A 121,896-nucleotide genomic window follows, 5' to 3' on the forward strand; every position below is an offset into this window, starting at 1 on the left:
TCCACCCTTATTAACTGCCTATCACTAGTAAGAGGAAAAAAGGGATCGAGGAGAAAAGAGGCTGATTAGGGACATTGAGTTCCCTGGTCCAAGTTTGATCTTCACCATCAGGGTATCTTTTTTTTTTTTCTTCTGGTTTCTTTGCGCATGATTACTTGGCAAACAGCAACCAACATCATCCAACCAATATCAACAGCAACCCTGCCTCTCAGGGCCCTAGCATTTATGTAAGAGTTCCCAGGATTTCAAACATCACACACTCATAGAAACTATCTGTAGCTGGGAAAGCCACATCCCTGCTACAGCACGAGGCAAATCATAGTCACCTGCTGTGAAGTAGCCTTATGTCCCCACACCTGGGATTAAAATGAAACCACATTCCCATAACATTTCTGGGGGGGAGGGGTATTGTTGCTGTTGTTGTTGTTGCTGCTGCTGCTGCTGTTGTTGTTTTCAAAGATTTTATTTATTTGTCATATATATGACACAGTGTTTTCCCCTGAAGGTACAGCAGAAAAGGGTGCCAGATCTCATTATAGATGGTTGTGACCCACCATGTGGTTGCTGGGAATTGAACTCAGGACCTTTGGAAGAATAGTCAGTTCTCTTAACCTCCGAGCCATCTCTCCAGCCCCCACTTCCGTGTTTTTTAAGTAAACCAAAATTACAAGAGGTTATGGCAAAGGGGATTGTGTAGTTATACTTTAATTAAAATAAAATCCAGGAATGCAAAGCTCAAACAGTTTCCTGGATCTGAATAATTCAGCATATGTTTTCTTCTTGTAGGTTTCTAGGATCCTCTGGATCCTTCAACTTTGCCATTCTCCCATGCTGCTCTCATCTAGCGTCCCAATAGGATGTCCTCCCCTCTGTCCCAGTTTCCTGGTTAGAATGGACAGGACATTCTCCACAGTTGAGTTGACTTTCACACGTACTCTGGTGCCTCATATTTGACCACGTCCCCTGAATGGGGAGACCTGGGGGCACTCAGAGGAAGGATAGCAGGCTACCAAAAAGAGACTTGATACCCTATGAGCAAATAAAGAGGGAGGAAGTCCCTCTTAGTCACAGTCATAGGGGAGGGGAGTAAGGGGAAAATGGGAGGGAAGGAGGAATGGGAAAATACAAGGAAAGGGATAACCATTGAGATGTAATATGAATAAATTAATAAGATAAAATAAAAATTAAAAAAAGAATAATTCAGCATATGTGCATGATTCTTGGATGCTCAACAGAGAAATGTCTAAAGGTCATACTAGGCATCTAGACTATAGGTATAGAAGGCAGTGGAGAGAACACAGCACTAGGCAGTGGTCTTGAGCCAGAGGTCAAACCTGAAACCTGCATCCCAAAACAGTCCAGTTCTGCTATGACAAGACTTTGTGTCCCTCCCACCAAGCCCAGCTCTAGAACATGTTTGCTCAGGAACACTTGCACTCTCATGCCACTGTCACAAAGCCTGGATGCCACCCTGGCATGACTCACCACCTCCTCAGTGCATACATTTGCTTCCGACCGAAGGTGGTTACATCTTGTCCCAGCCCCATGAGCCTTGAGTCCTCTTTTCTGTGAGCTCATGATGCTGACTCACCCACTTGAGCAGTTCATACAACGGGCCCCAGGCCTAGATCATCCGAATTGCTTCTAGTGCACTTGGTCTCCAGCCCCCAGAAAGTTAGTAGCATCATCAAACTCATTTGACAGATGGAGAAGCAAAGGCCAATAGGCAGAGAAACTCGCCCAAGACTGGTGGGGATAGAGCTGGAGCCACACACACCTCTTTCCCAGAGCATTCACATGGGTGTTTCATCAGCCGTGCTGGCCAGTCTTGTGTCAGTCTAATACAGGCTAAAGTTACCTGAAAGGAGAGAACCTCAGTTGAGAAAACACCTCCATCAGATACAGCTGCAAAACACTTTCTTAATTAATGATTGATGAAGTGGGGCCGGGCCCATTGTGGGCAGTGCCTTTCCCTGGCTGGCAGTCCTGGGTTCTATAAGAAAACAGCATGAGCAAACCAGGAAAGCAAGCCAATAAGCAGCACCCCTCCATGGCCTCTGCATCAGCTCCCGTCTCCAGGTTCCCGCCCTGTTTGAGTTCCTGTCCTGACTTCCTTAGATGATGAACAGAGATGTGGAAGTGTAATGCAAATTAACCCTTTTCTCCCCAGCTTTCTCTTTGGTCAAGGAGTTTTGTTGCTACAACAGAAATCCTCACTAAGACACAGTATATGAACAGTTCATGCTTGTTCTATGAAAAAAAAGTAGAGCAGAATAATGCAGGAAAAGATACATTACAAGGTTTTTTTCTTTAAGGTTTTATTTATTTATTTATTTATTTATTTATTTATTTATTGCATTTAACAGTGCACATGGGGGTATGTTCATGTTTATAGAAGAGTCCAGAAAAGGATGTTTGGTGCTGGCTGCTGTGGTGACAGGAACTGGACTTGAGTCCTTTGGAAAGATACTACTACATTCTCTGAACCACTAAGCCATCTCTCCAGCCCCAGGACACGTTATAAAGAACAGACATTTGGGCTGCAGATATAGCACAGCAGTTCTGTGCTTTCCAGTTGTATGCGTGACCCTGAATTAGTCCCCAGAATGAAAAAAAAAGCTGTTCTTAACAAATATTAAATAATATATTCTATACTCGTGCCTCATTTACACACTCTCGACTTAATTTGCACCTGTCTTAGAGGGACAGGATTATGTTCCCTTTCAAACCTCATGTCCTATTCAGGCTGCTCTTCCCCTAAGTCCCTGGGCCAATCAGAACTGAGAAGGTTTTCCCAGCCAAGACTCTACGGCAGCCATGCTGACATGTAAGAGTTAAAAGTCAAATACTTTGAGTGTAAATGCTGGCTCTGCCACAAATCCAGGTGAGCTTGGGAGAGTTCGCTGGCTTTTATCTTCATCTGTCAAATGGAAGCGACTGACACAGCCCACCCATCCTTCATTGGTAATGTATACAAATAAACTAGGCACCCAATTGGTGAGATGTAAGGCTGGCATTGCTTGGTTCTTTCCAATAAACCCTTGAAAGCATTGCAAAGTATAAAAAGATGAAATTCCATTCTGTCTTCAGATAGATGAGCAAACTTTCTGTCTTCTCCTCAGGTGGACGAAGAAGGTGCCATTGTGCATCTGAGCCACGGCCTGTCACACTGACCGCTGGCTAACAGAGAGAAAGCTCAGGACTCTAAATTCTGAGTCCTTCAGACATCCCAGCAGTTTCCAAACACTGCATCAACATCATGAAGTACTTCGAAATCAATAAAAAATATATTTGGCAGCAGAAGGCAGTTATTCATACATTATCTGAAAACAATCAAGTAAAATATACCTTCCATTCAGTTCTTGGGGTAATACGGACTACAGGTGAGCATTTATTTTTAGCTGACTTCCTCCCTCCCCCCCCCCGACTCTTTTTTTTTTCTCCAGTTGTTAGTTTCTGGGGGTCAGAAAGAGTTCAGTTGTACAGAGAAAGTACTAACTGCTGAATGGCTCTGTCAGGCTCCTGTATTTAAGGAGACAGAATTGCATATTACAAGAAAATGATTGTTCAGCTACCTTTTCATTAACCATTTGTCTAAAAGGAGACAGACTGAACTGCCTCTATTGAAGTTGGGAAGCAACAAATTGAATGTGTTCCATAAGGATTATGTCATACTTCAAACATATGGAGAGAGCTACAAGCACCAAGATGGAACATTTAGAAAGAGTGGTGGGCTCGCCACCATTGGGTGGCTGTTTAATTGAACAGCCACAAACACCGATACTAAAAAAAAAAGGGGGGGGGGAAGAAGACTTGTGGCATTGTCTGCACCTCAAGTGGGATATTGTGATCATTTTCTTTCATCTGCATCCTTTTGGTCACTGAGACACTAAAGAAAAACCTGAGAGATTGAGACTAGTGGTTACTAAGAAAAGACCAACTGCAAAATGCATCCCTGGTCAGCTTCTTGGGGTATTTTTGTTGTTTTGAGACAAGGTCTCATATAGCCCCAGCTGGCCTCAAATTTGCTGTATCAACTATGAGGAAGTCCTTGAAGTCTTGGTCCTCTCGCCCCCATCACTGGAGAATGGCAGGTGGATGCCACCATGGCCAGTTTATGTAGTGCAGGAGATTGAACCTGGGCCTTAGTGCAAGCGAGGCAAAGACTACCAACTGAGTCACATCCCAGCCCCCTGCTCTGATTATCATACTAAACTCAGAAAAGACATCCAAAGGCAAGAACCAGGAAATCTGAGTGACCCCAGTGTTAATGCTTGACAGGCTTTAATGGCCGTTTCCCAAGGCGGAGGGTCTGGGACAGTCAGATCAACCAAGATTATTTCAGCATCTGCCTACACTACAGGCCCAGAAAGTCCACATCACCACCCACAAGCTTCTAAACCCAATGTCCTGCACTCTTAACATACTAGTTCATACCACTGACTTGTGCACTTTAAGGAAAATGCAAAGTTGTCCCAACTTCTGAGGCCTACAAGTCCATAGCAGTAAAGACTCTGGAGGTGCAAGCGTGTCTCAGAGGAGATAGGTTTCTTCTGTGTGTCCTTAAGACTGGTGTTCACTGGGAAACTCACTCTTGCCTAAGCATGCGATACCACCCACTAGTGCTTACTACCAAGGAACTCTGTAGACTTAATGACAAAATAGATGCTCTGTCCTGCTACTTAACCGAAAGATCACTCATCCCCCATACAGAAGAGAAAAAAAACGTGTATTCCCACAGAGAAAAAAGATGCCTGTGGAAATCACAATAGGCAAGGCTGCCCCTCTATGAGAGCATACTGAGGTGTGTTCTCGTTGGAGAGGACATAGGGGTAAGTTATTTCCTAACAAATTATGAAAAATAAGATTTTGATATAACTCATTGAAACTATGGGAAAAGACATTGGAGTGGTTGTTCCCAGCATTTTAAACCCAATGCCCCCTTGTATATCACACTACTCCTTTACTGTGTCTTGAAATGTAATTCGTGAAAATTATAACTAAAATAATGCACACTAGGGTAGCTACTATCAAAAACGCAGAAAATAACACACGTTGGCAAGAACATGGACAAATTGGAACTACTGTCCACTCTGGACAGAAATGCCAATGATGCAACTACCACGGCTAGCATAATATCTGTTCATTTTTAAAAGTGTAAAATAAGGCTGGAGTGGTGGTGCATGCCTTTAATCTCAGCATTGGGGAGAGTGGGGCAGAGGCAGGCAGATCTCTATGAGTTTGAGGCCAGCCTAGACAAAGTGAGTCCAGGACAGCTAAGGCTACACAGAGAAACCCTGTCTTGAAAAAAAATGTAAAATATGATCTACTTTTGGGTGTGTAGCCAGAAGAATTCAAAGCAGCATAGCAAAAACATGCTTGCATAGTTACAGTAGCAGTTCACAGCAGCCAAGAGATGGAAGAAGCCGAAACACTCACTGACAAGTTAAGCAGTAAACAAAATGAGATAAAGATGCAGCATGCAGTATTATTCCGTCTTAAACAGAAAGGAAATCCTATGCTGTGATACAACCTGGATGATTTAAGGATATTATCTTAGGCACAGAAATATGAAGACTGGCCGGGCGTGGTGGCACACACGCCTATAATCCCAGCACTCAGGTAGGCTAAGGCAGGCGGTTCCCCGTGAGTTCGAGGCCAACCTGATCTACAAAGTGAGTCTAAGACAGCTAAGACTACACAAAGAAATCCTCTCTCAAAGAGAGATAGAGAAAGAGAAAGAGCGAGAGAGAGACAGAGACAGAGAGAGAGAGAGACTGTTTAAATCCTCTGATTTAAGGTGTGCAAAGCAATCAGATTCATAGAGACAGAAAGCAGAGTGGTGGAGGCCAGGGTGCGTAGGGCGCAGTTTCACAGTCACAGGTGAAGGTGTTCTAGCAATGAGATACGCTCAACAGTACTGAGTGCACACTCAAAATGGCTACAGCGGTCAGAACAATATACATGCAACCTAGCACAAGGTAAGTTTAGGGACTGAACATAGCCCCTTAACTATCTTAACACACGAAAGGGGGTGCACACATCTCAGCAGAGAGACCCAGAGAACCCAGCACTCCTGAACATAAAACAGTGCCCAGAGGTTACCACTATCCTTAGAACCTTCTAGAATACGGAAAGCCACGGAGGCAGGAGGGATGATGGATCCGCCTCTCACAGTGTAGGATGATAATCCTAACCTTTGTTCACAGGAAGCTAGTGAAGCCACCTTGTCATTATCACCTGCACCCATCATCCTAAAGAGTGGCATCCTGGAGGGACCAGAGACAGTTGCCCATCTAAACTCTGAGCCTCAGAGAAAGCAGGAGCATCAGTGGTTGGGCAGTTCCTTTGCAATGCTCCTGTCTATCAAATAGCTCATGCCCCATCCAGACCTCTGCTCAGGCAGATTTCTGCCATATCACATTATTGAGTCTTGCTATATTGGGTCAAGAACACAGGTCTTGACAAGCCATCCCAGGACAAAATTTACACTTGAGGGCTTTTTGTTTTGTTTTGTTTTGTTTTGTTTTGCTTTGATATGCATTTCATCTCCTCCTCATTCACTGTTCCTCCTAAAGATGAATAACTTTTAGTGTTTTCTTTCCGATGTTTTTGTTTTGTTGAGATAGGGTGTTACTCCTATAGCTCTGTCTGTCCTGGAACTCACTATGGAGACCAGGCTGACCTCAAACTCACAGAGATGTGCCTGCCTCTGCCTCCCAGTTGCTGGGATTAAAGGTGTGCACCATATGCCTAGCTGTGAAGTTTTCTTTTACTAAAGACTCAAAGTAGAGTCCATATGAGGGACAGCCTCACCTGGCCACAGGGGAAGAGGACATGCTCAGTCCTGATGCAACTTAAAAAGTCGGGTGGGGGGGCTCCCCTTTTGAGAAGAACAGGAGAAGGGAGGATGGGGAAAGAGGGAGGGAGGGAGGGTGGGACCCAGAAGAGAGGAGGGAGGGGGCTACAGTCAGCATGTAAAGTAAAGTAATTAATTAATTTTTAAAAGTGAAATAAAATGTTCCGGGGCTGGAGAGATGGCTCAGAGGTTAAGAGCACTGACTGCTCTTCCGGAGGTCCTGAGTTCAATTCCTAGCACCCACATGGTGGCTCACAGCCATCTGTAATGTGATCTGGTGCCCTCTTCTGGCAGGCAGGTGTACATGCAGGCAGAACACTGTATACATAATAAATAAATAAATAAATAAATCTTTTAAAAATGATCTGGTTAAAATTACATGTTTAAAAAAATGAAATAAAATGTTCCAAAAGAAAAAAAATTCAATACAGAAGTTTCAGGCTCTGAGGAATGGGGTACAGATGATAAAGATTGGAGCTTTGGAGATACAACGGGGAATACTCCAGTGCCTAAACAAGCCCATTCTTCCAGCTCTGGGCACTGCTCTGGGCTGAGAGCTGACACCCATGTCTCTTCTCTTTGTGTCTGGCATCTCCCTCCTGCTTTGCTGGACCATGCCACTGACTGGAGACTGGACGGTGCTGACACAGCTGCCCTGGCTTGCGCAGCCCCCGCCCCCAGGTGCCCTTTGTCTGCAATATTTACTAGTATGACAAGGGAAAGAGACAAAAGGTCTACTGAGGAATTATGTCATGGAGAAGGCAGTATTCAAATGCCAATCAGACACTACTTAGCACATTAACCACAGGAACCCATGCTATACAAATAAAAGCTGGGGCCTTGGGCTCCCTTCCAGGCCAAGGGCCATGCAATGAAAAAGCTTTAGAGATTCTTGCCAGCCCATTCTCCTGTATTCATAAAGTCTCCTGATTTCAACATACATTTATTGAACACCTGCTGTTTGCTGGTAGCAGTGGCAAACACTGAGAGAGGGAAAGAGAAAGAGAGAGACAGAGAGAGACAGAGACAGAGAAAGACAGAGAGAGACAGAGACAGAGAAAGACAGAGAGAGAGAGACAGAGAGAGAGACCAAGAGACCCAGCATGCACAGGCCATCCTCTCCAGGGTGAGGCTCTCACCCTTGTAACAGATAAACCATATTTCCAGGAGCACCACGGGGAGGGGGCGGGGGAAGGAGCGGGCAGTGAAACTATTTCCAAAAGAAAATGCCCAAGATCCTGAGATGAGGGTGCCAAAGGGTTCGTGTGCCGGGATGACAGAGAATATTGAAAACGGTAAGTTCTGTGTCTAGACGGAGCCGAGTTGAGGAACCGTTATTTGATATGCAATTTTCTACTTAGCAGAGCAGGTACACAGAATTCAATTTGGGAGTGATCTGTATTCTATTCGGTCTCACAATAGCATTCAAATGTAGGCAGGGAAGAGGGAATTTATCTTTCTGCAGATTTACTCTCTGGGGGTAGACGCTGGCCCACCAGTGGGATTCAGCACTAGCTAGGTGGGCGGCAGAACAGACAACAGCGAGAAATTACAGCCACAAATCGCCCCTCAGGAGCCATGCGGGAGCTGCTGGCCTCTGCCCACTCCGGTAATTGCAGAACCAGAAACCACTGCCAGGAAACGGGATAACTAACCTGCAGAAAAGAAAATGCCTCTCCCGCTGCCCAAGAAACTGGCCCTGGCTCTAAACTGGAGCCGTAAATCTTCTCTGCTAACACAACTGCTCAGCTAAAACCTTTTCTCATTTCCCCACGTTTATCATTTCAAAAATTTGAAGTGTGCTTTATAGTCAAATTGCATATTTTAAGCGGTATTTCTTTCTCTCCTCCTCCCCCCTCCCTACTGTCATTAAATAGATAATGTGTTTTACTATCAGTAAGAGCTTAGAATCAAGGAAACTCAGTAATTGACATGATTTAAAATGAGTTTTCTATAAAAAATGAGCCGCAAACTTGAGGGGGCTGAGTTCCGCTTCCCACACTGGGCCCTTGTAATCAAGTGTCTTCTGCTCACACCCCATCAGCCACCCAGTGGGTCCCACCTGGGCAGTCTTCTGCGGGGCATTAGGCCTGCTCTCTATTGGATCCCATGCAAGGCAAGTCGGCAGCCAGGCTGTCCCCAGACAGGAAGCAACCAGCCTCTTAGTCTTAGGGACACTCCTGAACTCAACAGCAGATTCACTTGACCCTAGTTTTAAGAAGGTGTGACACCCATGACTTCTGTTTCTGATGCAGTCCATCAACCACTGGAGGTGCAGAGGCTGTTGATGGTCACAGCACCCCCTCCAGAGCTGTAGAAAAAGCAAAAGCAGTTGAGCTTCGTGAGTGTCCTTTGAGATGCTGTGTGTCTTAGGAGCAAGTGGCTGAGAATGCTGGTCCCAGGAAACTAGTACGGCCATAGTCTAGTCCTTACCTGTAATTGATTCACTGCACATTACTCAGTACACAGTGGGGTTGTAGCCATCCTCTGCTTCAGTAATCTTGCCCTGCTTTTCAGTTTGAGCTTTCTTCTCTTGGCTCCCAAAGGGGCTCACTAAAAAAGAATCAGTAATGATAAACAATAGAAGTTTCTTTTCATTGTCTTGGTTCTAGGGCCAGAATGGCTTTCTCTCTACCCAGGGTGAGATTTACATCGCAAACAGCTAACCGTAGAAGATGGCTCCAAGAGCTTTGGAAAGTGCCCTCGGAACATCACCACCCCAGGCAGACAAACCTGAAAAGGCCAGCAGGGGCTGAGCGGGAGTCTTGGTGAGCCCATTTAAGGAGCTGTTAATAGCCTGAGCAGGAACAAGAGCTGCAAAGAACATCCGCTCTCCGTGGGCACGCTGGTTGGAGCCAGGCATCTGTCAAAACACCTGCAGAAGCCGGCTCTGGAGGAGGGAAGGGAGCAGGAGAGAAGTACATACGGCAGCAGCGAGGTTGTCTGGAACTGCAGCTTTACTGAAAACAAAAGGCTAAAGGAAAAATAGAAGGCTAATTCTTCAACTAGAGTTGAAAATACACTCTTTGCTGCTACTTCTTTGAAGTAAAAAAAAAAAATCGAGAACTAAAGACCCCACACGAACTTTTATAAGCACTATTTTTTTTTTAAGTTCTGCTAATGGCCCAGTGCATTAAATCTTCACAAAAACAGATCAACACAGGCAAGCAGCTCTACAGCAGTTTGTGCCAAGAGAAGGACAGGACTCTGAACAAAGGAGTAAACAGTGGCCAGGTCCAGAAGCCACCTGAATACAAAGGGTTTTGTGGCCACACGAGGGAAGTGACCTGGAATCAGAAGCCACCCACCAGCTAGGGCAATTCCATCTGGAATGTCACATGAGTGAGACAGCACGTCTATGTGCTGGGAGCACAATAACTCAGTGAGACCTAACCCCCAGCTCTGTCCCTGGGAGCCCTCTGCCCAAACTCAGCTCTTCACTGCTCTGAAGTCTCATGTGTTACTGTCCTGTGAGTTAGCATGTGGCAGTCTTTGAAGGTTTATCACCTTGTACACTATGATGAATGCACAGGTTCCTTGTGGTAGCATATATATATATATATATATATATATATATATATATATATATATATATATATATTCACCGTACAGTGCTGGGTTTTATGAAGATGTTTCCATCCAGGTAAATCATAGGGCTTCTATTGCTTTGACAAAACATGGGGAGGAAAGGGTTTATTTTTATCTTACAGCTTGGAGTCTATCACCCAGAGAAGTCAGGGCATGAGCTCAGAACAGGAACCTGTAGACAGAAACTAAAGCAGAAGCAATGGAGGAATGCTGCTCACTGGTTTGCTTCTCATGGCTTCCTCAGGCTACCTTCTTGCAGAGCCCAGGAACCAACACCCTATAGAGAACACCATCACTATGAGCTAGCACCCCCAACCCCACCCCCCGCCATCAACCAAAATCAAGTGTTAGTTGCTGGGTTAAGCATGGCTCCCAGTTTCAGAGGTCAGCACATAGACATGTGGGACTGCGTGGGCCTCATCTCTGAGGTTGCAGCTGTCTGGCTTTACCTGCAAGAGGGTTCTTCCAGTTTTCCTAGTGAGATTTCTTGCCATGCAATTCACTTCCCCCACCCCCCAGACAGGGTTTCTCTGTGTATCCTTGGCTGTCCAGGACTTACTTTGTAGACCAGGCTAGCCTGGAACTCACAGAGATCCGCCTGCCTCTGCCTCCCTAGTGCTGGGACTAAAGGTGTGCGCCACCACACCAGGCAGAATTCACTTTCAAAAGAGTATTCTTGGGGCCTTCCACCAACTGGATGTTGCCACAATCTGTCTTTTGTCTTCCCAGGAGGCCTTGTGATTTGAAGCCCTGAAGGGTAGAATGTAGAGACTACTCGGGTTTCCTGGGTTGGCACATAGCACGTCCAGCAGGCTAGCCTGTACACTCCACGTGACACCCAGAGTTCTGGTATGTATCTGGGATGGAACATGGCCAGCACCCCAGTGTGCTCATAGAGAAAGTAAAAACAGAGGCGTAATGTCCATGCTGGGGGCTCAGAGTCACCCCCAAATCACAACCTGTGTCCTTTATGTGGGAAAAGCCTCGGCTCTTGCCCCTCCAGGTGCCTTCCAGGGTATTTTGCCTCTAGGGGTTCAGGCCTGAACTGCTAATGCAGCAAAATGAAATCTGTTGAAGAAAACAAGTTAGCTGCCCCCCCCACTGGCAAAGCAGTTTTCTCCTCCCCTTTTGTTAACCTGGCTTAGACTCCTTTCATATGCCTACTTAACCACAACTGTTACCACTGGAGAAGTCGCTTCCTAATGCCCACGCTGACCATTATTAACCAGATGGACAACTGAACTGAGCAGCTCCCAGAGGCATCAACAACAAAGACACCCTCGAGTCTTCTAAATTCTGACCGCTGGTTATGAAATTAGAGAAACAGAAAGCATTGGGGTGCCTTGGTCCTCACTACATATTGTCAGCAGCTGCATAAAGACTGGGCAGAAAGACTCGATGGGGACAGTGCCCTGGAGTAGAGACAATCTACTCTCAAGGCTTACTTCCACACTCTCAGCACACTCTCAGCTTCATAAGAAGAGACCTAAATGTCAAGTCTTTGTCCCTACTGGCTAGAAGTCAGCTATCTCCCATTTCCTTCTCAACATCCACCTCCAGCGATGGTCAAGAGCCCTTCCATCTCAGGAGTCAAACCACCCTGCCCCGTGGGACTCTATCTATCTGGGTTTCAAGTTTAGTAATAACAAAGGTAGGATCTTACTTAAAGTTGCTTTCTCTGTGGTTTCTCATTGACTAGTCAGTGAGCAGAGTCAACGTTATGCCTGAGACAAGGAACCAAAGGAAACCCAGATATCCCCAACTGCTTTCTAATTTTTCATGGACATGTCCCCAGTGTCAGAACCAACCCCTTGAGCACCAAATGGGCGTCATCCAGGGAAAATGGGCTCAGCTCCTCAGGCTGGCTCTTTTATACCTTGAGGATAATGGCCATGTGGACAGAGGCTATGGTCCTGCCACTCCTAATTGTCCCAGTGCTTCCTCCACAGGGCTGTCCCACAATAATCCTGCAAGATCTCCTTCCATGAAAATAGAAGTAATAGCTACAATTTATTAAGTGTTATTGCACATATATACTAACACATTGAATGAGTACAATAATAATTATTAGTCCACTATCTGTATGAGACAGGAAGATTAAGAAATCTGCCTTTTCTGGCCATCGTTGGTCATCAAGAATAAGGGCATGGGAGTCCTCAACTCCTTTTTTGTTGCTTTGGGACACCACATTACAACCTGTTCTGAAGAGTCTTCAGATCCCAGCACATAGTTCATCCCAACCTGTCAGAAATGTCCCTCCATCTCAGGAAGCCCCACCTGCCTCACAGGAGTCAGAGGCCACTTGCAGTTGTGATCTGCCTAACCCTAAGGAAGGCAATTTGGGCCCCTTGTATTTTGCTTCGAATCCATACCACAGCAGAGTGGGTTCCTCTCCTTGGCTTTCTCCAAGTCTCTTCCTCCCTGGAACCATCTCCCTGTCCCTGAGCCTCCAACCATCAGATTGTCAAACAATGCAGATGAATCCGGGCCAGCTCCTAAGAGGCCAAAGTTCCTGAGGTAAGCTGTTATGGAGTGCTTGCCCTGTTGTGGTGCGATTTCTGGTTGATGGCAGGCGATAGTGTTCACAGATCCAAGGAACAAATGTTGCTACCTGAGGAAAGGGCTGTTCCCAGGATGCAGGAGCTGTGGGAAGTATCTCCTTCCTCCATCCAAGCCATAGTGAGTGGCCTGGGGAGGTGGCTCAGTGGGCAAAGTACCTCAAAGTGTGGCAGGACATATCTGTAATCCCAGTGCTTGTACAGCCAGGAAGAAGCCACACAGAGACCCTATCTCAGACAAAGTGGCATGCAAGGACAAACACAGAGTGTTCCCATTGGCCCCAACATGCACATCAGATATACACATACACACAAAAAATTATAGACTTAAGGAAGACAATGAAAATCCTTGGGAGTGGCTTTGAAAACTGAAAAGCCCCCAAAATCTGTAATAATAATAATAATAATAATAATAATAATAATAATAATAATACTTTAAAACACTGTTTTCAATTGGGAGACAGCACCTCACCTCATACCAACCCTGCTGCTACCTTATTTGGTAGAGGGGTCAGTATCCAGAGCCATGAGAGATGAATACATGCAGCTTATAGGCCACTTAGTCCATCATAAGACACCTCCTGGAAACACACTTCCTATGGCCTCTGGGGCCTCTTGAGACCAGGGTAGGAAGCCTCTGTCTTTCCACTAAGGAGCAGCAATGCAGCTCTGTAGCTTCCTTCAACTGCTTCCCTCATGGAAGGCACATGACTGGAAATCACAAGTTAGAGCCGAAGTGAAGACACGGTTGCACTGAACCACCTAGCGAATGCACACAGCGAGACGGTTCACCGTACACCTGGCATTCCTTTTCCTGTCACAGGTAATTCATCGGAACGTATTTCCCCTTCACTCCCAGTAAACATATAAAGGAGGCTTTAGCTTCATAATGTTGGGTATTTGGAGACTGCGGTAGACACCAGGCTTGGGTGGGCATCTTTTCCACAGTGATAAATCTCTGGGGGGAGGGGGAGGAAGAAGCAAGATGATGCAGTCTGTAGTCCTGGTTTAACGCACGGCTTTCATGTCATTGTTAAGATTTTTATCTAGAATCCTGAAAATAGATGTAAAGACATCTAATGCTGCGCAAATATATACATATATATACATATATATGTATATATATATATATATATATATATGACTGTAAAATAAAAGCTTCGGGCAAAGTCATAAGCAGAAATAATCAGGTACAAAAACACCTCTCAAGTTGAATAAAATAGTTAGAAGTTTTAGCTAAATATCAATCTCGGATACAATTACAGCCCAGTGGTTAGCAGATCACTCAAAATGGATATTTTAGTGTCCTACTTTTCAAATTACAGTGTGGAGCTCACAGCAATAAAGGGCAGTTTGAGGCAGTGAAAAGTCATAAAATGGAAACCGTAACACATGTAGCAAGAGCAGAGGAGGGCACAGGAGGGTGTGGAGCAGGAAACAGCACCGGCATCACCACAGCCACTGCCCGGCCTCTGATCGGAGAGTCCCAAGAGGGAAAACTGGCCAGAATAAATTTAGAAAACCAAGAAATAGGGCAGGAGCCCTAAAGTAAATGTTTCTCTGAGGAAAAAAATATAATGTTTGCTAAAATTAAAATTAGCCTCAGTAGAGTGGAAAGGTGTGCATGAGGTGGTACCCAGCTACACACACACACACACACACACACACACACACACACACACACACAAGACCTGGCATAACAATGGCTCTGGTATGTCTTTGAATTATATGGTGCTGTCTATGAAGTCAGAACCTTAAGGAAAAGGAGCCAAACCCTCCTGTCAACTTGCCACAGCCTGGAGTCCGCTGAGAGCCGAATCCCAATTAAGGGAGTTATCTGCATACTGTTGCCTTCAGGGGACTGTCTTTATTGCTAATCGAGGTGGGAAGTCCCAACCTGACTCAGGTGACATCATTGCATGCAACCCAGCAAGCACAGGTAAGCAATGACGCACTTTTGTTCTTTGCTCTTAACTGTGGATGTGATGTGACTAGCTGTTTGGGCTCCTGCCTTGACTCCCCTTCAGTGACCGTAAACTGGAAATATAAGCCAAATAGACCCTTTCTTCCTTCCGTAGCTTTTTGTCAGGGTGTTTTAGCCAAACCACAGAAGTGAAAGTAGAGCAGCAACCCCAGAGCAAAAGCTGGTGTTTTGTTAGAATTTGTGCCCCAAACAGAATCTCCTCGTACCACGGAGGGCCTCCCGGGGAGGTATCATTCTACACAAACGAAGCCTGCTGACAGGAAAAGGGGTGAGTAAAAGGCAGGAAGCTGGTTCCTGGCATAACTTCCAAGAATGCACTGAAAATGACAACCAATTCATGCTTGCTTTACCTGGACAGACTGAAGAGCCCTGGGTATCACAGGAACCTGACTGCAAGGAGTTGCATTTATGACCTTTACACCAGGAGCCATTGTATAGACAGCTATGGGACAAAGCAGTAAACCACGGAGGGTTGCTTAGCTCCATGGTAGTTCATTTTGGTGGTTCACAGAGGGACAAAGAACAGATGGGAATGGCCCAGCAGCTCCAGCAGCAGATGAGGCACATCAGCACAGCATTGTGGGTAAGCACAGCTGGTCTGAGTATCCTTGGACTCCAGCTGACCGCCTCCCCTAGGAACCTCATAACCCTGAATCACCTCTACCCATTGAGAGGGTTAAAGGCGATGACGACACAGTTACAGAACTTGGCTGCACTGGCTTGGCAGCTGACTAAGCTCACAATGGTCCCAGTGCTCTCACTACACACAGCAGTCCCCTCCAGGCCCCATGTCTCCCCCTAGCTCCGGCAGCTCAGAGTCCTACAGACATTAGCCAGTTTCCGCACTGTCTCTTCGGAAGGCCTGGCTGCCTTACTATTTGCCTGGGCAGTGTCGGTCTTTCCAACAACACCAGGAGCACCGGGGTGGGAGGCTTTTGCCCTGGCATTCTGTGGTATCCAGAAACATGCCTCCAGAGTACTCACCACTCTCCAGTTTGTTGGCACTGCAGAGTGCTGATGCTGCTAGAAGCCAACAGAAAGGTCCAGAGAGAGCCGACCTGCTCGCCCGTCACTTGGCCTGGGACTTTGGAGCTCAAGACTCATTGCAGATGCTTGGGCCCTTTGGGAGTATAAGGTCTGCCAAAGTTTGTGTAGACAGTCAGACAATGCAAGGGAGTGTTTGGTCCTGTAAGTTACAGCCGTTCTGATTTAGCTGAAGCTGCCATGCAGCCTATGAAGTGGCTTATCACAAAGCTTGAGTTCTGATAGCCTGACTGAGCCAAGACTCTGCATTCCCCCTTTAGAAGAAGCCACTCCTTCTACTGCTGGGTAAAAAAAACTCAGCATGAGGAATTTTCTGGTCACTGTCAATTTTAAAAAATAAATAAATACCTAAACCTCAAAATAATGTCACATTTTGAACATCTAATGAGCATCAAACTGTAAGCTGTGAGCTCAAGTTGAGTCTTTACTCCTGGCCTAGGCAGGCTGCTGCAAGCAGAAATCCTGGCCGGTGGTCTGGAAGACGCACCTTGCCTCTTCTCTTGCTAGCTTTTGTGCCATTTTTTTTTCCTCCTTGCTAAACACAGTCTCTAATCTGTCCGTGGCAACAGGAAGGAGAGGCCAGGGGAAGAGGAAAATCCTTACTGGCCGGAGGTGGGCAGCCCCTGTGCTGTTGGGTCAGCCACAGATGTGCACATGTGACTGACTCTCACTGCACTTTCAAGAGTCCTCAGCGACCCTGCTCCAGCCGCAGCAATCTCTTCCCTGTGGCTCATTGGGTGAAAGAAAACAGCTATTCCAGCTAGCCCCTCACTCCTGACCTGGTCCCCAGGGATGCAGTGGGGTGCTCATCTACTCTCTTCTTGGGGACAGTTTTCCCTTCACTTTACCTCTTAGTCAGAATCTAAAGCATCACACACGGCTCTCCTAGGTGATTGGACCACATCTGGTTCACAAAATACATTTGAAATATCCGTAATCCCCAGAAACTCAGAGTGGACAATCTGGGATCTGCAGTGTTTCAACTTAATGATTTTTCAACTTTATGATGGTGTAAAAATTATATGCACATACCAGAAACAGATGGTGGTCTGAGGCCAGCAGGGCTGGCCTATAACCCAATGGAGGACTTACACGTTCAAGTCCTGCTTGGGCTACAGAGCAGGTTTAAGCCTGAGCTATTTAGCCAGGCTGTTTCATAGGGAAAAAAACACAATAAGGACTCAGTGGTGGAGTTCTTGTCTCGTCTGCATGTGGCCTTAGGTGCAATCTCAGTACTGAACAAAAGCAAGTAAAAATAAATAAATAAATGAATGAATAAATAAATAAATAAATAAATAAATAAATAAATAAAGGAAACAAAGAAATGTGAAGATAAAGCACTGTCATACACAGCCCCTATCCCAGCACTTGGGAGTCTGAGGCAGGCGAAGAACACGTCTCAGGCCTGCTTGGGCTACTTACTCAGGGAAGGTGAGGGAGAGCACACAAACAGCAGAAACGTTGCTTCAGATTTTGAGTTTGTATCTCTTCCTGGGCTGGCGACGTGCAGGGTGACAGTCTCTTGTGGTGGGCTCATTAGCTCCCAGCCAGCTGCACACCATCATGAGAGGAAGCAACACATTCTAAAGTCTACCACGTGACGCAGCCGTAATGGTAGGTTAGGGAGAGCACACGCGTTGATGAAGCAATAGTTTGAACTCACAGAGGGGAGGGGGAGGTTATTGAGATGAAGCCCCACTGTGAATTGAGAGAGACATCTTTCCTGATCTTATAAATATACAAGAGCCTTTTAAAACCGTGATAAGGGGAAGGCGTACATATGAGAACTGTGTGTTCGTAGGGTCTCTACAGGAACAAAACTTGATGACCTGTGTATAGAGAGAGTGGGGATTTGTTAGTATGGCTTACAGGCTGTGGTCCCTCTGGTTCAACAATGGCTGTCTACCAACGGGAGGCCCAAGAATGCAGTAGTTCTGTGTTCAGCCCAGGAGCCTGGCTGTCTCCACTAGTCTTTAGTATACACCTTAATTCCAAAGAAACAGGCTCTAATGCAGAAGAAGGAATGGACTTCTTTAGAGCAGGCAAGTAGGTGGGGGGGGGGGGGAAGAGAGCACAAGCTTCCTTCATCCATGTCCTTTCTATCAGCTGCCAGCAGAAGTGGTCCAGATTAAAGGTGAATCTTCCCACCTCAAAAGATCTGCACCTCCCCACCTTAAAGATCCAGATGAGAAGCAGGTCTTTCCACTTCCGATGATTTAATTAAGAAAAACATCCCTCACGAGTATGCCCAGACATTTGGGTTTTAGTGAACTTCAGGTATAGTCAGGCTGACAGCCTGGAATAGCCACCACATAGATCAAAACTAAATCCGTGTATTTCATTGTGTGTTAATCAGCAGCAGTGAGACTTTCTTCTAAATCTGAGGAGCCAAGGGCAGGAGCATGACCATCATACTTCAAAAGGGTATGGGGAAAATGGTAGAGAGGGTGTTGGACAAAGCCAGGCACAGTGGCACACACCTCTAATCCCAGCATTCCGGAGACAGAGGCAGATGGAGCTCTGTGGGTTGGAGGCCAACCTCATCGCCACAGTGAGTTCCAGGCCAGCCAGGGCTAGGAGGAGTGTTGAGTGTTCCTTTAAGTGTTTATTCTCCATTTGTGTCCCTTTCTTTGGGAACTTGCTGCTGGATCAGGCCGACTTTTTCTTAATCCAATCATTGGCTTTCTTGGCATTTAGTTTTGTAAACTCTTTGGATGTTCTCAACCCTAGTCCTCTGTCGGGTATATGGCTGGCAAGGATTCTCTCCCATTTTGCTAGCTGCATTTCCCCACAATTCATAGTTCCCTTCACAGAACAGAAGCTTTTTAATTCCAGGAGGTCTAACTTGCTAGTTGTTGGACTTATATATGAGAAGCAGCAGGAGGAGAGAGGGGACAAGGGGGTCCAAAACGGCTAAAATTCATTATATAAATGTATGGAACTGACAAACAATAAAAATTTTCAGATCACAGTGGAATGCCATTTTGGTTTCAACAGATTGACAGAAGTGGGCATGCTTCCATCAGTGCAGACAGGGATGTGATTTGTCATATCATCAGGAGAGCAATTTCAAAGTAATGGTTGGAAGATACCACAGATTATACCCCATGTTCTGGCAGTTCCTCTATGACACACCTAGAAAACGCTTGCCCGTGTGGACCAGAATTATAAACAAGAGTGTTCTCCACGGCGTTGTCAGAAATAGTAAAGGGGGAGAGCAAACATAAATCCTCCCCCACAAGAGAACAGATTTCCCTAAATGCAGTTTTTCTATATTAAAATACTACAGGATGGATAAAGAGAATGAACTTGCCACTTAAGTGTCACATAAATCTCACATGTAGCATTGAGTCGGGAAGGCAAGTTGCAGGTGATGCTGTGTGCTAGGGCTCATTTGAATTTTTAAATGTGATGAGTATTTCAGCAGCTCCATGTATTATTTATGGGCCTCTAGACAGGCCGTCAGAGTACTAACACCTGTGGGAAGGAAACATTCTTTCTGGTGAAGAAGACAGAGTATAGAAAGGAGTTTGGATGGGGGCAAAACTAGAAAGCTTGCCTGCAGCTGTACTGCTCGAGTTCCTCCTAAGATAAGTAAATGACTGAAAAGGACAGAGAGGAAACATGGAGGACCACGGTCCGAGTTCACTCATATCAAGTGTTTAAGTGATTGCATCCCAAGGTACAGAGGAGGCTGCCAGGACTGTGGGCAGATGGGCCGGCATTACCTTTTAATGACAGACTTTCGGCTTTACCAAAGGCAACTGGTTCTGGAGATGAGGGTTGGTAGTGGCTCACAGTAATATGATGTAATTAAATCACTGCACACTTAAAAATAGTGGAAATGGTACATTTGATTTTCCCAAGGAGGCACGAACAAATGTCTATCCACACCAGGGAGTCACTGATGACAGGCAGAAGGGACAGCACCACCCAGGTCAAGCCGGGTGGGGGGGGGTGCTTTTGGGAACATGAGTCATTCAGGCCACTCCATCACCGAGAAGCCCGGCCCAGCACCCCAGCCTAGGTGATGATGATCGCTGCACCTGAGAGCTTCCCCCACCACCAATTTGAGGGCAGCTCCACAGAGAAACCTCCTCTCCCTAATGGCATAGCAGTCTCTCTATAACAGCAAGAGTTCACTGGTTATACAATCTTTAGAAGGAGCCTTGTGAGTCTTGTCACCTTCTGAGATTCCTGTATCTCTCTCCTCCCTAAATAAGGAGATATTTCAGTTTGGGGGAAATGGCCACACCACAAACCACAGCTAAAAGTTAGTGGCTGCAGCTGGGTGTGGTGGCACACACCTTTAATCCCAGCACTCAGGAGGCAGAGGCAGGCAGATCACTGTGAGTTCCAGGCCAGCCTGGTCTATAAAGTGAGTCCAGAACAGCCAAGGCTACACACAGAAAACCTGTCTTGAAAAACAAAACAAAACAAAGTCAGGGGCTGGAGAGATGGCTCACTGCTTAAGAGCACCAGCTGCTCTTGCAAGGACTCAAGTTCGGTTCCCAGCACCCACATGGAGGTTCATAGCTATTTCTTACTCTAGTTCCAGGGAACCCTTTACCTTCTTCTGGGTTCTGAAGGCACCACACACACAAATGTGTACACACATACATTCAGGCAAACATTTGCCCACATAAAATAAAAATTTATTTTAAAAAAATCCATCACAGAGTAATATGGTGTTGCACTGCATATATATATATTTAAAGGGACAGCATAAGATGTTATGTAGAGACATAGGGAGAATGGTAGATGTGGCCATCTGAAGACCCCTTCTACATTAAAAGACAGGCACTCAGCATGACAAGACACCAAGTGCCCCAAGGGCACAAGCTTACAGACTCTCAGAGAATAAGCAAGCGAATGCTAATTTGGAACAAGTAATGTCCTGCCACACGCTTAGTTCTCCCATTTCTCTCAGTAATGGCTCTGTTGCTTTAATTATGATCTGTGGGTCGTTATGATCTGGGAGTTCAGAAAGGTTAGAGAAGGGTTTGCAGAAATATGGGGTTCTGACAACCTATGGGAAACTTATCCAAACTGGGTCCTTGGACCAGGACTTTAGACGTTTCATCTCCTGAGCGTAAGCTGAAGGGACACAGGCAGTAGCACTGCAAGTCTCCACAAGACCTCTCTCCACATTGTTTCAGACAGAACCAGTTACACAATCTGCAGGGCCCAGAGCAAAGTGAAAAGCATGGTTCCTTGTTGAAAAACTTAATCAAGCACAGGGTGTCCCCTGAGGCAGGTGGCACGCCTACACAACCAGCCTGATTTCCAGGCAACAAGAAGGAAGCAGGATGAAGCAAAGGGCATATGCTGGTGTGGTAGAAACTTTTCAGAAACTCCCTTTTACCTAATGCATGTTTGTGTATTTGTGTGTTATATAGTTGTGTGCACGTCCTGGTGGGGATGTGCATTTGTACCTACGTATGGATGTGTGATTGGTATATGCATTTGTATGTGTGTGTTGTCTATACATTTGTATGTGCATGTGTGTGGTATATGCGTTTGTATGTGCACACAAGCATATGTGTGTGTGTGGTATCACACGTGATCTGTGCATTTGTGTCTACATATGTGTGCTTGAGGAATTCACCTTACATTTTGTGCTGGATAGTTTTGCCACCTTGGCACAGGCTAGCGTCATCTGAGAGGAGGGAACTCCAATTGAGAGTTCTATCTATAATTAGTGATTGATGTAGGAAGGCCCAGCCCATTGTGGGTGGGGCCAGTCCTGGGCTGGTGGTTCTGGGTTCTATAAGAAAGCAGACTGAGCAAGCCATGGGAGCAAGCTAGTAAACAGCATTATTCCATGGCTTCCGCACATCAGCTCCTGCCTCCAGGTTCCTGCTGTGTTTGAGCTCCTGGCCTTCAGCGATGGACGACTGGTGTGAAAGTGGAAACCAGATGGTACTGGCACAGGAATAGACTGGTGTATCAATGGAATCAAATCGAAGACCCAGAGATGAATCCACACACATTTGCTCACTTGATTTTCAACAAAGAAGCCAAATCTATTCAATGGAAAAATGATAGCATCTTCAACAAATGGTGCTGGTCTAACTGGATGTCTACATGTAGCAAAATGCAATTAGATCCATGTTTGTCACCATGCACAAAACTCAACTCCAAGTGGTTAAAGACCTCAACATAAAACCAGAGACATTAATTCAGTTAGAGGAAAAAGTGGGGAAGAGCCTGGAACACATTGGCACAGGAGACAACTTCCTGAACAGAACACCAACAGCCCAGACCTTAATGTCAACAATTAATAAATGGGACTTCATGAGGCTGAGAAGCTTCTGTAAGGCAGGAGACACTGTCAGCAGAACAAAGCGACAGCCTACAGACTGGGAAAAGATCTTCACCAACCCTTCATCTGACAAAAGTCTAATATCCAAAATATATAAAGAACTCAAGAAATTAAACACCACCAAACCAAACAATCCAATTGAGAAATGGGGCTCAGAACTAAACAGAGAATTCTCAACAGAGGAATATCAAATGGCTGAGAAACAAAGAAATGCTCGCCCTCATTGGTCATCAGAGAAATGCAAATCAAAACAACTCTGAGATAACCATCAGAATGGCTAAGATCAAAAATTCAAGTGACACCACATGTTGGCGAGGATGTGGAGAGAGAGGAACATTCCTTCATTGCTGGTGGGAATGCAAACTAGTACAACCACTTTGGAAAGCTATCTGGCGCTTTCTCAGAAAAATGGGAATAGGGCTTCCTCAAGACCCAGCTATCCCACTCTTTGGAATATACCCAGAAAAATGCCCTACCACACAACAGGGACATATGCTCAACCATGTTCATAGCTGCTTTATTCCTAATAGCCAGAACATGGAAACAGGCTAAGTGTCCCCAGTAGAAGAATGGATTAAGAAACTGTAGTACATTTACACTATGGAATACTACTCAGCTATTAAAAACAAGAAATCCCCGAAATTTGTGGACAAATGGATTGAACTAGAAATTATCATAATGAGTGAGTTCACCCAGAAGCAAAAAGAGACAAATGGTATATACTCACTTATATCGAGACACTAGTCCAAGGGATACGTCCCATGAAAAACTTTACTTACCAGGAAAGTAGGTCAGAGGAGAGGACATCCTATTGAGATTTTGAGTGAGAGTAGCATGGAAGAATGGGGAAATAGAAGGATCCAGAGGGTCCTGGAAACCTACAAGAAGAACTTTATGACAGGCGGATCTGGGTCCTGGGGTCCTCCTCAAACTAAGGCACCAGCCAAGGACAATATGTGCAGTAAACTTCAAACCCCTACCTAGACCTAGCCAATGAACATGATATTCTCCACAGTTGAGTGGAGAGTGAGATCTGACTCTCACACGAACTCTGGTGCCCCTTTTCTGACCATGTCCCCTGGATGGGGAGGCCTGGTGACACTCAGAGGAAGGATAGCAGGTTACCAAGAAGAGACTCGATACCCTAAGAGCATATATAAGAGGAGGAGGTCCCCCTCAGTCACAGACATAGGGGAGGGGAGTAGAGGGGAAGCAGGAGGGAGGGAGGAGGAGGAGGATACAAGGGAAGGGCTAACAATTGAGATGTAATATGAATAAATTAATTTAAAAAGTGAAAACCAAATTAACCCTTTCCTCTCCAAGTTTCTCTTGGCCGTGGTGTTTGATTGATCACAGCGATAGTGTCCCTAACTAAGACACTTTTCTTAACAACTTGTCTTCAATTTTATTTTTTAATTGTGCATATGTATGTGTGTCTGTTAGTCTGCGCATATACACACATGAGTTTTAAGGTAACAGTGACTTTGAGGGGTAAGCCTGACTGAATGACGCACCTTTTCTCCTTGAAAACAATTATCAAATCTCCCGTTCAGGTGTCCTGCTGAGAACGGTAACACAGTGTTCTCTGTGTTCTCAGGCCTGTCTCACCCGAAGTGTTAACCTCAGAAAGGAATTGCTAATTGTCTGTGAATGGTGGAGGCAGCTGTTTTGGAGACAGTGGGGGTTTGCCCTGAGAAACTTCCAAAAATCCTTGTGTCTGTGCAGACTGGATGTATCAACAGCTCAGAATCACTGTTAGTTCTAGGCACATCCTTTGATGTGACCCAGCAGGTCACATGTGAACCTAATCACATGGGAAAGAAAACTATTAAGACTCCTCTTTGTAGCTCAGAGATGCAGTCAAGTGACTTCCCGGCGCAGCTCCGCCATGTTCCATCAATGTCACTTCCACATTGGTGTAAATTCTAAGCCTCAGTTCTCATCTCCTAAATGGGGATAATAGTAATTACAGAGTAATTAAGATGACACTCAGAAATCTCCCACCAGCCAACACATCAGAGACTCCTCAATAAATGCTAGTGCCTTTCACTGAGCCCTGGATTCTGCAAGGGCACAGGACTGAATGTGGCATTTCCAGAGGCCAGCTCAGGAGTAGAAACGGGGCACCTGCTCTGCCAGTCCTGGGAAGCACCATTGTGACTCAGAGATGCTACCAACAGGCCTGGTTTGGGACTTAGCCCTCATCTGCCCCATGGCTGTTATCTCCCCCTTCCCCCAACCTCAGCTGCCCACTTAGCCCTGAAGAAGTTCCAGGAGGAGCACAGAGTGCAGACTGGAGTGGAACAACCACTTCCTGCTAGGATCCCTGACTCTACCATCTGCCCCGCCCACCCTTGGCAAACCCAACTTTCCAAATATGGTATTATGGGTTGGATATGAAGTGACTCCCAAAAGGACATAGGAGCTTTGTGTTGGTGGCACTATTTGGGAAGATGGGTCATGCTTGGAGGAAGAAGGTCACTGAGAGCATATTCAGAGCAGGGGGAGGTGTTTTCTCCCTCCCTCCCTCCCCCCTTCTCTGCATGTCATGTGATAAGCATCCTTGGTCACAAGTTCTTGCTACCATGATGTTCTTGCCTCCTCAGCGGGCCCAGAAGCAATGAAACCCGTAGATTATAGACATAAATGTTGTTTAAATTAAGTAATGTTTTAGTTGCATATATTCATTGGGTACAAGATAGCAATTTGATATATGTATGCAACATAATGATAAAATACGGACAATTAGCTTATCCACCCCCTTAGATACTTCTAAATGCTTTTGTATTAATACAGAATTGAATTAATACAGTATTGAATGAATACAGAATAACTACATAATTGCGAGGTACAGTGTGATATCAAATACATGCATACAATGTACATACTGATCCAATTCAAAGTGTTTCCTTATGATTACACTTAGAGCTCATCTCTTAGTTGCTTTTAAGTACACAATAGGTTATTATAAACTGAGTTATAGAATATTTTTCCCTCTGGTTGTGTTGTCCAATCTCCTTAACCCTGCCCCCCACCCCTTCCCTTTCCCTGGCAATCACTATGCTACACTCAGACAGACCGTCTTAGAAAACATAGGCAAGTTCTCTTCCTAAAGCAGAGAAGGCCTTTCAAAGCACAAGAGAAAGCTCGCTATTCCATCCAGTTCCTCCACAGGACTGACTGTAACTGACGTCTTGTCACCACCACCACTTCAAAATCCCCCACCCAGTCAGAGGCTAGGCACCTCGGGGTGACGCTCTTCATATCTCCGTCATGGGTTCATTGCTTGCTGCGGCCACAGTGGTAACAGAATACCACGGACTGGGTGGCTTAAAAAGGGGAGGCTACAAGTCCAGGATCAAGTCCTCTTGGTCTTAATTTCTCCTGTGACCTCTCTCCTTAGCATGCATATAGCCATCTTCTCCTCGTGTGCCCATGGGACGTGTAATCTTTCCTCTCTGTTGCTTTTGTCTTCTGATAAAGCCATCAGCCTTATTGGGATAAGCCCTGGTCCTGTGACCTCATATAACCCAACTACCCTTTTAACATCACTGTTTCTAAATATGTGACCCCACTGAGGGCTAAGGCTTCAAAATAGACTGTGAAGGATGCAATGTAATCCATAGCAAGCGGTAACAGGGTAACTGAACTGGGCCCGGATGGGCACCTGTTCTTCTGGAGACCAATGAACTAAAAAGACAGCTAATCTACATTCTAGACACTCAGTTCACATAGGTGGGTCAGGAAACACACACCTCCAGGAAGCATTTCTGTTTGAGAAGAGGGAAAGAGGGAGATGAACGGCCACACTGGCTGTAAGCATCTCTGAAAGTCCCTGAACAAACAGTGTGAGGTCCAGCTGGGAAAAGTCATCGGCCCTTAACTGTGCTCAGTGAGGAAAGCCTCGGTACTGCTACTGTGGCCTCTGGATTGCTGTCCCATTATGCTTCGTGGCACATGTAAACTAGGCATCTGAGAACACCCTTAGCTTGACTTGAGTCTGTGCAGCTTTCTTACTTTACTTCCTGCTCCAAACTGTTTCTGGTCCTCAGATCATTTAATGTCCCTTACACTTAGCCTTTTTTTCATTCTGGTGGTCTCTTTGTACAACACCTCTTGAAATGACTTCATCTGCTGTGTACCAGCTGATGACAGTTCCACGCGCTAACATCCACACCTACAATTTTCCTCAAAGACCTCCTTGGCCTTTGCTCTGTACACTTTAGCTCCTTCGCGGGCTTTGATAATGGTATGATGGCAAATGACATATAATCAGGTGAGTGGTATTTGAACATAGATGTCCAGGCCATGCCCTTTGCTTCAAGGCTCAGCTTTAATATATTTTTATTGCCAAAAGGGCTTTCCCAATTTTATCCCCCTACTGTTTGGAACCTGAAATCAGTCAGCCTTTCTGACACTGTGAAGCTTCACACTTTCCACTAATTCCTGCTTGGAGCCCAGCTAATTCTTCTGTGACCTTGTTTGTTATAAACACCTTGTCAACCAATAGAAACCAAAACACATTACTACGATTGTGTTTCCCTCCTCTTCCCCTATAGCTATCAATTTTACATATAATTTGCATTCTGAGTCACCAGGCGCAATAGCTTAACCGAGGTTCTAGCTGCTGCGTCACTTGTCATGCTCTCTCCACAGCCTGCCACTTGTCCTTCAAAACAACAACAAATGACGCATCACTAATTATGTTGGTACCCTGTTTCAGCCAGCAACTTATGAACTAGTCAGAATAGAACCAAGTTCTGGAATAATGGTTTCTTTGTGGAGTGATTCCCTCATTATGAATTAGCTGGAAGGTGGGAAGAGTAGACTTGGCCCCACGTCATCTTCACATAGGGATGGGGGTCTGATAAAGCCGATACTTTCAGAACTGCTGGGGCCAGGAAATACACCTGGAATTGGTGCATTAGACCTTACAGGCTTCTGATGATGACACTTTATTGGCCAACTCAAGTCACATGACCAGGTTTAGTTCTTGATCGGGGAAGTGCAATCTTACTTGCCCCTGGAAAGCACAGTATCAGCAGAGTAATAAGCATCCCTATGTCTAGCAGTGGTTTTGGTGGCTTGTTTTAGGCTGGGGTACTTTGGAATAAGCTCCAAGCAAGCTTCCCACGCACAAAAAGCTACACCTGTCTTCATCCATGCTTCTACCCAAATTTCCCGTCATGAGCTCAGCAGGTAACTTCACTGGATCTTAGGAGATTTTACATGGGGAAAAGAAAAAGATGTATGTTGTAACAAAGTTGACAAAGGTAGGTACGAAGCAGAATAGTTTTCTTCTCTGCAGATGCAGTCAGAAGCATCTCATGGAGCTAGTCATGTAGCACCAAACACACTGTGTGGGGAAAAGGCTTTCATCTTTAACACTAACAGTTTGGTGAGTTAACTCTGGGTTGTGCAGACTTCCATTGCTCAGGAAATAATTCCCAGCTTGGTTATTCTGGAAGATTCGGACTATACCATCTAAACAATTACCAGTATCTGGAGAGGCCAGGCTTCAGCATGCCAAAGTGTCCATCCTACGCTTCTCTGAGGAAGGGAGGAAGTTTTCCGTTAGCACAAAAAAATGCCTGAAGCTTTCACGTGGGCAAGCTTATCCTACCATGGATTTGCTTCCCTCTCCACTTGACTCACATCAGCTATCCATATGGATATCAGGATATCCTATCAGGAAATCGTTTCTCCCACGTTTCACCTTTGTAGTCTGCATGGAGGTGACTTTACTCATTTAACAATAGAACACCAAACATATATTCCTTAACATCCAGGGTGTGGCCCAAGCTCAGCTTATCTTCACTGATGCTATCTATTGCTAGAATATACTATTACTGGTGCCCTTCTTGGTATGAATACCATGACCTGGTTTTCCCTGTGGAGGACAGGAAAGCTTGTCTGTACTTGGACCTCAATTAGCCTTACATCCACGACTTAAGAAGCACGAGCCTATCTCAGCTCTGCTGCTAAGTGCACTATGAAAAGCTGAATGCTTGTTGTATTGCCACGAACAACTTTTCCTCTCTGTGCTCCCGCGTTATTTACTTCAAGAACATTGGGCACACACTCAAGAAGGATAACGCTCCATGGTTATGTCTTCTCTGGGAGTTGCAAACAAGACTCAGCCAGCCTGCCGAGCACATGCATATGGGTATTCCAGTGTGAGACAGAAGCTGCACTGCTCACTGAACAGAATGAATCACAGCTGCTGGTTTAGTTCTGGCTCGGATCACGATTTGTGGCTCCTGCCATCTCCGAGGGCTGGTTAGAGCTCTGATTCATGCAGGAACCACTCAGGCCATATGGGGTAGGCAATGCAGCTAGGTCTAAGGCTTTCCATTCAAATGTCATCGAGTCCAAGCAAACAGGCTTCTGCTACCAGCTCACATCTATTTCTGATGACTAGTTACCAGCTGCGTTTAAAGTCCCCTATTTTAATCTTCCCAAATACAATCTGGCTTACTCATAGTAAAAGTTAGAGTTGTTAAAAAAAAAAAATACCCTCCCAGTCGCAGACCTTAGGCTAGAACCTGATATTGCTATTTTGCTAAGTGGCCAGGCTGTCACAGTGTCTTCTCAATATCTGTGTTTATCCCACAGACCTGGCCAGCTGCAACTTTGTTCACAGAAGCTTCTCTTTAAAGTGGGCCACAGTCAATAGGGAGAGAGGTACATGCCTGGTCAAAGGGCTTGAGTGCTCTAAGTCAGCTCTCACACACACCAAAGGTGAGGGAACATCTCAGAAGAAGAGGCAGAAAGAAAGTAGAGTGGGAGTATGGGAAGAGTACTGTCCCCTAGACATGACGCAGCTGTCACAGTCATGAATTCACAACAGCAGAGTTGCCTGCATAAGACCAGCACAAGACCAAGCCATCCACAAATCTTAGCATGGGTGGAGTAGACGACCTCCAGGCCCCGCCCCTTGAGCCCTGCCTCTTCCTGAGATATTGGTGGCTGATAGTTGTTGGAGGAGGAAGAATCATTTCTCTGTTGTTGTTTGTTGTTGCTGTTGTTGTTGTTGCTGTTGTTGTTGTTGCTGTTGTTAAAGAATATGGCCACTGGACAGCTTCTCGTATCCCAGCAGATGGCCTTGCACTCATGCAAATATGGATAGCATTAACTAGACTTAGTGAATTATAAAAAAAAAAAATAAGAAGAAGAATTCTTTTTAAACAAAGAGTTGGGAAAAGGAACGTTGTAGGGAACATGGGAGGAGTTGTTGTGGGGAAATGGAGGTATATAGGATTATACTCCATTGTATGCATAGATGGAATTTTCAAGAATAAAGAAAATAATTTTTAGAATAATTCTGCCTGGCCAGTGAGATGGATCAGTGGTTTAAGCACTTGCCAACAAACTTGAATGACCTCAGTTCAGTTACTGGGACCCTCATGGTAGCAGGAGAAAACAAGTTGCCACTAATTCTCTGGCATTTGGCATGTGCACTTGTGTGTGTGTGTGTGTGTGTGTGTGTGTGTGTGTGTGTGTGTGTGTGTGTGTACATGTGCTTCCCTACTGATATACAATGTAATAAATTTTTAATTAAAGATCCCTCCCAGCCAAAGCACCTTCTCCATCTCTTTTTTTAATTAATTAATTCATTTATCTTTTCACTTTACAACCTGATCTTAGCCCCGTCACTCCTTCCAGTCCTACCCCTCCCCCTCACTTCCCCCCTACTCCTCAGAGAAGGGGAGTCCCCACACATAGCAATCCACCCTGCATATCAAGTTACATCATGACTGACTTCACGCTCTTCCCCTGTGGACTGGCAAGGCAGTCTTGCCAGGGGGGAGTGATCAAAAAGCAGGCAGCAGAGTCCATGTCAGAGACAGGCACCACTCCCCTAATGAGGGGACCCATATGAAGCCTGAGCTGCCCATCAGCTACATCTCTGTAGGGGGCGTAGGTCCAGTCCATGCATGGTCCTTGGTTGGTGCTTGAGTCTCGGAAAACCCCTCTGGGCCACCATACAACAAGGACATTTGCTCAACTATCTTCAACTTTATTTGTAATAGCCAGAAACTGGTAACAACCCAGATGTCCCTCAACCAAAGAATGGATAAAGAAACTGTGGTACATTTGCGCAATGAAATACTACTCAGCTACTAAAAACAAGGACATCATGAAATTTGTAGGCACATGGATGGAACTAGAAAAATATCATCCTGAGTGAGGTAACCCAGACCCAGAAAGTTATACATGGTATGTACTGGCTTATAAACGGGTTTTAGCCACATAGTGTAGAATAAACATACTACAATGTACAGACCCAAAGAAGTTAAGTAACAAGGAGGGCCCCAGGGAGGATGCTTGAATCTCACTCAGAAGGAGAAATAGAATAGACAGCAGAAGTAGATGAAGAGAGGGAACAAGGCAGGAGAGGGAGCTCGGAGAGAAACGAGGATGGAGATCAGACCTGGGGAGAGTGGGGCGAGAGGACGAAGGGCCTGCAAAGAGAAACCACAGGCAGGGGCATCTCTGGAACAAGCTGGAGACCTACAACAGGGTAGGCTCTTGGGAGGATATGGGGGTGACCCTAGCTGAGACTCATCGTAGCAAGGGTCATGGAGACTGAAGAGGCCGCCATTTAATAGATAGGACTCCTGGTGGAGGGAGGGGAACGCTAACCCACCCACAAAAACTTCAACCCCAAGTTCACCCTGCCTACAAGATGTGCAGGGATAAAAATAGAGCAGAGCTGAAGGGAAAGTCCAACCAATGCCTGGCCCAACCTGAGACCCACCCCAAGGGAGAGGAGCCAACCTCTGACACTTTTAGCGATACTCTGCCATGCTTGCAGATGGGAGCCTAGCACAGCTGTCCTCTGAGCAGCTACACCCAAGAGTGGATCAAAACAGATGCTAAGACTCACAGGCAAACATTGGGGAAAGTGTAGGGAGTCCTGTGGAAAGATGGGGCGTGGGGTGGATAGAAGGACTTGGAGGTGACAGTTCCACAAGAAGACCAAGAGAGCCACCTTCTCTGTCTCTTTAAACAAGGGCTCTACCAGTTCCTTGCCTTGCCTCCTATGTCTCCAGGAACAAGCTCTGAGCCTTTGCTCTGAAACCTTGCCACTGCAGTGCCCTAACAGCAGCCGGTGGCAGGGTCCACTGGGAGGCAGGAAGCTCTGCCAAAGATGTCTGCAGCTCCTCTCCATTCTTGTTCTCCTTCGTGTGTAATAAATTTTGCTCATGCTCTGCAGATAATCAGGGCTAATTCTAATAAGTTGGAGAATACTGACTGAAGTGCTTATATCACTGGGGGCCATGTGCCACCGAGATCAGAAACACAGTGTGCCCACTGTTCAATGAAGAATTTAATATGAAAAGACGGCAGTCCAGTATTGATTGCTTTTAAAAATGCAGACAGTAACTAACACATCAGACCTGAGCAGCCAAAGGAAGAGTTTAGGCTTATGAAACACCCCAAACTGAGAGAAGAGGCTTCCAAGAGTGGTACAGGAGCATCTCCAGGTCAGCAGTCAACAAGGCTAGTTCTAAACAAGTGCAGAGACTGCAACATGCAAGTAAGCCTTGCTTCTGAGAGGCGACTCCAGGAGTAGCTGGACACCAGAGTCAGGAGTAGGAAACGGGGAAGGGATGGGTCTTCCTGCACCAGGCTTATGGCCTCTATCCAACACAGATCTTGCCAGGGTCGATGGGGTAGCAGCAGGCAGAGCAGAAATGTGTTTGCAGTCTCAGAGTGGGCAACAGCAGCCTAAGCAGGGGAGGCTAAGGGGGGAGCTGGAGGCCACAGCTGACTACCTGCCACACTTGCTCTCTCTCTGCCCAAGGTACTTCCAGTTGATGCTCTAGGAAAATGGGCCAGGACTTTCATTCCCTGGATGTACATGACTCCACCAAGCAATTTAGAGGCTTGACCAGGCACTGGCATTGGCTATAACCAGCCAGGGAGATGTGAAGCGAGCACTAGGACCACCAGCTTTCCTATGCCAACACAGCAACTTCTGTAACTTTGGACACGCCACGTTTTCTGTTTCCTGCTACTTAACATGAAGAAATTGATCAAATTTTCTTAAAACTCATTCCAATTCATAATTCTTAGATATCAACATGGAAAAGTTCATGTTATCAGCTTTGTTTTTTGTTTGTTTGTTTGTTTTTTGTTTTTTATGGGAGAGAGGATCCCAACGTCATGAGATACTGAGATCCAGAAGAAACAAAAAAGGTGGCTCTTGAAAGGGCAAAAGTCCTGACAAAGAAAGTAGGAGAAAGAAATAAAAGGTAGAATAGGGCCATAGTGGTGCTGCAAGCCTCTAATCCCAGCATTCTGGAGGCTGGGGCAGACAGAGCTATGTGTATTTCAGGCTAGCTAGTCTACATACAAAGTTCCAGACAAGCCAGGCCTATGTGGTAAGACCCTGCTTCACAAAGGAAAATAAAAAGGAGGAGGAGGAGGAGAAAAAGAAGGAGGAGGAGAAATAAGAAATACAAAGATGCCAAAGAGGAGCTGTGAGTGTTTAAGGAAAGGACGCACCCAGCGAGAGCCTGCTTGGCATCTCTGTGACTCTGACCACTGGTGATGGTTCTTTAATGGCTTCTGGTGTCTTGGAAGTTCTGCACGCACTATAATTCCTGCACAGGTTGGAGACAGAACGGGCACCAGCCCACTTCAAGGAAAGCCAGCCATCTGTAGGAACAAGTTAGAGTCCTGGTGTTGAAACCTAATCTTCTCTTCCCCTCAGGGCTGTAAAAAAATGGAAGATGAGAGGTCCGTGCATATAGCCATCTGCCACAAAGCATTTCTTGACACCCAACTCCCTTCAAATAGATGAAATACTTTGTGCTTCTTGGCAGAATAGTGTTATTCCAATGTGCACATATAACTCACGCCCACGCTGTGGGACGAATTGCTTCCAACTGAATCATAGAAAAGGCAGGTGACAGTGCTGTGGCTGGACTTTGTATGTGTAGGGCAGACATCAAAACCCTGTCCGCCATAGCTCTCCCTGGAAAGTGGTGACAGATCACCTGATAATTAAATCTCCTCTTCAGGGTACCATGATTATTTTAACGAGGGCCGAACTCATCATAACAGATTGTTAATCTGAGCTGGGGTTCTTTTTTTAATTTTTTTTTTCCTTTGTTTCATTTCCAAAGATTTTTATTGCTATAAAATATTTGGTTATACTCCTTATTAGGCTGATAAGTTTTGAATTGCTTTTCATTTTATTATCACATTAGTTCCTTCTTAATGGTTTTACTGGAACTCAGAAGTCTCCTGAGTTTTAATAACCTCTCTTTTTCAGTACTTGTAGTGATGGAATTGTATAGAATCATGATCCTTCACTGACTGTGTCACTGGGCCAAAAGAAAAGGAAATTCAATAAGAAGAATTGGACCTTGAAGAGTGATTAACGATTCATCCCACTGTAGGGTCTCACTCGAAGACTTTCATTGCCTTTGTAGTGGCAGAAATTCCCTTCTCTGTACGTTAAGAAATTTCACTCAGACTAAGTACCTCAGAAATCTCTGACATGGGGACCGGTACAATGAACTGTTTAGGCATCAGTGAAGTTGTTTTTAACATATGAAAGGACTTCTCTTACTTACATAGGAATGACCTCTTTGTTGCTGGCTTTGTTTAATGAATGGTAACAATAATAGGCAGGGAGGAAATTACCATGTTATGGAATCAGTAACCAAAGTTTCTTTGTGTCGGGCTGGAGAGATGGCTCAGTGGTTAGGAGCGCTGTCTGCTCTTCCAAAGGTCCTGAGTTCAATTCCCAGTAACCACATGGTGGCTCGCCACCCCCTATACTGAGATCTGGTGCCTTCTTCTGGCGTGCAAGCTCACATGAATGCAGAACACTGTATAAATAAATAAACAAACAAATAAATAAATCTTTAAAAAAAAAAAAAAGTTTCTTTGTGTCTTATTTTCCTGCAAATTTTCCTTGCTCCACGGTGATAGCAATCCTCCCAAGAATAAATACCTACTAATTAGAATACTGAGGTCAAATCTTCTCTTTACTAAATCACAACTTAATTAATATGAATTCATGTTGAAAGAACAAATGTCAGCTGTAACAGGCTCTAAAAGAACATAAAATTTACATAATTTCTTGGATATCGTCAAACAATCAAAGTATCAAGTGGAAATAGGCAAGCTTTCCAAAAAGAACAAACAATTAAACACCAGGTTACAGGAATAAGACTTGGGCAAATTAAAATTATAGCTACCAAATATATCATCATCAAGCAAATGAATATTTTTAGTAATTATAAACCTTTACTTTTGCCAGGATATAACTAGATAGACAGACAGATGGACAGATGGATGGATGATAAGTAGATGCTTCAGTGAACATATCTCCAGCAGCGACAAATGAGAACATTACCTCATGTCAAAATCTTACTTCTAAATCTAACCCATAATGGATGCCCAGTAAGTGTCTACTAAGTGAGTGGGCTGTCTTTTTAATGGATTAAATAGGATAAAAGGAACAGAGACCATCAAAAATAACCCCTTGGTCTGAAAAACCTGAAAGTTTTGCATGCAGTCAATTATTAACGAAGTTTATCTTCCAGGATTTGAATTATTTCTAAAGGTAAGTAAGTAAGCAAAGTATTAAAGTGAGAACCAAATTAAAACACAATTGTTAACATCTTCAAAAGCACACATAGCCAAATGGCTTCACTAGTAGATTTTACAAAATGCAAAGAATAATTAACTTGAATACCTTAAATTTTCTACAAAATAAGCATCAAGAATATCAAAAGGGCCTGTAATCCCAACCCTTGGGAAGCTGAAGGCAGCAGAGTACATACTGAGTCCCAGGAAAGCATGGGCTGAAGAGTGAAACCGTGTTTCATAAAACAAAACAGAAGAATATGAAGGAAGAGGGAGCCTTCCCAAGCTCATTCTGAATCCAACATTACCCTAATACCAAAAGCAAAGTCATCATGAGAATAGAAAACTACACAGCACTGTCCTTTATGACCACAGTCACAGATCCTAGGCTAAGCACTAGAATGCAGCACTGTGTTACAATTGCCCAGCATAACCAAGTGGGATCTATCCTAGCAGCACAGGACTGATCCAATACAGGAAAATCTACTGAAGTGATGCATCATAGTGACAGAAGGGGGTGGGGGGACCTAGGAAACACACACACACATATGTGGCACTTGATAGCATCTGACACCATTTCATAATAACAATGCTTAACAAACTACCTGGATAAAGACTGTTCCAGTCAGCAGAGAAGGCCCCATACATACTGCAACTGAAGAAATCCTGAGAGGATTTGTCTACTAAAACCATAAAGTACTGGTGAAAACAATCTCAGCTAACCCAAGACTTGTGGCAATCCTCCTGCCACCCAAACTGTTGGGATCATAGCATGTGCCAGCACATACTGCCTCACCAGTTGGTCTTTAACACAGGTAAATCCACAGTGACTCAGTTGAGTGAGAAGTCAGAAGGAAAAAAAGAAAAAGAAAAAAGAAAAAAGACTTTACTTCACACCTTACTCTATAAACAAGAATTAATCCAATGTGGAACACAGGATCAAACACCTAAGTGTAAAACTGAAGGTATAAAACTCAAATTAAATATAAATATACCAGAAAAAGCCCTGTGACCTTGACAAAGATTTCTTAGCCACACCAAAGCACAATTCACTTATTTAAAAAACTTAACTAAATTGAACTTTATCAAAATTTAAAACTCCTACTCTGCAAAACACACTGTTAAGTGATTAAAAAGGAAGGAAGAAGGAAGGAAGGAAGGAAGGAAGGAAGGAAGGAAGGAAGGGAGGGAGGAAGGAAGGAAGACCATAGACCGGAGGAAATATTAGCAAAACATAAGCCTGATAAAGAATTCGTGTTCTGTTTTTTCTCTTCTGGTCCCAAGCACTGACAGAGCCGCAGGTTACCATGCAAACATAGCCAAGTCCAAGAACCACATACACAACTGGTCCCGCAAATGGCACAGAAACCCCAGTCACACAGATCGGAATCTCTTAAGAAGGCTAACCCCAAGTTCCTGACGAACATGTGCTTTGCCAAGAATCACAACAAGAAAGGCCTCAAGAAGATGCAGGCAAACAACACAATGTGTTGTGCATGAGTGCACATGCAGAGGCCATTAAGGCCCTTGTGAAGCCTAAGGCTCCTAAGCCCAAGATGCCAAAGGGCCCCAGCCTCAAACTCAGCCATCCTACTTTCGCCGTTCACCTCAAGCCTCCGAAGCAGATTCAAAGCTACGTGGCTCTGCCAACAAAAGTCCAAGGTTCAAACCAAGGTAGAGGCTGTAGCTCCAGCTAAGGCCCAAGCTTCAGACTCAGCTCAGGCATCCAAAGATGCTCTGTAAAAGCCCCATAGAAAAGACTTCAGGCAGCCGGTGTGGTGGCTCACGCCTTTAATCCCAGCACTCGGGAGGCAGAGGCAGGCAGATTGCTGTGAGTTCGAAGCCAGCCTGGTCTACAAAGTGAGTCCAGGACAGCCAAGACTACACAGAGAAACCCTGTCTAAAAAAAAAAAGAAAAAAGAAAGAAAGAAAGAAAGAAAAGAAAAGGCTTCTGCCAATGTGAAGACAGATGGAGTAGTGTGTCACACCTACCTACACACTATTTAAGGATGACCAATGTCCTGTGTTGTCTTTACTAATAAACCCAAGGCAAAAGAGAAAAAATGTTAAATGTTAAAAAAGAAAAAAAAGCCGGGCAGTGGTGGCGCACGCCTTTAATCCCAGCACTCGGGAGGCAGAGGCAGGCGCATCGCTGTGAGTTCGAGGCCAGCCTGGTCTACAAAGTGAGTCCAGGACAGCCAAGGCTACACAGAGAAACCCTGTCTCGAAAATCAAAAAAAAAAAAAAAAAAGGAAAAAAAAAGTGTTCTAATTAAAGACCCATCAAAGCCCAATAAGAAATAAACAATCTAAAATGTTAACAAGGGCTTTGTGTAGATATTTCACTGGAGGCAGCAAAGCATATGAGATGCTGTTGTACTGCACAGTGTATGTCACAACCAGCCAGTAGAACACACCAGGAAGGAGAGGCCAGGAGAGCTGAGACTGCGAGCACCTGGCACTCTCACAGGCTGGCAGGCACACTCTGCAGCTTGCCTATAAAGCGGGCCCATCCTGAGCCACCCTGCTCACAGTTGTTTTATTTTTAATCATCAAAAGAGGATGAGAAGGGCTGGAGAGATGGCTCAGAAGTTAAGGCACTGACTGCTCCTCCAAAGGTCCTGAGTTCAATTCCCAGCAACCACATGGTGGTTCCCAACCATCTATAATGTGATATGATGCCACCTTCTGGCCTGCAAGTGTACATGCAGGCAGAGCACTGTATACATAATAGTAAGTAAATCTTTTTTTTTGTAAAGAGGGCTTAGTGGTTAAGAGCACCGCCTGCTCTTCCAAAGGTCCTGAGTTCAATTCCCAGCAACCACATGGTGGCTCACAACCATCTATAATGTAATCTGATACCCTCTTCTGGCCTACGGTGTACATGCAGGCAGAACACTATGTATAATAAATAAGTAAATCTTTAAAAAAGAAAAGAAAAGAAAAGAAAGTGAATCTCTTTCTAGTAATGAGGAGGTCAGCAAAGTAGGGCACACACACACAATGGACCCTGATTCATAACAGGAATCTCAGATGCATGAGCCCAAAGAGCAGCCAGTCCAACGAGCTCATCTCTGTGATGTCACTCATGCGACATTCTGTAACTTAATTGTGGTGATAATCACAGGACTCTGAACTGTCAAAACTCACAGTACTGTGAACTAAAAGGTGTGAATTCTTTCCATGTAAATTAGAGCTGAAATGTAAAGGGTATGGCTTTTATATTTTACCACAAATGCCTTCAAATATGAGGTTACACTTCTGTAGTGTTTATATATGTTGCCATTATCAGTCTCTGAGCCGATGATATTCCAATTTCTTAGGATGGACCATCAGTTTTTCTGAACAAAGAAATGAAGACTGACAGAGAAATATCAAGCTTGCTTTGAAATCCCCTCCTGCTGTGGGAAAAAGAATGTTCCGAAATTGCAAATCACTGTCCTCCGTTTCCCTTCACAGGCAAGCTGAGCATAAAGTCTTCTTTCTTGTTTGTGTTCTGGCAGCAGTCATTTGCTTTGGGGAGAGGCCTCAGCATAATTCATCTGAATTGTTTTCTGTTTGCTAGCAGTTTGCAGGATCTGGCCAGTAGTCATGTGGACGATCTGAAAATGGGGCTTATTGATATCAGTCTGGACATAATCTGCCATATTTGATAGCAAAGTGATTCTTTCTGCTTGAAATAAAAAAGCGAGACCATCTGTTTTCCCAGAAGCTCTCCCTATGAAGGATCAAATTGCATGTCTTAAGTGGCACCAAATTTTAAAAAAGAAAGAAAGAGAGAAATATTCACCAAACAATTGAAAGTACAAAATCCCCGAGGGTGAGCCAATTGACCACGCTGAGTAAAATATGAATCTACCGCACACTTATCTCGTCCAGAAGTGCTGAGCGCCTGAGCAACTCCTCTTTGCTTCTCAGCACTAATGGGTGGAAATGTTTTTCTTTCATTTACTGAAAACAACAGAGATGCTGCATCAGCAGACAGGCCACAACACAGAACACGCACCGAAAGCTAGATGCTGCCTAGCAAACCGTGAGCAAAACAAACAGCCTTCATTTGGGCCTGAATTTTGCAGTCTACAGTTGAATTCTGAAAAAGTAAATTATGGAAGGAAAATGCCTCCACCAAGGACAGAAAGAGTATGTGGCACACACAGTGACAGGGAAGACCAGAGGTCTTAGGCACACACAGTGACAGGGAGGACCAGAGGTCTTAGGCACATACAGTGACACGGAAGACCAGAGGTCTTAGGCATGCACAGTGAAACAACAACAAGCTGAATGTCAGAGACTGGAAGATAAAAGCAGCTTGATTTTCCTTTGGGTGGAAAACTGTTAAGTAGAAAAGAATTGGTTACAAGGGAATAAAAGCATATGGGACTCATGATAAAATTATCTGGGCTCCAACAGCCTTCGGTTGACCCACCCCTGAGTTCTATAACCCACAGCACACGTAGCCTCCAGCTGGCTCTACTCAATGCCTGCAGTTCTCCTCAGGAGAAAGCCCGTGGTCCAGGCATCTCCAACATCCCATAGTCTCCACTGTAACTTGGGCTTCACTGTCACCACTTTCTGCAATAGCCTGTCAGATAACCGCACCTCAAAACGCCCTACCTGGCCTCAGCATGTTTCTGGAACCTCGGTGCAAGTCTCCACAACCTCCCGCCCCCTTCAATCTCGCATCTATCATGCCTGACAAGAGATAAGGCTCTCAAATTCTGCTGCCAGCTCAAGATGTACCCTGGACACTCCTGAGCTGCATCTGCCTCTTGTGTGCCTTGGAGAGTGAGGCTGGGGACGCACTAGCCTAGGCAGTTGTGTTTGATCATCTTCTGTGATGCCCTTCCCCGTTCACGTTCCCTCCATTCAAGTGAGTTTGTATTTCCCAAGTTATTTGCCTTTGATGTGTGGAGTCTTGACATCAGGGCATTTCTCCTATCGGCCCAATGCAAAGTGAACAGTTCCTCTCCAATGGTGCTTATATTCATTGTTTTTCTATGGCTGTGATAAAAAAACAAACAAACAAACAAACAAAAAAACACACATAGCCAAGGTAAGTTATAGAAGGATTTATAGGGGCTCATGGCTTCAGAAGGATAAAGCTCCATTTGTGGATCAGGCATGGAAGCTGGAGCAAGGGCCTGAGGTTTCACATTCTTGAATGGCAAAGCAGGGAGCAGAAGACAAAGCAGGAATATGTGAGCCTGGATTCTCAAAACCTGTACCCCAGTGACGTATGTACTTCCCCCATCTAGGCCACGTCCTGTAAACCTCTCAAGCATTGCCAACTAGAGACCAAGTGTTCCAATGTCCAATGGTATGGGCCTATTCTCATTCAAAACAGCGCAGTGCTAATCTCCAAATACAACTAATTTCCTACTTATCCTGTCCCCGACTGTATACTCACTGAAACTCCTTCCTCACCATCTACACATCTTCCCTCTTTCTCCTCCATTTGCTGCTCCTTCTCTCCATCGACCTAGATAAGGAAGGCGCAAGAGCCACTCCAAAGTCTGCACGCTATCCGTCCTGAGACAACATTACCTTTTCCGGTCTTTTTCTTGAGACACGAGAGAATGCAGCCAGGTTCTTTGTTGGAATGTAGCACAAATGGCCTTGTGGGAAGGATTGTAAACTTTGTCACAGGTGAAAGCAGTCTTGGCGGGCTTTGCCCTTGGACACACCATGGATACTCCCTGAGATTAACCTTGAGATAGACTGGGTGGAGCCATCCTGGGCCTGGAATTCGGGAAGCGGACCAGGGGACTCCACCCGGATTAATGTGTTTCTAATCAACCCTCGATGGGAGGAGGAGACCAGCCCTTGCACATGAGAGACAGATAGGGAGAGAGGACGAAAGGGACAGCAGGTTCAGACCTAGCTCAAGCGCACCAGAGACACCTAGGGACCCGTCCCATGGAACAGATACCGGAAGGTTTACTCTTGCTTCCCTTTAACCTTTTTTCCCTCTTGTGTAAGATAGTTGGGTTGTATAATAAAGTTTAATTGTTAAGAAACAGAGCTAGCATGGCCTGTTGCCCATTCCTGATCGAGACTTGTTTTCCTCTGAACCCTCATGAGCCAGGTCTTCCCTGTCTGCATCTCTCCATGTTCTGGTCTTCCAACTCCTCCCAATGGTCCACTAAGCTCTGCTTGCAGCGTTCTGTGTGTTTACTAACCCAAAGCGCCAAACTCTTCCACAGCCATCCCATCTAGTTTCAATTATATGATAAAAGTTTTATCACAACAATGATGCCACTTCTGGTAACAATTTCCTGTATCGGCTACTTTTCTCTTCGCTGTGACAAAATACCTCACAGAAGCAATTTAAGGCAAGAAGGGTTTATCATGGCTCACAGTTTGAGCGTATAGCCTCTAACTGTGGGGAACCTGGGGCAGCAGAGGCTTGAAGCAGCTGGTGACATCACACCTGCTGTCACCAAGCCCAGAGAGGTGATGGTGACCCAGATGGTGTCCACTCACTTTCACTCCCCACCCCCTCTCAGCCCAGGTCCTCTTGTCATGTTCTGGTCACATTCAGGTTGGGTTTTCTTCGGTTAAAACTCTCTGAAAACCAGGCTGTGGTGGCGCATGCCTTTAATCCCAGCAGTTGGGATGCAGGGGCAGGTGGGTGCCTATGAATTCAAGGCCAGACTGGGCTACAAAGGGAGTTCCAGGACAGCCAAGGATACACAGAGAAACCCTGTCTCTCACATACACACAAACACAACAACAACAACAACTCTCTGGCAGCATCCTTACAGATGTATCTAGAGGGTTTTCCCTAGATGACACTAAATCCTGTCAAGCTGACCATGAGGTTGAACCACTCTCACATGCGCTTGCTGCCCTCTTAGCACCCAGTATCCCAGAGTCTGGCGCTGTTTGGAGTATTTAAAGAGGTGAATAAGGACTTAGGGGGATGGCTCAGTGTGCTCAAGGTACAGTGCTGTTGGGCAAGCACGTGGGCATGAGTCTTAGATGCACGGGAAGACTAGCCATGGACAGTGGACATCTCTAACACTAGGACTAGAGAGGGTGGGGAGGACAGAGATGGAACAGCACCTGGGACTTGCCGCCTAATTTAGCTAAATCCATAACAGGTTCAGTGAGAAACCTTGTCTCAAAAAAATAAGGTGAAGAGCCATAAAGGAAGCTTCTCAACATCAACCTCCATCTTCCACAGGAGCACGCACATGCACATAAGTATGCACATAGCAGCACACGGGCATTTATACCTCAACACGCACATCCCATGCATGCACACGTGCATATATACACACACACACAGGCACGCACACACATGCATGCACACACGCACACACGCACACACGCACACACAATGAGTAAGTTTAAATGAACTGGTGACTCTGGATCCAACATGTCTGGCTTCCTTATTAGGAGAGCAGGCTGGAGCGAGGATACAGCAAGACGTTAACTATGCACGAGCCTAGGGGAGAAGCCTCTGGAGAAACCAACTCTGTCGGGACTCCAGCCTCCAGAGATGAGGAGAAGTTCCTGTTGTCTAAGCCCCAGTCTGTGTGTGTGTGTTTTCATGATAGCTCCAGCTAATAGAGACATGTGCATGCAACGTTGGTTTTCTAACATGGGTGATGGTTTTGCATTGGAGTGTCTGAGAATGAGGGAAAACTGTAATGCAGTTCTGTTCTTAGAAGATCCTGCTTCGATAACCTTAGTTAAAGTGGGTAGAAGAAATCTGTTAGAGCTGCAGCTTTATCCTTCAGGTATATGCCTTCGATCAAGGACCACCCTTTGCCTACCAAAGAGAAGCCTGATTCAAAGAGGCTCAGGACCCAAGCTTTGGAGCTGCTTGGATGCTGCTAATATCTGAGCTCATGCAATCAAAGGGATTGGCTCACAGCAGCAGTGCCTTCCCCATGCCCTGGCCAAGAAGTACAGATTAAAAAAAAAAAAAAAAAAAAAAAAAGACATGTGTGTCTTTACTGCCAGCCAGAATTTAGAGACTGAGCACTTGAGTGTGCCTCGCCAAACGTGTCGCTGACTATGTGCCTTAGTTCATCAAGAGAGAAACAGCATGTCTACACTGCAGAGTTGATATGATAATTTAATTCTTTCCCCCTTTTTCTGCAACAAGGTGTCATGTAATCTAGGCTGCCCTTAAATTTACTATGTAGCTGAGTCTGACCTTGAACTCCTGACCCTCAGCTTCCATCTGCTAAGTGTAGAATTACAAGTGTGCCACCACACCTGGGACATTTCCCTATGTGTGTAAGGCCTGTGGTGGGCAGGTGACGTACGACAGCAGTCACCATCAAAGTTCCTCAGCCACAGGCTTCTCATCGCAGCTCTGCCTTCCTGAGCTGCCATGGGTATGCAATGTGCTAAGTGGGGACCGCAGACGTCAAGAACCTGACATTGCTCGGTTACAAATTAACTTTTTCCAGTCTTAACAAAATTAAACTTACGATAGATTCTTTGACAAAATGTAAATACCTTTGAAGATAGCAGTAAGTAATCTAAATCTAACACTTAAGTGGATATGTGAACAAAAGGCCACTAATAAAATGATCTTTTTCAAAAATTATTTATGTATTTATTATACAGTATTATGCCTGCATGTACTGCATGCCAGAAGAGGGCACCAGATCTCATTGTGGATGGTTGTGAGCCACCATGTGGTTGCTGGGAATTGAACTCATGACCTATGGAAGAGCAGTCAGTGCTCTTAACCACTTAGCCATCTCTCCAGCCCCTAAAATGATCTTTAACAAGCTAGGGACCAGGCGGAGATGAAGGGTAGAGGGAAAGATCACAAACAGCTTTGCCTGCCTTGTCATTTTGCCAACTGCTACTTACAGGGATGTAGTCCAAAGCATTCTGCCACACCATTCTGTTAACTGTTCTCTCTCTCTCTCTCTCTCTCTCTCTCTCTCTCTCTCTCTCTCTCTCTCTCTCTCTCACACACACACACACACACACACACACACACACACACCTACAAGATCCAACTTCCTAATGTATCCAGCAAACTGCAGAGATGTGTACAGTTTTCTGAGACCATTCTGGAGCTTCGGTTTTCACATCAGTTTGGACCTGCTGCTTATTTCCCATTCTGCAATATGACGAGAGAGAGAGAGAGAGAGAGAGAGAGAGAGAGAGAGAGAGAGAGAGAGAGAGAGAGAAGAAGGAAAAAAAACTTCAATGTCTCCCTTCCACCCTTGGATTAAACCCGGAGATCAATGAGCCATTGTTTGATCAATCCTTCCTGGATAATGTTCACACCATAATATTAAATTAGAAAAATAAGACATCTAATTTCCCCACCTATAAAAGTTATATGGTGCTTTTGTTCATGTTCAATTTGCATCAGCTCATTGAGTCACAAGTGTGCCGCTTCCAAGAGACTCATAAGGTGTCATTATTACAGAACACCTCGCTCTGAAGGAAGGTGTCCCCAGAAGAGGACTCTCAAACCCCTAGAGGTTCCAAGCTGAGAGCCATTATTGTGCTATTTAGATGCAGCTGCCCTCTCATTTATATAAATACCCACCTTCCTACTTAAGTATATGGTCCACGATGTCTTTAGGGATAATAAGTTCCCTGTGCTTATGCCTATTTTGGCAAGTGGTATTTTCACTGGGTCTAAAAATTACCTGGTTTTATAAATGGAGTCCTGCAAGAAAAAGTTCACCCAGTCTGAGCAAAGAAGGGCAGATGGACTATTTGTTCCCAAGGGCCTGTGGCCCTGTGGTCCTCCTCCCACTTGGGACCACGGCATGCTCAGAAGTCTGTTGCCTTGTCCTTCCAATAAGGACTTATGTTCCTCTGGCTTCAGCCCCTAGCCTTTAACTCTGACCTCTCTGCCCAGTCTTCAAGTTCCCTAGTCTAGCATGGAATCGAAGTAGCTGCTTGCTCCTTTCTGCCAGCAAATAGTCCAGCTGCCAACAGTACGCAGATTCAGATAGTCCTGTTCCGACCAACTTCGGGAGGTTTGCTCTCTTGACAAGGATGGGAGTGGACAGTGTCCCTTAAGAGAAGATGAGGAACCACTAGTGACCTATACTGACAAGAGGTCTCATGAGCTGTGTCCATGGACCAGGAAAAGGCTGTGTGAGTTAAGGCCTTTGTCACCAAACCTGATGAGCTGAGATTGATTCCTAGGATCCACATGGTAGGAGAGAAGTGATTCCCACAAGTTGTCCTCTGACCTCCACATGTGTGCACAGGTTAACTCCCCACTCCCCTGCCCCACGTGTGTGCATGCACACACACACTGTGAAGGACATTTTTTAAATGAGTTCTGTCCACCCCAGCTTAACCCCTCTCTAAATGTTAGAGCCCAGCTTCCCTGAGCTCCACACTTCATGGCTGCTCTGGTATAGTTTAATCCCACGCATCCTCACCCCAATATTCTGATCACTTTGTTTTGCAAAATTACAGTGAAAACCAGCCATGCGCAACCTACATCTGTGGGGATGGGAACTTTTGCCAAAATCACACTCCGCCTTATCATACTGACTTTAGAGGTCTGTTCCGATGATTCAGGAGGCCCTCTGAAGGGTGCAAACCCCTGTCACTTCGGTTCATCTTGGGACTCATGCATGCTGTGAGTATCGCTTCTGTAACATTCCCCACTGAGTGGCGGCCCAGCCTCTGTTTTCTGTCTACAGGAAGGAACTTCCTGTGCAGGGCAAGCCTAACTCAGGTGACCTCAGGGAGAACATTTCTTACTGTGCTTGGACTCGTTGTCTACATCTTCCCAAGGAGCCTCAATGTTCCCCAGAGCCAATCAGCAGAGCCTAATGCTTGGGTTGGGTGAGCACACTGGGGAGCACACTGGGGAACTCACACTCATTAGCAAGGACCCCTTGGACCAAAACATGTATGAGCAAGGAGTGACACTAGGCCTTGCACATGCTAGGCGAGAGCTCTCACAAGAGGTTCGCCCCAGAAGCCAGTCTGTCTTCTTTAGCTTTGAATTTTATCAAGTTGGCATTTGTCCCTGATTCCAATCTGTTTAGACATGAACCCTATTTTTGACATTCAACATAGTAGCCCTCGTGAGCAAGTTTGATCAGTGTCCTTAACCTAGTAACTGATAAAAGTTCAAACTAGCCAGAGAGGAGAAGCCATACCTCCCAGTAGGGAGGTCTCGTTGCACTGTTTACTTAACAAACCATCACTCACTGTAAGGAATAATCCTGGACCTCACAGAAGTTGCTCAGTGCACTTCTATGATGCTCTGAGGTCACAGGACCTAGTAACTGCTAATTCTTACCATGGTGGAGAGGGAAAGGACTGCAAGTCTGATGCCATTATAAACCTGTCAGAAGCATACATAGAGAGTACCTCCATGGTGCACATCTACTCACTGCATATGTGTGGCAAGGAGCAGTGGCGGCCCCTCTCAAAGTGCGTCCAAAATATCAGAGCAGTAGCTAGAGCAGGAGGTGAGAGCCAGAGATGGACACCAAGATCTGCACTCCTACCACCCATTCCTACAGAGCTCACTGGAGGCCTGGGAAGGGAAGGCCAGCAGCAGACAACACATGATCTAATGCCCACACCGAGCATGTGTTCCTCACCAACATACAAAGCGTCTACTTCTTCAGGGCCTCCCACACACTAAAACTTACTACCTGTGGCTGCACTCTACAAATCTCCCAGAGGCCAGCAGCCAGGCAAGTCTCTCATTGTGAACCAGCAGACCGACATCATGTGTGTGATGAACGAGAGATGCACGTGTCCCCAGTTGGTCCTCACTTACAAGAAAAGCATCAAGTGTTCCTATCTTCATAAGTTTTGCTAAATATTCAGCCATCTTTTAGAATTAAGTTCTCATTAGGACAGCTGGAGACTTAGGTCCCAGGTGTAGGAATGGAGCTCGATCTTCTCTCTGATAAGAACAGATGAGTTGCACTGCCATGCCACCATTCAATATTCATTTTTCAGATCTATGAAGCCTGTCTATGCACAGTCAAAGGTTTTCGTTAACTTGTCTTCTATCTAAATCAGTCAAGTCTCTTCTCATAAGTGAGAAACGTTAAATAAATGGCTGTTCTCATAAGAGAAGTGACTAGCAGAAATAATCTGTGACTTCCCTGCATACACTTCCCCTTGTGTCTAAAATGTAAACACCACTGGCAGATTGGAGACTGCAGTTGAGTCTTAAAAACTGATCTCCCTGTACTCGTGCTCAGTGTGCCACTGTCCTCCAGCAAGGCTCAGAGACAGCAAGTCACAACCTAAGACCTCCTGCTAAGAACAGAAACTCAGCTCAGTTTCCAAAGCTCAGTCACTCACTGTTAACCCCTTACTAACTGCTGCACAGGCCCCGCCAGATCTCAAGCCCTCCCCTCTCTCTCTCTCTCTCTCTCTCTCTCTCTCTCTCTCTCTCTCTCTGTGTGTGTGTGTGTGTGTGTGTGTGTGTGTGTGTGTTTTGTGTGTGTTAACCCCTTACTAACTGCTGCACAGGCCCACCCAGATCTCAACACCACCCCGTGTGTGTGTGTGTGTGTGTGTGTGTGTGTGTGTGTGTGTGTGTGTTAACCCCTTACTAACTGCTGCCAGATCAGTCACTCACTGTTAACCCTTTACTAACTTCCCCGTGAGCCAAGGATCTTCTCCAACTGCCTCATCAAATCTAAGACATTACCCATGTAACACAATGATACCAAATATACAACACTGCCAATTAAAAGTCAAGTGCAATTTGCCACAATTTTCCATTGTTAAAATATGTATATGCTACATAGTCCATTTACATACAGTTGTACATGTACATATACATATTTAATTAATAAAGTACAGTACACCAACCTTAGGACTAAACATTCCTTATAAGTATTGTAAAGGATAAATGTCACTCTGAATCTTTCAGAGAATTTAGGTTCAGACTACAGAAAGGAGGTAATTCTCACTTATGAACACAACTATATGGAACTGCAGACATTTGCATAAGTGCCCTTCACCTTCATCGGTGGCATTAAGCTGAGAGATGACAACCTTCTGGCCCATAAACAGACTGTCACGTATGGAAGTCTTCATGTATGGAAAGGCAGCACAACCAACCACAACAGTCTACTAAGAGATTCTACTGGGATGGCAGAGATGGATGGATCACAAATTCAAGGTCAGCAGCAACAAATTCAAGGCCAACCCAGGCTATGTGAAACTGTCCTTTAAAGAACAGCAGGTTTTTAAACCAAAATGTTTTTCTGAGCTTGTTGTTTTCTCCAGAAGGAAAGGAAAGCAGCAGCGGTGGCTTCTTGTTGCATGTCAAGCAAAGTTTGCTCTGTGGCCTCAGACCCAGGGGCATCTCGGGCAAGAGGAAACGCATGTCTCATCTGTCTCCATGAAGCTCCACGAGATGATCCACTGGTGTTCGTGCCCTCCTTCGCCGGCCTCTGAAAGTGCCCATGTCGTACACCCAGACGGTGTCGATGCCCTCTCCGGCAGTGTGGTCCGGAGTCCAGTGTGGGAAAGGGAACCGGCAGGCAATAACTCTAGCATCATCCTCAAGTTCACGCTCAAGCTTCCTCTCCAGCTGCGGCATCTGTGGAGGACAGCAGCCACGAGGCTCCCTGAGCACAGGAGGTGACTTCAAAGTCCCCTCCTCAGGCACAAACACTTATCTAGCAATCCACTACCACAAGCAGACACGTTAGCAGCAGTTACAGGGACATCTTCTAGTACCAATTATAAAATAACCTATTTCAGCAGGCATGTATCATACATCCTTGGTTTTCTGACAAAAATCCTGATCTGGCAATAATTAAAATACTATTTTAAATCCTTTACCTACTAAAGCACTTCCACATAGTATGTGGCATGTATTTCAGGCGAACTTTTCTAAACTTTTAACATCTCTAAATTGGGGCACATCATACAACTGACATTATCCCAGGACTATGATCACTGTTAATTTTTTCCCTCAATAATTAACAGTACACTGAAGCATCAACATTTAGAGTCTGTGAAATTTTGTTTAATCAGACCATGAAAAAGTATACACATTCTACCAATTAGAAATAATTTAAAAGTGTGTTTATAATGCGCTGATGATGCACATCTTCCCTTAAGTCCTCCTCTACAAAGCGCAGCCAGGAAGGACCTTGCACATGCTAGGCACTCCTCTTCCATGAGCTACATCTGCACAAGTGAATTTCTGAATAAAATCGATTATAAAATTCTTGTATTAATTTTTAATTATCCAGCCTACCAATAAAGTATTTTTAATATTTGCTGAAAGGATTGACATTTTAATTACATCAACAATTTAACAACTATTTAAGATGATATGTAGTTTGTAAAAATGTGTTAACACCCTCATATCCTAAAAATGTTTGTTTCACTTTCTATTTTGAATTGAATTTGAGATGGTATCAATTTGTAGACAAGATGTGCTATAAGAACTTGTAAGGATTCACATGTAGTCCACGCAGGGCGGAGGTCCAGCACTGCCTCACAGCTCATCGCAGGCTTCTTCCTCCCTGAACTCTGTTTCTAAACCTTTTACAAGAAGTTGCACGCAACACTCCCATTGCCTACACGCTCCACATGAGATCACATCAGGAAAGCTATCACTGTACCCACCGTAACCCTGCAACAAGTCAGTTTCTTCCTCCCAGTGCGGTCCTGCACCACCCAGGAAGAAGCCAATACAGAGTAAGGCTCTGTGCGAAGCTGTATGGTTTCTTTGATCTCCTAGTTTTAGTCTGTTGTTGTTTGGTTGGTTTGTTTTGTGGTAGCAGGGGATGAGCCTAGGGTGTTGTGCATGCCAATCAGGCAGGCTCTACCACTCAGCTGTACCTCCACTTCAGTCTCTTCTGCTCTGGAACAGTTCCTATCTTTGTCTTTTATGACAATGGGCCAAATGACTCTTACCTCATGTTCCTCTGCTATTTGTTCTTCATGGCTCAGTGCATGGCGTGTGGGTCTCTGGCAACGCCCCTGCTACAAGCCTATGAACTTACCAGAGTTCCAGAAGCCCAGGGGGCCCTTCTGCCCTTGACGGTTCCACCAACCACTTGTTCAGGATGGATCTGGTATCTCAATAACGTAATTACTATCTTCCCTTTACCCTTAGTGACCCCTTCTAGGAAACTGTAAGCACCTTTACTCACAGACCATCTCTGGCCTAGAAGTGCAATTTTTACTATAAAGGCTGCAGAGTGACAATGGCTAATCCCTTCCTGTGTCCCTCTGTCTTCTTACCTGCAACATCTATTGATGACAAACATGAATGTCTATATGCCAATGACTCATAATTCATTGCGGCCTGCCTATGATGCTGTTCAAACTGTGCAGAGTCAGCCATGGAGGGCCTCCTGCATCTGGCTTCTCCAACCTTTGGCAGTACTCCCATTAAATATTTTGAATACTTCCTGATGTTTTGGCTCAACAAAATGTTCAAAGCTTTTGTACCTTCCCTTCTGCAACCCTAGGTCAGCAATTCTCAAGGATCCCTGGTTCCCTGTAGTGAAAAATGATACTCAGAAACACAGATCTAGGCAAAAACTATTCCCTCTAAAAGTAACTACAGCAAGACAGAGAAACCAGCAGGGCTCTTGTGACCAGCATCTTATGCAAATGACTTAGAAAAGCCCCAAGATATGGGTAGAATAAGCCAAAATTCTAATACATCATTAGAGTTGATAACAGAGAATAAATTCCATTAAGGAGACAAAATTTCTATTCTTCTAGTGGCTGAGAAAGAATTAAAAAAGAGAAATTATTCCATGAGGGAAATATTAAATAAGCAAAAAATGAGACAACATGCATTTTTCAAAATATCAGGGTTCTTATGGTAATTTGTTCATAAAAGATAATTGTAAATGTATTCATATTACTATTCTTTTCTTTTTTATAGTTTCTTTTATTTTGGAGTGACTGTCATATGCTAAGTCAAGATAAACCTAAAAATGAAAGAAGCTATTTCAATCATAAGAAATTAACTGACTAAATTACACATAAATATGCATCAAATCTGTCCTGATATCACACACGAAGAGAAGCAGTGATGTGTTATGCCTCTAATAGAATTCAAAATTATTCATACAATTATGGGTTTCAAAGTGACACAAACTCATCCTATTGTAATCATATCTTCAAAACTTGAAGCATGCATTGAATCAGCTAAAGCCGTGAGACAGGCCTATGGCTGACAGTGCTAACCCATGACCTGGCACCCTCCTTGCTCCTCCACTTAGGGCCAAGAGTGGGGACATCCTTAGCAGGAGGATCTCCTGAAACCTTGGCTGGTTGCTCCTCACTTCAGGCCCTGGGCAGCGCTTCCCTGAGATCTGCCTGCCTCCTGGAGCTGCCCGTGTGTGTGCACCACCATCAGCCATGCACACCTGAGCTCCAGACTCTTCCTCACCCGCCACTCCAGCGTGACTTCAGGAGCCCACACTAAGCTGCTGCTGCTGGCTCTGTCTGTTCTTCTCTCTCCCCTAGCTCAGCTCCTGGCCACTCAAGCATCCAGAAAGCAGAAGACAAGTAACTGGCCTTGACCCCTGTCTCTCACCAGTGTTGGATATGCCCACTACTGCTGCTGAACTTCTCTTTGCAGTGCAGCCGGCATTTGTCATCTTCTCATCAGAACCCACCCTAGCTAGACTGAGCCTCAGTCTGTCACCTGGACACCCAAAAGAGCACATAATATGTTTCCCAATTTCCAATGTCTTGGGGCTGAGCTCCATGAAGCTGTGGTAGTCTCCTTCTGCTGTAAGCAGTCCCTATTCCCTCTACTTACCCTCAGCAGTTCCTTCCCTTAGGAAGACCAGCAATCTTTATGTACCGGTTCTACTCCCTGGCTCATCTCAGCTTCCCATCGCCCTCATCACCTGAACTTAGCTATTGCTCTCCAAGAAACAGGCGCACACCCCACTCAGCACTGAGGCCCTCGGCCTGGATGACTGGTCATGCGCAGGATCCTTCCAAGGATGCTGGCCTTCCTTACTTCCAACAGCCGCACAGAACATACTTGTCCTCTAATACATGGCATATTCTACATAAATGTCTCATTTATCACATAATCCTTCTACTAGTGTAAAAGTCCTGTCACACACGGTTCCGGAATGGAGTCATATGAGGAGAATTCTGGGTGCTTGTGAGAACACTCCAAGAAACCACACAGGCGTCGTGTGACTTCAGTTTTTTCAAAACATAAAATTGTTCTTAGAATTCTTGCTGTCTCCTCCCAGGTGTAGTGGATAGAAGTGAGTTTATTTCAGGTTACTCATTATGCCTGCTCTTGTGATAGAATTAAATGCTTAAGCTATCCTTTATATGCCTCTATGGAAAAATGTGTTTTTGCCACGTGTGGCTTGTCCTTGTGATTGTGTACAGCTTGAACTCATGAGAACTTTACACATGTGTCACAACTAACCTGTTCCACATTTTAAAAAAGGGTGTCTTGGTGCATAAGCTCATGCTAAATGTGGGTATTTGCAAGCTTTACAGTGTGTTTACCAGGTCCAAATGGGACTCCTCAACCTACTTTGGCACATACCATATACTAAAGCGTTGGCACTAATTTCCACTTATAAATGTGCTGTGCCACTAGGAATAACCCAGTTGGTACCAGAAACAGGGCTGAGGCTTCGCAGTGCCAGCTGTCTTCCCCTGCACTTCCCTAAGGCTCCCCTGACTCTCCAAGTGCCTATCAGTGCGTCAGCTACCTGAGACACTTTCCCACGGCATGCTGGCTTTAGAGGGCCACCTGCCCATGCCAGGAGTGGGATGCAATTTAACAGCATCCTTACACAGATGGCTAATGGGCTTTCCCAGGCCTACTCAACTCCCAGAGGGCAAAGCTGATCTCCAACTCCAGCCAGCATTCTCTCCGGCCCCTCACTACCTCCACTTGAGCAAAGTTTAATGCGGGCTGAAAGTGGGGGTTCCACACATGAAACTCAGCCTTTCAGCTCAACAGAAGCCAAATGAGCTTTTTGAGCCCCTCACCAACACAGGTGGGCTCAATCTCTTCTTTAAAGAACATGAATGTTCTTTGAATTCCCGCTGTTCCTCTTTTTCCCTGGGAACAGTGAAATGCTGAAATTCCTTGGTTGAGATTTGTCTGTGTGCAGGAGAATAAGCAATAATTGCAAATGTATTTTTCAAAATAACAAGACTCACGTTGCCTCTAAGGAAACAGCCCTGACAATGTGCAAGCCAACCCTGACTCAGGCAGCAGAGCAGCCTCCCCCAGCATTACAAAGGCCACTGCTGCCCCCAGCTGGAAAAAAGAAAGCAGCAGGGCTTCACAGCCTGCACCCGAGCCTGACTCTCTCCAGGCAGCACAGAATTCCTAGTCGATATACTTTGTATTTTCCTACAGTAATGTTACTCCAATGTGTGAATTATTACATCTTAGAAGGAAAAATCCAAACATCATAAGTAGTAAATCAGCATCAAAATTCCCTATTAGTCTATGTTCCCAAATTATGTTTATTTGTGGGGTGAGGGAATTGAGACAGGGCCTCACTCTGTAACCCAGGTTGGCCTCACACACACACACACTAACCCTCCTCCTTTGCCTCCTAAGTGCTGGGATTGCAGGTGAGAGCCCAGGCCTGACCCAAGCAAGTTTCTAAATGACCAGGGGCCACAACCTCACACCTGCCTTTACTTTTTTTTAGAACAAAAGCAGTTATTCTCAGATCCCATAACAGACATGAGTACAGTCACTTTCTAATACCATCACTTCTGGTTTATAAAAAGCAAAGAATGTACCATTACACTGAAAGTTCCAATGTGGAGATAAATGTGTCAAGCAGTTAAACACTATGTATAAAAGCCCCAAGCACAGCTGAACATGAGAGTGTGCAGGCCCAGAACCACCACACTTGAGAATCGGAGGCAGGAGAATTGCTGCAAGTTGAAAGCCAGCCTCAGCTACATAGCAAATTCCAGGCCAGCCAGGGCTACGTGATACTCTAGCTCAAAAAGAAACAGTAAAAATCTAAGGCATAAAAAAATAAAACACAAATGAAATTTCCTCTTTTTTTAAATTAAAAACCATATCAGTTATATAGCGCCATTTCAGCAGACATCCAATTCTGCCAAGCTACAATTACATACTTTGAGAAGGAAAAGGGGGCTGGTGTCTCTGGCCTCTAAGCCAGCAATGACAGAAAGCATCCTACCCTGTCTGTCTGCAGAAGCTGAAGAGGCCCACTGTCAGTACAATAGTGGCATTTTCACTTTGAAAGTACATAATCAAAGTTCAATACTCAGTTCTCTGGCAAATCTGCGAGTAGGAGGAAATTGAAACCAGTCAATGCTCATCCACCCTGAAAATTATCTTCCAGCAAAACTGGAGGAATGATCAATTCAAAGGAAACATCCCATTAACTTCCCCGAGTGGCTGCGGTGGGTGTGAGTGAGCAGCCATGGAAATCACCAACCATATTCACTGCCGAAATCTCATGAAACAGTCCTCAACTGCGATTGCTAAGCTCTGAGATTTTTTTTTTCCTCTGAAACTGAAGTTTTAAAATGTGGCTGAATCCTTAATGATTAAAGTTTTAAGGTCCATAAGTATTTTATTAAGCCAGTGAGCTGAAATCCAGTGTTCCCTCAAAGTCGCTGGGAAGCCATCACTGCATGTGTGAGAGAGGTGCAGCTGATAGTGCCAGCTACGTACAGATCACCGGGAAGGGAGTGCAGACTTACCATCTGGGGCACACCAAAAATAACAACATTGGAATACTGTGCGAAAGTGACCTGAAAGGTGGAGAACAAAGGCAAATTAATTCTAAACAGTCATGCATCACAATAAACTTGTTTCACGGGAGCCCACATTACCAGGTGGCAGGTTTTCACACACCACCCCCCTTGAGAGGCACAGGAAAAAGAGCACACTGCCAAACTTTGATGCATCGGCTTTCTAGATGCATGCTGGGACTCATCTCCTCATCCTCACAGGGACTCCAGCGGGCCCTGCTGTGCTGCTGTTCAAACTACCTAAAGCCACCTGTCTCACACTATGGCATCTTCAGGCCCCTAATCCTTTTCCTTTTCCCTCAAACAGGACATTCAAAGTACAATAAAATGGTTTTGCAGCAGTTGAAGAATGGGGTAAAAGTGCTTTGCCAGTCAAAATTCTTATTGCCCAATAAAAGTCCTATTTACTCTACAGAGACCATTTAGTTACATATAGCCTGAAAACAATACAAGCAAAATCCAAGTGTGTTTTTTATAAGCTGCTGAGGCCAGTGTTACAAGTGGGAAATTCTTACTTAAGAAAAACCACTTTGTGTGACGCTTTCCTAACTCAAAGGACAGGTTTTGTTTTTGTTCTTTTTTTTAATATTTTATTAATTTATTTATATTACATCTCAATTGTTATCACATCCCTTGTATCCTCCCATTCCTCCCTCCCTCCCATTTTCCCCTTACTCCCCCCCCCCCATGACTGTGACTGAGGGGGACCTCCTGCCCCTGTATATGCTCATAGGGTATCAAGTCTCTTCTTGGTAACCTGTCCTTCCTCTGAGTGCCACCAGGCCTCCCTATCAAGGGGACGTGGTCAAATATGGGGCACCAGAGTTCGTGTGAAAGTCAGTCCCCACTCTCCACTCAACTCTGGAGAATGTCCTGTCCATTGGGTAGATCTGGGTAGGGGTTCGAAGTTTACTGCACACATTGTCCTTGGCTGGTGCCATACTTTGAACAGGACCCCTGGGCCCAGATCTGCCCACCATAATGTTCTTCTTGTAGGTTTCTAGGACTCTCTGGATCCTTCTATTTCCCCATTCTCCCATGCTTCTCTCACCTACAGTCCCAATAGGATGTCCTCCCCTCTGTCCCACTTTTCTGGTAAGTGAAGACTTTCATGGGATGTGCCCCTTGGGCTAGTGTCCAGATATAAGTGAGTATATACCATTTGACTCTGCTTCTGGGTGAACTCACTCATTATGATCACTAGTTCAATCCATTTGTCCAAAAATTTTGGGAATTCCTTGTTTTTAATGGCTGAGTAGTATTCCATAGTGTAAATGTAGCAGTTTCTTTATCCATTCTTCAACTGAGGGACATTTAGACTGCTTCCATGTTCTAGCTATTATGAATAAGGCTGCTATAAACACAGTTGAGCATATGTCCCTGTTGTGTGGTGGAGCACTTTCTGGGTATATTCCAAGGAGTGGAATAGCTGGGTTTTGAGGAAGCCTTATTCCCAGTTTTCTGAGTGGGATTTCCAAAGTGGCTGTACTAGTTTGCATTCCCACCAGCAATGAAGAAATGAATGTTCCTCTTTCTCCACATGTAGTGTCACTTGAATTTTTGATCTTAGCCATTCTGATGGGTGTAAGATGGAATCTCAGAGTCGTTTTGATTTGCATTTCTCTGATGACTAAAGACATTGAGCATTTCTTTAAGCGTTTCTCAACCATTCGATATTCCTCTGTTGAGAATTCTGTTTAATTCTGAGCCCCATTTCTCAATTGGGTTATTTAGTTTGGTGGTGTATAATTTCTTGAGTTCTTTATACATTTTGGAAATTAAACCTTTGTCAGATGTAGGGTTGGTGAAGATCTTTTCCCAGTCTGTAGGCTGTCACTTTGTTTTGTTAACAGTGTCTCCAGCCTTACAGAAGCTTCTCAGCCTCATGAGGTCCATTTATTAATTGTTGACCTTAAGGCTTGGGCTGTTGGTATTCTGTTCAGGAAGTTGTCTCCTGTGCCAACATGTTCCAGGCTCTTCCCCACATTTTCCTCTAACCGATTTAATGTCTCTGGCTTTATGTTGAGGTCTTTAATCCACTTGGACTTGAGTTTTGTGCGTGGTGACAAATATGGGTCTAATTGCATTTTTCTACATATAGACATCCAGTTAGACCAGCACCATTTGTTGAAGATGCTATCATTTTTCCATTGAATAGATTTGGCTTCTTTGTCAAAAATCAGTGACCAAATGTGTGTGAATTCATTTCTGGGTCTCCAACTCAATTCCATTGATCCACCAGCCCATTGCTGTGCCAGTGTTTTAACTACTGCTGCTTTATAGTACAGCTTGAGATCTGGTATGGAGATTCCTCTGAAGGATCTCTTATTGTATAGGATTGTATTTGCTTTTCTGGGTTTTTTGTTTCTCCATATGAAGTTGAGAATTGATCTTTCAATGTCTTCAAAATATTTTGTAGGTATCTGTAAATTGCTTTTGGTAAAATGGCCATTTTACTATGTTAATTCTCCCGATCCATGAAAAAGGGAAATCCCTCCATCTTCTGATGTCATCTCCAATCTCTTTCTTCAGAGATTTAAAGTTTTTTTTCAAACAAGTCCTTCATTTGCTTGGTTAGAGTTACTCCTAGATATTTTATATTGCTTGTAGCTATCGTGAAAGGTGTAGTTTCCCTAATTTCTTCATCTGCATTTTTGTCATTTGTATATAGGAAACTACTGACTTTTTTGAGTTAATTTTGTATCCAGCCAATTTGCTGAAGGTGTTGATCAGCTGTAGGAGTTCTCTGGTGGAATTCTAGGGGTCACTTATATACACTATCATATCATCTGCAAATAGGGATAGTTTTACTTCCTCCTTTCCCATTTAGATCCCCTTGATCGCCTTTTGATGTCTGATTGCTCTGGCTAGAACTTCAAGAACTATATTGAAGAGATATGGAGAGAGTGAGCAGTCTTGAGTCCCTGATTTTAGAGGAATTTCCTTGAGTATCTCTCCATTTAATTTGATGCTGACTATTGGCTTGCTGTATACAGCCTTTATTATGTTTAGGTATGTGCCTTGTATTCCTGATCTCTCCAAAACTTTAAAACATGAATGGGTGTTGGATTTTGTCAAATGCTTTTTCTGCATCTAAAGAGATGATCATGTGGTTTTCTCTTTCAGTTTGTTTATATAGTGGATGACACTGATGGATTTCCGTATGTTAAACCATCCCTGCATGCTTGGAATGAAGCCTACTTGGTCATGGTGAATGATGTCTTTGATACATTCTTGTATTTATTTTGCGAGTATTTTATTGAGTATTTTTGCATCAATGTTCATAAAAGAAATTGGTTTGAAATTCTCTTTTTTTGTTGGGTCTTGGTGGGGTTTATGTATCAACATGACTATGGCCTCATAGAAAGAATTTGGTAATGTTCCATCCATTTCTATCTTTTGGAGTAGCTTGAAGAGTATTGGTATTCGTTCCTCTTTGAAGGTCTGGTAGAATCTGCATTGAAACCATCTGGCCCTGGGCTTTTTTGTTGTTTTTGTTTTTGTTTTGTTTTGTTTGTTTTGTTGTTGTTCTTGAGAATAAAATATAAAGATGCTGAAGTGTAGCTGTCCACAGCTGAGGCTCTGCTGGGATAGGTAGGGAAGGACTCAGTTCTCTCTAAGGGCTGGCCACTGGGAATTTGACCACGTTCCAGTGAGCATATGGGCAACACAAACTGTACTGTGGGGGCCTTTTCTTTCTTTCTTTCTTTCTTTCTTTCTTTATTTATTTATTGGAGGTGGACAGGTCACAGGAATAGGGAGCACACATGGGAGGGCTGAGAAGTGAGTGTGATGAGGCTACATGATATGAAATTCCCAAATAATCATTAAAAATATCACAGAAAAAAGGAGTACAAATATATTTAGAAAACCCTCAAAATTTTATGAGGACAAGAAAGAGCCACCATAGAATGGTTCATAGGCTCTTTTCTCTACCATTCATCTTTGTCTGTCTCTTAACGTAAAACACACACACATAAAAGACCAATATTTATCAAGAATAATCTATGATTTTCAAGTGAAATGAAATACTTCATTATTCACAAGGGGGAAAATGAAATGAAAATGCTTTAATTTGGTCAATAAATTCTTAGCATTCAAATTAATTTTATCAAAACTTGAAGCTTTAATCTAAAGTACAACCTATTGTAAACCCTATCAGTTTAAAATGCATATACACTTTCTTATGCCAAAATATTCATTTGGACTTTATTTTCCTTTCAACACACTTTCTTATCAGTCATACTAACTATAAATAAAGAAGGTCTGTCAGCTTTTGCAGCACCATCATCCAGAGGCGGTACATACCTTCCACAGGTCTGAAATATAAAACGTGGCGGAGCCATGCACTCCCTCCCTCCAGGCACGGAATCTGGAGTACCAAACCAGCCACGGGTTCAGTTCATAGCCCACAGCTGGGAAGCCTTCCTTTGCAGCTGCAATCACCTGGACAGGGCAGGTTAGCAAAAGAATGAAGTCATCTTGCATCAGAGTGCCCTACTTACGGCTTATAGCTCCAGAACATCCCATTAAAAGATACTTCTTGGGGGATATTAGGAAAGAGGAATGAATTGGGGAGAGGAGAAATTCCCCCCAGAAATTCTCTCTTCTGTAAGTTGCCTTGGTCATGGTGTCTTATCACATCAACAGAAAAGTGACTAAGATGGAAGCTAAGAGAAGGCAAATGGAGTGAGCAGGAGCAAAGTGCTTGTTGCACACGGGCAAAATTTCACAGTGAAACTCATTATTTTGTATAATTAATATAGGCTCAAAAAGGCCACTACTCCCTTTGATGAGGATGCTATGTTAAAAAAATAGTCATATTTAAAGTTCTATAACTCATGAAAAAGACAATGGCCAACCCAAAGTTTTCTATATTTTGTCAATGATTTCGCCTTGACTATCAGGAAAGCCACATTCAGGGTTGTGTTGGACAAATGTATCCCTGATTCTGGCTAACCCTAGGTGGCAACAAACTATGACTGAAAATCTGCATTTCTCTCCACCAATGGCTGGCAGAGCAGAAGGGAAAATGAAAATAATAAATAATATGCAATAGGAATAACCTGTCCAGGACCAGAGCACTCCTGAGCTCACAGCCACTGCGGCTGTCTACACGAGATCAAGCCAATCTGTCTTCTAACCTGGAACGGAGAGGCACACACAAGCCCCATCCTAAACCAGAGGAAAGCATCCCCGTGGTGGGCAGTGACGCTAACTGAACAACAGGGATTACTTAAGATCACAGGACTAAAAATGGTTACAGTGCTAAATATTACAGTTCATAATATTTTCTCACAGTATAAGAAATATTGTTAAAGTTGAGAGGCTTTTAAGTGTCTGTTATTTCAGGGCTCTCCCACAAAGCCAGCATCCACAGGCCTAGTGAAGGCAGTGCAGCCTGCTGCTCTTACCCCACATGCTGCCAGAACACAAGCCCTTGCCCTTGCTGTCTCCACTCTGCTCATCATCAGGTTGTGGCCTCTGTCCTCACTGAGGGTCACCTACTAGTCAATGACCTTTTCTTTATTCAGAGATTCAGGCTGGGATCACACGTTGGACCTCACGTAGCCCAAATTCTGTATACAGAAGAGGCTGGTCTTGAAGTCCCGATCCTCCCTCCTCCACCTCCCAAGTACTGGGATCACAGCTACCTGCAACTCTGCCTGCCCACCCTGAGGTCTCATCCTAGTCAGCAGGGCTTCAGCAATGGCTTTTCTTATTTTAAGTCTCTACCAACTCCTGGTCATTGATTATTCACTTATCAATACAGAGAAGCATAAAGCAAGCATCTAAGCTGCAAGAATGAAGATGATTAAACTCCATGACTCAACATGGTTCCTGTAATCATGCCGCCTTTACTGGACCAAAAATTCTAATAGACTATTTGATAATTAGCAATTAACTGCTCCTTTCTATCTGGCATGTTTACAGAGTACTTTTCCTCTAGGGGGGAAAAAATCAATAGGAGAAAAATGAACTCTAAACATATGCTGGTGGTCCAACAGTTTAGCCAAACACAAAATGAAACACACACTTTTCAAACTGTCACATTTGGCAAATCTTTGCAGAAGCCTCATAAGAAATGTTAACAATTCTGGTTCGAAACCTTAAAATGTTTGGCATAACTCACAACCCGCCCATCACCACTGCCGATGTCCACAAGGGATCCTCTTCGGTGCTGCAACATCTTGACAACATTTTCAATCTGCTTCGACGTTGCAGGCACAAACGGCAAGCAAATCTTCCGGAGGGCCGGTGTGATAAACGGTGTAGCCACAGCATACACTGTCACCAGTGCGCCACCAATGATCCCAGTAACCAAGAGCCCCCAATTACTCTTCTTCAAACGGTCAGATTCCAGACTTGTAGGATGAACACCGCACTTCTGCCTTTCTTCCTCGGGCTTTTCTAGGTATGAGCCATTGTAACGAGAAAGCAGAAACGCATGGTAGCACACATTAGAAACCAGAGGCTACATCTTCTTATCCACTCCTGTGACACACTGACTAGAGCTTTTTATTATGCTTAGTGTGTGTGTGTGTGTGTGTGTGCGCGCGCGCGCGCGCACATAGATGCCTGCAGAGGCCAGAAGAGGGTGTCAGATTCTCTGGAGCTGGAGCTACAGATGTCTGTGGCTGCCTGACGTGTGTGATGGGAACTGACCTTGGGTCCTCTGCAAAAAGCAGCAAGTACTCCTAAGCACTGAGCAACCTCTCCAGCCCCACTAATCCTTTTTAAAGGTTTAAGTTCACTAAATATAATCTAATTTACAAGTATAAAATTCTACAATGACTTTTAAGTCCCACTGACAAATTAAAGTGATCTGAGAAAAATTCTTCAATACTAAGAAAGATTAAACTCTTTTCTTTCAAATCTAGTGCATGTCCAATACTCTAGTAACTAATGTGTTATCTCGGTATCCATTATTTCAAGTTTTAATCATAAAATTCACATTTTTGTAGTCTGAACAAAGAAAGCTTCAAGAAAAAAAAACATTTAAAATAGGCTAAATGCATTACACACCAAAACTGCCCTATAATCTATAATCTAGTTGCATAAATACAATTTTGAAGTAACGAAGATGAAAATCAGCATGGTATCACTATGGTAGTAAAAATATTTTTTAAGCACACAGTGGGGTATTTTAATATTCTCAGCCCAAGAAGAAAGCAAACAAACTCTAATCTGTAACTTCAAAGAAATGAATGCACCTCAATACCCTCCTTTTTAGTTCCGCCCTTTAATGCATCCTTAGTGGGATGCAAAGCTGAAGGGAGAAGTTCATTAATGACAAGCAAAGCACAGCTAAGAGCCAGAAGGCGCGGGTGCCAGCTTTGTCAATGTTAACAATGTGACACAGCATGGTGGTGGTGCAAGCCTTTAATCCCAGCATTCAGGAGGCAGAGGCAGGGGGATCTTTGTGAGTTTGAGGCCAGCTTGGTCTACAAAGCAAGGTACACACAGAAAAACCCTGACTCAAAACAAAACAAAAAAATGTGACCTCACAACCAACCTCTACCTCCATAAACTGTGGGCCCAGAGCAGCTGGGAGAGTAAATGAGTGGATGCAGGTAAGGCACCCAGGAAGCAGAGGCACCCAGGAAGCAGAGGCACCCAGGGAGCAGAGGCACCCAGGGAGCAGAGGCACCCAGGGAGCAGAGGCACCCAGGGAGCAGAGGCACCCAGGGAGCAGAGGCACCCAGGGAGCAGAGGCACCCAGGGAGCAGAGGCACCCAGGGAGCAGAGGCACCCAGGGAGCAGAGGCACCCAGGGAGCAGAGGCACCCAGGGAGCAGAGGCACACAGGGAGCAGAGGCACACAGGGAGCAGAGGCACACAGGGAGCAGAGGCACACAGGGAGTAGAGGCACACAGGGAGCAGAGGCACACAGGAAGTAGAGGCACATAAGAAGCAGAGGTGCACTGAGGCACCCAGTACCCTCTATTTATACATTACTGGGAAAATGTGGAAGACCACAGCAAACAGACCACTGTGTGGGTAAGTTCAAAACACAAGTCCACAGGAAGCAGGAAAAGGTCAGAGAACGGACAGCAGATGCGTACCATTCAGATATGACTGGTCATAGCTGTAAGACAGCCATTCAAAGGCCTGCAGTATAGGCACTGTAAGAACTGGCCACAGCCTTACTGGCTGATGACAGCACACGTTTCTCACCATCGCCTGGAGGCCAGTAGTGTGCTGTGGGCTAGCAAGGCTGCATTCCTCCTAAGGCCTTAGACTAAGACCAGTTCCTTTACATTTCCCAGCTCTCAAAAGCTATCTGCATGCCTTGATTTTTTAAGCCCACAGCACTCCAACCTCTGTTTCCATTCTGTCTCCTTTCTCCCATCCCTTTCCTTTTGACAACAGTGTGGCCACCTAGTAAATCCAAGATAAACTCTGACCCAAGAGCTTCAACCACATTTGCGCAAGTTACACCCGTCAGAATGCAGATATGTTTGGGGACAATTCTATACACTCTACCCATGAACTGTGACACTCTATTCCTTGAGATAACCTCTGAACATAGGACACAGCAACAGGACAGCTTTCAATTCCCAGCTCCTCAGCTGAACTTTACGCTCCTTCGCTTCTGACGCCCTTACAGTGACTTAACATCTGCTTTTGTAGTGGAGAGGCAACATGAGGCGGGGAGGAGCCTGCTGCTGAGGCTGCCTTTAGGTGCTTGGTAGCCGTAATTTCAGTTAGAATTCTGACGCTGTGTAGAAGGATATGCTAAACTAAGGTCATTGCACGCTCGCTGACTTACGAGCGAGAAGTCAGGGCTCATTTGCCGCCTCCATGCAGTGGTCTCCTATGAGACACAGCACAGGTTGTAAACACACTTCAGATGCAGATCTGGAGTCTCAGAACCTAAGTTAGCTGCTTAACATCTGGTAAGCTGGTACTGCGGTATGGCTTGCTAGCCAGCAAAATTTTTATTTTTTTTATTTTTTCCTGCACAACTCAAAAGTTAAGAAAAAAAAGTTTGATAATACTACTATCTTTGTCTGATTACCACAATGTTTAACATGTACAAGGTATAAACTGAAAGACTGAATAACAACTGTTAGCTCTCATCCAGAGACCACCACTGGGAGGAATGGAGACTCCACTGTTTTTTCTTTTTGAAACAGTCTTGGTATGGAGCCCATGCTGGTCTTATATTGATCCTCTTGCCTCAGCCTCCCAAATTCTAGGATTACAGGCATGCACTACCATTAAACTTGGAAACCCAGTTTTTTAGGCTTTACTGGGACAGGATTAATACAATTGTCCAACTCAATGGGTTTTAGTATAGATGCAAGCAAGCCTCCTCAGTCAGTTTTAGAACATCTTTATTACCCTAGAACCTCCTTCATCCTTCAGCTGTCATCTTCCCATCTACCCTCTGCTTCCTGCCCTAAGTAACCATTACTTGTAGTCTCTTTATCCTAAACTGTGGACTGACCTAAGTGCTCCACAGAGGTGACTCGTGTCAACTAGCTTGAAAGGCAAAGAGATAGCTCAATAGGGAGGTGCTTATAAGCTCCACCACGGTGACCTGGGGTCAGAATCTCAGCACTCACGCAAAAGCCAGGCCTAACCACAGCACCCATGCAAAAGTCAGGCCTAACCACGGCACCCACGCAAAAGCCAGGCCTAACCACGGCACCCATGCAAAAGCCAGGCCTAACTATGGCACTGAAAGGCGAAAGCAGGTGGACCTCAGGGGTGGGCTGTTGAGCAGCAAAAACAGACAAGTTCACCAAGTGACTGTCTCAAAAAAAATGAAGCGAAGTATAACAGAAATACCTTAGGTCACACTTTGGCCTACATGGGTGTACATATGGAATGTCTGTGTACACATGAAAAAATATAGACACGTATGCATGCACACATACATTCATATATATATACAATATGCATTTAAAATGTCCTCTAGATTCATCTATGCTGTTCCTTATCAGAACTTGATCCCTTTTTACAGCTGAACATAAGCCCATCATATAGACAGATGACACTGTTTATCAATTTGGACCATGACAGTTAAACACATGTGTCGGATGGCTCGACTTCTACCTCACCTGTATACCATGTACCATTCCATAAAACCAGAAGGTACACAACAACAGGGCCCTGGTCTCCAGGGTCTCCCAGCTGGCCTTTGAGTAGTGGGGAACCAGTTGAGGCAGACAAAGGAGGCAACAAATCATAGGGCACATGCAAGCATCTGAAGGGATACAGGGGAAATGACGGGGAACGGAAGCAGAACACTGAGGAAAAAAGCATCTTTGCCTTTGGACCAGGGCATGGGAAGAGGACAAACTGGGAGCGGAGTGGAAGCCTAAGAGAAAGGCAGGGAGTCCAGGTTCTCCTTCACCATGGGGGACCCAGAAGCCAAGCACAGGGCTCAGGCTTGGCAGCAAGTGCCTTTACTCCTGAGCCATCCTTGACGTCTTTCTTGAAACCAGCTTCCTGTCCACCAACAGGTGAACAACAGAGTGTGCTACATACACCCAACGGAGCTTTATTCAGTTTTAAAATGACCCAGAAAGGCAAACATCATGCTCCCTCAGATGCAGAACTCGTGTGTGCGTGCGTGTGTATATGCGTCTGTCAGAGGAAGAGGTCTAAAAGGAGGGAGAAACAAGAGAGAGCAACAGAAAAGAGACAAAAATCCTGCGTGTTGTCTTCTATGTGGGACCTAGAGTTTACAATATAAAATATATACATGATAACTAATTGGAGAACAAAAGGGGCCATAATGGAATATGTCATAATGGGCATAATGAAATATGCCACATGAGATATGTCAATATGCATAATGAAACCTGATTTTTATGTTCTTTAAAAATCCTTTCTTATACTGACTTAATGTCAATCTGTACCTTTTGGCTACATATTTGCTTTTGATTCCAGGAGTGATCCCAGACAGCCTTCTGACAGGAAATAAGATGCAGAGGACACCATTAGAAATTTTCTATTCTAAAAAAAAAAAAGAAAGAAATTTTCTATTCTTCTCAAATTAGCAAGCAAAATGGATTGCTGAATCCACCACCTGAATTTTTTTAAAACCCAAAAACCTCTAAGAGCATCACCTAGTCTAGGAAACAGAGGGCTAGACATTAGGCAAGATTAAGAAATCAACTGTATGGCAGCAGGCTGGCTTTCAGGTCTGTGCTGTTACATGCATTCTAACTTTGAGTACCCTAATAAAAACCAGAATTAATACAGTAGGGATTCTGTATTCTGTTCTGTAGGGTACAGGTGGAGAAAAAGTTCGTAACAAATAAATCCAAGCTTATAAAATGGATTTCGGGCAGACATACAGTGCAATTAGCGTTCCAGGAACACCAGGCGGTGCTACTTTGTCTCCACCTAGCAGTGTACCCGCGGAGAAGTCACAGGGTTTGTGGAACGTGGGGAGTTAAGAACAGATACTGCGTGCTGACTATAAGACACTGTTCTCCGAGTATTGACAGCAACCTTGTGGAGTAGGCATTATTATTGCTATTTGTGCAGACAAGAAAATAAAACCGCGGGCTCAATAACTTCAAAGCAAGAGCTTTGAATCACGACAGGGCGGATTCCAGCAGCCCTAGGATCCGGCCGAGGAGTGAGTCGTGTGCACCGCAGGGTGGACAGCAGAGAGCTGGGCAGCCGCACCTGCCGCCAACCGCGAGATCCTGGCAGCCCTGGTTCACACACACCGAAGCCCCACGCACGCCCACGCCGCAGCCAACTAAGGTGGCCGCCGCCATGGCAGTTAAACCTCACCTCCTCTCTCCATCGCGCGAAACTTCCGGGGAGACCGGAAGTGGAATATATCAATGTCTCAGAGCCGGGGTGGAAATAAAGGGGGGGGGAAATGTCTTAAAGAAATTATCTCTCGGCTGAGACTCTGTATTCAAAAAGCTTCAAACATCAAAACTTTTAATCAGTGACTTAATTAGGTCTAGTGTTAGTAATTGGGTTATAAAAGCTCCCTCCTAAATTTGGAATCTCCCTAGCTTTCTGGATGATAGACACTTCCAAGAGCCTTGGATTCCAGAAGGTACTCTGTGGCGTTAAAAAAGTCACAGTTGAAAAGAAAATCTCGCGGTCTACACTGCGCACGCGCGAGAGTTTACGTCCTCTCGCGAGAAGAAGGTGCTTTCCCTATTCTGGAGTGGTCCCTGCCGGTTATTGGAGAGCTCTTGTTCCTGTTCGTCCACCATGGCGTCCGTGGGGACCCTCGCCTTCGATGAGTATGGGCGCCCCTTCCTTATTATCAAGGACCAAGATCGCAAGTCCCGTCTCATGGGGCTTGAGGCCCTTAAGGTAACGGCCCGGAACGCGCGGCAGCGGGATAAAGGGAGGCACCGGAGCGCTCTTGCGCCTGCGCCGGCAAAGGGCGCAGCTCGGCCATGTGCTGGTCTGAAAGGCTGAGAATCTCCGGTTCCGGGGAGCCCCTCTGAGGTCCAGGTGCACACCCACTCTCTGGGTGCGGAAAAGGGTGTAGAGGCCTTAAGCCTGAAGGTGGGGATGGGAGGGCCGGACGGTTCTTCCGAGCTGGGTGGGGTCGTATCTCTCGGCTCCTCTGGGGAGCCGGCCGGCAGCCACCTCAACAAAACGTGTAAGTCATTCACTAGTGCAGCTGTAAACGGCTTGTCCCTTAGACACGGTGCCCCCGTAAAGAAAGAGAATTAGTGAGAAGCGTGAAGAAAGTGCCCAGGACAGGCCGTGTGCTAGCCGAATGGCAAGTTGTAGGAACGATGACAAATGACAATGAAAGGGAACGCTTCCAACTTTTGATGGAAGGAACTACACATTTGAAAGGTCCAGGAGACGGTAAATTCTCTTGTACCAGAAAATGTTGGAGTGGTTAGGAGACCGTTTCAGTGTAGTACAGTTAGCTGCAAATTATGATGCTTCCCCAAAATTGGAGCTCTTGACCCCATCACAGGGAAACAAAGTTATGCTGCGGGAAAGCAGAGCCAAATTATTAAACAGAAAGGGATGTTCTGCAGAAGGAAAGAGATTTAAAAAAAAAAGAAAAAAAGGCCAAGGCGCAATTCTAGGACCCTAATAAGAAAGGAGTGTCATTCACAGGTGTTGCCACAAAAAAACAGAGAGAAAGGAGGGAGCCCCACCTTTGGTGTTGTGTGCTAGTCATTCCTCCAGGTTTGAGGTGTCCTTTGTTCACCTGATGTTAGGGAGATCTCACTGACTACCAATTACACAAGCTCTCTGCACCTGGTTTCTCAGTGGGGATTTTTCTGTCACACCAAGGATTGGACAGGTGTGTTGGGGTGACCAAAGAAGTGGGCAAAGCAATTGAGGCATGGTAGATGATTGGTTCTGTTTACTTTCTAAGAATTTTTTTCAGCTTGTATGAATTATGTATTCGGTTCCACTTTCTTTTTCCCCCTCACCTCCAGGGACTTGGAAATAAAGTATCATTCCAACGGACTGAAAATTTACCAATTAATTCTTTTAACAGTTCCGTGGTGTCAGCCTTTTGTGCTAATTACATGTGGTTCTCACTCAGGATGGGTACTGTTTACAGAATTAGGTGCCTAGGGGCAGGGCCATAGAGAAATTGTCAAAGATTTCACAAGCTGGAAAAAAAAAAGGCCATGACTTCAGTCCATGTCTAAGCAAGTCAATGCTAGTGGTCCAGAGCAGTGAGCTTAGCCGTGGCATTTGGGGCCGGTCCTTTGTGGCAGAGGCCTGTTCTGTGTACAGTGTTGAGCTGTTTCTTTAGCCTCTGCCCAGTACATCCTAGGTTAGCCAACCAAAACTAAGTCCAGATGTCCAGTATCTTTGGACACCCAGAGAAAGAGTTCCCTATGGAAACACCATTATGAATACATACTTTAAGAGTGCATTTTGAGAGTCACCAGAGTTTGCAAAGACCAAGTGAACTTGGTGTTTTGTAGCCTGTTGTTGGGGGTGACAGGAGAAGTTAAGGAACATGTGTACTTACACAGTCTGAAAACGCGCAGGGTTTCTTTGGTTAGAGAAGTTTATGTCTGCACCTTGGGGTGAGAAGATGAGTTGGAGAGAGCATCAGAGGTCACAATCACCCAGGGAGAGCCAGGAGGGCTCTGGAGTACTTCGCAGAAAAGGCTGTTGCTTTTGCGCTTTAGCATTAAGGCACCAAAAGCCATTTTAAACCTTTGGAATTGTTAAAGGACTCATTAGAAAATAAGTGACTATAATGCTTATATGGGTAGAGTCACTTACACTTTCCTCCTTTGAAATTTTATGTGACCAGCGTTATAGATGTAAATTAAAAATAGGTGCATGCAGCTGGGTGCAGTGATGCACACCTGTAATCTGAGCGCTTGGGAGGCAAGGGCAGGCTGATTGATCTCTTAGTTTTAGGCCAACCTGGTCTACAAAGTAAGTTCAGGACAGCAATGTTTGTTACACATGTAACTTTACTGTTTATAAAGATGAAAGGCAGATTTGCGTAATAATGAGATTGTGGCCTTTTGTTTTGTTTTTTAGATAGACTTATTTTATATGTATCCGCACCGTCTATGTATGTGCTTTCTGGTGCCAGCAGAAGGCAGAAGAGGGAGGGCATCAGATCAACTGGATCAGGAGCATCAGCTGGATCAGGAGCTGCCATGTGGGTGCTGGAAACTGAACCTGGGTGTCCTGCAAGAGTAGCTAGCACATGCTCGGCTGGAGAGATGGCTCAGAGGTTAGGAGCACTATCTGCTCTTCTGGAGGTTCTGAGTTCAGTTCCCAGCACCCACATGGTGGCTCATCCATCTGTAATGTACGAATAGCACATGCTCTTAGCCACTGAATCTCATGTGCATGCTAGGCAATCACTCTCACAGAGCTGCATTTCTAACCCTTACTTTAGCATCTCTCATAGCTAAGAACAGTCTCCGGGATCCATGCCCGGTGGGGATGCTGTTACTAAAGTCTTAGCCGTCATTCAGAACTTTCCTTTTGAAAATAGTGTTTGCTAAAAATGTTAGCAAGGGTGACTCGTGTGTGTGGGTTATGCGGTGTTCCTCTTCAGTACGCCTGGTGCAAACTGAAGGTATAGCCAGCGATTCTAGCACTCAGGGAGTTCAAGGCCAGCCAGCACTGCACAGAGAAGCCCTGTCTCGGGAAATAAATAAATAAAACTCTGGAGGTGTCATGAGTTGGATTTTTGTCTTCTCAGCTCAGTAATAATGACAGCCTGTATGCCTTTAATTGTTGAAGTGACATATAACTGGGTGTTTGTTTCTTTCTTTTAGTCTCACATCATGGCTGCAAAAGCTGTAGCAAACACAATGAGAACATCATTGGGACCAAACGGTGAGAGAACCATTGGCATTTTCTATAAGTTTTTAAATCATAGTACAGCCAATAATGCTGCTTGAGAAATGCAGTGGATGGTCCGGCACTCAGTACAGCCAAGGTGCTGAATGTCCAGGCTCCTTCCCGTTGGTGTGCTCACAGCTTAGAGAGAGGCTTTTTTTCATTTCATTGGTGTGTTCCAGAGCACACCTGTGTGTCTTGATTTGCCACTCTATTTAATGGATCGTCATGTGGCGGTTGATCACATTTCTCTGGTTTGAGATGGTTAGGCTATTTTCAATGTGGAGTACGGGTTGGCTGGTGCAAGAGTGCCATTGGTGAATATTTCATGTGTGTTGGATTATTTGTTGCTAATAAATTTCATGGTAGGAATGGGGGAGATGCTCTAAATCCTATAGAAGCTTTCAGTACTGGGTACCCGTTATTTTGCCCAACTTCTTTCTGAACACTTTTCTTTTAGGGCTGGATAAGATGATGGTTGATAAGGATGGCGATGTGACTGTAACAAATGACGGTGCTACCATTCTAAGCATGATGGATGTTGATCATCAGATTGCCAAGCTAATGGTTGAACTGTCTAAATCCCAGGATGATGAAATTGGAGATGGAACCACAGGAGTGGTTGGTAAGAAGAGGCCTTTCTAACTTAAGAGAGGTTGTTAAAAGTGTCACAAGAGATAATGTTTCTGCATCATATCATGAAAACAGACCAAAGTTAGGGGCACATGATAGGCACAAAGTGAGTGCTGGGAAAGAACTGTAGGCAGTGAGCTAGGACAGCCAGTTGTGCTGTGTGCTTTTGATGTGTTTGTTTTTAAGCTGTGCAAGTTGTTGGGATAAATTGGGGGAGGGGCATATTGGATTGTCGATTGCATTGTATTGCTGACACTACATTGTGGACATACAGAGAATGCCCTGGTTCTCGTACCAAGGGGCGTGGTGTGCCTTGATTCCTCCACCTAATTCTCAAAGAGTGAACTAGAAAATATGTGTGCATCTGAAGAGAAAACATGGGTTATCTTATTTGTTTACAGCATTTTTTGCCCCGAGATTTGAAATCTTGACAGCTATCCAAAATTTGAGGGCTGGCAAGACGGCTTGAGCACCTGAGTTTGATCCTTGTGGTTCATGTCATAGAAGGAGGACTGACTGCAGCTAGCTCGCCCTTGCCTCCACGCCCGTGTGTGCTTTTGCATATATTCAAAAGTAAACATAAATTTTAATTACTGCACAAATCAAAAGAAATGAAGATATATTAATATATGCAGGGTTACCTTTGCCACAGCTAATTTAAAGTCATTCTGTGCTCTTTTGGTTGTTTTGTTTATTAAGTATACAGTGTTTTGCCAGCATGTACACCAGAAGAGGGCACCAGACCTCATTATAGATGTTTGTGAGCCACCTTGGGGTTGCTGGGAATTGAACTCAGGACCTTTGGAAGAGCAAGCAGTGCTCTTAACCTCTGAGTCATCTCTTCAGCCCCTTCTGTGCTCTTTTGGAGTTGCCATAATTTTCCTAGTGCTGCCGAAAGGTGTGCGTGGAGCACAGGAGGTTTTAAATTAGCAGAACTAAACTCAGTTTTGTCACCAAAGGGGGTAAGGGTTGGTGATGACAATCAGCTCTTGTCAGCCTTCCATATGCCAAGCTTCTTTCACTGAGCCCAAGTCTCTGGCCACAGAAACACAATTTGGTGGTTTCCCTTTCAAATGTTCTTGCATTGTGGCCTGTGTAGTGACAATTTTGGAATTTTGGTTTCTTTTTAAAATACACACACAGAAATATAAGGAAGTGTTTTAGTTCTAATCCCAGGGGTGGGGGGATCATTTGGACTATCTGCAGCACATGACTGATTTGCCTCATGCTCTAGCCAGCTGCAAATAGTTACTGCAAATTTGTGACGGTTAGAACTCTGGGAACTTTTCAGAGGGTATATAAATACTAGAGCCCTGCTAGGAGGGGAAAGGGCGGTGAGGGCTTAGTGCAATTTGTTAGTAGCCGTGGTCAGTGAAGAAACAAAAGGAAAGAAATTAGAGTCATGGATCTCTGTCTCTTTCCCTTCCCTCCCTTTTCTCCTCTCATGAGGGTGTGAAACCGGGGAGGTACAGGGTGCAGAAAAAGGCGAACCCACAAAGTAGCAAAGACCAGATATTGGCCTACATTGTTTTTGGCTTTTTGACACAGGGTTTCTCTGTGTAGCCTTGGCTGTCCTGGACTCACTTTGTAGAGCACAGGCTGGCCTCGAACTCACAGAGATCCTCCTGCCTCTGAGTGCTGGGATTACAGGTGCGCACCACTGCACCCAGCGAATTCCAGGGCTGTTGGTGCCTTATAAACCACTGGCCCATCTTCCTGTCCCCTCCCTTGTCTAAGTTCTTACTATCTAAGTCATCTTTAAGGGGCAGCCTGTTGGACCTTGACTGATCAAAACTAAGAGAGGGGGCCCCTCCTCCCTTTCAGTAATAGCCCTGGCTTCTAAGATTACATCCAGCCCAATTCTAGAGTGTTCTGATTGTCAGGGTAGCATGTAAGGCTGTCCTAAAATATGTATCTTGAACTGATGGTCTGCTATCTTGCTTGCAGTCCTGGCTGGTGCCTTGTTGGAAGAAGCTGAGCAGCTGCTGGACCGAGGCATTCACCCAATCAGAATTGCTGATGGCTACGAACAGGCTGCCCGAATCGCTATAGACCACCTGGACAAGATCAGTGATAGTGTGCTTGTTGACATACACAACCCTGAACCCCTGATTCAGACTGCAAAAACCACGCTGGGCTCAAAAGTGTGCGTGTCCTAGCAGCAGAGCTATGGTTTGCAAGCCTCCCCCTTTGGAGACCTGTTTGCCTATTCTAAAAGGCAATACTGTGATTTCTGTTGGTTTTGCTCATTTTCCTGTGTTTTGGTTGGAGGCTGGAATTGCCAGTTATTAAAGCGCCCTGACTGTAACATTCTACCATTTGTTCCCATCACCTCTTCACTAGGAAGCCATTCTGAGGAAGCATTTGTATTGTCATTCAATAAGCAGATGTACTGATCTAAAATTTGAGTGTAATAGGAGGATGGTCTTCACATTGACCTTCCTGTCTTAATATGTTGTCAGTATTTCCTAATTCTGCTCTTGCCCCTGAAGACTAGTGACCTCAGCTAAGAGATGCTCCTCCATACAGTGGTAGAAACCCTCCAGGCTACGACCATAATGTAGTATTAAAACCCAGCAAAAACATTGGTATACATGAACTCCTTTTAGTTGCACATAGTATGATGGGCTTTATTACATTTCATGAGTGCTTTCTTGTACTTTACTCCTGTTTGTCCCCCTCCTGCTTGACACCACTCTTTATTCTTAATGTAAATATTCCATATATGATAGAAATTGGAGTGGTTATTTCTTTTTTGCCGTCTCGTCTCCCCCCTACTACTCTGCTTACTTTTATTTTGTTTGTGCATATACAACTTGTGGAAGTCTGCTTTCTCCTACCATGTGGGTCTGTGAATCAAAATCAGGTCACTGGTTTGGCAGCAAGTTCTTTTACCCATTGAGCCATCTCACCTGCCTCATATATAATCCTTTGTTAAGTCACTTAGTAGTGTGAGTGGCACTTAAATGTATCATCTGTTGGATATTTAATGTGTATCTGGTAGTTTTAGCAGAAAAGGAATGGTCTCAACACGAAGGGAAATGCAGTAAGTCTGAGCTGTGAAGCACGTGAGGACTGCTCAATCAGTGTTTGAGAAGACATGGGAAGCCGAGCACTTGTAATAAAGGGCCAGACATCCAGAACAGAGAACATGAGGCTAGTATGTAGTAAGAGCAGGTAACTGAAGAGCCTGCTGTAAGGCGGACCTAGCCAACACCAGGGGATTCATGCATTTCTAGGGAGAAATCAGCATATGCTTGGGTTTCAAGACTTTCTAGTTCAAATCGGAAAGGGTTACACGACTCAGATTTACTGCTGTTCTTAGACTGTTCCTGTCACTGTTCTGCTCTGAACTTGGAAAGTCTTCCTAGAAGCACTGTTGAGTTACATCATGTGATGATTTGGATGCTGTGGTCATGTAAGGAATGTAAACTATGTGTGTTTTCCTCAGCGTTAACAGCTGTCACCGACAAATGGCTGAGATTGCAGTGGATGCCGTCCTCACTGTGGCAGATATGGAGCGAAGAGACGTTGACTTTGAGCTCATCAAAGTGGAAGGCAAAGTGGGAGGGAGGCTGGAGGACACCAAACTGATAAAGGGTGTGGTCGTCGATAAGGACTTCAGTCACCCACAGATGCCAAAAGTAAGTTGGTGCGCTTGTACTTTTACCCTGCTTTCAACCCAAACCCACTGCTTACGGTGCTCTTCCTCTCCCGTAGAAAGTGGAAAATGCTAAGATTGCAATCCTCACATGTCCATTTGAGCCACCTAAACCAAAGACAAAGCACAAGCTGGATGTAACCTCTGTGGAGGACTACAAAGCCCTGCAGAAATATGAAAAGGAGAAGTTTGAAGAGATGATTCAGCAGGTGAGTCTTTGTGCTCCACTAAACGGCAGGCGCTGAGTTAGGATCTGGGCTTTGTCACGTGGCACCAAGTAACACGGAGTATGGCCTGTGCTGTTTGTCATAAAAGCAAGCACAGTAAAAAACATAAAATGACATGAGGAAAGCATCTTAGCGGTGCCTTTGGCTGCAGCTCTGCTGGGCTCACGGGGAACAGACAAGAGCTGTGAAGTAGCAGGGATGAGAGCATAGTTTGGCTTCGTGGGGGAAAGAACAGATAAGGATACACACTCGTATATTTCCTTCTATGTGCTTTTCTGTCCCTTTCACACACAGCTGTGCACCTCCCCTTTTTTCAGATCCTGTAACAAAGAACAAATACCTACTTGTTATTGATACAGTTGTGGCATTTCTTTTCCCAGATTAAAGAAACTGGTGCTAACCTAGCCATTTGCCAGTGGGGCTTTGATGACGAAGCCAATCATTTACTTCTTCAGAACGCCCTGCCTGCAGTTCGCTGGGTAGGAGGACCTGAGATTGAGGTAGGAGGCCAATGCTTAGGCCTTGCTGGGTGTGGGGTGAACCTGTAGGGCATGCTTGTTGTATTCAGTGTCACCCATAGCAACCACAGCACACCAGAAAGCAACAGAAAGAGGACCTGTAGAACATTCCAGAGTCATGTTTGAATAGTCAACTCTCTGAGCTTCCCTGTTGGCTTTCAGAGACAGGAAACCCTGGGCTGCACCCTCCTGTAGCAGCAGAATGACAACAGCTCTCCTGAGAGCTGCTCTGCACAAACCTTGCTCTCCTTTCCGTCTCCAGCCTGCTGTGCTATGGTGGGCATGTGAACTGGGTTCGCAGACAGGGCCACCCAGACAGTAGGAGAGTGGGTTGAGAGTTGACAGTGACAGAGCTGGGTAGCACTAGCTACCACCTAGGGTGCCAGCTCCTCAGCCTGTTGGTCTAGCAAGATGTTTTGCAGGAGACATGAAAACTTTGCTGTCTAGTGAACAAAGTGGTCCTAGGTTAGATGTAGTTCATTTGTGGTTTTATTTTGGAAGTTCACTGGCATTGATCACAGCTGTCTGTCCTCTCTGCAACCTAACAGCTGATCGCCATTGCAACGGGAGGACGGATTGTCCCAAGGTTCTCCGAGCTTACCTCTGAGAAGCTGGGCTTTGCTGGTGTGGTACGGGAGATCTCGTTTGGCACTACAAAAGACAAAATGCTGGTCATTGAGAAGTGTAAGAACTCTAGAGCTGTGACCATTTTCATCAGAGGAGGAAACAAGATGGTAAGACTTCCATCCTTCAACTGGGGAGATGGCTCTGTGGGTCCAGGTGCTTGCTCTGCCAGCATGAGGAACTGAGACATGCCCTTCTCCCCAGATCATTGAAGAAGCAAAACGATCTCTCCACGATGCCCTGTGTGTCATCCGGAACCTCATCCGGGACAACCGTGTTGTGTACGGAGGAGGGGCAGCCGAAATAGCCTGCGCTCTGGCAGTCAGCCAAGCAGCAGATAAGGTAAGGGCAGAGTGAGCGTGAGAACTGCTGTGTCTGAGGTCTCAGGTGTGTTCATGTCCTCCCCACCTTTATTCTATAGATAAGTAACCATGGTTTATTAAGCTTGTCGTGAGTAAGTTTCTCAGTGTGTGCTTATGGACATCTGTTCGGTTGGCTCTTACTGAGTGCACTCGCTGCCCTTGTGCCCTTCCAGTGCCCAACTCTGGAACAGTATGCCATGAGAGCTTTTGCAGACGCCTTGGAGGTCATCCCCATGGCCCTTGCAGAAAACAGTGGCATGAATCCCATCCAGACCATGACTGAAGTTCGAGCCAAGCAAGTGAAGGAGTCCAACCCTGCCCTAGGAATCGACTGTTTGCACAAGGGCTCGAACGGTGAGTTGCTTGTTGGGGCTGTGGTTGGAACAAGCTTCCGTTGACTTGGAAGGTGGTGTGTGAGCTTGCACATGCTATAAGACTGTTCTTTGTGAGTTCTTGGATGCATGTGGGATAGTTGCGTTCTGGATTTTAGTGTCTGAGTTGATCATTTAACCACAGTACAGATGTCTGATGCCATACAAAGGAGTTTCCATTCTCAGCTTGACACCTGGCTGTCCCATGACTGTGGGGTGTTTGGGAAACTAACTCTGGAGCAGTTTGGCAGTTCAGCTTTTGAAAAAGTGACATACATTTACCTTGTTTAAACTTTGCTACATTTTTCTACTGATAGACCACCCATACCTGTATTTCTACAATGAATTCACCCACAGAACTCAATGACAGTTTGTAAAAGCATTTTGACAGTATGGGCTCCAGCATCAAGCCAGAAACCAGAGTTTAGTCTACACCAGCATTCAAAACAGCAACCCTTCAGTGGCTCACGTTGCTATTCTGACAGGAAGTGTCTGCTGGCTCTGTGTTGCAGAGAAATGCAGTTCACTACTGTCCCTCTGGGTACTTTGAGATGGCATGTCACTGTCTAGCTTCTTCATGGTCATGATCCCTGGCAATTCTACTACCATGTTCCCACTTACATATTGTCCTCAGTACTGAGGAAATCCATCTGGAAATGACATAGCAAATTGTAGCCAGTTGACTGCTACAGTTTTGGGTGTTTGGTTTTGGTTTTTCAGGGTTTTGTTTGTTTGGGGTTTCTTTTGGTTTTGTTTTACTTTATGTGTATGAGTGTTTTGCCTGCATGCATTTAAGTGTACTGTGTGTTTGTCTTGTACCCTTGGAGGCTAGAAGAGGGCACTAGATCCCCCCTGGTCCTGGATTTAAATAGATGGATGTAAGCTGCCATGTAGGTGCTAGGAACTCAGGTCCTCTATGAGAGCACTAAGCCATCTCCAGACCCTCTTTTCATATATATATAAATATATATATATATATATATTTTTTTTTTTTTTTTTTACTTCATTGTTTGACACTTTGATAGATACATGTGATGTATTCTGAATACTCTTGCCCCTATACCGTTTCCTCCCTATGAGTCTGTCTCCCACATTCCTGTCTTTTGTTCTGTTCAGTAAACTGCTGGGTTTAACCAGGACTATCTCTGACCATAGGTTAAAATTGACTATTAGAGCCTGGTGGGCTCAGCCATTTGTACAGCTGAAGACAAAGACCACCCAGTGTCCATCAGGGTCAAGTAGTTCAGGGAGATGTAGGGCCTATGAGCTACTCTCCACCCATGACTAACTAATGATAGAGTCTTGAACCACTTTTGTTTTTGAAATAGAATTTAACTATGTTGCCCAGACTGACCTTGAAGCCCTCAGCTCCACCTCAGGTTCCCTAGTAACTGGGAACACAGACAGGCACACAGCAGCCACTACATTTCCTGAGCTTTTTGTGACTACATAAATTGAAGCTGCCTGTTGGTGGTGCTTTTGGGTCACTGATTGCTGTGTTTGTTTTTCAGATATGCAGTATCAGCATGTCATAGAAACCTTGATTGGCAAAAAGCAGCAGATCTCTCTTGCTACACAGATGGTTAGAATGATTCTGAAGATTGATGACATCCGTAAGCCTGGGGAATCTGAGGAGTAAACTGTCCATCCGCTACTGTGACTAAATAAAGGGTGTGTTGTGCTGTATATGCAGTGACTGCTAGCCTTCTCACAGCCTGTAGAAGCAGGAATAAAAGCAGCTGTTTGGTAACTGGTTCCAATAATTCAGAGCTCGGTGGAGGATATGATCTCGCAGCCTCTGTATTCTTTGGATGTCTTTGAGCATCCTTCTGTAGCGTTAGCTGTGACACAAAGCAAAACAACACTACAGATACTCTTTAGCCGCTCAGATATCCTCCTGGTGTCAGGTTTCATTTCATAGTTGGCAGGAATGTGAACTGCCCCTGTGAGAAAGCAGAGGCAGGCCAGACCTGACTTGTTGGACAATGAGCCAATTAGCTCAGGTGCCAGTCAGAACTGGCTGGGGTAGCACTGTGCCTCTAGCATGTGGTAAGAGGGCAGGTACTTGAGGCCTAGGTACCTTTTTGGCTGTGGTGGCATAATTTGAGCCTGGGAGGTTAAAGCCAGCCAGCACAATTCCCTGTCCCAATGGATCCCATGAAAAACAGCACCGCTGGTTAGATCTAGAGCCTAGTGCCTTGCAGGTACAGACCATGCATGGCTCTGTCCTCCACCTCCACCAGTTTGATGGTCACCTGCAGCTCAGTCTGGGACAAAATGCCAGTGCTTAGGTAAAGTCTAGGACATAGCAGGATGATGGCCACCTTACCATTTTCTGTTGAAGAAAAAAGCCTGCAAGATGGTTCAGGGTGGAAGTCACCACCAAGTGCAGTGACCCAAGTTCGCAGACCCACGTGGTAAAGCCATTGCCACAAATTCAACTCTGACCTCCACAGGTAGCACATGCAGGTACAAAGTGCTTATTTAAAAGTAAAGCAACAAACTCATAAATTTAAGTTTTCAATTTATTAGATCGAATATAAGAATCTATGGAACAGAATTTCAACACTGTTCATGCTGCATGCGTATGGCATTGAGCTTCAGGAAAGCCCATAAACATCTGGGAGGTTTAATCTACCTAGTTGGCAACTTGTGAGTTTCCTGGCTTTGTATATGAATTACTTTAAATGTTCAATTACCAGTATAAGGCCATATCTGAGAATCTAGCTGGTCCCTCAATGGCCCTAGATTCCCCTAATAATTATGCTATCATTTGTGTTCTATAGGTGTTGAGCACTTATTTAGTTTCTATGTTTCAGAGGAATTTTAGGATTCCTATATTTTATGTAAAGTAAGAAATCATGGTTAATTATTTCCAGGCAGATTTGGATAACAGCTTAAGTGCTGCTAAATGTACTTGTTCAGCCACTCAATGAGATTCCTTCGAGCCTCCTCAATGTAGGGCTTGTCAGCAGGAGAGCAGTCTTCTCGCTTCCGGTGCACAAAGCCATGAGTTTGCCCAGAAAATGTTTTAACTTGGTAGTTGACTATGCAGTGTTCTTTCAGTTTCTGGGTCAGCACAGAAACCTAGTACAACAACAAAGTATAAAGTTGTGAGGATGACATGACTTTTAACCCTTTAGTAGCATCTTCCATTCCTTTTGTTTTTGAAATAGGTTGATACATGGCCTTGGCTGTCCTGAACTTGATATGTTGACCAGGCTGGCTTCCAGCTCTGTCTCCTAAGTGCTGGGATTGTGTCCTCCACCACCACACCCAGCTAGAGTCTTCTATTCTCTGCAGTACATGTTCACAGGAGCCAACATCATGCTTTGCACAGAGAACAGGCTCCGCAGCTACTGAATTGACTTGACAGTTCCCAGCTGCTGTCAGGAGTTGTAGAGCACGTGATGATGCCATACAAGTTGTAGAAGCTCCTGCACTACACTAGGGCTGAGACCCAACAAATCCCTGTGAGTTAAAAATACTGCAGGTCGAGCAGTCCCTGATGATACATGCCTTTACCCAGCACATGGAGGCCAAGGCAGGTGGATTGCTGTGAGTTCGAGGCCAGCCTTGTCTACAATGTGAGTCTAGGATTGCCAAGGCTACATGGAGAAACCCCATTTCAAAACAAAATAAGTCAAAAATGGACAGGCATGGTGGTGCACATTTTTAACCCCAGCAATTAACAGACAGGCAGGCAGATCTCTGTCTGGGGCCAGCATAATGAGACCTTTGTTTAGAGAAAGTCCTCAGTGGTGGGGGCGTGTGTGAAGCCTGCTGGTTCAGTCCCCAACAGCATGGGGCAGAGTGAGCATTCAGTACAGCTGCTACTGACCATCCTGGCTTAGCAAAGCACATTGAGACAATCGCTGGTTTCCCTAATGACTGTAGGCTGATGGGGAAATGCACTTTGCCCCAGCTATCAACATTATGAGACTGTACACATGAGTGGCCAGGCCTGAAAAGATCCAAATTTAAAGTTGGTCTGCTGTGTATTACTACTGCACATAATGAAGCTGAAAAACCAAATGATCTTAAGTTGCCTGCTGAAAATCATTTGTCTTACAAACGACTGCTTTTTTTTCAAGGCAGAGTTTCTCTGTGTAGCTTTGGCTGTCCTGGACTCACTTTGTAGACCTTGAACTCACATCAGTCGGCCTGCCTCTGCCTCCCAAGTGCTGGGGATCACAGGCATGCACCACCACGCCCAGTGAATACAAACGGCTACTTATAACTAGACTTTTCTAATCAACTTCCTAAGTGTGGTACCTGCTGTGACATTCCTTCTCAGTGAACAGGCTGTGTCAGGAAAGCATCCTTCTTAGTAAAATTTTATCATTGGAAAACGGTTAAAAGTAATAAATTAGTTCTTTGGTGCTTTCTCCAAAAATGTAAGTGGAAGGCTGCTCACTCACCTGCTCAAGCGGAATCACGGCATCATTTTCTGCAAAAATGAACAATGTTGGGTTCTTTAGATTATAAACATCTTCAGCATCTCTGATAATGCCTGGAAAGAGTGGAGAGAGATTACCTTCTGCAGAAAGCTGCCTGGATTTGGTGTAATTTTACCAATCAACTGTTTGGTGGGAGAGTCTTTATTTTCATGTGTGTGGGGAAGGGGCATATGCATTTGTTCGTGTGTGTGTGTGTGTGTGTGTGTGTGTGTGTGTGTCTGTCTGTCTGTCTGTCTGTCTGTCTGTCTGTCTGTCTGTGTCCACATGGGATCTGTAAGTATGGAGGCCAGATGTCTATGTCAGATGTCTTAACTCCTCAGCTTATTTTTTGCCACAGGGTCTCATGGAACCTAGAGCTCAAAGATTTTTCTAGACTAGCTTGGCCAGTGAGCCCGAGGAATCTTAATGTCTCCACTTGCCCAGTGCTGGGGTGACAGGCGTGAGCAACCCTCCCTCAGCAGATTTTTGTTGGTTTTTGTTTTGTTTTGTTTTGTTTTAAAGATTTATTCATTTATTTATTTATGTATGTGTGTGTATGTATGTATGTATGTATGTATTTATAGTGTTGTGCCTGCATGTACACCTGCCCACCAAAAGAGGGTATCAGATCACATTATAGATGGTTGTGAGCCACCATATGGTTGCTGGGAATTGAACTCAGGACCTCTGGAAGAGCTGTCAGTGCTCTTAACCTCTGAGCCATCTCTCCAGCCCTTGTTTTGTTTTTTGAGACAGGGTTTCTTTGTGTAGCCTTGACTGTCCTGGACTCAACTTTATAGACCAGGCTGGCCTTGAACTCACAGAGATCCACCTGCCTCTCCCAAGTGCTGGGATTAAAGTCGTGCACCACCACTGCCAGGCCCTCAGCAGATTTTTATACAGATGCCAGGGATGTGAACTCAGATCTTCATTGATAAGCGGCCAACACTTCACTGCCTTAACCATCTCTCCAGCCCTTAGTTTATTTTCATTTTTAGCAATTTCATAGAAGCCTGGCCTATGAGATTCTGTAGAAGTGCAACTTAGGTACCTGATCTTTCTACTCTGTACCTTGTTCAGCAGGAACCAGGCCAATAAACATAATGCCATGTGCTGCTCCATGTGTGAGGACAGAAATTTAAGAGATAGGCCCTCTTGAGATGGCTTCATACATAATTCTTAACCACTGCTCTAAAAGTTTCTACACAGATCCACATGTTGTTCAATGAACTAAACAGTTTTATTCATTACAACAATAACCATTGGACCCCAAGACCCCAAAGATCAGTGTTTGCTCTCCAGGTTGTGTAAAATTCAGTGTTCATCTTTGTCTCGGCACACTAAACTAAAAGTTAATTAGTGCACAGTATTACTCTGCCAGGCCCAGGACAACCCACTGTTGTCCTGTGTTTGCTTGCTAGTGAGATGGTTCACTTGCCACACAAGCCTAGGGATCCGAGTTTGATCCCAAAACCCACATAAAGTTTCCTCTGGCTTCCACACAGGCATTGCTGCATGCGGGCCAGCACACATACACATGATCATGATTTAAAAGGAGAGGAAAAACAACTTTTCCCCTGCTTACTGCCAGTGTGATAGCCAAGCTAATTAACATACAGCATTGCTCTCTAGAAAGCAGTGAGCTACAGGGAGGGTGGCAGTGCTCCCTGCCCAGTTGAAAAGCCACTCACATGCTGCCAGAAGGTGGTGCTAGACAGTCCTGCACCCAGCAGTGCCTTTTAAGTCACTCACAGACACCCTTGAACTGACAATTGGCTGCCCTCATACTAATGATGTATTGTGTTTGTTTTGTTGTGTGAGACTAGCCCTCATTATGTAGCTCGTGGGTCCAGAAAGTTTCAACCTCCCAAGCACTGAGGTTACAAGTGTGTGTGCCATGCCTCGCTTTACTTACTTTTATATACAGATATGTACAGATACAATTTTTTTTCTTCTTTCTAATAGAAGATGAACTGCTATATCAAAGAGTTCAATTGTCAGATAAGAACAACTGTGCGGGTTAACTTTGAAATAGCACTCAGCTTTCTTGTAATTGTTTTTGACGTATTTTAGTCTAGATGCTTTATGTATGTTCAAGTGTGTTGTTTCTATCAACAGATTTTGGGTTTGGGTTTTTTTTGGGGGGGTTGTAGTTTGGGTTTTTGTTTTGGTTTGGTTTTGCTTTTTGTTTTTCGAGACAGGGTTTTTCTGTGTAGTCTTGGCTGTCCTGAACTCACTTTGTAGACCAGGCTGGCCTCGAACTCAAAGATCCGTCTGCCTCCCAAGTGCTGGGATTAAAGGCATACACTGCCGCCACCCATTCAGATAAAGGGTTTTGTTCTCACGGTTAAAATAACTTGGATTTTTTGTTCTGTTTTTCTGTTGGGTTTTTTGTTTGTTTGTTTGGGGTTGGTTTTGGGGGGGTTGTTTTGTTTCCTGTTTTGGTTTTGTTTTGGGCTAAATTGTATCGTTAGGGCTGAAGAATTGGCTTATCAAGTACAAGTACTGGCTAGTCATCCAAAGAACCCAGATTTAGGGAATCTGATAACCTCTTCTGGCCTCTGTAGACACCAGGCACACTGTTGGTGCATAGATACACATGCAGACAGCATGCCCATACGCTTTTTAATCTGCTAATTTAAAAAAGCTAAAGTTGCTGTTTGTACTTTGAAGTTTACTTTGATTTTGGGGGGGGGGGTGGGATTTGCTGGTGCATAGGTGCAGGTCAGAAAACAACCTTGGATGTGTTCCTGGGGAGCCTTTCCACCTACATTTTTGAGACAAGTAGGTTTGGCAAAGGCCCAATAAGCCAAAAATACCACCTGTCTACCTCCCTCAAATTCAGGATCTCATGCTTGCAAGACAAGAACTATACTGATGGAGCCATCTCCCCAGCTCTGTTTTCAGATTCTGAGCTAAGCTGATTTATCTCATGCCATCAGGATTTGTACTGCAGCATGTGGGAAAGGCCTGTCACTCAACCATCCTCCTACTTAAACTGAGTAAAATGTCCTGGGCACTTACCATAGACAGACACCCCCGCATTGACTTCTGGGTATGTCATCATCACTTGGTGCACAACACCACCCCCCCAGCAGAAGCCTACAATGCCAATCTTCTGGGCATGACACTGTTGTTTCAGGTACCTCAAGACAGCATCGACCTCTCTAGAACAGAAAGAAAGGGCATTGGAAAAGGAGCTGTTTTGTAAACCCTCAAGGTTGCTGGTAACCAGAATGTCTCAGTGAATAGTGCCTGAAGTTTTTTTGTTTTTGTTTTTAAGATCTATCTTTATTATATATAAAGTGCTCTGCCTACATGTACACCTGCAGGCCAGAAGAGGGTCTGTCTATAGATGGTTGTGAGCCACCATGTGGTTGCTGGGAATTGAACTCAGGACCTCTAGAAGAGCAGCCAGTGCTCTTAACCTCTGAGCCATATCTCCAACTCCTACTTGAAGTTTTTGATCAGTGGTGAGAACCAGAATTCCTAGAAAGACTCTTGACTGCAAGGCTGACCTTTCCCTCCTGTGTTGGCTCTAACACCTGTAATTAGCAGGTAAGGCTGAACCTAACATCCTGATAAACAGATTTTAAAAACCATTGGAATGTATCAACAAGGCCCTATTCTCTACCAATCAAAGGATGTTATCAGATAGCATCTGGGTGCTATAGCTGAGACTTTTCGGCTATGCTGTAATCGCCTACTTGATGTTTCCACCGTGTCTTGATGTAGAGTCTTTGTTCTGTTACTTCACAGCACTGCTTCCATGGTGCAATGTGGTATTGGGTAAACTAAGGCTCTGGCTCATACCTGGCCAATCAGAGAAGAGCAATCTCCTGGTCAGAATGAGGGTTTTCAGGGTGGACTGCAGAGCCAGAGAGTGGGGTGGGTGATGCTCTCTCCAGGTTGCTGGGCAAGGGGCTTTGGAAATGGGCTGTCTCTGAGAGGAGAGCTTTCCTAAGGATGAAGCCAGCACAGGAAGTGAGGCTGAGCAGCGATGGATGAATGAGAGCACTGACATGTTCATGCTATGGGCCAATTCCTACTTGAATCCCCAACGACTTTCTTTGGTTCTACAAACTAATAGCTCTTTTAACTGCTGATCTACTGGGATAGATGTTCTATCACTTGCAAACAAGCACCTAGGTGGACATAGGACTTTGAACTTATTGCTTTGGGAGGTGAGGAGCTATGCTTGCTAGGGCAGTGTGGCAAAGAGTACATGTCAGCCTCCATCCTCAGCCCATATAGTGTGCTGGGGCAAAACTCTCCTGGCCTGCTGTTGGAAGGACTTTGTCTAGGGTCAAGGGGAGGGAGGGAGGGAAGGAGGTGGTAAAACTCAGCTCCTCTGTCCCCTCCTTGGGCTACATCAAATACAAAACCAAGCCTGTTGATAACTTACCGATTGACTTTTCTGGCGTTTCTTGATTTCAACCACTCAGGGAAGGTGGACCAGTCACCAGCTGGGTCCCATGGCTCTTGCCCCACAAAGAAGTCTGGGACAATAGTTCTGTAAAAATACGAGCGTGTATCAACCTTTGAGTCACCTGGACTCAATGTTTGTCCAGGTTTATTAACTGCCTTGGTAGGTTGCCAATTCTAGGCAGAGGGAAGGAAGAGCCTGGGCCACAAAGGCCACCCTTAATTGCAACAGAGGTCATCTGGAGCACTGACTGCCTCAGATTCCACAACTGCCAAGTACACAGCTTCCAGAAGCTTCAGTGCAACCCTGCTCTGGCAAGTGAAAAGGTGGTCATCAGGGGCACTTCACAAGAGCTATTGCAGGCAGAAGGGAACCCTGGACTGTGGGCAAGGGCTGTGAGCCCACAAAGGTCCTTCCTGCCTCTGAGGAGTTAGCTGTTCCTCGAAGCCAGTCGAGGACTTTGCTGGCCATGAACACTGGCTTTGGTAGAAGGGTATCCCTGAGGAATCTAAGGACACACTAGTCATTGGGATCAAGAAGTGCTTCCTAGCCTCCACACAGTCTGCCAAACAGCTTCCTGCCCCAAGAATAAGGTCCACAGCAGGTTCTAGAACAAGCCACAGAAACGTAAACAAAGTGAAAACTAGCATCCGGATTGTCCTCTGACCTCTAAATGTTTACCATGGTAAACATGAACCCCTCAATCATAGATGTATGTGTGTGTATGTACAAGCACACATCATATAAATGATCAAATGATAGATTAAGCAGCTATAAGCAACTCAGTTGGAAATCATGGATATTACTAATCTAGTATTTGGATGGACAGAGGCACATTGGGGCAGGAGGAAATAAGGTGGCTTCACATACACAGAGAGAGTAAGGATCTCAGGTACATACTGAGGGTCATGAGGGAGTCGCCATGAAGACAGATGGAGCAGGAGCAGCCAGAGTAAGACTAAGATGGCAGATAACGGGCCACATGGCTGAGAAGTAGGCCAGTGTCAGAAGCAGTTGTTTTAATTTAGATTGAGCTAACAGAATCTGCCCAGCTATGGTGCCTAAAGCTGTTGATAATAACTAGAAAGGTCTCTGTGTCATGATTTGGGAGCTAAAGCAGGCATATAAAAGCCTGTATTAATTTTTAGACCAGTGCCTTCATGGGGAGAGGACCCACTGTCCAGCATGTCTGTAGGGTCAGGTAGCCTGGAGATGAAGAGGGGGGCAGATTCTGTTTGGAAGAGTTGGCTCCAAAAGCTGGGTGTTAAATTTCAAAGAACAGTTCCCACTTCCCACCACTGATCACTGAGATAAAGAAATGGCTAAGTAAATGAGAATTAACTCGGACTGTGTTAAGTTTTTGGTTTTGTCTTTCTGAAAGGAACAAAATGGACCACAGAGATTTACATGAATTTAAGCTAAGAGCAGAACTTCATACTTACGTGTATCCGTTTCTGGCAATCATGTCAGCCATATACCTGGTGTTTGGCAGCTGCCAGCCAAATATATCCTGAACGACAATCACAGCTTTGCCAGCATCCACAGGGGACCGGGTGACATATGCTTTGATGTGCTCAACCTGAACTTCCTGGCCCATGCCACCATACTCTAGCTTGTGACCAATGTCACATGGGCAAGGGTTAGCTTCATTAGCCATTGGGATCTTGATGTCAGGCTACAGAGAGAATGAAATATTCATTACATGTTGAATGCTACAGATCTACTAAAGATAATCTATACTTAAAAAAAAAAGGCAAAACTATCAAGAGTACTGGGAGAAATCTGTCTATGACATTTATTCTAAAGTAATAACACAGTGGTGTCGTGGCTGATGACTGATTGTGATTGGAGTAAGAGACACCTAGGGATTTAGTGAACCTGTTGTTTCCAGAGACAATTAGATCATAGATGATACACACTTAGGAGCTGTTCAATGGATTAGTCCCTTGACAGTTTTGTATCAGGAGGTAGACAAGCAGCGCTTTCATGAAGCACTGGCAAGGACAGTCTTTTCAAAAAGATGTGAACAAACTTTCCATATAGTAACTTTGGTGTAAATATCAACAAATGTTTTATGTAAATGTTATAAGTGTGATTTTAAAAGTCAAACTGGAAACATATTCCAATTGCTGTGACACTCATCTAGTATGCCTGAAGCCTGGACTTAGATCTAGCACTTCATAAACCAGGGGTGGTAGTGCACACCTGTAAAACCAACAAAGTCAGCCAAGCATAGGGGCTGAGGACTCCACTTAGATTGAGCTATGCACTTCTCCTCTAACAGCAAGGCTAGCAGCCTAGAAATGGGACCTGCACATACTGTGCACCCTTACCCTCTCAGCAATGCAACCCATTACCACCTAGGATTTCCATTGACATCAAGCTCTATGCACAACCTCTCAGAATAACAGATTAAGTTTCTCCTCTCCTTAACAATCACCAAACTTGTGGCTGGAGAGATGGCTCAGAGGTTAAGAGCACAGACTGCTCTTCCAAAGGACCTGGGTTCAATTCCCAGCACCCACGTGGCAGCTCACAATTGTCTGTAACTCCAAGATCTGACACCCTCACACAGTCATGCATGCATGCATGCAAAACATCAATGCACATACAATAAAAATAAATAAATTATATTTTTAAAAAATCACCAAACTTAGATTCTATTCAGTCATGCCCCAGTTGCATTACAGGAGGGAATGATCTGGTTTCAACTGGTTTTGGGGGCGTTTGCAGCAAGGCAACGTGTATCCTCTAAGTGACCTTTTAGAAAAGATCCTCTATTGTCATGTTGTGCCTATTCTCAATTGAGCATACATGTGATTAAAATCAGGTGCACTATGGGTCTGGACTTGCATAATAAAGAAAAGACTATATAACTTAATAGAAAACCACTTTTTAAAAAAAAGCCAGGGATAGTTACACAGGCCTTTAATCCCAGCACCTAGGAGGCAGATGCAGGAGGACCTCTGAAAGTTCAGGGCCAGCCTGGTGTAGTTCCAGAACAGCCAGGGCTACATACAAAACACAAGATGGAAAGCCACCCAAACCATCCCCCTATTAAGCAAACTCCACAAAAGAAGGCATGATCAGGATCCCTTAGGTCCTTTCTCGGCCCTATGACCTGCTGTTACTCTTGATGGTGAATCTGACCCTTTCTGTTGCTTTGTTTTAAATAACATTCCCTTGATGCTCGGAAATTGTCTGAATCTGTATTTCAATTCCTTGAATAAGAGACAGCCTGAAAAATAACAGAGCTTGACCAGTTACCCTGGTTGGCAATTCACCTGGCATTTGGGAGATGATAGAGGCAAGGCATGAGAAGTTTAAGGTTATCCCCAGCTACATAGCAAATTTGAGGACATCCTGGACTACATGAGAGAGACCCTGTCTCAAAACTAACTAAATAGGATAAGATCAGAAGAAAAACTCAAGAGGTTTGGAGTCAGTGACAATGGCAAGAGCACATTTAAGGTCAGGACCTCAGGACACTGGACTGCAGGGAAGTCTTCAATCTGCACTGGCTGCGAAAAGTGAAACGAGTGCAGCCTCAGGAATCCAGGAAGAACAGAACAGACTTCCTGTCCATCCTCCAAAGCTGCAACAGCAAAATACAACAGTTCAAAAGTAACTGCATGCTCCTGCAGAATCCGGTATGGAGAAGCCCACAGTCAACATGACAACAGCTGTGCCTTCTGCAGCAGGCACTCTCTCTGTCCCACAGATGTCACCTCCGCCCTGTGTCCTCATATGGTAGAGTCGGACAGACAGTTCTCTGTAGTCCTAAGAGGAGCTGGGCCCTTGTGACCTTTTCCCCTCCCACAGGCTCCACCTCCTGATAGTACTGTCTTCAGGATTACGTTTCTCTGTAATTGTTCTGGAAGCACATGTACATTCAGATCTGACAAATCCTTCAAAGAGATGAACAATAGAAGAAACCAAAGACACTAAATTCTAACTCTGAAGAGTTCTAAACCAGGCTCATATACAGCCAAGATGTGACACACACAGAGACAGATCAATAGGCACAGTAGTAAAGCATGGGGTACAGAGGGGAGCAGTGAGTGAGGAAAACAAAAATAAAATTTTAAAAATCTTTAAAAGCTGTCCAGCACATGAAAAATGTTACCCACAGTTGTCTTCTGGCCTCCATGTATGCATACACATGTGCACATGTGCTCCATACATGTACACCCACACACATGCACAAAGAAATAAAGTAACATAAGGCATCTGAAATTAGTGGTGAAATTCCATGGAACCAAGGAGGGGGAAAAAACAGGTGGGAGATGAGCGTGACAGCCCAGCCTTTAATCCCAGCAGTCAGGAGGCAGTGGCAAGTAGATCTCTGTGAGTTTGAGGCCAGCCTGGTCTACACAGTGAGTTCCAGGAGACAGCTAGGGCTGTTACACAGATAAACCCTGTCTCAGAAAACAAACAAGCAAGCAAATAAACAAACCACACACAGGGGGCGGGGACTGTATCACAAGGTCAGCTGTGCTTCATTCATTCACAGAACTAAGGACTAAGATCAGATGGGGGTGAACTTAAACCAGGAGGGAGCTATCCTCACACCCAGGCCTTGTTTTTCTAGCAGGGTCCTGGAGTTGGGTGCAGGTGTCAGGTGGGCAGAAAGGCACAGCAGGGTTCTGTTAGATCATCCCGAGACATGGTTGATCCACGTGGGAAGAACATGCTGGCCAAGGAAGGAACAAAAGAAGCCACACAGAGTGGCCCAGCTGAGAAAACAAGTCACACAGAGCCCCCTCAGCACAGAAAAGATAATACTCCAAGACTTTTGAGTCCAAGTGGAGAGTGCAGAATTAGTCTGTTCCATACACATGCCTTTAACCTACTGGACCATAATGAGATTTCTTAAATGAGACTCAAATCATAACATCGAGGGAAAGGTTAGTAAATTCCATTTTACTTTAACCAACTGCTTTGGTTTGGTTTGGTTTGGTTTGGTTTTGGTTTTTCAAGACAGTTTCTCTGTGTATCCGTGGCTGTCCTAGACTCATTTTGTAGACCAGGCTGGCCTCAAATTCACAGTAATATGTCTGCCTCTGCCTCCCAAACTTTAACCAACTGTTAAAGAAAGAAAACAAAGTCAAGACTGGAGAGATGGCTCCACTCTGCAGCTAAAAGCACTTACTGTTCTTACAGAGGACCTGGGTTCAGTCCCCAGAACTCACATTAGGTAGCCTCCAACTCCAGTTCCAGGGAATCTGAAGCCCTCTGATCTTTGGGACACCAACATGCATACAGTGCACATGAACTTATGCAGGTACACACACAAATATAATGAGTAATTTTTTAAAGAATAAAAGCCAGAGGTGGCGGTGCACACCTTTTATCCCAGCACTCAGGAGGCAGAGGCAGGAGGGTCTCTGAATTTGAGGGCAGCCTGGTCTACACAGTGAGTCCAGGACAGCCAGGGCTGCACAGAGAAAACAAAAACCAAACGGGGGGAAGGAGGGGGAGAGAGGGAGAGGGGAAGAGGGAGATGTAGAGATCTGCTATCATGATGGGTGGGCGAGAGTGGCTATGTTGCAGAGTCCTCTCTTTCATAGACAAATGACATTTGGGACGTGTTACCCAGTGTAGTGAGGTGAGGCAGGGGAGATGTTTCAGAGGCTTCAGTGAGTTCAAGGATGGCCTAGTCTTTCTACTTAGATAGCCGGAGTTTGTTCACTAGTTTTTAAACATTCACTATAAAGAAGACACTAAAGTTACCAAGTAATAATTACAATGAATTATAAGATTAAAAGGCAAAGGGTATGGTAAGCACACACATTTAATTCCAGCACTCAGGTGGCACAAACCAGCAGATCTCTTGAGTTTAAGGACATAGCAAGTCCCAGGCCATCCTGAGCTATATAGTAAGATGCTGTCTTTTAAAAAAGGGAGAAGAGCTGGGTGTGGTGGCGCATGCCTTTAATCCCAGCACTCGGGAGACAGAGGCAGGTGGATCGCTGTGAGTTCAAGGACAGCCTGGTCTACAAAGCAAGTCCAGGATAGCCAAGGCTACACAGAGAAACCATGTCTCAAAAAACAAAAAATAAAAAAAGGAAGAAAGAAAGAAAGAAAAAAGAAAACCTTAAAAGGCTCTATAAAAGCTAGGTGTATGTCCTGGAAAAAGTCACAGGGATGAGTGCACACTACTGCACGGTAGTGAAGAAACAGCATTCTTTTTTTTTTTTTTTTTTTTTTTGGTTTTTTGAGGCAGGGTTTCTCTGTGTAGCCTTGGCTGTCCTGGACTCGCTTTGTAGACCAGGCTGGCCTCGAACTCACAGCGATCCGCCCGCCTCTGCCTCCCGAGTGCTGGGATTAAAGGCGAGCGCCACCACGCCCGGCTAGAAACAGCATTCTTGATGGCACTATGGTAACAACAATTTGACACAATGTTACTACATACCAAAAAGAAAAGTTTGTTTGTTTGTGAGCTACATAATGAGATCCTGTCTCAGAAGAGGGAGAGGGAGGGAAGGTAATATGTATCAATATTGGGCTATATATCATTGGTTCCCAACCTTGGAAATGCTGGGACCCTTTAATACAGTTCTTCATGTTGTAAACCTCCAACCATATAAATTATTTTGTTGCTACTTCATAACTGTAATTTTGCTACTGTTATTAACTGTAATGTAAGTATCTGATAAGCAGGTATCTGATATGCCACCTTAAAGGAGTCTTGGTCCACAGGTTGAAACCTCTGGGCTATATGTTGGGCTGATAAAGTGAGTAGATGTTACATAATTTACTACATTCTACTGAATATTCTCAGTGTTTCCAATTCACAGAGGAAAAGTGAGAGTTTTAGGAGGAAAAAAATTAAGACATGATTCAGTTGAGCAAGATGAGTAATTTCCTTGGCTTGTTTTTATGAGATCAGCATCAAGACCCATGCCCAGTGCACTGTGCTGAGAAGTGATTCCAAGGCCAGACATGGGCTGCACACCTGTTAGAACAGCATTCTGCAGTCCCGATGCAGGATGTGTTGGCTAGTTTTCCGTCAACTTGACACAAGCCAAAGTTATCTGGGAGGAGGAAACCTCAGCTGAGAAAAGGTCTCCATCAGACTGGCTTGTAGGCAAGTCTGTAGGGCTATCTCTGGGCAGGTGTACTGGCTGGTTTTGTGTCAACAACACAAGCTAGAGTCATCAGAGAAGAAGGAGCCTCAGTTGAGGAAATGCCTCCATGAGATCCAGCTTTAAGACATTTTCTCAATTAGTGATCACTGTAAGAGAGCCCAGCCTACTGTGGGTGGTGCTATCCCTGGGCTGATGGCCCTGGGTTCTACAGGAAAGCAGGCCAATAGGCAGCACTCTTCCATCGTCTCTACATCAGCTCCTGCCTCCAGGATCCTACCCTGAATTTTGGTCACGGTGTTTTGTTGGCATGAGAAACCCCAAGATAACAGAAATCCTGGGCTGTAAGAGAAATCTGATCTTCCACTCATATGCTTCTGCTGTGGGTCTGCAGACTGCTTCTGAGCTCTCTTCTGCTTCCGCCTTCCACGGAGGCAGGGGCCTGAGCTTAGGCCCTCCCAGATGTCCAGTGTGCTGCCTTTCCTTTAAGGCTTGGGTTCCCATTCTTAAGTCTAATGTTTCCCCTTGACTCCACATCCCTATGAAAATGTCTTTGAAAAACCTGACCAGCCTGATTTGCCCCATGTATCAGCTGAAGTGAGCAGATTTGAGGTGGCCTCTACAAGAACTGGGGTCAGGCAAAGTCCTCGTACCCTGCTCTGGGCAGAGAAGGTAAGTGAATCTTCCAAAAACGAAAAAAAGGAAGCAAGCCAGCAGGCTGAGCAAGGCCAGGGGAGCAAGCCAAACAGCATTCCTCCATGGCTTCTGCTCCAGTTCCTGCTTCCAGGTTCCTAGCATGAGTTCCTGCTTTGACGCCCATCAGCAACGGATTGTGATGTGGACGGATAAGCCAAATAAACCCTTCGTTCTTCATCTAGCTTTTGTTCATGGTGTTCTACCTCAGCAATGGAAAGCAACTAAGACAAGGATTACATGTTGACTTGGAAGCCAGCCTGGGTGAGAGACAGTGAGAGAGAGAGAGAGACCTACCTAACTCAAAACAAAAGAAGAAACTGAACTGGTCCCAGAAACTTCTCTCTTACCTGCGCTCTGCTGTGAGGACCCAAGGGAGTCTAGTCTCTCCCAAGCCGCTGGCAACAGGCTCTTCTGACTTGAGCTCCAATTACAAGAGGAATTTGTAGACCCAGGAGAGCCAAGTTTTTTCTCCCACAGAGTAGGGTAGAGCCAACACAGGCCCCAGCACACCACATGTAAAAGGCTGGAGTCCTGCCCAGCTCTTTTCACACGGTCTCAACTGCTGAGCCCAGCCTGTGAAGCAGGGGCCAAGTATACCCTGGACAGGACAGGGAGTTTCTACCCACGGACTAGCCCGTGGGGGTCCAGGCTAAGAACTGGGAACACATGCTTGACCCTTGGCAGCCCCTGTTTTCTGGGTCTGCCTTCATGATTTTTGCTTTTCCCAATAACTCATTTTCTAAAAGACAAGTTTCAGGGTAAAGCAAAGGCCTCAGTCCCACGCAGATGTAAAAATGATCAACCGGCCCCAATGGCTAAGTCTTGAGGATCAAATGATCTGGGTGGGGACACTCCAGCTTCTGAGCTCCAGGGTAGAACAAAGCACTTCTCAGTGTTACTAAGGCAATCAAACACAAAGTGATGCTTGCAGTTAGGTTAAGCAGATACAGGAGAGTGAGAAAACGCCCTTTGTGTTACATCCGGTTCTCTTCTGTCATGTGAAAAGAGCTAAGGATATTTCTCCCAGGCCTTTGCCTTTCCCACAAAGCTAATGTAGACACACCAGGACATTCCTTTTTTTGTCCTTGGTTTCGGATGCATTCACTTGTGTTAGTTTATGCCATCCTTTCTAGAAGGCCACCTTGTGAGAAGAACACTCTGCCCTCTGCCGTCTCCACAATTCACAGTAAGTTCACACCTGGAGTGACAGGAGAGAAAGGGGGAGATGCCCTAACTGGCTGGAGTGCACACCCTCAAGAAGGTGAGATACGGAGTTCACGCAGATACAAACTTTCTTCTCCATAGAAGGAGGAAGATTAGTGGTAACAGGCAGGGCATCATCTGGAAATCCATCAGCCTACCAGTGACCCATGACCTACAAAGAATTGCAAAATGACTCAGATACATGGAATAGGGCTGGACTCCATGCTCCAGCCTGAGAGTGAGCCACAGAGGAAGGGAGCTCTGGCAGAAGTGTGGTTTCTTCTGCGCATGACTGGGTCGTCACAGGAGTGGCAGGGCTCCGGTCCTCCTGTGTCGGGGCAGGCTCTCAACTGTGTCTTTTAGGCTACACCCTTAGAGCAGGTTTTGGTCCCCTCTGTTAGAACCTCCAGAAGCCAGGGAACACACGTCTGTCCCCCTATGGAAGACATCCTGATGATAGTGCCTCCCAGAGCTCCAATGGCTACCAGCAGAAAGGGCTGGCTTCCTCATAAACATTCATGGGAGACACTGCGAATGTATAAACCACAGGCTTTCTCCTGTAGCAGGACATTTGTCGCCTCTATAGAACTGCCTCCCACAGGCAAGTCACTCTGTAAATACAAGGCAAAGGGCAGGGTGGGTTGGGGCTATCACTCAGCTGGTGCAGTGCTTGTCTGGCAAGCATGAAGCCCTGGGTTCAATCACCAGAGCCCCCAAATACAGCATGGTGGCACAAACCCATAGTCGGAGCACTGAGGAGATAGACAGTGAGACATTCAGGGTTATCCTCGGCTACATTGGGAGCTTGAGGCTGGCAGAGGATACTGACCCTTTCTTTAAAAATAAAAACAAGTGCCGGGTGTGGTGGCGTACGCCTTTAATCCCAGCACTCGAGAGGCAGAGGCAGGTGGATCACTGTGAGTTCGAGGCCAGCCTGGTCTACAAAGAGAGTCCAGGACAGCCAAGGCTACACAGAGAAACCCTGTCTTGCAAAACCAAAAATAAAAAATAAAAAAATAAAAACAAAACTCCGCTGGGCGGCGGTGGCGCACGCCTTTAATCCCAGCATGCAAGAGGCAGAAGCAGGTGGATTGCTGTGAGTTCGAGGCCAGCCTGGTGGTCTACAGCTCGAGTCCAGGACAGCCAAGGCAACACAAAGAAACCCTGTCTCGGGAAAAAAACAAAACAAAACAAAAAAAAACTCGAAGAAGATTCCTATTAGTGCTGGGCGGTGGTGGTGCACGCCTTTAATTCCAGCGCTCAGGAGGCAGAGGCAGGCGGATCGATGTGAGTTTGAGGCCAATCTGGTCTACAAAGGGAGTTCAGGACAGCCAAGGCTACACAGAGAAGCTCTGTCTTGAAAAACAAGAAGGAGGAGGAAGAAGAGGAGGAGGAGGAGAAAAAGAAGAATCCTATTGTAGGTTTGATGTGCAAATGTCAAGGTTTCTTTCCTGCCCTTGAAGGGTTCCCTCACCCTCTACAAGGGCTCCCTCACCCCCTACAAGGCCCTCCTGTGTCTCCTTTCTCACAGGCCTTCCTTTACTGGATATAAGCCTACACTTTCTGACCTCTTTCTCGACCTCTGTCATGCCTAACACCAAACCTCTGCTGTGGTTGCACCCGGAGGAACGTCCACCGTTTGTGGAAAACAGTAGCAGAATTCGATATCACTCCCGTGCCCCCACCCCACCCCCGGAAGTCAGACATGATAACACGGTGTGTCGGAGTGTGGGTTTCCTGATTTCATGCTGCAAGTAAGGATTTGTGTAGCTCAGAAGCCAGATCACACAGTGAAGTTGTCCAAAAGGAACGGAGCAAAAAGCTCAACCAGCTCTAGGCACAAATGACTGTAGCAGGAAGTAGCTACAACTAGGAATCATAGATGGGGTTCAGGGTGCAAGGGCATGTTGAGCCTGGTACAAAGTCGGTGTGCAACAGGGAGGAGCTGGCAGTTGGCCACGGTAAAGGTTGCAGAAACTTCACTGGCCCGGACTTTGAGTCCTGCCCTGCGGAAGGCAGAGCTGAGGCCTAGCCTTGGGTGACTCTGCTGTCCAAGTACTGAGTTTTCCTTAACACGTGTGCAGTTTGCATAAGGTCCATGGTTTGGATAGTGTTAGCTAGAAACCGAAGCCAAGGAAGCACACAGTGGCCTCTTTAAACGTGTCAATCACAGCCCTGCCTCCAGCCTGTTCTCTCTGCTGCAGGCCCAGCAGGCGGTCCCTGTTGTGTGCCTAGGGCTTCTTTCTGACTACCTTGTTTTAAACGGGCTCTGAAAACAACAGGTGGCCTCTCTGTCAGCAAGTGGATATAAACTGCATCCTGGGCCAGACCCAGTGGCCATGGAGTGGGAAACCCGCACTGTCTGTCTTGGCAGGACTGACCCACCATCTAGGATGTCGTATTCGTATATGACAGCACCTCTTTGCTTCTGTGCACCCAGGACTGCTGCCAGACGTGGCTACTGACTCTGATGCAAATATACTCAGCTTGTTCGTGGTTAAACACACACACACACACACACACACACACACACACACACACACACACACACGATACAATCAAAATGCCCAGCCTAAAAATAGTTATTTAAGGGGAGGGAAGAAGGGTTGTTCTTGGGAACTCGGGTTTGTCTACAAGCTCTCAGCTGTTTTAAAAGCCAACATCTGAACACCTGCAGAAAAAAATATACTCAGAGGTAAAGGGTGGCTACCTAGGACTGGCTCAGATTGTGGTCCTTGCCTTTTTACCAGGACGATAACATACGGTCATTAAAGTTCATTTTGGAAAATGGAATTGGAAGTGCCTGACATCTACACGAGCAAAATGTCCTTTGCTTTCATGCAAACCCACGTGCAAGGTCCCGCAGATTCGTCTGTCCCCAGCGACCTGCACCTACCTTGTCTGGTGGCGAAGAGAGAGACAGCAGGAGGCAGACGCCCTTAAGTTGACCGGGTTGGGAGGAACGCGAAGGAGGGAGGAGCCTCGGTCTGCACGGGAAGTGGACGCTGTGACGGTGGCCGGGTGACCCGCATTCTTGGAAAAAGGGAAGGAGGGAAGGGAGAAGCCCTGAAATCGGGGGGGGGGGGGGGGGGGGGCGGTTGGTGTTGGGAGTTCTGCGGGGTCCCGAATGGGCTCGCTCCTCCGCTCTTCCGCTCCTCGCTCCTCCGGGTTGGAAGCAAGAAGGCAGGGTGGGAAGATAGATGAGAGGAGGGAAACAGAGGCCTGAGGCGGCAGGGCGGGAGCCTGTCTCCTGGGACCTGTACTTCTCTGTCGTCAGTCACAATCAGGCTATTTCAAGGAATAAGCCACTACATTTGTGTACCTAGCCTCCACTTCCATGATCTCTTCATGTGACTACAAAGCCGTTGTCTACAGAGGAAGAAAAGTAATAAAAGAAAAAGCCTTGAGGAAAAAAAGATGGATGGGGCAGCGGCTTCCTATTTCCTCAGCCTTCCCCCAACACCCCAGGCAATCTACAGCTATCACGAAAATAAGGGAGCAGGCTCAAGGCTTTGCTCCCGGCAGTGCTTGTCCTCAGGGCAAGACAATAGTTCAAAAAGATCCCCCCTGGGGCAAGGGTGTCTTTGCTAAGATGGATGAGATCCCAAGTCCACAAGCTCCTTTAAGCATCTCTGGAGGGACAGGATTGCTCTGCTCTGTTACAAAACTGTCAAGAGACGCATGCATAACCGAGTGGGAGGGTACCCTTAGTCAGTTTTCCACAAAAGCAAATTGTTTTCTCTAAGATTGAGGGATGGATATATACATATATATAATATTATATGCATATATGTGTATGTGTATGTGTGTGTGTGTGTATCCCTGCTGTGTATATCTTTTGTTTTTGTGTATTTGAAGAGAGTTTAGTTGGGATTTTTGTTTGTTTTCTCTTATTTTTTCATTTTTAAACTTTATTTTATGTGTATTTTATTTTGCCTATATGTATGTCTGCAAGCCCGGTGTTCCTAGAGACCAGAAGAAGGCAGCAGACCCCTGGGCCTGGAGTTATAGATAGCTGTCAGCCCCTGTGTGAGTGCTCTGAACCAAGCCTGTGCCATCTGGAAGTGATCTTAACTGCTGAGCCATCTTTCCAGCCCCTGTTTGTTTTTGAGACAGTCTCCATGAGTAATCCAGGCTGGCTTTGAATTTGTTCTGTAGCCTTGAACTGTTGGCGTTCCTGTCTCTGCCTCCCATGTCACGGGGCTATGGTGTGTGTGACACTACCCAAACTATATGATTTTCTTTTCTTTTTTAAGGTGTGTGTGTGTGTGTGTCTCTGTGTGTATGTGTGTGTGTGTGTTACCTGCATGTTGAATGAAATGAGGACATGCCCACTCCAAGGAAAGGTTGAGGAGAAGGTTTTTATTGTAGATATGAGGGAGAGTACAGCCACGGGTATCTGGAAGAGTCCAGACTGAACATGGCCAACAGAATAGACCTGGCCATGAGAGAAGAGAGGACAGGAGAGCAAGAGGGAAAAAAAGAGAAGAGAGGGAGCAAAGGACAGGGGGCCAAGAGAGGAAGGAAGCAAGGGAGCTAAGAGAGGTCATAGCTGGAATGGCAGGGTTATACAGGAGAAAGAAGCTTGTGGGGCTAGGGGGGTAGGCAAGGGGAATGGAGGCTCTGGGCTGGGGAGGTTTAGCTAGAGTAGGGGGCAGGGGAGAAGAGCTGAGAGGCCTGTGTGTGCTTTGGCATGCTAACAGGCACCACAGTTAGCCAGTTTCTTTGAGACCTGACGTATGTATGTATGTATGTATGTATGTATGTATGTATGTATGTATGTATATATGTATGTATGTATGTGTATATTAAGAAGAGGAAAGCAGGCTAGGCATGGTGGCTCAAATCTTTAATCCCAGCACTTAGGAGGCAGACCTCTGTAAAATTTGAGGCCAGCCTAGTTTACATAGTAAGTTCTAGGATAGCAAGAACTACATTATGTGGCCCTGCTTATACATACATACATACATACATACATACATACATACATACATACAATTTAAAAATAAGAGGAAACCAGGTGGTGGTGGTGCACACCGTTAATCTCAGCACTTGGGAGGCAGAGGCAGGAGGATCACTGTGAGTTCGAGGCCAGCCTGGTCTACAAAGCGAGTCCAGGACAGCCAAAGCTACACAGAGAAACCCTGTCTCGAAATACCAACAATAAAAAATAAAAATAAGAGGAAAGCCTTCCCAAGGATGAGAGTGGTCTAGTAATCAGGGAACAAATGCAGTCAAAAGCTGTGTTTTCAAGGACTGGAACTGTAGCTCAGTTGGTAGAGTGCTTGCCTGACATGCATAAATCCATGGGTCGGACTTTTCAGTACTGAAAAATGAAATCAGTGATGCTGGTATATTCCATTGATCCAGTGCTCAGGGGATGGAGGCCAGGAACAAGTTCAAAGCTTCCCATGGCTACATGTCACCTTTGAAGCCAGCCTGGGCTACAATAGACACTGTCACATTAACAACAAACTAAAACTTTTTTTTTTTTGAAGCGTTGTTCAACATCTCTGAAACTCGGTAGGCAAGGAAATAATAGATGTGACTAATTACATATCGTTTTTCTCTATTTGATAAATTTAGCTCCTTAAGCATCAGTTCTAGTCTCTGATTTCATAACAATGTTATTAATAGATGGGATTTTAGATTGGCGGGGCTCTGCCTTGCCACATGCAGCTTGAGGGGCTGAGCAGAGTGGCATTAGAGAGAAGCCGTCTCCTGTAACTGGGCCTCTGGACCATCTTCTGCTTGAGGAAAAATCTGCTCTCCACATGAGTCACCACTGAGGGTTTGCCTGCTCCCACTCTGGGCAACCAGTGAGGGGATTACACCGGATTTGGCCTTCACACACTACTTCCCAGGGGAGGCTGGCTAAACCTCGAGCCCTGACCACAGAGCTTCTCATCCAGGCGGTCCAGATGAGCATATGCACACACCACACACCGTCATTGCAGGGGTTCGGCTTATTTATGCAAACTCGCTGTGAAGGGTTGCTAGGTAACCACATCCAATGTTGAAGGCCAAAGTTGACACACAAGGCCGAGTTGGTAAGAAAAGATGGTGAGTCAGGGAAACCTGATGAACAGAGCCCGCGTTTGTCCTTCCTGCTTCTCACTGTGGTGCTGAGGGTGTCCTGCAAAAATCCAGAGCTGTTTCTCATGAAACTAAACTCATACACTTGTGCAGAGATGAAGAACGCTGCAAGAAAGCCAACAGATTGTTGGCCCTGCTGCTGTGTCCACCAGCAGAGGGGCACCAGCAGGGAGCACTACAGAATGACCACAGCCCTTCACCATCTGTTGGGGGAGGATGGTCTGATGCATTTTGATGTTAATTAATAAAAAGCCATCCCACCTGGGCAGGGCAGCTAAGATAGGTGTGGCTAAGGTCCCTGGGCAGAGAGAGAGGGAGAGGAAGAGAGAGAGAGAGAGAGAGAGAGAGAGAGAGAGAGAGAGAGAGAGAGAGAGAGAGAGAGAGAGAGAGAGAGAGAAATCCTGGGAAGAAGAAAGATCTGAGGGTCCTGAGAAGAGGAGAGACCTCAGAGAAGGGAAGAGAGGAAGGCCGCCATAGGTTAGATGGAGGAGAAGCACATGGCCAGCGTGGATGGAGAATCCAGCCCAGATGAAGAACATTAGCAAGTATTTGGGATTATGCATGGGAGGTGGCTTGATAGAAATTATTAGAAGCAGATGGCATGGGATTTGGGCAGGGATCCCATACCTGCCCCACTATGGGTGGTAGTTTAGTGGATTAATGTCTGCCCTAACCCCCGGTTAACTAAGGCTATTTTAAAATATAACAAATGTCTGTCTCTTAATTGATTGCTAGGCGGGCATACAGATAATACTTAGAAATTAAAAACAATAGCCATCTCTCCAGTGAACACATCCCTTCAGTTTACCCAAACTGGAAACACAAGCAATGGGAATTCTAGAAAATATGGCTCCAACAGGGGACACGTTGCCAAATGGCCACACCATGATGGATGCATTCCCTGACCTCCCCTCAAACGAAATTCAAGTTCTGTGTCTTCTACCCAGCCCATTCAGACAATGGTCCTAACTTACTGTGATGGGATTAGGAGGTGGAACCTTGGGGAAGAGCTCAGAATAGTATGTGAGGGCCCTACAAGATGGGAGTAGCTCGGCGTGGTGGAGCACGCCTTTAATCTCAGTACTCGAGGAGGCAGAGGCAGGTGGATCACTGTGAGTTTGAGGCCAGCCTGGTCTACAGAATGAGTCCAGGATAGTCAAGGCTACACAGAGAAACCCTGTCTAAAAAAAAAAAATAAAAAATAAAAAAAAATAAAAAAATAAAAATAAAAATAAAAAAGGAGTACAGAACCAGAAAAAAATTATACCCTCTATTATACTACCTTACCTCAGGATCGAGGCTGCCTGAGGGATGTCTGTTGTGTAACTTGGCCAACCTAGGGTAGTTTGGCTATTTCTGTGCTGTGTCTCTGTGCCTGGAGACAGATCATGTATGCACATAGCTGACCTTCATATTCTAGTCTGAAATGTCTGGAGTTGAGTGACACACTGTCTTGAGACTTGCCTGAAATACAGGATAGGTAGATTGTAGGTTTTGGTTTGTGTGTGTGTGTGTGTGTGTGTGTGTGTGTGTGTGTGTGTGTGTGTTAAAGATTTTATTCATTAATATGTATACAGTACTCTGCCTGCACAAACACCTGCAGGCCAGAAGAGGGCACAAGATCTCATTATAGATGGTTGTGAGCCACCATGTGGTTGCTGAGAATTGAACTCAGAACCTCTGGAAGAGCAGCAGTCTTAACTCTTAACTCTTAACCTCTGAGCCATCTCTCCAGCCCTTGTTTGTGTTTTTGAGGCAGGGTCTCACTATGTAGCCATGGCTGTCTTGGAACTCACTGAGACCCGATGTCTTATTTTTAAACGTCTGAATAATGAAGAGAAGACACCAATGGGTTCCCACCTAGAACGAACTGAGGACCAGCCATAGTCACAAATGATTTCCATTGAGACACAGACAAAGAGATACAACACCTCAAGTGGCAGCTTTCCAGCTGCTCTGCGTCAGACTCCACGGGAAAGCCACCGCGCAGCGACCATTGAACAGAGCTGTTAGGGACGGCGCTGGTATCATCCTCATAAGCTCTTCCAGCTGAGGCAGGAGTACTAAGCTACAGGGCCCAAACCCAGCAGCAGCCTCGGCAAGCTAGGCTTGCAGAGTTTTGTTTTGTCATTAGGAAGTAAGGAACCAAATTCCAAAGACCACTGGATCCAAGCTGAGTTAACAAAGGAGCGAGGGTAAAGTTAAACAAAACCGCTGACTGTGCCAGTTCCTGTGAGGAAAGCTGCCCTTGATCAAAAGGTTAGGAAAGGAATTTCCACTGAACGACCTCTCCAAAGAAACTGGAACAAAATCAGAAGCGGCACCTTTGAGCTTCAGGGTATGGGGGGCGGGGTGGGGGGCGGGGAAGTACCTGGAAGGAGAGCACCACCGCCCCCTCATCTGTTCCCATTTACAGGCAGAGGACGCGGGAGGCGGCTAAGTAGCCCTGCGGCCTTTGTGCAGGACAGGCATTGGGAAGGCACTTATTTTGCACTCTCGCCACCTCATTTGTCACATATCTATTCTAGAGTGGCCCCAAGGAAGGGCGTGTATGATGTAGAACGAGTCTGGCTGCAACCTCTGATCACACCTTCACCCAGCCAGACCACTCCCAGAAACCTGTCACAAACTATGCAAGAATGAACTATTTTTTACTGTTTTTACCCACAACAAAGATTGTCACTAAATTTTAGTGATTACTGGCATCTTAAGTAGGTGTTGCTTTTTTTTTTTTTAACAAAACCTCATGTATGGAAAATTCTTTTAACTGGAAAAGAAACTTTGGACAGCCTCAACAGGTTTCCAGTCTTGCAGGAAAGCAAGGCAAGACTGTTAAAAAGACAAGAACGGGGGCTGGAGAGATGGCTCAGTGGTTAGAGCACTGTCTGCTCTTCCAGAGGTCCTGGATTCAATTCCCAGCAACCACATAGTGGCTCGCAACCATCTATAATATGATCTGATGCCCTCCTCTGTCATTCAGCTGTACCTGCAAATAGAGTACTCATATACAGAAAATAAATAATTCTTTTTTTTTTTTTTAGACAAGGTTTCTCTGTGTAGCTTTGGCTGTCCTGGACTAACTTTGTAGACCAGGCTGGCCTCGAACTCACAGCGATCCGCCTGCCTCTGCCTCCTGAGTGCTGGGATTAAAGGCGTGTGCCACCACCGCCCGGCAAAAGAAATAATTCTTAAAAGAAAAGAAATGCAAGTACCAATCTCCTAAAGTCTGCCAGAGGCTGAGCAGTGCTGTCCACATCATCCTAGGGGACAAAAGTGGATGTGTTGGGTGCTTTAGTGAGGATATTTCAAATCAAAATGTTGGGGTGTGCCAACTTCCTCCAGTTGATTCAACTCAGATGTTGATGGGGACACTTCAGCAGGAAAAACAGCTGACACAGTATCTGAGGAGACGTGCACAAGAGTCATTACCCCAGAGAACCAACTACAGACCAAAATAAAGATACCACCACAGTCCCTGGGAATGAGTTTATTGGGTCAGGGGTTATTCATGGGATCAGAAATAACTGAAAGGCAGCTGTGTCGTCAAAAGCCCAGCCCAGCACGAGCAACAGCTCATAAAAGCTCAACTCTGGAGCTCGCTGTAGCACTTTTAGACAGCTCAACAGGTTGAAGAGTCTCTTTCTGGCAGCTAGTCTTATCTGAGTCTCCTCATTGCTTATCTGACCTTGGGGTCATGGGTTTTGTAAAATAGTCAGTTTCAGGGACTTCCTGGGAGTTTTGAGTTGTTTACTTGAGTCTAAAGAGCCTCCTGTAGAAGTCATTGGATCTTAACAGAGGAAATTGATACATATCAGGAGCTGGGACTGGGTGGTTGTGGAAATTGTCAGCCTTCTCAGAAGCAACTATGTACAAGTGTAAAATGCTTCCAACCAAAGAGCACATTCAGAGGTCTGCCTGGAAAGCAGTCATGCAAAGATCTGTAGGCATGACCAGAAAACATGTATTTGTAAGATTTCAGGAGCAGGGCAGATAGCTCAGTAAGTAAAGTGCCAGCTGTACGAGAAGAGGACCTGAGTTCAGATCTAAAAATCCCAGATAGAGACCTGAGGACGACAAGAGCCAACTCTAAGTCCAGCCTTTTGAGAAGTCCACCAGAGCCAGCAGAGCTGAACCAATGAGTTTCAGGTTCTGTGAAAGACCCTGTCTTAGTGAGGAGTTTAGCGCTGTGAAGAGACACCATGAGCGTGGCAACTCTTACAGAGGAAAACATTTAATTGGGGTTGGCTCACAGTGCAGAGGTTTAGTCCATTATCACCACAGCAGGAAGCACGGCAGCGTGCAGGCAGACATGGTGCCGGAGAGTTCTGCATCTGGGTCGGCAGGCAGAAGGAAGGGAACTAAGACACACAGAGACCTCAAAGCCCACGCCCTAGTGCTGCACTCCCTCTAACAAAGCCACACCTACTCCAACAAGGCCACACCTCCTAATGGTGCCACTGCCTATGGATCTATAGGGGCCATTTTTATTCAAACCACCACAGATCCTATTTCAAAAAATAAAGGTGGAGAGTTATCAGGAATGACAACCAATATTGACTTTGAGCCCCTACATACATGTGCACATACATGTGCACAACACACACACACACACACACCCCTTCAGAAACATAGAAGGTGTCACCTCAGAGATTAAGAGCACACCTCACAGACAAAGCAGCCAGAGCCCTCAGAGAGCAGTTCCTCCACAGTGCCCTCAGGGCTGATGCTCCGCACACAGCTCTTTCCAGAATTTGATCCCAAATAAAAGAGGCAGGCAGGTGGCTCCTGTTTGTAAACGTGGCTTTCACGTTGATACACACATGCCAGTTTCCCTTCCTCCATCTTGATTCCCCTCCTCTGTCAATCCACTTGCTCTAGGAGAGGTCGGTACCAAGAGGTTTCATGAAGGAGAACCGAGGCTGTCAGCAAAGGCCCCAGAGAATCGAGGATTCTCTACAATTGGATATGTGGGTGTTCATTTGGGACACAGATCCTGCAACCGCAGCATCCGGCAGATGATTGTGTCCCTGACATATAGTGACACTAACTTCCTGAGAACCTCTGAGCAAAAACCTCGAGCTACCAAGCTCAGATCCCTGACACTTAGACGGTATATGACATACTAGATGCTGGGTGAGTCACATTCGTTTGCGGAGAACAAGCTCTGTCTCTGTGCAGCCCATGCTGTCCTCAAACTTGCAGTCCTCCTGCCTCACCCTCCTGAGGGCTGACCACAGACAGTCATGCACCGTCACGCCTGGCAGTCTCTGTGTTCTGAGTCGCTCAATGTTTGTGTATTTCTGATACTTTATCAGCTAGGTCCTTGGTGACCAGGACATGCCCTCCAGAGCTGGCTCAGTCCTAGACATAGTGTTCCCTTCATCTGAAAACCAGCCAATTCTGAATCAGAGCTCAGGACTCTAGGTGCTCACACTCAGAACACTGGCGACCGACTTTTCACTCCAGGGTCAATGTGAGACATCCAGAGAGAGCCCTTACGCCTGGACAACAGTCATTCCTCGGATTACCCGATTCCCACCCTGCCTTGCCCACTTCTCCCCATGGAAGTTTTAAAAAAGTCTTTCTTCAAGGAGAATTTGACCTCAAGAATATTTGAAAAAAAAATCAGTAAGATGTACCTTGAAAACTTATGTTCCATTAAATTGAAAAGCCTTTGAAAATCCACAAGTTTCTAAATTCACATAACATACCTAAACCAAACCATATGAGATAAACAACCTAGACAGTTTTATAACAAGCAAGGAGATCAGAGCAATAATAAATTTTTTCTCAGCTGAGAAAAAGCCCAGACTTTGGAGTATTAGTTGTTCAATTCTACCAGACTTGTTTTGTTTTGTTTTTTGTTTTTTGGAGACAGGGTTTCTCTTGTGGTCCTGGCTGTCCTGGATTCCTTTATAGATTAGGCTGCCGAACTCACAGAGATCTGCCTCCCAAGTGCTGGGATTAAAGGCATATGCCACCACGCCCAGCTTCTACCAGACTTCTTTTTTTTTTTTCAGAATATGAAAGTTTATTACTGTGTTTGCACTGTCAAAATTTATGATCTTGGTCTTTCCTTCTTGCCTTTGTACAAGGCCAAAAGAGACCCATTGGCTACTTTAACAACCTTAAACTGGATTCCAGGAATAATCACCTACAGCATGACCTTTTCGACCAAGTCCAGCAACCAGAACGTCACCGTTTTCCTCAGCGAAGTTCAAGCAGCCATCACTGGGCACGAACGCCATGATCTTCTTGCCGTTCTTGATGAGCTGCACCCTCACACACTTCCGGAGAGCAGAATGTGGCTGCTTGGCTTCAACTCCTACTTTTTCCAACACAATTCCCTTAGCATGAGAGGCACCTCCAAAAGGATTGGCCTTCAGGGCTTGCCCAAGTGAGTTTTCTTTTATTGCTTATCATGCCACTTCTGGTCACGTCGGTGACTGTGGAGCTTCCTGGCAGTACGGAGACCACGACACCTGCCGATCTTGCCGGCGCCACTGGCCCGAGAGAAAGAGAGAGGTGATGCTTCTACCAGACTTTTAAAGAACTAATATCAAATATTTCTCAAACTCCTCCATAAAATAGAAACAGAAAGAATGTGACCATACATCATGCAAGGCCAGATTTACCCTAATACTCAAACATGTGTAATTTGAAAATAAAGGAGTAAATAAAATCAGCAAAACATCCCATTCTCAAACATTTCAAAGTAAGAGCAACAAAAACACTTTGAAATAAACCTAAGCCAGGAAGTAAGACACCTCTACAGTGGAAAAACTCAAACATTGAAGAAAGAAATCAAAGAAAATACTAAAAGATAGAAAGACTTCCTATGTTCACAGATGCTCTGTGACAAAACTTTTTGGGGGAGCTGCTACACACACATTCACTCACCTTAGCTACAGGAAATCCATGACAGACCAAAGTATGGATACCACTAATGTCCAACTTGGTGGTGAACCAACGAGTTTTACTGGGGTCACTTACAGGAATATGGGTGAGGCACTACTTACAGAAGCAGAAATGACACAAAGCCAGCGTTGTCACCAGGCCCACCCCAGCATGAGTGAGAGCTCACAACAGCTCTAACCTGGAACATACTGCACAGCCTGCAGGCAGCAAAAGAGTTGGAGAGTGTCCTTTTCAAGTGACTCTGGGCTGAACATTTTTTAGGCAGCTCTTAGCTTATTATTATTGTTGTTATTGTTATAATTATTATTATTACTATATTATTATTATTATTATTATTATTATTATTATTATTATTATTATTATTTTGACAGCTGGTCTGGTGTTAGTCTTTTTTGTAACTTTATTCTTTTGGTGTGGTCCCAGTTTTATTGTTTACTTTGGCGGGAGGGGGCCTAGATTCTGGTCAGTTTTAGGAACTTCCTGAAGCTATTTTGAGTTGTTTACCTTTTTGTTTAAAGAGCTTTCCTTCGGGATGGACCGTTTTAACCCTGGAGGAAACTGTTACACAGCAATGGATTAGGAGAGTTAATATTCTGTAAATGGCTATGTTGCCGAAAGCAATCTACACATTGGGTGCAGCCACCATCAAAATTCCAAAGACTCTTGCTGCATTCTCCAAAGCAGAACCAGATTGTATCTGAGGAAGATGCAGGCATAATGTCTGGACTCTCTGATAAGGAGATGGTTCCCTTCCATCTTTTCCTTCCAGGGATCTTATGTGTTCAGTGGCTAAAGGATGCATCGAGATTTTCTTTGGAACGCTGACAGGGAGGCTAGAAAGGTCTGAATTCTATGGGTTTTGTGAGGGACATTGGCTTTTCTCCTTGCCATCAACTTCTGATTTGTTCTACTCTCCCCAAATGTCTTCGACATCTGCAGTGTGGCTTCTCCACCTGCTTGAAAAGATGCTATCCTCCAGGAACCCTCATCACGTTTCTCTTCAAGAGCAGAGTTCCCAGAGGCCCACATGGGGCACTTGTCAGAAATGGTGGATGAAGCAGGGCAGCAGTGTGACAGCTGCTCTCTGTTACGGCCAGTCCAAGCACAGCAACCTGAGTCTTCACCCTCGAGTTGGAGAGCTTTATCCAAAATGTGAGCCCCTTATTATCCTAATTTGTCTACCCTTAGGTCTTAGAAACTTTAAAGGTATCAAAAATCAAAAATTAGTATGATAAATACCTGTGTTGGAGGGACTCTAGCCAACCCGAGCATGGCAAACATGGCTCTGGCAGACCTTGCTCTTCCCCAACTCCGTCTGCCTTCCTAAAAACTATTAGATTACACTTCTTTCTTTCTTTGTTTCCCTCCCTCTCTCTCTCTCTCTCTCTCTCTCTCTCTCTCTCTCTCTTTTCTTTTGTTGGTTTGTTTTTTCTTGACAGAGTTTCTCTGTGTAGCCTCGACTGTCCTGGACTAGGCTGGCCTTGAACTCACAGTGATCTGCCTGCCTCTGCCTCCCTGAGTGCTGGGATTAAAGGCGTGCACCCCAGTGCCAGGTAAGATAACATTTCTAAAGCTAGCCACCAAGGTCCATTCCCTTATTTGGCCACTTCCTCCTGCTGAGGGTAACTACCAAGGTCCAGCTATTAACATGTTGAAGTCCAGCCATCAAAAGCCCTCTTTGGACTCTGGGTGAGAAAAATATAGGAGATAGGGAAATAGATGCATCCAGAGGGTCCTAGAAACCTACAAGAGGAACATTATGATGGGCGGATCTGGGCCCAGGGGTTCTGCTCGATCTAAGGCACCAACCAAGGACAAACATGCCATGATCATCAAATCCCTACCCAGATCTAGCCAAGGGACAGAACATTCTCCACAGTTAAGTGGAGACTGGAGACTGACTTTCACACAATCTCTGGTGCCCCATATTTGGCCATGTCCCCTTGATGGGGAGGCCCGATGGCACTTGGAGGAAAGATAGCAGACTACCAAGAAGAGACTTGATACCCTAGCACCATATTCAGGGGGAGGAGGTACCCCTCAGTCACAGTCATAGGGAAGGGGGATTGGGGTGAAAGTGGGAGGGAGGGAGGAATGGGAGGATGCATGGGATGGGATGGCAAATGAGATGTAATATGAATTATTTTATTTTTCAATTAAAAATGTGTAAATTAAAAAAAAAAGCCCCCTTTGGGCTAACTAACACGGCCAATTAAAACTAACCACCTCATCCTAACATAGGGTTTCCCCTTTCACCTTTATAGACTGCCATTTTCCTAGAGGCCACATCTGTCACCTCTCTACCAGAGGCAGTCCTTTGTCCCCCTCTGGGACAAATACCCTTTCACTTCTCCCTCGTTGCTTTCCCTTTCTCCCTCATTCTCTAACTCCAATCTTTGTCTCTTTGTCCCTGTCGATTGTCCCTCTGGGGCAAATAAATCTCCTTTGTGCTGAGAACTTAGTCTTGGGGTCCTGAGCAGATATGCTCCTTTACTTGTATGCTCTCTGTTGGAATTTAAGAAGTACTAGCATTTTTATGTTTTTTTTTCCCTTGACCTGTGTGAATGTAAGTTGCAGACACTATGACATTTTATTCCTATGCCAATTGTCTTCAAGGCTCCTCTTCTACCTTTAGAAAACCCAGAATCCAGTAAGTGCTACACACTGTTGGTTCTTCTATTATCTCTGAGGTCTCTGTTTTTTGGAGGTTTTTTTTGGGGGTGGGGGGGTGGTGAGACAAGGTTTCTCTGTATAGACCTGGCTGTCCTGAAACTCACTCTGTGAACTGGCCTCCAGCTCACAGATAACTGCCTGCCTTTGCCTCTGCCTCCTGAGTGCTGGGATTGCAGGTGTGGGCCGCTACCACCACCACCGCAGCCCAGCGGTGACTTCTGAAATCTCCCGTGAATGGGGGGGCGGGGATGCTGGAGAGACAGCCTGGTAGCCAAGAGCGCTTGGTGCTCTGTCAAAGGACCTAGGTTGGTTTCCAGGAGCCACACAAGGGGGCTCCCACCATCTGTAATTCTAGTTCTAGGGGTTCTGATGCCTTCTGGTCTCCATGGTTACCTGTATGCAGGTGATACATACACAGACAGCAAATAAGTCACACACACACATACACACACACACACACACACACACACACACAAATAAGATAAACGATGTAAAATCTACTTGTGAATATTTTGATTCTCCTACTAAAAGGATGGCTCTGTCCCTTAAATGTGGGCTGTACTTAGTAGAGGGCAAAGTAGTAGCTTATGCCTTCTGGACTAAGTCACAAGAAGCACTGAGGCTTTCTCCTTGCTTCTCAGAGAAAGATGAAACAGTGCCTGCTGTTGTTGTTGTTGTTGTTTTAGATATTTCTTTATTATGTATACATTGTTTTGCCTGCATGTACCCCTGCATGCCAGAAGAGGGCACCAGATCTCATTATAAATGGTTGTGAGCCACCATGGGGTTGCTGGGAATTGAACTCAGGACCTCAGGAAGAGCAGGTGGCGCCCTTAACCTCTGAGCCATCTCTCCAGCCCCTCTGCTGTTGTTTTAAGCCCTGGAGCACAGATGCTACAAGATGAAAGTAATCTAAGTGGAAGATGCATTGGGCACACGTAACTTCTGAATGGCGTAGCTTCACGGCACGCTACACTACAGAGCCTTTCCCTCGTGATGCTAGGCTGCCTGAAAGCTGCTGCTCTTTGCCCCCGCCGGCCAACATCACAAAGTCCCATAACTTCCATCACTAAGCTAGCTCTTTGGTTTGGGGGGTGAGAGAAAACGAGTTACTTGTCTAGAGTATGGCTGGAGTAGCCACACACGGATGCAGGTGCTCTGCCATCGCCATATTCTACAGTCTGAGTAGCTCTGTGGTGGAAGGAGACAGTGAAACAGGCACAGAGGTAAGGAGAGAGGGTCCCCCCAGGACTCCTGACCTGGATTTTACCTCTTTCCTGTCTTGAGGTTCAGGCATTTTATTTTGAGATAAGATCTTACTATGTATCCCAGGCTAGCCTTGAACTCATGATCCTTTTGCTCCAACCTCAGTGTCTGTGCTTACACACGGGTGTGAACCAGTGTTTCCAGCTCCAGTTCCCTTCTTAGCCTTCAGTTCTAGCAACTAGCTTCCTTCAGACCAGTGCCCTTTTCATATTTAAGACTGTCATTAGCTTTCCATCTTTGCAACTCAAGAGTCTTAATATAGATTCCATGAGGCAGGCCCTGTATATCCCATATGAATATGGCCACCTTAGCAAACACCTACAGTTTGGAGGCTTGAGGCAACAAGCCTGTATTCACTCACAGTTCTGAAGATAGAGGCTGTGCAATGCATCTTGGGGGAGCATGGTTCCCTGCATCTTCCTGCAGCTGGCCCTGCAAGTGTTCCTTGGCTGTAACTGCATCACTCCAGTCTGTTCAATCCGCATGACTGCTCTTCAGTGTCTGAGTCTTCTCAGTCATGTCTTACACTCACACACTGAATTTAAGCCTTGAACATAGTTCATAAAGATCTCAGCTCAAAAGCCGGGCGTGGTGGCGCATGCACTTGGGAGGCAGAGGCAGGCGGATCACTGTGAGTTCGAGGCCAGCCTGGTCTACAACTCAGGTCCAGGACAGCCAAGGCCAAACAGAGAAGCCCTGTCTCAAAAAACAAAAAACAAAAACAAAAGCAAAACAAAACAAAAAAAGATCCTTAATTATATCTGTAAACAAGATTGTAGAGATTCCTTTGTTGAAAGGCACTAGTGTTTACCTCTTTTAAGACCACTGTGGGGATGTATACCTGGACTGTAGGTATACATGTGAGCCACATGGCATACTCTCTGGAGGTCAGAAAAGCATCAGTGTTGTGGAAGGCATGCCACAGGGCAATCAGACAGCAGGAAGATCTGTTCCCCATCCCTGAAGTACCGGGGTTCATAAATGCTCCAAGCATCTGGCCTTAGAGGCTTGGCGATGTGAGACAGTGGCTATTATTTCTTGGGGGCGGGCATCTTAGTAAGTTTTGAGAATACTTATCTCAGGTGAAATCTTGTAAGAGTTAAGCCATAATCTTACCAGCATTCTGCTGAGCAGGATATGTACATTTTTAAAAATGTTTTTTAGATATTTAAGGGAGGTTAGTTTATCAGGCATTTAGTATCAAGTTAAAGTATGGCCTAATGCCAGAAAGCTAAAGATGAGGCTCCAACGTTATAAAGGGTATTGGGTGACTGGTCAGGAGGTAAACTGTCTTAAGTCAATTTGTACATTTTGGAAGCTGCTAACCCACACTGCTGGTTCACTCAGGAATTTAAGTTTTATTCCTTCTCAAGTCTCTGAGGGGCGTTGAAGACAAGATAGTATAGTTTATAACCAAGTTTAGCTGGTTAGGGGACAAGATCATTTTAGATCAAGATAAAGAAGTTAAGCTATTAGAGTTGAGATAGGATAGATATTGAATCTCATTCGGAGACCTAGAGCCAACAAGGCAGGAAAAACACTTACTTCAAATGAGACGAATGCAGATGGCCAAGTCACTATGAATGTAACATGTATAGAACTCAGTATTCTCATGATTGCCACATGGTTCTCCCTGCTGTATGTAGTTTGTTTTACACATGTGTAATAAAGTAAAAGTATATAAAAAAAAAGTATGGCCTAATGGTTGGCTTACCCCTGTGATTTAAAGAGGAAGTCTTAGAAAATTTAAGTTTATTGTAATACTTAAGAGAGAACTTGGGTTGCACACCCTTTCGATGCACTAGACTTCTCACAGTTATTAGAATTCAGGAATGCTTATTAGCATATTGTTACCAAAGCAAAGTACAAGAGATTTTTGTTGTTAATTATTGTAATTCATATAGTTTAAAAGGATATTAATTACTAAGAGCAAAATGTGAATAAAAGCTTTAAAGACAGTTATGAAAAATGGCAAATGTGCGTATACAGCCTTTGCACTCTGCTTAATGGTCTATAAGTAGATTGCTTAAATTTATTTTGCAGATTTTCTACATGTATAATTTTTTAAATGAGATGTGTAACTTAACCTTATTTTATTTTTTTGGTTTTTCGAGATAGGGTTTCTCTGTGTAACCTTGGCTGTCCTGGATTCACTCTGTAGATCAGGCTGGCCTCAAACAGAGATCTGCCTGCCTCTGCCTCCTGAGTGCTGGGATTACAGGTGTGCATCACCACGCCCAGCTAACTAAATCTTCTTTAACAATTGAGATTTATTAATTTTAGCTTTCATATATTGAAAATGAACATGAAAAGCCGAAACAAGCTCCCGCACAGTTCAGTACTCAAACAAAAAACAAAAAACAAAACAACAACAAAAAAAACTAAATGCAAGGATATTGTACATCTCCTGCCAATAAACAGGGCATCCCAGTCCCTCCCTGGCTGCCAGGACAATGAACACTTTCTAAGGTCCAGTTAATATGCATCAAGTTAAAATTCTTTTCTTACATTCCTTGCTGGTGTATGTAGAGGAATTTTCATTCAGAACATGGCTGCTCTGGCAAGAGATCACATCAGACCTTCTAGGTCTGATCCTGCTAGAATACAGACATGCCTTTAATCCTAGGAGACAGAGGCAAGCAGATCTGAGTTCAAGGCCAGCCCAGGAGAGAGCAAGTTTCAGATAAAATTTAGTCCCAGGTGTGGTGGTACACACCTTTGATCCCAGCACTCAGGAGACAGAGGCAGGCAGATTTCTGAGTGCTGTGCAGGCATTTTCTGTTGAGTTAGGGAGTTGAGAGGCAGTGCATTGGAGCTGAGTTAGGGGTCGAGAGGCAGTGCATTGGAGCTGAGTTTGTCATAGTTCAGTTCAGTTTTACCTGGAGAGTTTTACAGAGACAGGCTGAAGAGAGAACAAGTCAGACACAGGTGAAGACAGAACAAGCCAGAAAATGCGAAGGAGCCAGAAGATAGAACATATTGCCAATATTAATATGAGGCCAAGCAGAGCAATTCAGTCAGAGGCAGAGAGAGGCCAGGTGGAATCAGCCAGCTAGGAGAGAAGTTTGAGCCAGAACAGCTGAGTTGAACCAGCCATCCAGAGTTCAGAAAGAGTTAGAAAGGGTGAGCTTATTCAGCAGAAAGTCTGAGACACGGTTTCTCTGTGTAGCCTTGGCTGTCCTGGACTCTCTTTGTAGACCAGGCTGGCCTCGAACTCACAGTGGTCTGCCTGCCTCTGCCTCCCGAGTGCTGGAATTAAAGATGTGCACCACCACGCCCGGCTCTATTTTTTCCCTCTTCTTGTAAAACCAACAGTCCTATGGTATGAAGGCTTCATCCGATGACCTCATTTCACCTTCATTACATCCCCGAGTGCTCTACCTTCCAATCCAGCTTCGTGAGGGGAAGCCCCTCAAAATTTGAGCTCAGACAAGAAGCACAATCCAAACATAACTCCACCTATCCATCCTATTGAACAGCAGTACAGAAGCGTAAGCCAGATAAGCCCTTTCCTCCCCAACTTGCTTTTCGGTCATGGTGTTTTGCCACAAAATAAAAGCCCTAACCAGGACAAGTTGGTACCAGGATTCTGGGATATTGTTGGGAGACACATGACCATGTTTTTGGGTGGATCACGGAAGGACTTGGGGCCTAGAAAAGCCTTGGGGGTTGAGAGCTCAGTGGGATGTTCTGCAGGAGCTTGACCTAAGACTGTTGAGAGCAGTGCAGGAGACAGAGGCCTGTCTTGTGGCATTCAGAGGGAAGTTTAAGGACTCTCTATCAGCACCGTTTGCTATTTTGAATTGAGATTTCGTGGTTCTGGTGAGCTGGGACTAAAGATTCACCTGTGATTAGCAAGAGACAAGTGACAGGGAAGTGAAACCTTTGTGCTACTGGGTCAATCGATGCTGGTCAGTTGGAGCTAAGAAATTAGCCGTGACTGAGAAGAGACCAGCATCGCTGAGGTGAGGTCTTCTGGGAAGTGTTTGCTCAGGGCCAGCACACAGAAGCTGTGTTCCAGAAGCAGCTGAGGTTGTATCTCATGCTGGTAGCCAACTTGGTAGTGTAAGAGTCACCCAGGTGGTACTGGTTTTGAAGGCATAAGAGAGCCGAGGCTCATGGAGAGCAGCTGAGGCTTGGTGCCGTGAGAGGCCAGAAAGGGTCACTGGTGAAGGTGCAGCCCAGTTGCAGCAGAAGGCCTCAGCATTCTGGCGGTGCTGGTAACCATGGGGTGACCACCAAGACCAGCAGCGGCAGTGGAGTGGAGCCAGCTGGGGCCTAAAAGACAAACTGTGTGCTACAGAGGAAGGGAGGGAAAAGTGACTGGAGGTCCTTGGAGGAGGCCAGACGATCATGAGTGACAGTCAGATAACTGTAACATGGGTTTACTTCCACTTACTAACTGTAAGATGGGATTTTGATTTTTGCTTGGTTCAGGTTGCGACTGTACTCTGGTTGTCTCTCTTGAAGAAGGTATTTAATTTATTTTTGGTTTTTACAGAAGCTCGTGGTTGAAAGACTTTGAACTTTTAAAAGAGATTTGGGGCTTTTAAAGAGATTAGATGTTTTAAAGAAACTGAAATTTTAATGCGTTTTAATTTGTAAAGAATGTGAGGGACTTTTAAAATTATGTTTTGACTGTGAAGTCTTGGGGATGAATAAGAAAGAAAGGGCTGTGGCTTAATAGGGCTGTGTTTGTGTGTTGAATAGGCAATGGATCAGTTGTGCCGGCTGGTCTTGTGTCTTGACACATAAACTTTGAGTTATCAGAAAGGAGGGAAACTCAACTGAGAAGAGGCCTCCATGAGACCCAGCTGTAAAGCATTTTCTTAATTAGCCATTAATGGCGGAGTGCCCACCACATTGTGGGTGGTGCTATCTGTAGGCTGGTGGTCCTGTGTTCTATAAGAAAGCACGCTGAAGAAACCAATGAGGAGCAAGCCAGTAAGCAGCACTCCTCCATGGCCTCTGCATCAGCTCCTACCTGCAGGTTCCTGCCCTGTTTGAGTTCCTGTTTTGACTTCCTTTGGTGATGAAAGCAATATGGAAGTGTAAGCCAAATAAACCCTTTCCTCTCTAATTTGCTTTTTTGGTCATGGTGTTTCATCCAAGCAATAGAAACCCTAACTAAGATAATTGTGGTTTTCTGCAAAGCCTCAAACTGACACAGCTAGAATGGAATTGGAAACATTATCACACACAGTTGTTCAACTGATCCCAGGGCTAAGCTTTCTGGTCTGTTGCCACCCTTAGCCTGCTTAGTACAAGTGGCCACACCTAACTAATTTTCAAATGAGAAACACATGGACTGCATCTTTTCTTTCATAAGTAGAATAGAAAGACAGATTATGCACCAGGAAGGGAAGTATTAAAGGATAGCCAGAGAGAGGGCCACAGGTTGGAGATATATATATGTAATATGTAGGTGAGTATGTGAAAGCCTGTGTGTGTGAAGATATAGTAAGGAAAAACCAAACACAGTGGTGCACACTGGTAATTCCAGCATATGGGAGGCTGTCGTAGGAAAATCAGTACAAGGTCATCCTTAGCTACATAATGAGTTGGAGGTCATCCTGGACTACATGATAACTTGGATCAAAATAAATGTAATAATGAAACTCACCCATTTAAAAAAAATTTTTTTTCTGTTGTATTTTGCTCAAGGTATTCTGCCCCCAACTCCTGAATAAGTTGACAACCATGATGTTAAGAGAGACCTCAAAACAGGGCAACTGAGCACAAAGACAGAAGGAAATGACTTCAACTTGCTCCCAAGGACTGTAGAAAATGAAAAATAAAAATAAAAATAAAGTAAAAAAGAAGGTTGGAATCTGTCAGTCTTCTGTGCTAAGAAGTCATCCTCACCTTCACCATCCTCTCCTTCCCTCCCTTCATCATCATCTTCACCTTCAGCCCCATCCCCTTCTTCATCAATATCTTCCAAGCCTTCCTCTTCACCACCACCATCATCATCAATCATCTTCTATCCTCTTCTTCCACCTCTCCTTCCTCATCTCTATCAGGAACCACATAGTCCTGCAAGAGATGTGGCCGCATACCAACTCTGATGACCTCTCCTGACTCACCTGCAGCTGCATCAGAGTGGTCAGTGAGAAGCTCTCCGGCTGTGTGCTGCCACTTCCTGCTGGCTTTGTTCTGCATTTGAGTTGAGTGTCTTGTCAAATCCTTTCCAGATTTCCAGTTGATTTTGGTGGACTTTGAAGATGGGTCACCACTCTCAGATGAGATTCTTTGGAGAGAACTTTATTATTATTATTATTATTATTATTATTATTATTATTATTATTATTATTTCTTTTTCTTGGTTTTTTGAGACAGGGTTTCTCTGTGTAACCTTGACTGTCCTGGACTCACTTTGCAGACCAGGCTGGCCTTGAACTCACGGAAATCCACCTGCCTCTGCCTCCCAAGCATTGGGATTAAAGGCGTGGGCCACCACCACCCGGCTCAAGAACTTTATTTTCAAAGTAAGGATTTTCATCAAAATAAAAAGTCTACTCTGTAACCTGATTTAATGTCTTCAAATGTCGTCACTTCAACTCTGGTCAAATAATACAGAGCCTCTTGTCCTCCTCCCAAGCAGTGCGGACACTTGTGCGTGGTTGACAAATGTTGTTACCAAAAAATTTGGGATTTTGTGATCAATTCTGACCTCTTCTGAAAAAATGGTTGGCGGAGTTTATTATGTATTTTGTTCTACTTTCAAAATTCCCTCACTGGCTTGTTCATTAATTCTGTCTACTTCATCAGTATGTTCAGTTGCTTCTTGCTGTTTTTTCTCCTTCCAGCAGCTCAGGAGAGGCTGACGTGTTCTCCAGCTCCAGGGCAGGAGCTGGTCTGCATTTCTTGGGCTGAGGCCAGATCGAGGATTGCCATTTCCGGGCCACAGCACGAGGGAGGTGGCAGAAGCCAGAGCGCATAGGCCTGATGTATACAGCAGGAAGAAACTCGCAGCAACTCAAAACTTATCAATTTTTACAATTACTGTACATTTAAAAAGGTATCTTCATTTAACACTCCCAACTATTAAGTTAAAACCTTGACATATAAAGCCACACATTATAAATGGCTGTTTGATAGATAGTTCTACTGCTAAAGTAGCTTTGAAATTAAATACCAGGCCAGGTGGTGGCGCACGCCTTTAAGCCCAGCACTTGGGAGGCAGAGGCAGGCGGATCACGGTGAGTTCAAGGCCAGCCTGGTCTACAAAGCGAGTCGAGGATAGCCAAGGCTACAGAGAGAAACCCTGTCTTGAAAAATGAGAGAGAGAGAGAGAGAGAGAGAGAGAGAGAGAGAGAGAGAGAGAGAGAGAATAAACACTGTAGTTTTATAACTCAAAATAAAATAAAGAGATTTATAATACTACTATATATAATCATACCAAATAAGAACAAATCTTAGGGGCTGGAGAGATGGCCGCTCTTCCAGAGGTCCTGAGTTCAATTCCCAGCACCCACACGGTGGCTCACAACCATCTGTATTATGACCTGATGTCCTCTTCTGGTGTACATGAAGACAGTGTACTCATATACATAATAAATAAATATTTAAAAAAAGAACAAATCTTAGCATCTAATGGCTGGATCAACAAGCTGTTACACATCTACACAATGCAACATCTCAGACATAAGGGGAATTATCCACATGGCCTAAAACATGAGTAGATGACTGACAGAATCAGTCTCAACCGGTTCTATCTGACCTGTTTCATTTCTAGCGTTCTGAAAGCTGAAACTGTGGGGAGAGCAGTTGAGGTGTAACTCACTTGTTACAATGTAATGTATGAATGCAGCCCTGGGGTGTGATTTCCGCCTGTCATTCCAGCCGTCAGGAAGTGGTGGTGGCAGGAGGATCAGAAGTTTAAAGTCATCTGCCGGTGATTTTGAAGTCAGCCTGCATCACACGAAACTTTGTCTTAAAACACAAAACCGAAATCCAAGAAAACCCCATGGAAGAAACACTGTGGGATTACGTGCTTCTCTTCTCTTCTCCTTTCCTTCCTTCCTTTCCTTCCTTCCTTTCTTTCTTTCTTGGTTTTTCTGAGACAAGCTCTCACCATGCATGTAGCCTGGGAATCTTGGAGCACACAGCTGAAGACCAGGCTAGCCTCGAACTCACAGAGTACTGCCTGCCTTTGCCTCCTGCCTGATGGGATTCAAGGTGTGTACTACCATGCCTGGTTATGTGCTTCTTTTTTCAATAAAGTAGCAAAGTTTATCCTGAAGTCCTGACTTAAAAGAGTTTCGCTTTAAATTCCTGCAGGAAATGTCATGCTGTGAAGGAGAGAGAATGGCAAAAGGAGACACGCATCCCTTAGGGAACCTGCCTGTGTCTAATAGTGCGCAGACAGCTGCTGAGGGGGGACGTGCTCCCATGCGAAAAAAGAGCAGGGAGCGAAGGGCTCAACTTTCTTGCTACAGAAAGGCAAGATGAAAGTGGGCAGAGCCCACTGGATGACGGGTAAGAGCAGGAGGAGGAGCAAACGCGCACTGCCTTCGTTTCTTTCCCCTCTTGGCTCTGTGATAAAATTCCACCTGGTACACATTGTTATATTTGGAGCTGAAAGCTAAACCCACAGGCTTTCTCAATCCCTTCATGGGTGGGAAGCCTGCTCCATCGTCCCGGAAAGTTAGGAAGCATCGTTTGGTTTTGGACCTGGGGATGTGGACACAGGACCCCGGGTCTCACACACACCAGACATGTGCTGCACTACAGGGCATTGGCTTCAGTCCATAAGGTCTTCCATGAGAAAAGAACTCCATTCTGGCCTTGCAGGATGCTGGTTATATTGCTCATTGCTGAACGTCCAAAAGTCCTAAGACAGTGCTGTACGGTGTCTGAAGTTTCTGCTGCTCTCCCTGTTCAGTCAGCAGTGGAATGGCTGCAGTTGGAGGGACAGGCCTGGGTCCTCCGGGTGGCTGTAGGCACAGATCTGCTTCTCAACAGATCGCTGCTTGTTCCCAGGGGTTGAAAGGGGTTCACCGGCCGGGCGTGGTGGCGCATGCCTTTAATCCCAGCACTCGGGAGGCAGAGGCGGGCGGATCGCTGTGAGTTCGAGGCCAGCCTGGTCTACAAAGTGAGTCCAGGACAGCCAAGGTTATACAGAGAGACTCTGTCTTGAAAAACCAAAAAAAAAAAAAAAAAAAAAAAAGAAAGGGGTTCACACTGTCACTCAAGGTCCAGACTCAGAGATTTATGCTTCTGTAACACTTTGCTTGTTGGTTTGTTTTATTTTTGGGTTTTTCGAGTCAGGGTTTCTCTTTGTAGCCTTGGCTGTCCTGGACTCACTTTATAGACCAGGCTGGCCTCAAACTCACAGCGATCCACTCACCTGCCTCTGGCTCCCGAGTGCTGGGATTAAAGGTGTGCATCACCACGTCCAGATTCTGCAACATTTTTTTTAAGTGAGTTACAGGCAGACAGCAGAAGGAAACTGTACAAACTGAGGTGACATACTGCAAAGGAGTAAATGATACAGGAACACATCCATTGAGAGCCCTAAATAACCTTCAAGCACCCCTGAATCAGTAGCTCTTAACGCTTTTGAAAGAATTAACTAAGTTAGCTGGGGTTGTTTTTATTTATTTGTTTTGAGACAGTTTGTCTAATATGGAGTTCTGGCTGTCTTGGAACTTGCTATGTAGAACGTCAGGCTGGTTTTGAAGTCATCGAAATGCACTTGCCTCTACCTCTCCAGTCAGCCCCACTGTGCCCAGCACTATGCAGCGCTCAATTCTGGAACTGTGAACTGGGGGGACATTAGGCTAAAATGGTTTTTGAATGGGAAAAAAAAATCATGTTCAGTGCAGTTTTAATGCAGTTAATCATTTTAAAAAAATATCAGAAATCAGTTGTGGATGGACGGGAGAAATGCCATTTCCTGTTTGCTTTAAAGTTTTGTGTGTTCATTTTGTGTGTGTACATGTGTGAGTGTGTTTCTGTGCATGTGTGAGTGTGCATGTCTGTTCAGGGGTGACACAGCATGCATGTGGAGATCAGAGGACAGCTCTCCAAAGCCAACTCTCTCCTTCCACCCCTTGTGGCTTCTCTTGTTTCTGGCCCGTCCTCCCTACCCCCAGCTAGCTGCTCCGGCAACCCCCTCCCCGCCACTAACATTTTGAAAGTGCACCACTATATCTGACTTCTTATATTGTTTCTGGGCACAAACTCAGATTAAGCCCTCTCCCCAGCCCCACCTCCATTTTTTGTTGTTTTAGATTAGCATGGAAAACAATAGGTTTCCTCACACCGCTTCATACATATTTAGTTAGGTTTTGTTGATGCCTCCCTCCAGTCTTCATTTCTGTGTCAACCCCTGCCCCTGACTGTCCACACTGTCCCCTTTGTCCCCAGTACTTCCCTGTCCATGTGTTCTGTTACCCTCCCTCCCAGCTCCCTTAAAGTGTTTTTCTTCCCTCCGCTCAGGCATCCTTCCCACTTTGCTAACCTCTGACCACGCTCGCTCCCACATAAATACCCACAGATGAGTAGAGTCACATACGAGAGCGCACTGGTATCTTTCTCGGTTATTCTGCTTAACATAGAATTTCCAGTTGTACTCATTTTCCTGCAAATTACAACTTTCATTGCAGCTGAATAAAACTATTTTATTGGTGGATGGACATCAAGGATTCCCTATTATTTTAAATGAGTTTTGTTTGTTTGTTTTTCACATGAACTAATAATAAAAAAAAAT

The 121,896-nt window shown here is 45.1% G+C and overlaps 3 protein-coding genes and 2 pseudogenes across 6 annotated transcripts; 1 reads left to right on the top strand and 4 right to left on the bottom strand.

Moving 5' to 3' along the window:
- Positions 1-47,645: 47,645 nt before the first annotated feature.
- Positions 47,646-66,676, bottom strand: ATPSCKMT (ATP synthase c subunit lysine N-methyltransferase). Of its 2 annotated transcripts, none has more exons than XM_084783071.1 (5): positions 66,445-66,676; positions 60,816-61,093; positions 58,991-59,128; positions 54,632-54,682; positions 47,646-48,506 (listed from the first exon to the last, which is right to left on the bottom strand). In XM_084783071.1, exons 1-5 carry the CDS (start codon positions 66,455-66,457, stop codon positions 48,294-48,296), a joined length of 693 nt encoding a protein of 230 aa, XP_084639197.1. In that variant the 5' UTR covers positions 66,458-66,676; the 3' UTR covers positions 47,646-48,293. The 2 variants fall into 2 exon arrangements, with proteins under 2 accessions (XP_084639197.1, XP_084639196.1); XM_084783070.1 differs by having other exon boundaries at positions 60,792-61,093.
- Positions 66,677-66,779: 103 nt separating this feature from the next.
- Positions 66,780-78,124, top strand: CCT5 (chaperonin containing TCP1 subunit 5). The gene is made up of 11 exons (XM_084783064.1): positions 66,780-66,987; positions 69,915-69,975; positions 70,439-70,603; positions 72,559-72,757; positions 74,063-74,255; positions 74,332-74,481; positions 74,880-74,999; positions 75,566-75,751; positions 75,846-75,983; positions 76,177-76,357; positions 77,886-78,124. The coding sequence occupies exons 1-11, from the start codon at positions 66,883-66,885 to the stop codon at positions 78,011-78,013; spliced, it is 1,626 nt and encodes a 541-aa protein (XP_084639190.1). The 5' UTR covers positions 66,780-66,882; the 3' UTR covers positions 78,014-78,124.
- Positions 78,125-78,881: 757 nt separating this feature from the next.
- CMBL (carboxymethylenebutenolidase homolog) lies at positions 78,882-97,279 on the bottom strand. Its single transcript, XM_084783066.1, has 6 exons — positions 97,123-97,279; positions 86,682-86,914; positions 85,219-85,326; positions 83,838-83,980; positions 80,796-80,887; positions 78,882-79,461 (listed from the first exon to the last, which is right to left on the bottom strand). The coding sequence occupies exons 2-6, from the start codon at positions 86,894-86,896 to the stop codon at positions 79,282-79,284; spliced, it is 738 nt and encodes a 245-aa protein (XP_084639192.1). The 5' UTR covers positions 86,897-86,914; positions 97,123-97,279; the 3' UTR covers positions 78,882-79,281.
- Positions 97,280-106,048: 8,769 nt separating this feature from the next.
- Positions 106,049-108,269, bottom strand: LOC311598353 (small ribosomal subunit protein uS12-like; annotated as a pseudogene). Its single transcript has 2 exons — positions 108,129-108,269; positions 106,049-106,875 (listed from the first exon to the last, which is right to left on the bottom strand). The product of its transcript is annotated as a small ribosomal subunit protein uS12-like (transcript).
- An 8,569-nt stretch (positions 108,270-116,838) lies between these two features.
- On the bottom strand, positions 116,839-118,120 carry LOC311598354 (protein SET-like; annotated as a pseudogene). Its single transcript has 2 exons — positions 117,640-118,120; positions 116,839-117,429 (listed from the first exon to the last, which is right to left on the bottom strand). The product of its transcript is annotated as a protein SET-like (transcript).
- Between the last annotated feature and the right edge of the window lie 3,776 nt (positions 118,121-121,896).

This window comes from Acomys minous, assembly GCF_964271855.1.
Source record: "Acomys minous genome assembly, chromosome: 5".
Taxonomy (NCBI): domain Eukaryota; kingdom Metazoa; phylum Chordata; class Mammalia; order Rodentia; family Muridae; genus Acomys; species Acomys minous.

What these genes read in the sequence shown, in the direction of transcription:
- ATPSCKMT (XM_084783070.1), bottom strand. An exon ending in GTTATGCCAAACATTTTAAG is followed by an intron (nt 59,129 to 60,791) that starts GTTTCGAACCAG and finishes TGCCCTGTCCAG; the next exon opens with GTGATTGCAGCTGCAAAGGA. An exon ending in TTTTTGGTGTGCCCCAGATG is followed by an intron (nt 48,507 to 54,631) that starts GTAAGTCTGCAC and finishes TGTCCTCCACAG; the next exon opens with ATGCCGCAGCTGGAGAGGAA.
- CMBL (XM_084783066.1), bottom strand. Translation starts at nt 86,896, where the DNA reads ATGGCTAATGAAGCTAACCCTTGCCCATGTGACATTGGTCACAAGCTA. An exon ending in ATTGCCAGAAACGGATACAC is followed by an intron (nt 85,327 to 86,681) that starts GTAAGTATGAAG and finishes GTATTTTTACAG; the next exon opens with AACTATTGTCCCAGACTTCT. An exon ending in AACGCCAGAAAAGTCAATCG is followed by an intron (nt 83,981 to 85,218) that starts GTAAGTTATCAA and finishes TTTCTGTTCTAG; the next exon opens with AGAGGTCGATGCTGTCTTGA.
- CCT5 (XM_084783064.1), top strand. Translation starts at nt 66,883, where the DNA reads ATGGCGTCCGTGGGGACCCTCGCCTTCGATGAGTATGGGCGCCCCTTC. An exon ending in AACATCATTGGGACCAAACG is followed by an intron (nt 69,976 to 70,438) that starts GTGAGAGAACCA and finishes CTTTTCTTTTAG; the next exon opens with GGCTGGATAAGATGATGGTT. An exon ending in GTCACCCACAGATGCCAAAA is followed by an intron (nt 74,256 to 74,331) that starts GTAAGTTGGTGC and finishes CCTCTCCCGTAG; the next exon opens with AAAGTGGAAAATGCTAAGAT.